The sequence below is a fragment of the Thamnophis sirtalis genome, unplaced genomic scaffold, assembly GCF_051295495.1.
Source record: "Thamnophis sirtalis isolate CommonGarterSnake01/CBP01778 unplaced genomic scaffold, rThaSir2_p1.2 scaffold_7, whole genome shotgun sequence".
NCBI lineage: Eukaryota > Metazoa > Chordata > Lepidosauria > Squamata > Natricidae > Thamnophis > Thamnophis sirtalis.
This window is the reverse complement of record NW_028261387.1, coordinates 3,237,931-3,382,109: the sequence shown is the minus strand read 5'-3', so window position 1 is coordinate 3,382,109 and position 144,179 is coordinate 3,237,931.

Below are 144,179 nucleotides of genomic sequence, written 5' to 3'. Positions count from 1 at the left end.
GTTGAGCACAAGCTTGTTTACCCTCATCCAGTCCATAACGATATGGACTTTTTGCCTTTTGATACGCTCCTTTTTGATGACGCTGTAACTAACTTTTTCTAATAAAAGAGCCCTTCGATGATCATTCAAAGCTTTTGCTCATCCCAAGGAATTTTGTCTGGTGTTTTCCTTTTGATTAGGCAAGGACACATGAGCAGCCCACCAGTGTGGCGACAACGCCGCATTCCTTCTCCCCGGAATCAGGGTAGTTGTTTTCCCAATCAGAGGTGGTATTTCTGCCGGTTCATCCCAGTTCGGGCGAATTGGTAGCGGTGGCAGGAGGCTCAAACCACCCACCCAGATGTCATCATGGACACTCTGCGCATGCGCAGAAGCTCTGCAGGCAATCGAAGCAAGCATGCGCACGCCCACACTCCCAGTCCCGAACTAGGAGTGAAGGTAAGAGAAAGCCATTACTGTCCCCGATGTTAATAAAATCAGGATGGATGCTTCCCAATGCTAATAAAATGTAGATAAAGAACGATCTTCAGCAAGATTGCAAGGGGAGGAAGAAGAGGAGCTTTAATTTCCCCTGCATTAAACAAGGCTGAGTTTTGGGAAAGAATTGAGAGCAGGGATTTCTCGGCGCATTGTCTTTCTGAGCAAAACTGCACTTCAGATGCACAATTGCCAGATGTGCCACTAGAGCATTTTTTTTCCCAGAGCAATAATGTCAATAGCAATACAAAGGCAATGAATTAAAGAGCATTACAACTTCAGCATGGATAGTAGGTGTCAAGGCTGCTTCATTTAATAACCAAGAAAGAAACCACTCAACTCCATTTTGCAGAATTAAGAGTACTTTTGCTGATTATAAGTAAATAGAAGCTAAGCAAAGCTGAACCTGAGCAAAAACGCGCGAAAGCATTTCGATATCAATACATGATTCATTCCCCTCCCCTTGCCAACCCCAGTCCATAGTCCAATCCAATATCTCCACAGCTGTCAGGTGGGAGACATCTTCAAAAATCATCATAAGGTTATTTACCTCTGGGGAAATCCTGCAGGTAATCAAACAACTGAGATTAGGAATAATGTAAACTGCTTAAAGTTTGAGTAATGTCAAGAAGCTGAGTTCAACGTAGAGACTTTACTGACTTTTTTTTCTTTTTTTCTTTTTTTTTAAAATTTCCTTGGTTTTAATATATTTCAGACTGTGTTTGATAAAAAGCCATACCGTGTACGAGCTCTGGGAAGTCGGGAGGGGAAGGGAGGTGGGGTCCTAGGGGGGAGGGGGGAAATATAGTATGTGCTGGATTTTAAAGTGATTAATATGATTGCACTTGTATACTGTTGCGTTTTTAATTCTAGTGTAAAAATAGGAAGCTGAATATATTGATAGATAGTAGAAATACACCGAAGGGAGGAGCAGAAGGAAAGAAGAAAGAGGGGTAGAGAGGGTGGGAGAGAGGATCGGAAGGAGGGTGAGATGGAAGGGAGGGAGTGTATTGGGAGAGAGGCGGGGTAGGGGGGGGAAGTAGGGTAGAGGGGAATGATGGAGGGAAGAGTGAAAGTTGGAGGGGGTGAAAGAAAGGGTGTATGGTGGGTCGAAGTGGTATATTGGGTTTGTATTTTGGGGGGTATTGTTGACAAGGATGGCTGTGTTTATTGCTCAATTTTATATGGCCCCGGTTATGCACAGTATACATGTGACCGTATGAAATGAAAATGAAAAATGAAAATAAACATATTTACAGAAATTAACACCTCTATATTTACATACTGTTTAAATGAAGATAAAATGATATGCCCATATATAATAAAAAAGAAAAAAAAACTTTAAAAAAAATCATCATAAGGTTGGTATGCTGGACAGTTGGCCTTGGCGGGAAACTCCCCTCCTTGCCACATGCGCAGTAGATGGTGAGAACAACTCCCAATTAACAGTCCTCCTATTCAGATTATTTCCCACTCCCAAATATCATGCCCGCCCTCCCTCCCCATTTCAATGGCAGCCGAAAAGCAAGAAGCAAAACAGAGGCTGACAATAGGTCACATATGAAGCCTATGAAGGTGGCTGCAACTTCCCTTAGGAAGCAGCTGAATATAATATGAATTTTAAAAGTTTGCTTTGCCTAGCAGTCCTCAAATTAGAAAGCAGAATTGCACAGCCTTTTTCCTGCATATATCAAACACTAATTTAGCATTCATGGCCATTTATTAAAAATCACTCCTGATAGATAGATATTTAAACAACCCAAAAATAACCCCATATTTTTTTTTTTGCAGTTCACTGGATTTTTTTCCCCCCATTTCAGACAATTATATTGTCCGCAGGGACTTTCCCAAAACACGTCCCTGGATGTCAGTGCTGAACCCGAAGGCATTAAAAAGAGAAGCTTAATTGAGTTTTAGTAAAAAAAAAAATCAGTTTTATATGTATTTCTATTTTAAAGAGTTTAAATTCTGTTAATTTTATTATTATAAATACTGAATTTTTAATAATAATAATACATCTTTGGCACAGAAGATATGGCCTGTGGGATACTATATGCCAGTGTTTCTCAACCTTGGCGACTTTAAGTCCTATGGACTTCAACTCCCAGAATCCCCCAGCCAGCATAGCTGGCTGGGGAATTCTGGGAGTTGAAGTCCACAGGACTTAAAGTCGCCAAGGTTGAGAAACACTGCTATATGCATCACAGTTCCATTAAAAAATAATAATTTGTTAGTGATCCTGAGTAAGATTCTCATTGCCCTGTGTTATATTCCGGGTGAAGAATGAAGGTGAGGCCAGAGTGACTTCTAATACCTCTTTATAGAGCCGAGGTGGCGCAGTGGTTAGAGTGCAGCACTGCAGGCCACTTCAGCTGACTGTTATCTGCAGTTTGGCGGTTCAAATCTCACCGGCTCAAGGTTGACTCAGCCTTCCATCCTTCCGAGGTGGGAGAAATGAGGACCCAGACTGTGGGGGGGCGATATGCTGACTCTGTAAACCGCTTAGAGAGGACTGAAAGCCCTATGAAGCGGTATTTAACACTAACTGCTATTGCTATTGCTATTCAATATTGCCTGCGAGGCAACTGTTGATCCTTGGCTGACACAGCTCCTTTTATAGGGAAGCTGATCAGCCCACAACCAATCAGGAGAGAGTACCCCCCCTCTCCAGCAGAGGACCTGATTGACAACTATATACAATCCATAACACCCTGGCCTTCATAAATAACTGTTTACAAATGAAATCAACTGTTCAAAATCATTCATTCTCCTAGGACCTAGTCTAACATTTTAGCTATTACAATATAATGGGGGGGGTTGTTATAACTTATTAAACACTGTGAATGTTTATAGTAAATATAATAATGATATATTTTAATATACTTGCATATTAGGTTTGTTTAACACTTTTGTCCCTTTCACTATAGTTTTTTTGGTATGTGATTTACAAAATAATATACTACCAGTTTTAAGCAAAACTCCATAATTTTTTCTTTCCAGCATCAGATCTTGGAGAAAATGTTCAATATTAAAAAAAAAAAACCCACTACAATAATTTTCATCTTAGCTTAGATTTGAGCATTCATCCAGAGAATGCATTTTCTGAATTTTTTAAAAAACCAACTCCAATAAACTAAATTAAAATTCTGCAGTTCAAAATAACAGACATTGTGACAGATCATGTAACTTTTTTTCCATCTTATTCCCCTATATACCTCAATATTTAAAAGCCCCAATTTTTAAAAAAATGTCATTTAGATATAAGTACAACGTTAAGCTACTAATTTAATTAATGCAAGCCCAATATATCAATGATTTCATTTATGATTAATAAAGTCCATCCAAGAAAGTAGAACTTTCTTTATAATATCACCATATAATCAAACACAGTGATGTGTAAGGTGGGGAATCAGTAACTACTGGAGCTGTCAGCCCTACCGAAAAACATTTGGACGAAACACCAATATTTACCTATTTTTACCTGGAGTCCTTTAGTAGACTGACAAGAAGTAATACCAATACCTGTCTAAAAGCAGAGCCTTTTGTTGAAATAGTGGCAGGCACATTTCCCAAATAATTTTAAATAGCCAGGTGAGCTATACACCCATGATACAAGCCCCACCTATTTTGCACCTATGCACCAGAAGTGGTATTCAACAGATTCTGACCAGTTCTAGAGAACCGGTAGTGGAAATTTTGAGTAGTTCAGAGAACAGTAAATGCCACCTCTGACTGGCCCTTCCCCCATCTATTCTCTGCCTCCTGAGTCCCAGCTGATTGGGAGGAAATGGGGATTTTGCAGTATCCTTCCCCTGCCACGCCCACCAAGCCACACCCACCAAGCCATGCCACGCTCACCAAGCCATGCCACGCCCACCAAGCCATGCCCACCAAGCCATGCCACATCCACCAAGCCATGCCCACCAAGCCATGCTATGCCCACCGAGCCATGCCCACCAAGCCATGCCCACCAAGCCATGCCACATCCACCAAGACATGCCACACCCACCAAGACATGCCCACCAAGACTAGCCCACCAAGCCATCCATGCCCACCAAGCCATGCCCACCAAGACATGCCACACACACCAAGCCATGCCCACCAAGACATGCCATTCCCACCAAGCCATGCCACACCCACCAAGCCATGCCCACCAAGCCATGCCCACCAAGCCATGGCCACAAAACTGGTAGTAAAAAAAAATTAAAGCCCACCACTGCTATGCACAATGTTGCATGTATGGATATAAGGATTAGAGCTTGCATTACAGAAAGATAGTGCAAGTTTCACCATTTTGACAGAAACTATGGAGATTTAAAGGCATGAGTGCCGCCCTCAATGGTTCAACTTTAAAGTAAGCCTGACTAACTGAAGTAGCAATTTTTCAGGAAAAAAATGTCTTAATTTATAATCTTCCAGAAATCCCTGTAGTTCTTTTGATCTCTCCAGATTAGAATTGCAACACCAAAGAGCAGAGGAATCTCAGCTCAAACCAGGTAAACCAAGTTTCTTTTTGTTATAGAGGAAACCAGAGCAAGTTTTGGGTCAGGTCTGGCAACCCTGAATTGAGTCTGCTTGAATTGTCTTTTCAGCTCTTCTTTCAGATAAGACTTCACCTCCAACCACAAAAAATGAACCTGTGTATTATTTGTATAACAAAAGCAAGTCAGGCGGATGTTTTGCAAACCCTTGGCCTTTACACAAAGAAAGCTTTGAACCATCCAACGTGAAGCATTGCTGGCTGTCATGTCATTCTACTGTTAATAAGCCTTGGGTTATAAATATTAATTCACGTGGCTCGTGAGAAAAAAAATAAGAGATAAAGAATGAATTTTGCCTGATGGGACAGGAGGTTTCCGATCTTTTGTGGTGCTTCATCAGGAAAACAATATGACAGCCATAGATGCATATCTCATAACAAAAATCTTGTGGGGCAGATTTTATAAGACAATATACTATGATGAGGGGAGGAACACCAGTGCACATTTATATGGTAACCATTTGAATATAATTAAGATGACAGCAAAGTCATCTCTCTCTCTCTCTCTCTCTCTCTCTCTCTCTCTCTCTCTCTCTCTCTCTCCCTCCCTCCCTCCCTCCCTCCCCCCTCTCTCCCTCTCCCTCTTTCTCTATCTATCATCTATCCATCCATCCATCCACCCATCTATCTACATGCACAAATACACACACACACACATCAGTGGTGAGATTCAAATAATCTACCAACCAGTTCTCTGCCCTAATGACCAGCTGGGTAGGCGGGGCTCGGTGTTCATGTGATCATGTGGGCGTGGCCAAGTCAATGTCACTCAGGTCAATGGGCACTTCACCTTAGTTGTTACAATGGTAATAAGGGTTAACTGGAGAGGCAGTTTCTGTAAGCAGGGCAATAAAGATTAGGCTAGAAACAACACCAGAATGTTTCCTTCCTGCCTTCCTTACAGGATTAGCCCTGGAAAGTGGGAAAAAACAAAAGATTTCTTCCAACAATCGGTTCTCTGAACTGCTTAGAACGTTACCAACCGGTTTTCCCGAATAGGTGCGAACTGGCTGAATCCCACCCCTGACACACACAGACATTAGTAAAATCTAAACCACATTTTTAAAGAAATGAAAGCAACATTCAAAAAAATTGATGAAAATAAAACACCACTGCTGTCTGCTTTATACATGACATAGAATGGATTGCAAAGAACTAAGTGTTTCCACTGTATGTGTAAAAATCAAAGACAGATATAACCTTCTTTTTGAATCATTCTTGGTTAAATGCAGCACTGCAGGCTACTTGAGCTGACTGCAGTTCTGCAGTTCGGCTGTTCAAATCTCACCGGCTCAGGGTTGACTCAGCATTCCATCCTTCCGAGGTGGGTAAAATGAGGATTATTGTTGGGGGCAATATGCTGACTCTGTAAACCGCTTAGAGAGGGCTGAAAGCCCCATGAAGCGGTATATAAGTCTTACTGCTATTGCTATTTAAAGTATTATACGGGGGGGGGGGGAGGAAGAGAAGAAAATAAATTTAAGACAGAAGAACTAACATCTTAACTGAGGATTTACTCTGTTAAGGGTTCCATGTTGACCCAGCATTTTTCAGACTTTTAATCAGATGATAGAACCCAACAATATAAGACAGGCCTCGGATGCCAAAGTGAATTTATTCTACCTAATTTTTTTGAGACGGAATGTCATATGCTGAAATTTGACTTTGCTTCTTGAAAAGGGTGCACAACAGTTTTAGACAGTCGTGTGGATAAGAAAAGTAGAAAATCAGATGGTGAGGCGTTTGTGGCAGTGATGATCAACAGAACATTTATAGGCAACGCAATTCAGTTGATCCTTGCATAGCAAATCAGAGTGGATAGTTTGTAATTCCTGGGAATTTTTTTTTTTTTAAGTCTTCCACAATATGGGGATGTGGCAAAAAGTATAGGGGAAAACCAGAGATGTCTTGAAATGATGATGCCTGGGTAGAGAAATTAACTGAGCAATAAAAGAACTAAAAAAAGAACTTTAAAAAAAATAGATTAAATGTCTTGCTGGCATTTTGCATGTAATAGAGGTATGGCTCTAAAGTGGTATTTGTTCTTACAATTTCACCATCTGACTGTGGATGTTGAGATTTCTGGCAGGGCTTCACATTCAATTTAAAACAGAGTAATGCTAAATGTGCTTAATAATATTTTATGAATAGATTAGACTAGACTAGACTAGACTAGACTAGAATGGGATAGAATGGGATAGAATGGGATGCAGTGGTGGGATTCAAATAATTTAACAACCGGTTCTCTGCCTTAATGACCATCTGGGTAGGTGGGGCTCGGTGGTCATGTGATCATGTGGGCGTGGCCAAGTCAATGTCACTCAGGTCGATGGGTGCTTCGCCTTAGTTGTTACAGTGGTAATAAGGGTTAACTGGAGAGGCAGTTTCTGTAAGCAGGTCAATAAAGATTAGGCTAGAAACAACACCAGAATGTTTCCTTCCTGCCCTCCTTACAGGATTAGCCCTGTAAAGTGGGGAAAAAACAAAAGGAGATTTCTTCCAACAATTGGATGAGCCAAGGTGGCGCAGTGGTTAGAGTGCAGTACTGCAGGCCACTTCAGCTGACTGTTATCTGTGTGTAATTTTAACAATTGTATTTTTACCTTTAAATTTTTAAATGCTTTTTATCTTGTCTGTAAGCCACCCAGAGTCCCTAGGGAGTGGGCGACATACAAATTTTATTAAATTGAAATTGGGGTCTATGTATCTATCAATTGATCCCATGTTACTTTTTAATTTTCTTGTCTAGTGTAAAGAGCTCTTCTCTTTTTTGCATTTGCACTTTTTATGAACTTCTTCCCCTGTTTTTACCTATTTTATAATCTGCCTTGAATGTTCAGTGGCAGCAAAAATGGAATCTAAAATTAAGTAATAAATAATAAATCAGGCTACTTTGAATGTGACGTACGTAGCATGGAAAGTCATTCTCTCACACGGTATGTCTGCTCTCCTTCCAGACAACGTGCCCTAAATGTTGACCTAAGTTTCAACAATGATTTAAGAACTTTTTTTTTTTTTTACAAAGTTAAATGAATTGGATGACAAGCCTATATGTGTCACAAATTTTCAATTTGTAGATAAGAACAACCTGGAAAGAGAAAAAAGCTCCTGGGTGCTATTGAATGAAGAGATAATTATAAGGTAGTTAAAATGTAAAGTTAAATGCAGCAACTGAAATGTACATAATGAACAACTATTATTGTTTTTATGCTTCATCTCCTTACAAAATGATCATGCAAGACAGCTGCATGAAGGTGATAGTTATATCATCCAGACTCATCCCTGCGCCAAAGTGGCCCCAATAGAATCCTAGCATTGTGCTGTCAGTTGTTAGATTGCACCTTGAAAGACAGTTTTTGTGTCGTATAATGCATTATGAAACCTCAAGAATAGTAAGAATAGAAAAACATTGAGCAGAATAAGCAGATATGTCTTAGTAAGGGTGGGAAATATGATAGAGATTAAGGACCCAGACCGGCATCAGAACCTTTATAAAACCTTATTTAGTTCTTTTTTAAAAAAAAATATTTTAAACACATAAAGACATCAACAAAAACAAACACATGACTTAAAACAACGTAGGAACAAGAAGTTCCATCGTATATCATACAGCAGATCCATATCGGTTTCTTTGCAGTTAGTGTTTTCCCTTCTATACATTTCAATCTTGCATTCATGGTCCCCTTATGCGTTATCCATTTTTATGTACAATTCTATCTTTATTTACACTTAGCTATTTATAACCAAATATTGTTTACCTATATTGTGCTTTATATTCTTGCTATCATTTATTCTCTTACAGACAATTATAGGCAACACAAACTGTACATGATAACCTTTGAAATGGAATAACAAAAATATAAGAATGGCAAAGAAAAAGAATAACTATGTATTTAGTTCTTGTATTATTTCACAACTGCTGAATAAGAACCTACATGCCATATTCTGCAAAAGATCCAGAAAAAAAAACTTCGGAGTAGTTCCTTCCCCCATAGAAAATTGGAATGAAAGATTCATGCATCCGTGCTAGAAATAATAGCCTACAATAAAACCATAATGTAAATTATTACTTGGGTTCAGTTATTATAGGATATTGTTGTTTCGTAGTCAAGGTTTTTATTTATGATCAACAATCACCATTTCTTTTTTTGTAAAAAAAAGCTCATACACATCAATAAAATAGCACTTAAATGTGGTTTTCATAATCTAATACTTCATTTTCACCAGCTAGCATCAGTGTGTAGACAATAGATTTTTTTTGTACCAGAAAGAAGAAACTTAACTTACATCCATTCTGCTTGAAAACTGATATATTGGGGCAAAAGATAACTTTTACAAAGATTCTTATAAAAGTTTTAATAACATCGTTGTGTTGGTTCATATGGGTAAGCGAACTCCACTAGTGGCATTTCTACTTGTAGTAGTATATTATAGAAAAGAATATATTGTGCCGTACCCTGAAAGATTATTTTCTTAATTAAGAAAAGGTGAATGCATAGTGCATAGAAAGTGCATGTTTTTTGTATTATTATTATTTTTTAGGTAAGCCTTACAATCCCTGTTTTCCTACTCAGGGTTTCAGTTGATATTCATTTAGATATTCCAAATTTAGTTTTGGGATTAACCTGTTCCTATTCAATGGAAATAAGGAATTCTATTAAAAGCCTTATATGGCATTAGTTTTCATTCAGTTTGTGTTTCTTAGAGCAATGATAATGAAGCTTTGCAGGAAATGCCTAATTTAACACTGCTTGTGTGTCACGCAACAGGGAGAGAGAGAGAGAGAGACAGACAGACAGACAGACAAAAAAGAAGCAATTCTCTATATATTCATATATTTTTAGAAATTCAGACAAATTAAGGCAGCTCCAGATTGCACGATGCTTTTGTTCTTGAAGGCATTTCAGAAAACACCTTTCTGCAGTCTCCGAAAACTGTACAAAAACACATCCCATTCTTGTACTGCCTCTGCAGCTTCTAGAAATCACATGAGAATAGGGCATGCTTTTGAAAATAGTTGTTAGTTGTTGGTGAATCATTGGCATGTCACTAAAATATTATGGCTTGTTACCTTCGATCAGTGGTGGGTTTCAAATTTTTTTAGAACCTCTTCTGTAGGTTTGGCCTGTTTTGTGGGAGTGGCTTGCCAGCCATGTGACTGAGTGGGAGTAGCTTGGCAGTCATGTGACTGGGTGGGCATAGCCAACTTGTAAAATGTGGTGAAACTCTCTTAACAACGCTCTTGCTTAGCAACCAAAATGTTGGCTCGGAAACTCTGGCATTTCAAGCACGGAAGTCTTAAAGCTGTCAAGTTACGAGACCCTTGCACCCCTAACCCTTTAGAAAAAAAAACCAGGGGTGTTCAAACTTGACAGCTTTAAAACTTGTGGACTTCAACTCCCAGAATTCCTCCTCCAGTCATGTTGGCTCAGGAACTCTGGCATTGAAGTATGCAAGTCTTAAAGCTTTCAAGTTACAAGACCCTTGCACCCCTAACCCTTTAGAAAAAAAACTCCCAGGAATGTTCAGATTTGACATCTTTAAGACTTTAAGGTTTAGATGGGACTCTTAGAGGTGGGCAGGGGGATCGGTGAGCCAGCCAATCAGTGTGCGGCGGGCGGTGGGGGGGAGGGAGCTGCAACCAGTTCTAAATGGCACAGTAGATTTGTGGATTTGTGAAACCTCTTCTATAGAAGAGGCTAGAACTGGCAGGCACCCACCCCAGCCTTTGATGCATGTGTCATGGGTTCACCATCATTGGCTTAGGGCAATAAACCTGTGGAGAAGAATTTACTATTCAGCCAGTTCTTGATAATGTGCTTCTAAGCCACGGGTATCAAACTTGCCGTGTCATGTTGCTGTCACATAACTCAATTTGATGGGTTTTTTTTTTCCTTTCACGGAGTTGGGGTAAGCGTGTCCAGTGCATGATGAATCCTGCGCGAGGGCTGCCAATTTGTCTAAGCTATCACTTAAATATCATGCATTCCATTTTACAGGGACACATTGGATGCACGTCTATGGACAGCAAGAAAAGTCATCATGGATTTTCTTCATACTGTTCCTGTTGTGATTTTTCCAAAAGAGCCAAGGTGGCGCAGTGGTTAAATGCAGCACTGCAGGCTACTGCTAGATCAGCAGTTCAGCGATTCAAATCTCACCGGCTCAGGGTTGACTCAGCCTTCCATCCTTCCGAGGTGGGTAAAATGAGGACCCAGATTGTATGGGGGCAATATGCTGACTCTCTGTAAACCGCTTAGAGAGGGCTGAAAGCCCTATGAAGCGGTATATAAGTCTACTGCTATTTTTCTATGACTTGGGCGTCGCAGAAAATTTGGACCAAGGGTTCATCCCAGAGGTGGGTTCCTGCCAGTTCGCACCTATTCGGTAGAACCGGTTCATCAAATCTACTGAACCGGTTAGAAGAGGTTCCACCAGTGGACCCAGAAAGCAGGCCACACCTACAGAAGAGGTTCCAAAATTTTTTGAAACCCACCACTAGTCCTTGGATATGATTATTCTACACTATCATGCTCCTATTTATAAAACTCAGTGCCTCTGTGGAAGGTAAGGATGACTACTGTGTTTTTGGTGCAATCAGAACATTGCGTGCGTTGAAGTTGTTTTAACGCAAACCAAAGATGCCTTTTAAAAAACAAGTTTGCATCCTATTCTTATGCATGCCAGTGCTGTGTGTGAGGTAATTTAAGGTGGTTCTGACAAGTGTCATCGGCATCTTCATATCCGGTCACATGGGCGGCAAGCCACTCCCATCCGGTCACATGGGCGGCAAGCCACTCCCACAAAGGAGGCCACACCCACAGAGAAGGTTCAAACAATTTTTGAAACCCACCACTGGTTCATCCTCAAAAGTTTTAATGCACTTCTCTGCCCTTAATGAAGAATGTCTTGAGAATACTCGAGGATATCATTGCCAGCTGAGTTATATATTCATGGTATTATTTTCAAATTCCCATAAAATGGAATAGCAGTCCCAGGTTTTTAAAAGCATTATCTGTTCAATTCCATTGCATCCTTGCTTCCCCCCCCCCTCCCCGCAAATAACTTTTTAAAAACAGTAGAAATTGATAAATATTTTGCTTTGGGTTTTCAGTGGGCATTGTAACTGTGATTGGTCACTCAACAAAAATTACCCGCATTGTTATTTTTGGCTGTTCTTTCCATCAGTTGCCCAAGGCCTCACTCTCCTCACAGGTAAGCTGTACATCATGCTGCACATCTAGTATATATTTGAATGCTTACCCCAGCATGTCAGTTGTAAATACAATACCTGCCCTTAAGGTAAAAATAATTTCCCTTTCTATGACTCCCCGTGAGAAAGGAATTTAGCAATAGTTCTCCATGATGTATACTTCAGAATTCCATTTCTGTAAAGGATCTTTTTAAAAAAAAAACAAAATCAACCTGGAGTGCAATTATAGGTTAGCCTTGCCAGTGTGGCAAATGCTGTACCTAAAAAAAAAAAGTGTTTTTTTTTAAACCTCACATTTGTTAACCAATGCTATTCACATCCTTCCTATAATAGGATCTAAATCTAGCTACTAGAAAGGCAATCGTGCCCACAGAGTTGAAGGACTGTCAGGGCTCCGACTGTACTTTCTACAATCTATAAACCCACAATAAAAAAATGTACTCGAAACTCCAAATTCACAAACACATTTCAAATAAATACACTCCCCGCCCTCTGCTTTTAACATTTTAAAATACTGTGGCTTATCCGATCCCTCTATGTTTCCATGATGCTTTTTGCAAAATTTGTTGAGGGCAAGAAAAAAAGGAAACATTTCCCAGAAATCCAGTCCATCAAAAATATGTTCACAATAATGTCTAATTGAAAACAGTAGAAAGGAATTTCCTAAACATTCAATTCAATCCAGTAGTTTGATTCCATAATAACAAACTTAAGAGTCGAGATGGTGTAGTGGTTAGGGTGCAGTACTACAGGCCACTTCAGCCGACTGTTATCTGCAGTTCAGCGGTTCTAATCTCACCGGCTCAAGGTTGACTCAGCCTTCCATCCTTCCGAGGTGGGTGAAATGAGGACCCAGACTGTGGGGGCAATATATGCTGACTCTGTAAACCGCTTAGAGAGGGCTGAAAGCCCTATGAAGCGGTATATAAGTCTAACTGCTGATACTGCTAAACTTTAGTATTTCTTCTGGCTGTGAAAAGCTAACATTAGGAGAATAATGGAGCAGGGTTTTTTTTAAAACCCAACTGCCTTTTCTTAACCGGGGCAGTTTATGTTTCTCTCTTTCTCCCATTTTCTTTCCGAATGTCATCTATCTGTTAAAACCTTTGAGAATCTATTTCATCAGCCAGTTCAAGGCTGAATAGACTCAATCCTGAAATCATATGGGAGAACGAAGTCTTTGGATCCAAGATGAATACCGGGAATTTTTGAAAATTGTATTGAATATCTGTGCTTCAATTGTCCCTTTCCTCTGTTTAAATTACTGGCACTTCCACATCACAACAGACATTAGAGGGAGTAGAATTATGCTATAACACGCAAAAAATTGCAAACACATTGATTTCAATTGGATTAAGATGAGCCGAGGTGGCGCAGTGGTTAGGGTGCAGTACTGCAGGCCACTTCAGCGGACTGTTATCTGCAGTTCAGCGGTTCTAATCTCACCGGCTCAAGGTTGACTCAGCCTTCCATCCTTCCGAGGTGGGTGAAATGAGGACCCAGACTGTGGGGGCAATATGCTGACTCTGTAAACCGCTTAGAGAGGGCTGAAAGCCCTATGTAGCGGTATATAAGTCTAACTGCTATTGCTAATTAGCTGCTGGTTTGTTATGCCCAAATTGCATTTTCCATAGGAAAAAAAAATATAGTTTATAGGATATTAAGTTATTACTGGAGTCCTTTCAAAGGAAGATAAAAAAAAATAGCCCACTCTTTTCATTAAAATATGCTTACTGTACATTTCCCCCTTTACATCTTTATAATAGCAAAGAAAAATGTTTTACTTACTGTCAGAGATATTTGTATATCAGCCATCAAAGAACTATTGATTTTATCTAGAAAACAGGTTATTGCCTCTGTCCAATAGCTAACTTTTCATTAAAAAAAATGTATGACTCCTCTAGAAGCTGCAGTGCTAAAAACACATTGCTAAGGTCCAGTTTTGTGTCATAAACTATCTCCTTCCCCCTAAAGCATTTACTTAAGGCGGTTCTGACAAGTGTCGTCGGCATCTTCATATCCGGTCACATGAGCGGCAAGCCACTCCCACAAAGGAGACACACCCACAGAGTAGGTTCGAACAATTTTTGAAGCCCACCACTGCCCCTGATCTAGGGAATAGAAAAAAGACAATGTTGTCATGTGCTTGCTTATGAATTTTATACTCCATGTTTCATTCAGGAGCTCTCGGCAGCAGACATATTTTTTCCCACGACAATCACCCCTGTAAGGTAGATCAAGCTGAGAGAGAAAGAGTAAGTTTTTTAGTTAACAACAGAGAACAAACTGGGTGTCACTGTTCCTACTTTCCCGTAAGATTAGCCAAATATTTGGAAAATAAGGCTGCAGATCTAGACATGGGTTTCTGAGTGCATATTCACATGAAGCTCAGTGGGCATTCATTCCTGATTGGAAAGATAAAAGATTTATCTGCAAAGAAATATGACTCGTGGTCCAGAATGCTTAAATATTAGGTTTTTGTGAATTAAAAAATTAACTGGAAACTTCATATCCATGCATTTTCCAACTGCAAAATCTTCATAGGGTACCCACCTGTCCATCAACACCTGGAAAGGATAATCTTTGGAATACAGTCTTGCAAGAATGGGGAAATCTACAAAAGGACAGCCACTACCATTTTTCATCTAATGCTTTTCAAACGTTTGAAAAGCCCCAGCTAATTTGTAACACGGATGGCTCACTGCAGGTGCCACTGCCCCCAATCTAAAGTTTCCAGCCTTCAATAATATCTTTCTCAGTGGTTTGCTGAGCATGAGACAACTGTGGAATGGAAAAAAGGATCACTGTTTTCCTGGTGTTTTTCCACAGTCCGTACCACAATTGTGGGGAAGGGGAGCTCTTGAAGGTTCCCACTGTAAACACTTTAATCAATAAGGCTCCATGAGAACAGTGGACCGAAGAGGCTAACATCTAATGAAACATTTCAGGGGGGGAAAAATAAACTTATAATGCAATGATTTAGATTACAGCTCAAAACAACTATTTGATTCCAGCAGTCGGCACAGTAAATTCTGCAGACACTAATAAACTCATTGCTGAATAAATGTTCACAGCTATGCATGTAAATTCACATTTATGGATTAGACCAAAAACAGAGAGATGGATCAAATGTGACATAGATCTATCAGATAATTAAAGAGAAACTTTAAGTGAAATGAAAGAACTTTATCAATGTGACAAGCAGATGCCCATAACTTGCCATGCCTCCCAAGGAACCCTGAATCCTCATAAATGCGAGAAAAAAATCAACAAGAACTTAGTCAATAGAGGTAATTTATATCTGATAATTTGAAGTAAACGATCAGTATTCAAATAATACTGAACTGACCTTTTTAGTAACAATTCATTAGAAGCAAGAGGCCATCCACAGACTCTACCCTTGAGGTTCCCAAATATGCAAACCAGAGGTGGGTTCCTACCAGTTCGCACCAGTTCGGTAGAACCTGTTTGTCAAATCTACCGAACCAGTTAGAAGGCGTTCCACCAGAAAGCAGGCCACACCTACAGAAGGGGTTCCAAAAAATTTTGAAACCCACCACTGACACACATGCACGCACACACACAGAGAGAGAGACTCACACAGAGAGAGAAAGAGAAAGGAAGAATGAAAGAAAGAAATAAAAAAAGAAAAAAAGAAAGAAAAAGTGAGAGAGAGATGAAAGAAAAAAAGGAAAATGGGACAGAGAGACAAAAGGAAGGAGAGGGAGAGAGAGAGAGAGAGAGAGAGACAGAGAGAGAGAGAGAGAGAGAGAGAGAGAGAGAGAGAACACATGGCCAGCAAGCCACTCCCACCAGGTCACATGGCTGGCAAACCACTCCCACAAAGGAGGCCACACCCACAGAGTAGGTTCAAAAATTTTTTGAAACCCACCACTGATGCAAACATATAAAAAGTTACAAAGTTTCATGAACCCAAGCTATTTGAGAGATTCAAACTGAGGATTCGTTAATTTTGGAGATGGTGTATTATGGACTGCTTTAAGGTCCTCTGGGTAATTCGAGTTGCAGATTTGTAAAATAAAATGAGCATTGAATAACATCATTAAATTTAATTTTGTTGTACTTACATACAGAATATGCAATCACAAGTATCCTTGGACTATCGTAGCACTTATCCTTTTGTGCATTATTTTAAATGTCATATAAAAACATGATTGTAATTCAGGTTAGCCATTGTCCATTATGACTTACTTCAGACTTAAATATTTGCTGTTCATAAATAGTTAAGTGTTGCAGAAATAAAGGGAGTCATGTTTAGCAAGGGAAAAAAAAAACATATCTCCCCTCTTATGCTGGCTTGAACCGCTCAAGCATACATGATGTTTGCGGCTGACAGTATTATTCCTAAGAGATTAGACGAAAGTGTATTGCTTGTTATCACCTCTTCAAGAATTCTTCTGCGTATCTTATTTTCTGGATTGGTTCCAAGAGCAGCCTTATAGACGATATAATTGTATCTGGAAATCTTCTACACTTTCTTGAACATTTTAAAGTTTTCCCCGAGTTGGTAATGATCACTCCAAATTTATTAGCCTTACTTCGACAAATCCCCATCAAATTAATGCGCCAATGTGTAATGTTTTCCGAACTAGTGATGATACAGTAATCCTCTTGAGGATATCCATCGGACTCAAGAGAGCTTAGGACAGTTTTGCACATCACTGTGCAAAGAGAACCAGCTGGAAGTCAACTACACTAAAACTAACACCATGGCACTTGCAAAAGGACTCCTGCTCTATTAACAACCATGCCATTCAACAAATGCATTGTTATATATGCCTGGGGTAATCCTCCAGGCTAAAGGAAATAAAAAGGGCCCATGTTAATGACATTTCATAAAATGCACACAGGAATACAGCAGTTATTTCAAGATTTCATCATTCCAGAGAATGTCAACATATACTTGTAGCCCAGTGGGGGGTTTCAAAAATTTTTGGAACCTACTCTGTGGGGGTGGCCCCCTTTGTGGGAGTGGCTTGCCGGCCATGTGACCTGGTGGGAGTGGCTTGCCAGCCATGTGTTTTCTTTCTCTCTCTCTCTCTCTCTCTCTCTCTCTCTCTCTCTCTCTCTTTCCTTCCTTTTGTCTCTTTGTTCCTTTTTTCTTTCATCTCTCACTCTTTTTCTTTCTTTTTTCTTTCTTTCTTTCTTTCTTTCTTTCTTCCTTTCTCTTTCTCTCTCTCTCTGTGTCAGTCTGTCTGTCTGTCTGTCTCTGTATGTGGGGGGGCAGTGTTGGGTTTCAAAATTTTTTGGAACCTCTTCTGTAGGTGTGGCCTGCTTTCCGGGTCCACTGGTGGAACCTCTTCTAACCGGTTCCGTAGATTTGACGAACCGGTTCCACCGAATAGGTGCGAACTGGTAGGAACCCACCTCTGTTGTAGCCACTAAGCCCTGTGTCCCCTGGTCTTCACTGCACATGGAGGCTGGAATAGTGAGAAAGGAGACTAGAATATGTTACAGGACTGGCTGAAGCCGGGGTGGGTTCCTGCCAGTTCTAACCTCTTCTATAGAAGAAGTTCCACAAATCTACAGTGCCATTTCGAACCGGTTCCAGCTCCCTCCCTCCCTCCATCCGCACATCATCAAGATGAAGAGCGAGAGGAGGAATTCTGGGAGTTGAAGTCCACAAGTCTTAAAGCTGTCAAGTTTGAACACCCCTGGGTTTTTTTTTCTAAAGGGTTAGGGTGTGAGGGTCTTGTAACCTGACAGCTTTAAGACTTGCACACTTCAATGCCAGAGTTTCTGAGCCGACATTTTGGTTGCTAAGCAAGAGCGTTGTTAAGTGAGTTTCACCACATTTTGCATGTTGGCCACACCCACCCCGTCACATGATTGCCAAGCCACTCCCACCCAGTCACATGGCTGGCAAGCCACTCCCACCCAGTCACATGGCAGAAGAGGTTCTAAAAATTTTTGAAACCCACCACTGGACTGAAGCCAGCGCATTTCCCTATAGGCTTAGTTCCACAGACATTAGGAGACAGATTTTAAGTGCGTGGAAACAACCAGTTTACAACAAGCTCTCTCTCCCAGAAGTTTTCCCTACTTCCTTACTGTCTGCAAGCAGGGACAACATCCAAACCACATTTATTTGACATAGATTGTCAAACGGATACTGGTAATACTACGCAGCTCCCCATGGCAGATAGCTTGAAATACAATCCAACACCAGCCATGTATTACCACACAGCTTAACATTTTAAACCAGACCCTTCACCTTAGTCCAACGAAATGATGTTCCTTTATCACATTCGATTGGATGATACAAAAGGATACCTTACCCATTACAAATATATCCCTGTGATTCAGGACAAGTCTAAACTATAGAACGTGTCCTTATGTAATGCCAGTTTTATTTAGAATATTCTAAATATGCTATTCCAGACCAGCAAATCAGAATTTACCAATCAGTGGTAAAAGCAATTTCTACTTTCCACGATCAACCCTGATTTAAGAAATAACATACAATGTAGCTAGATTTGGTATGGTGGCATGCAAAACCAGGCAAAGAATAAATAAGAACATTTGTACCAGTGGTGGGATTCAAATAATTTACCAACCAGTTCTCTGCCCTAATAACCAGCTGGGTAGGCAGGGCTCGGTGGTCATGTGATCATGTGGGCGTGGCCAAGTCAATGTCACTCAGGTCGATGGGCGCTTCGCCTTAGTTGTTACAATGGTAATAAGGGTTAAGTGGAGAACAGTTTCTGTGTGCAGGGCAATAAAAATTAGGCTAGAAACAACCCCAGAATGTTTCCTTCCTGCCTTCCTTACAGGATTAGCCCTGGAAAGTGGGAAAAAACAAAATATTTATTCCAATAACTGGTTCTCCGAACTGCTTAGAAAGTTACCAACCGGTTCTCCAGAATAGGTGTGAACTGGCTGAATCCCACCACTGATTTGAATCTGCCTCAGTTTTACTAGCCAGGAATGATTCTTCAGGCTTAACATTAACCATGAGTAACTTTTTTAATTTTTGAATGTGTTTATGTTTTGGTATATACTTGCCATGTCAGCTGTTGTAATATATTCTTTTTTGGTTTGAAAGAATAAGAGATGTTTATAACTCCCAAATCCCATATGGATAATTTTATTGCTTTATATATCTTTTTGGGGGGGGTCTTTTATGTTATAATTTTAAATTTTAATCTTGTTTCTCTTTTCTCTTTCTTTCAGAAACAGCTTTTACAGTGTGATAGTTGCTAAAAGAAATAACCTCATTTATGTGGTATCAAAATATATTATTTATGCAAATTAATTTTTCTCCCTTGGTTTCTGTTGAAAATAGTTCAACAGGAGATGAGGAAAGAATAGTCCAAACTAATCTGAAATTCAAGATTGTATCACAAAAAGAGTTATTATATCATCTCTCCACACAAATTTTATTATCTTTCATGTCCTTATTCTTGTATTTAAGATCCATCCAAAATCTAACATGCAAAAATCCTCATTTTTTAAAAAAAAAACCTCATGCTAATTGTGATTATTAAATAACATTAAGTTTTATAGTTACTTATTATGAGTTGCCTACAGTTTCTATTATTTGGCAATCTGAACATTGGAACAAGTAGCTCAGATGGCTCAGCAAAATAACGGGGAATTATTTGCTGTTTTCACCTTACATAAATAAATATACTTCCACCTCTCCTGTTCTGAACACCTATAGTTTGTAGGAAAATAGAAGAGTTGGGGCTAAGTCAATCAAACTCCGAAACACATTGAATAATTAAATAGGTCTCTTTCGTTTCCTCAATTATCACATTGATGACAAAGAATATTGTTATCAAAAGATTTTACTGCACTCTTAGAGAGAAGCATCAAAGAATGGATTATTTCTCTCCCTTTGGAGAATGAGAGATCTATTAAATTCTATTTAAACTTCCCAAAGGAAACAATATTGTCCCCTAAGCCTCATTAATTATTATTTCCATTTTTGGAAAAGGCATTATATCATATATCGTATTGAAATTGACAGGAGTATTCAGAGATAACTATATCTTGGAAGTCAGCCATTTATTGTATTATGTAAAGCTTAAAGTGTTAAATAATTAAATCATGTAATATGTGTTGTACAATCTGCCTAGGGTAAGCTTTTTAATAAATATAGTTACACATATCTATTTTTTTTTTACCACATGAAGCCCAAGAGATTTTGTCGTCAAGTCAAATGTTATTTTTAAACGTTCTTTTTGTTGTTGTTTTTTCAGACTGAGGTTGATATTTCATCTAAGATTTCTATTACAAATAAAATTATTTTTCTTCTGAAGTACTGAATATTTTTCTTATGCACATAAATGCAATTAATTGACTTAGTTTATGCAAATAGTTACATAAATGAATGAAGTTACATAAATGCTTGGTTAAACATGCGTGAGAAACAGTTTGATGTAGTCTTTAAGATGCTGGCCTAGAAACCAGGAGACTGTAAGTTTTTGGTCTCCCTCTCTCAGCCTAACCCACACCAGTAGGTTGTTGTTGTGGGGAAAATAGGCAAGTGCATTGGACATGTTCACCTCCTTACCAAATATTTTTTTAAAAGGTGGGATTAAATATAATAACAATAACAACAACAACAACAATAATAATGATGATGCAATGATCCCACTATCAGTAATCTTTAAAAAAAATGAAATTAGGCTACCAAACAGCCAAAGAAGCTGAAAAAATTTCGTATTTACTATATATGGATGATTTGAAACTCTATGGAAAGTCAGAAATAGAAATCCAATCATTGACAAACACAGTCCGAGTATTCAGCACCGATATTTCAATGCAGTTTGGCATGGAAAAATGTGCCACTGTATCCATAAAAAGGGGCACAATCACTGCATGTGAGGGAATTGAAATGCCCAATGGCCAACTAATTAAATGCAACAAAAATGAAGCCTACAAATACTTAGGCATTCTGCAGTTGGATAACATCAAGCATGGAGAAGTAAAAACTATTGTCAGGCGAGAGTACACCACCAGAGTTAGGAAAATTTTGAAATCTAAATTGAATGGTGGAAATACAATCAAGGCCATAAATACCTGGGCAATACCAGTTATAAGATACACAGCTGGTATAGTTAACTGGACACAAGCTGATTTGGACCTTTTGGACCGAAAAACCAGGAAACTAATGACAATGCACTACAGTTTACATCCACGTGGTGATACTGATAGACTATACCTGACCCGAAAATCAGGTGGCAGAGCATTATTACAAGTGAAGCAAATAGTTGAAGAAGAAAAACATGCACTGGATGATTATTTAAAAGAAAGTCAAGAACATCTATTAATCAAAGTAAAGAACAAAAATCTATTGAAGGTCCAACAGATGAAACAAGAATACAGAAAACGTGATAATGGAGAGTTGGCAGAACAAAGCATTGCATGGCCAATTCCTGGAAAAAATAAAAGATAAAGTGGACAGTGAAAAAACTTGGTTATGGTTAACAATAGGTACATTAAAGAAAGAAACAGAGTCACTAATCCTGGCTGCGCAAGAACAAGCTATCCACACAAATGCCATTAAGGCCAAAATCGAAAAATCCTCTGATGATGCCAAATGCAGACTTTGCAAAGAAGCTGTTGAAACTGTTGATCACATACTCACTGCTGTAAAAAAAATTGCGCAGACTGATTATAAATTGCGGCACAATTCAGTAGCACAAATGATCCATTGGAATTTGTTTAAAAACTATAATATTAAAACAGCAACAAACTGGTGGGAACATAAGCCTGAAAAAGTCACCGAAAATCAGATGGTCAAGATCTTATGGGATTTTCGTATACAAACGGACAAAATACTGGTGCATAATACACCAGACATCACACTGGTTGAGAAAAATAAGGTTACAATCATAGACATCGCAATACCAGTTGATAGCAGGGTCGACGAGAAGGAACAAGAAAATGTGTGAAATACCAGGACTTAAAAATCAAAATTCAACGATTATGGCACAAACCAGCAGTGGTAATTCCAGTGGTAATTGGCACACTGGGTGCTATTCCAAAAGCACTGGAATTACATTTAAAACAGTTAAAAATTGACAAAATCACCATCAGTCAAATGCAAAAAACGGCACTGCTTGGATCTGTATGCATATTACGAAAATACATTATGACGTCCTAGGCCCCTGGGTGGGGCCCGACTAGTAATCAATGCCAAATCCGGCGAAACAACTGGCCACTGTGATACAATTGTGATAATAATAATATAAAGAATTGGAGAAGGTAACAAAAAGAAAGACCTGCAAATAGAAACACAACAACTGTGGCAAAAGAAAGTAAATGTTATAAATTACAAAATATTAATAGGTGCTTTGAGTGCAATCCCAAAACAACTGAAGCATCCCTTGAATACTTTCGGCATTGACAAATTCAGTATCCGCCATGTGCAAAAGGCACCTTTACAAAAGCAGAACAGCTTACGTCCTGCAACAATAATTCTAACACCATCAAACATCCACATCTGCCTATCTTAGCACTGTTGGAAAGACTCAATAGGTGGATAAAACACAAGCATTTTTGGGTTCAGCAAATATCCTTCTTACCAGAACTCATAAAAAGGCATCAATCGACATAAGATTACTGCATGCACATGCATTGAACTTAATTTTCTCCTAACCTGGAGGGATAGAATACAAGAATCCTTAAAAGTGAACCTGGAGCTCTTCAGCTGGAAATTCACACATTTGACACTTCACTTCTCTCCAGTAACGCATGCCCTTGTGTGCTCCTGGCAATGTTCCAGCCCTCCACCTCCCACACAGCCTTCCTACACTTTACTGATTTCAAAAATTTGCAGGAAAAGATGAGGCTCTGGGAAAAATACGGCTACTTTTCATGAATGGTTTCCACACCACCACCTTTAACTAACCCAGGATGCTTTTAATGCAATTCTGTCCCTTCAGTACCATTTTCACAACTTACTCATGTAGCAAGCCAAGGGGTGGGAGGTGGAGGAAACCTGTTAACAATTATATCTCTTTCCAACAATGATACAGTTGCTGCCAGAATTATCAACAAGGGAGCACATAAATTCGGCTGGATGGGGCGCCTTATTGACCAGGATAGAACACACACAAACAAAATGTCAACTCTGAAAAACCCATTCACAGGCCCAGATGTAATCTTTAAATACTGCATGCTGATGTTGAACTAACGGCCTCTTTCTGCTATACCTCCCTCGGTTCTCTATCAAGAACTACCTCTTGAGAGAGATCTAGGATATTCAGCCTACCCTATCTCCCTCACCCTACCTATGTTATTCCACAAACAATAATTTAAAATGAAACCATTAAAAATATTCCATGCACAATAAATTACAATAAAACGATTCTTAAAAAATTCTCTACGCAATGCATTTTAAAGTATTGAGTATAGAATTTTTAAAAAATGGTTTATTTTAATTTATTTTGGATAGAATCTTTTTTTAAAAAAAATAGTCTAAGACAATTTAAAAAAAGAACCCACAAACAATAAATTAAAGTAAACCATTTTAAAATATTCTATAGTCAATACTTTTAAGTAAAATGATTTTAAATATTCTATGCACAATAAATAAAATATTCTTTTTAAAAAAGATTTAAAAAATAAAAGAAAAAAAAAACGGGTCTCTTACCAGCAGGCAGAATCAGCAGCTCTCTGATGTGATTGGATGCAACAGGGAGCAGGCAGGCAATGAGCCGAGGTGGCGCAGTGGCTAAATGCAGCACTGCAGGCTACTTCAGCTGACTGCAGTTCTGCAGTTCGGCTGTTCAAATCTCACCGGCTCAGGGTTGACTCAGCCTTACATCCTTCCGAGGTGGGTAAAATGAGGACCCAGACTGTGGGGGCGATATGCTGACTCTGTAAACCGCTTAGAGAGGGCTGAAAGCCCTATGAAGCGGTATATAAGTCTAATTGCTATTGCTATTAATGAGGCAGCAGGACAGGTAAACTTATCAGACTGGAGGGGCAAGGGTTGTTTGTTAGCTAAGCAGGTGAGGCTGGAGAGGGGGGACAGGGGGCTTTCAGCCACGTGGCGTACGCCCGCTCGCAGCTTTCATGAGGGAAGGCCTGAAAGCCTTCCCTCGTGAAAGCTAGGCTGCTGCCGCTGCCCACCCAATTTCGGCCGCGTTGCATACGCCAGCTCGCAGCTTTTGCGAAAGCTATGAAAGCTAGCCTGCTGCTGCCGCCCACCCACTCTCAGCCATGTGGCGTACGCCAACTCGCGGCTTTTGCTAGGGAAGGCCTGAAGGCCACCACAGCCCCCGCCGCAGCCCAGGCGCTTTCAGCCACGTGGCATAATCCAGCTCGTGGCTTTCGCGAGCTGGTGTAAGCTAGCCTCCTGTTGACCCTGCCGCTGATTGGCCACTGATTCCCGCCCCCCCTGCTGATTGACTGGACTCCAGCCGATCAGTGAGTGGCGGGCTGGGCTAGTTTAGTGTGGATGGTGGGGGGACAAGCGAGCAGTGATGGGACGGCAAGGGCAAGCAAGTGACAGGGCCAGGGCAGGTGTTCCAAAAGTTACTTCCAAGTCCACCGGTTGAACCTCCTCTCACTGGATCAGGTTTTCCCAAGCCGGTGCGAACTGGCAGAAACCCACCACGGGTGTTTGCCCATTATTTCTCACCTATAAATTGCCGAAAGTCCTAAAAATGTTTTTGGGCACAACCTGCATTTGTTTCTATTCCAATTTTTTTTAATATGGCACACCTAACCTAATGATTCAATATAATGAAACCCACATTAACCTTGACTTCCTAATGGATGGATGGATGGATGGATCAATTTATATAAAGAGAAAATATTTTGTTGGACATTATGTTTACAATACCTATGTATATAAAAACCAACAGCAACCAAATCTTCTTTTTCAAAATGTTTATTGAAGAATTTTTAACAAGATGAAAATGTGAATTCTAGAAAAGAAATGAATAAAGATCTTCTTGATCTGAAGATGAATACATAGTTAATGCCCTAAACAATGAGACTGAAAGCATATCCATTCCAGCATACAATTTACTATGATTGATAATGCCAGTTGAGGAAATATTACTTGTCAAATATTAAAGGCGACAGCACATATTAAAGGCTGTCTTGGCATGACTTTAATCTTCTGGTAAAGGACATAGCAAATGTGAATACAATGAAGAGGTTCTGACAAACTGCCATTTAGATATTAAACCATAATCAGACTTTTAAAAAAAAATACAAAAAAAAGAAGAAAAAATACATAAGTACACTTGTTCAGTTTTGGAAGAATCTGAACAAGAATCAAACCTAAAATGTTGAGGGAGGTTCTTTATCATACAAAAACATTCTCCTTCAGAGTTCTTCTTTAGATAATATAGTATGTCTCATTATTAAAATAAATAACCTGCAATAAAATGTAATAAAATAAAATAAAATGAGTGGTGGCTCAGTGGCTAAGATACTGAGCTTGTTGATCAGAAAGGTCAGCAGTTCAGCAGTTTGAATCCCTAGCGCCGTGTAACGGAGTGAGCTCCCATTACTTGTCCCAGCTTCTTCCAACCTAGCAGTTCGAAAGCATGTAAAAACGCAAGTAGGAAAATAGGAACCACCTTTGGTGGGAAGGTAACAGCATTCCGTGTGCCTTCGGCATTTAGTCATGCCAGCCACATGACCACGGAGACATCTTCAGACAGCACTTTGGCTTTGAAATGGAGATAAGTACCGCCCCGTAGAGTCAGGAACGAGTAGACATGTGTGCGAGGGGAAAGGACTAAGCAGTACAAAGGGTTTGCCACATTTCTTATATAACATAGCTGTTGTGGCCCAGCAGGAGCCGTTGGAGCTGCCACCAGACTCTGACAGCGAGGGGCCCTATGAGTTGGCTCTGGAGGATGTGGAGGACCCTGGACAGGGTTCCAACTCCGAGCAGGGTGCAGAGAGGCTGGTTGGCCCCCAGGAGGTGCCTGAGCCTTGGACCAGTGGGGAGGAGACAAGGGAGAGTGAGCCGGACGCCAGTAGTGAGTTGTTCCTGGATGCCCGGCATCGAAGAGCTAATAGACATCAGGAACAATTACACAATTACAGGAGGTAATTGCACTCAGCTGGTAGTCATTAGGCTCCTCTCCAGACTATAAAAAGACTGCTTGTACACATGCCCCTCTTGCAGAAGTCAACGCAGGAATTAATGTCGGAGAACATTGTTATGAGCTTGGCAGGCTGGATTGCTGCCAAGGACCTGTCTGTCTGTTAATTAAATGCTGTAATTTATCTCTGGCTCGGAGTGTGCTTTGGTGTGGGACAAGGGGGGTCAGAACAGATAGCTATGGTAGGGAAGACACATGTTTGCGATGAATCCCCAGTGCTGCTACACAGAATCTGGCCACTTGTGTTGTAGTTATGGACTTTCCATCCTTAAGCAGCCACTTCTAAGTGGGAGGCAATTGTCTTTACCACTGGGTTACCATGGCACTCCTACTTCCTTATAAGGAAGATGTGGCGCAGTGGTGGGTTTCAAAAATTGTTCGAACCTACTCTGTGGGTGTGGCCTCCTTTGTGGGAGTGGCTTTCCGCCCATGTGACCGGATGGGAATGGCTTGCCGCCCATGTCACCGAATATGAAGATGCCGACGACACTTGTCAGAACCACCTTAAATTACCTCCCACACAGCACTGGCATGCATAAGAATAGGATGTGAACTTGTTTTTTAAAAGGCATCTTTGGTTTGCGTTAAAACAACTTCAACACACGCAATGTTCTGATTGCACCACAAACGCAGTAGTCAGGCACTGAGTTTTATAAATATGAGCATGATAGTGTAGAATAGTCATATCTAAGGACCAGTGGTGGGTTTCAAAAAATTTTGGAACCTCTCCTGTAGGTGTGGCCTGCTTTCTGGGTCCACTGGTGGAACCTCTTCTAACCGGTTCGGTAGATTTGACGAACCGGTTCTACCGAATAGGTGCGAACTGGTAGGAACCCACCTCTGATGGGGCAGAAATCCAAATTGGGGACAGATGTACGAGGAGAGGTAGAAGAGGGAGTTGGTAGTCAGACATAGTATCAAGAAAGCAAAAGGAGGCAATCCGTATAAACAGTTTTCCTTTAAAGAACAAAACAGACTAGGCACACTGATGGCCCTTTAACAATTATCTGAGTAATGAGCCACAATATATAATCCTGGCCCCCCAACCAAAAATACTCCATTACAGGAAATGAGCTGTGGGAGAGGAGACAAAAACTCTCCAGTTTCCAATCTGAAGTGGTAGCAGTGAAATCTATATTTATGTATGCCCCCAAAATAAATTACGGCACTTCTGACTAAACAAATTGCTTTTGCTACATTTCCCATTAACATTCAGAAGCACATTTTATACAACAATGGGCTCCAAGTTAGTCGGAGAAGAAGGGCATTTAACAGAAGATAAATTCTCCTACTTCTCTCAAAATAATTATGGAAGTGGCCAAGAATATGAAATAATCACGAAAACAGGTTTTCACCGAGTACCATGCAGGAGCAAAACTCTTGAGGCAAACGTATCATTTTTTTTAAAATATGTTCCATGGACCTGCAATCAGGACAACGAAAGATCTTAAGTTTTCCCAGATTGTGAGATAAATCTACCTTGAGGAGATGCAGATAAGAGTGCAGGAGAGGTGTAAAATACCTTTTAATTGCATTGTTGCAATGAATCCACCTTTCTCAAAGTTTTGTTGTATGTATTGTTTTCATTGCCCAGGTTGGTATCTGGACTTTTAAGGGAAATGTATATAGCAACAGCAATAGCAATAGCAGTTAGACTTATATACCGCTTCATAGGGCTTTCAGCCCTCTCTAAGCGGTTTACAGAGTCAGCATATTGCCCCCACAGTCTGGGTCCTCATTTCACCCACCTCGGAAGGATGGAAGGCTGAGTCAACCCTGAGCCGGTGAGATTAGAACCGCTGAACTGCAGAACTGCAGTCAGCTGAAGTGGCCTGCAGTACTGCACCCTAACCACTGCGCCACCTTGGCTCATCCAAAGACATCTCCTTTTGTTTTTTCCCACTTTACAGGGCTAATCCTGTAAGGAAGGCAGGAAGGAAACATTCTGGTGTTGTTTCTAGCCTAATCTTTATTGACCTGCTTACAGAAACTGCTTTAGGGTATTGCTTTGTGGAGTAGAGAACTGGGCCTGGCTGAAAGTCTGCAAGCATGTACAATATATAATTTAGGGGTGGACAAGTTTTTTGGTGACTAAAATCTACATTGAATGACTGGGAGGAGCCCAAAGCTCCTCGCGAGCAGGCTGAGGATGCAAATAAGTGGAACCAGGATGTTTATTTCTTTGTTTGCAGGAGAACTTTTAAATAAATATTTCATTAATGAGGTGATTTTAGTCTTAAGTGTCTCAAAGCAGCAGAAAGCAGATTGCCGGGGTTGAATTTGATTTTCAAAAGGTTCTTTGGAGCACAAGGGGACATGAATGCAACACCCTTTTTTTTTCAGATAGCACAATTGCAGACTCTTGCACACACTAATGTGAATTTTGGAGATGTGTTCTGCCCCCCCCCCCCGCCTTCTCCGCTCGTTAATAGACGACAGGCAGACAAACTTAAAAGGAAAGAACTTTATCAGTCCTCGGCTCAGACTGGCTGCGAGCCCAAAAATAAACATAAATAAAGTCTCTGACCAGAAGACAGAATGCAAAACAAAAATCTCTTACGGCAAAACCAGGTGTCCAAAAAGAAAGCAAATCACTTCTCCAAGTGTCTCTTTGAATCAGGGTTACAGAAAGCAAATCACTTCTCCAAGTGTCTCTCACAAACAAACCACGACTGATGAACAATGAATGATGAACGTTGACTCCTGCAACCAGGGTGTGGCACCATCACTAATGAGCCCCAGCTGCATTATTAATCTTGCATCCGACTCAACTCACAGCAAACTTCTGCTGAGTCACAACAGAGATATATCCGAAAGGCTGCACAGTCTTAGTTCAAACCACATCACAAAGGTCAATTCGTTATGGACAGAGGAGGCTTTAAAGATTAAGGAAAAGGGCCTTGGAGACCATATGTAACTCATGCCCACAGGTTACCTCCCTCCAGTTCGAGGTCAAACTTGATCCAGCGTCAGCTTCTTATGGCATAAACCAGAGGTGTCAAACTCATGGCCTATGGGCTGAATGCATCATGTGCTGGCCACGCCCATTCCTGGTTTAACGAAGAGGGAGGAAATCGTGTTATGTCAAACATTGACGACTTGTTGACATGGGTTTGACATCTCTGGCATAAAACCCTTCAAGGGCTTCTCTGTGCATAACATGTGAAATGGTTTGCTGGCTTCTTTTTTAATATTCTTAAAATTATTCCTATTTGCATAAGATAATTAGCCCAGTCTGACATGAGCACGCAGGACTTTTCTCCGTCATTCCTATACAATTTGTGCAGGAGTAGTGTATTATGATATTTAAGTATTCTATCAAGTGCAACTTAACAGGCCCCGCCTGCCTGCTAAAATGTTTATAGATTACCGCTGAGTAGATAAACTGAAAATATATTGCATCTCTAAAGGACTGTTCTCGTAAACATCCTTTACTGTGAGACTTCAATGCAGCCATTGCATTCATAATCACTGCATCGTCACACGGATAAGTGTAACGTTATGAAATATATGGGCAAGTATCCTATCCTGTCTATGATTACATTGTTTTGAAAGAAGCTGGGTTTTCTTTCACCTTGCTTCAATCAATTTTGGTAATTTCAAAATATAAATGATTTTAAAACATTGGCAAGATAGGAATTAATACTGGGTTTATCAATGGCTGTGGACCTCGTTCTTATATGGAGCACAGTTCTTGTGATCTCCTGTCATGATGGCCAATAACACAATTCACACAATTCCCAGCTATGATGCTCATGACACAATTGTTACAATCTCTGGCTATGGTAGTCAGTGACAGTAACTTTGGGCATCAAAAAAAGAAACTACTATTCTATTGTGTTAAGGCAGGGGTGTCAAACTCATATCAACATGGTGGTGTAATATGATGTATCGCAAGTTTTCCCCCTTCTTTAAACTGAGCGATAATGGGGGTACCTAGATACACCCATGTTACACCTATCCTCCGTGAGCTGCACTGCCCCTCCCCCCATTGGTCTCCGGATGCGCTTCAAGGTGCTAGTCGTTACTTTTAAAGCCCTACATGGTATAGGACCTGGCTACCTGAGAGACCGCCTCCTGCCATTCACCTCCCAACGACCAATAAGATCGCACAGGTTGGGTCTCTTTCAGGTGCCGTCAACCGGACAATGCCGGCTGGCGGGCCCCCGAGGGAGGGCCTTCTCTGTAGCTGCACCAGGCCTGTGGTACAATCTACCCGTAGAGATCCGGACTCTTACTACTCTCCCGGCCTTCCGTAAAACGACCAAGACCTGGCTGTTCCGGCAGGCCTGGGGCTGTTGATTATGTCCAGCCCCACTTAGACGGAATGGATGGTGTATTATTTTAATAATTGTATCTTTTCTTAAATTTTTTTAAATGCTTTCATCTTGCTTGTGAGCCGCCCAGAGTCCCAATGGGAGTGGGCTGCATACAAATTTTATTAAACTGAAACTGAAACTGTGCTTGGCCAGTGCGCGACGCATCCAGCCCACAGCCCGCGGGTTGGACAGTTAAGGAATCCCTCTGATGCATAAGTTCACCATAAGACCTGTACAAGTGGACTCTTTCCTATAAAAAATGAAAATGTCATAATAATAGCATGATTTCTCTAAAAATACATAAGAACGTCAACCTGTTGAAGACTTAACAGGTCTACTATGATCTAGGCAGTTTCCTTCGCTCTGCCTCTGGATTTTGAAATCTATCCTTTTGCTGGATAGAAAATAAGCAAATTAGTTGGATTTCAACTCCCTTTATCATTACCGATGTTTCTTCAATTATAAAATGGCTTTTATAAGTAAAGTTTAACTAGAAGATAAAGTTAATTAACATCAGCACTTGATTGCCATGCCAAGTTAAGGCATTTGGGGCTCCTTGACACAGATTCTTATCCTAATGGTCCTCTTTGAATCAGTGAAACTTTGAGTTAGAATGCCAGATGATTTGTGGCAAATGATAACTTCATTGCAATCTGGGACTGTCAGATGAAAAAAATAAAAGAACCAGTAAAAATGGGGGAAGAGTCCATGGGAAAAAAAATACTTATTATGCTAATTAAGCAGCCAGCCATAGCAATCTGTTGTACTTTGTGTGACTCCTGTAAACTAGCCTGCTTCCTTTCCCCTCATGGGGAATCCAAAATTTTAGCAGCTGAAGACTAGCTAATTATGATGTTATGTGCTTGATGGGATTTACTGCGTCTAGCTTCTTTCTTTCAAATAACAGCTATGGAAAAGAATCAGAAATACACACGGTGGAAATTAGAACAAGAAGGAGATTTGTTTATTTATATTTCATATTTTGTTACCATCCAACTCCCTCAGAAATGACAAGGCTAATGTATCCAGTATATTAATTGTAAATGTGTGTGTGTGTGTGTGTGTGTGTGTGTGTGTGTGTGTGTGTGTGTGTGTGTGTGTTGTGGCCCAGCAGGAGCCGTTGGAGCTGCCACCAGACTCCGACAGCGAGACGCCCTATGAGTCGGCTTTGGAGGATGTGGAGGACCCTGGACAGGGTTCCGACTCTGAGCAGGGCGCAGAGAGGCTGCTGGCCACCAGGAGGTGCCTGAACCTTGGACCAGTGGGGAGGAGACAAGGGAATTGTTCCAAGATGCCCGGCACCGAAGAGCTAATAGGCGTAAGGAACAATTACGCAGTTACAGGAGGTAATTGCACTCAGCTGGTGGTCATTAGGCTCCTCTCCAGACTATAAAAAGACTGCTTGTGCACACGCCCCTTTTGCAGAAGTCAATGCAGGAACGAATGTCGGAGAACATTATTGTGAGCTTGGCAGGCTGGATTGCTGCCATGGCATATCTGTGCTGGATTGCTGCCAAGGACCTGTCTGTCTATTAATAAATTCCATAAAGTATCTTTGGCTTGAAGTACTTTAGTGTGGAACGAGGGGGGGTCAGAGATGTATGTATGTATGTATGTATGTATGTATGTATGTATGTATGTATGTATGCGTGCGTGCGTGCGTGCATGCATGCATGCACACATGCATGTATATGTATAATGGGAGTTTTAATATTTGAACTATGATCTACATTCCAAATTGGTATGACAACAGCAAACAGCAATGATGACACATCCAATGATATCAACATGAATGTATGTGTGTCCTGAAGTCTGAACTCAAGTATGTAGGTTATGGAATTAATGTGATAGCCTCATCACACACATATTTTAATTTTCCTTGTCTCTGACTGCAGACATGCCTAACTTTAGATGAACAATATGGTTATTCCCATCCTAAGCATCAGGTCCCAAATTAGGACTTCATTTTCAACTTTTTTTTTTGTTGAAAAAATTCTTCTCCTTTGAGTTCTATTTTCTTATAAAGAATGGTGGCTGGTGGGGGGTGGGGCGGGAAACTCTCTAGATTAAACAATTAGGGATCTTCCCAAATTATTCAGTGAAGGAAATGAAATCCACCTGTTTGGTTTTAGTGAGAGTTTAGGTCAGCACTAGACATGCAAACAACAGCTAACGAGGAGCTCCAGAGCTGATCCAAATAGAGGCCATTATAATGCTAGCGCAATTATGGCCGCAGCAGTGGTGGGTTTCAATTTTTTTTAGAACCTCTTCTGTAGGTGTGGCCTGTTTTGTGGGAGTGGCTTGCCGGCCATGTGACCAGATGGGAGTGTGACTGGGTGGGCGTGGCCAACTTGTAAAATGTGGTGAAACTCACTTAACAACGCTCTTGCTTAGCAACCAAAATGTTGGCATTTGAAGCGGGCAAGTCTTAAAGCTGTCAAGTTACAAGATCCTTACACCCCTAACCCTTTAGAAAAAAAATATCCCAGGGGTGTTCAAACTTGACAGCTTTAAGACTTGTGGACTTCAACTCCCAGAATTCCTCCTCCAGTCATGTTGGCTCAGGAACTCTGGCATTGAAGTGTTCAAGTCTTAAAGCTGTCAAGTTACAAGACCCTTGCACCCCTAACCCTTTAGAAAAAAACTCCAGGGGTTGTTCAAACTTCAAAGCTTTAAGACTTGTGGACTTCAACCCCCAGAATTCCTCTTCTCACTCTTCATCTTGATGATGTGCGGACGGGCGGGGGGAGGGAGCTGGAACCGGTTCTAAACGGCACTGTAGATTTGTGGAACCTCTTCTATAGAAGAGGTTAGAACTGGCAGGAACCCATCCCTGGGCCGCAGTATTCCTTTCCTGCCTCCACTGCTATCCTCCATCCTCCAAATAAGGACAGAAAATCCATATTTCTGCTAATCAGCTTGTGGCAGCCATCTCATCAGATGATGATGCTCTAGCAATTTTTGTACCACCTTTGTCTGAAATTCTAAGCATATGTATAAAGAAATCAGCCCTGTGCAATCTGGCTGGCACATTATTCCTTCTGTACCCGAATAGCTTCATTTCCATTTGTATCCTCTCTATTATTTATCTATTGCTTTAATATATGCATGTAGGTAGTCCCCGACTTACAACAATTTATTTAGTGACCGTTTGAAGTTACAATGGCACTGAAAAAAGTAACTTATGACCGTTGCAGCATCTCCATCGTAAGTGATCAAAATTGGGATGCTTGGCAACTGGTTCATATTTATAATAGTTCAGTGTTCCCCAGGTTGTATGATCCCCATTTGCAACCTTCTGACAAGCAACGTCAAATAATTCACTTAACAACTATATTGCTACTTTAACAACTGCAGAGCTTAATTTAACTACTGTGGCAAGAACGGTGGTAAGATGGGGACAAAAACTCATTTAACCAACATCACACTTTGCAACAGAAATTTGGGCTCAATTGTGATTGTAACTCAAGGACTATCTGTATATATTATATACATTTCCTGCCAAAGAGAGAGTACAGGATACTCTAACTCATTCCCATGTTATACTCATAATAATCCTGTAGGATGAGTAAAGTTGAGATACTGTGGTTGGCCCCATCAGCTACCTGGATGAATGTGGATTTTACCCTATGCCTTGCTATTTCTAGTAACTCATCCTGGATCATATTATGAGGAAAGCAAAACAACACTTTCTTTAAAATACATTTAAGATTACTGGTAGAGTTTTCAGAGGGCAGTTTGATACACCCACTATATGTTAACATAAAGAAGGACATTGTGGAATGTTGATGTAAGCTAAAGAAAAACATTCAGCTAAAAATAAGGAGGGTATGAATCTTAAACATTTCAAGTTTCTACAGTTATTTTTAAGTCCATTAAGACTTAAAATGAAAAATTGAACATGTAAGTTATAAATTCATTAAACTGAGCAGGAATGGACTGAAAAACTCTGAAACAAGAATGTACATGGTGTTCTGTTATTATGGATCTCTTCACAGCAGCAATGGTCTTGAAAGTCAAACTTTTTTTCTAGAAAAATATCAGTACTATTCACTATAGAAAGATTACTAGTCACAGTACACACACCCAAATGCACATATGCACACATGCATAAGAACAAACACACACACACAAATGCAGGTTTGTTGCTTTGCCAAGCCTTTATCTGATGAGACAGATGCATTGTGGAATAGAACAAATAAAATATAGATTCCGCAACATCTGTCTAGCTTTCATTTAACTGCACATTTGAATATGCTCTTTAGAGAACGGCTGAAAAAAATCTCCTTTCATTGATTTTTTTTTTTAAATAGACACCAAGAGCCATGTGGAAACAAAACTATTTGATGGAAAGGCAAGCATGGTATTTTCACATTTTTATGATTTTCTGCACACAAATGCCTACAGTCAAAACTCCAGGAAATCAATAGTCCTTAACAAATGTAATTGTGTCGTGTTTGTTTCCTTGCAAACAACATTCTAATGCCAACATTTTTTCAACCTACAATATCTTCACAATATTCTGGTAATGTAGAATATTCCAGTTTTTATTTTTATTAATTAGTTTAAAGGAAGAATAAAAAAGCAAAAAAACAAAAGGAATCCACATACATACACTATAGAACATAAATGTTACACTAGGTTGGGAGTAAAAATATATAACATAATTAATAATTGGTTCAGATGGTATGATGATTATTATTTAAATGAAAATATGAACTACTGGGGAAGGCATAGAGAGCCAAGGAGAGCAGAGGATATGACAGCAGCAAAGAATGAAGAACTAATGAGTAAACTGGTTCTTCAGAAACTCTCTAGACAAGTATAAGATGGGAAATAATTCCTATGTACTGTGGGCTGATTCTTATGACGAAATTGCAGGACAGCAATCTCCCATGGGTCTAAGAACTAGAAGATAAAGGAATTGTAATTACAGTTGAACTGTTTAAGGACACTCGGTTTTCTAACCTCACTTCCTAATCACTTTCACAAATTGCTCATTTAACCATCTAAAAAACTTTTAAAGATCTTCAGAATTCCAAATTAGAAAAAAAAAACATCTGATGAGTCTGAAACTTCATTTCAGAAGAAAAGCAACATTAATTTTAAATTTAAGAACTTAAAAAAATTGAAATAAATGATAAAAAACCTAAAGGTTTTGAACTAGGAATGAATTAAGGGTGCAGAGATTAGAGACTAGAGATATGGTTTAAATTGGGCAGTAAATGAGATAAGGTAAAAAGAAAAAAAGTATAAACCTGCTTTTGGTTTTGATCTGTATTGAGATTTACAAAATGCTATAATATGCTGAAGGAGATCTTTGACAAATGGGGCCATAAATTAGTAGCCACAATATCAACAATAATTAGTAACATTATCAACGTTTGCTTCTAGAAATAGTCTATGTTTAAAAGATGGTAGTGAAGAAATGACAGATGTAAAACATATCTTGCTGGATGCAAAAAAGAGAATCAGAAATGTTGGATTTAAAAATGTGTGAATTTCAACAAAACGTAGGAAATTAAAGTGGAAATATGCGGCAGCCCAAGAGCAGGCCTTTTTACAGACATAAAAATAAACTGGCTGAAGTTTTAAAAATTAAAGGGAAAATGCAAATGATAAATCAAGAGAATGACCTGGATAATGTATTTTATTGGATTTACAAAAGAGGCTTGCTAAGCCTCAAAAAGACTTTGTGATAGAACAATGAAGAATTGAAGAGAAATAAAATCCCGTAACAATATTTGGATGAATTAAAAGCTAAGACTATTAGAAGTAAAAGGAAGGAATATAAAGTTGGTGTATTTGATCAAGGTTAAAATAAAACATTTATTTGCAAAGTTCTGGCAACTGTGTATGTATGTATGTATGTATGTATGTATGTATGTATGTATGTATGTATGTATGTATGCATATATATATATATTTTCGGGTTTTCTCCCCCATAGAATTGGAGATGTCTTGGCGACGTTTCGATGAAGTCTCATTCATCATCTTCAGGCTATTTCAGGCTTGGTGTTTCCAGGAAAACACCTGGAAACACCAACACCTGGAAACACCAAGCCTGAAGTAGCCTGAAGATGATGAATGAGACTTCATCGAAACGTCGCCAAGACATCTCCAATTCTACGCGGGAGAAAACCCGAATAACTAGAGACCTACATACTAACACCCGCAAAAACCTCAGAAAACACACACACACACACACACACATATGTAGTCCTCAATGGAACTGCATCTACATGGAGGTAAGTATGCAGTGGAGTATCCCAAGGCTCTGTTTTAGGCCCAGTACTCTTCAACATCTTCATCAATGATTTGGAGAGGGGATAAATGGGGAACTCATCAAATCTGTAGATGACACCAAGATGGCAGGAATAGCCAACACTCCAAAAGATCTTGAAAAACTCGAACATTGTATACTATCAAAATGAAATGGTGAAAAAAGTAAGCTTTACATTTAGGCAAAAAAAACAAAATGCACAGGTACAGTATATGTGGTACCTTGCTCAATAGTAGTAACTACGAGAAGGATCTTGGAATCCTAGTGGACAACCATTTAAATATAGGCCAACAGTGTGCAGCAGCTGCCAAAAATGCCAACACAATTCTAGGCTACATAAACAGAGGGATAGAATCAAGATCACATGAGGTTTTAATACCACTTTATAATGCCTTGGTGAGGCCACACTTGGAATACTGCATTCAGTTCTGGTCCCCACGATGTAGAAAAGATGTGGAGACTCTGGAAAGAGTGCAGAGAAGAGCATCAAAGATTTATTAGGGGTCTGGAGTTTAATGGAAAGAAGGACCAGGGGAGACATGATAGAAGTTTCCCAGTATCTCAGCGGCTGCCACAAAGAAGAGGGAGTCAAACTATTCTCCAAGGCACCTGAGGGTAGAACAAGAAGAATGGGTGGAAACTAATCAAGGAGAGAAGCAACTTAGAACTGAGGAGACATTTCCTGACAGAACAATTAATCAGTGGAACAACTTGCCTCCAGAATTTGTGAATGCTCCAACACCAGAAGTTTTTAAGAAGAGATTGGATAACCATTTGTCTGAAATGGTATAGGGTTTCCTGTCTAGGCAGGGGGTTGGAATAAAAGACCTCCAAGGTCCCTTCCAACTCTGTTATTCTATTCTAAATATGATTATTTTTTTAAAAAAAAGGCAAAATAAACAAAAAAATATATAGGAAAGAGCATTTTTGTACCTCCTCTTTTCCACCTAACTTCTAATTGCTACTTAAATGTTTTTATACTATGTCTTGGAAGTGTATGATTATTGTTGATTTCAATTTGGAAGGTTTTAATTGTTTTTAACAGTTTCTCCTTTTTATTCAAACACCATATTAAAAGTGTGTTAGCATGCCTTGCTGTATTGTTATATAAGGGAATAATGGTATATAAGGGAATAATTCTTGCTTAGACTTCTGCTGTGAATATTATATTGTTGATTTTTTTTTTACACTGCTGTGTGTTTTTAACTTTAGTCCCCCAGTTGCCAAGGTTCCTCTTTTCCACTGTTGTACCACATTCATTCTTACCACTGTCAACTTATATCTTAATAAATTGTGATGCTTCCCAGAAAACTTTATGACTAAGCAGGAGTTTGAAAATGGATGTCTCCTGTTAAAAGGTCAATACTCTAAGCATTAAATTGCTAAATAAAATAAAATAATAGCTTGCGTAAAAGGCCATTCAGTTAATTTTGCCAGTTCTTTTAGTATCATCATCAATTTAATAATTATAATAATACATCTTTCCTTACACACCTTACAAAAGAGTCAAGATCAACGATAAAAAAATTAAAAGCATACTTTAATAAAAATATAAAAGGACCACTTTGATTTTCCCCATAAGGCAGTTGATAGAGTTATCAGGAGGAAGGGAAATCCCTGGGTGATCTAACTCTAATTTATTTTTCCTATATTTTTAGTTAATTGGAAATTGGATTGTTATAAACTTTAGGAATGTTTGTATATAGCTACAGAGAAAAGAAAAGCACAGAAGGTCCATTTCAGTTTTGCCAGTAAATTCTGCTGGAAGTGAAATATCGTTGTAAAATGTGATAGCTTCTGTATAGGCAAAGAGATGAGGACTTGTAAGAAATAAAAAAACAGAAGAAATAAACTAATGCTAGTGACATTTCTCAAGGAAAGGAGACATGATACAATACATCATTGTACCTGGCTTATAGATAAAACATTAGCATGAATTGTTGGTCACATGTGTTGATGTCCGCTGTCTCATACTTTTGAACATAGAGTTGACAAATAAATTCTCCACATAAAAGCCGAAAGTTTGGATTTAGAGCTATTGTTCCCTTTTTTGTGAATTTAAACGATCCTCCTTGGGAGTCACCCTGATAGATTGAAGTGACTTTTAGTGTAGGGCATTTTACTTGAGAAAGAAAAAGAACAATTTGAGCTTCTTGTTCTAAGGAAGAGAATTTTTTTTTCAAAACAATCCAGCCTCATCTGGCCCTTAAGATGAAAAGGAGATTAATTTCTGAAAAACAATAACAACATTACAAAGTACCAAAACGCCTTGGAAATCAGGTAGGCCGAGGTGGCGCAGTGGTTAGGGTGCAGTACTGCAGGCCACTTCAGCTGACTGTTATCTGCAGTTCTAATCTCACCGGCTCAAGGTTGACTCAGCCTTCCATCCTTCCGAGGTGGGTGAAATGAGGACCCAGACTGTGGGGGCGATATGCTGACTCTGTAAACCGCTTAGAGAGGGCTGAAAGCCCTACGAAGCGGTATATAAGTCTAACTGCTATTGCTATTACTATAGGCATGCATACAAGCATACAAGCATACATGCCAGTGGTGGGTTATGGCCAGTATGCCCTGGTACAGGCATACCGGTGCATGCTGGGAGCACCAGTTACCGTTCTGGTATGGTGCTCTGGAGGGCCCACCCGCCCGCCCACTCTATTCACCTGTATTTGACCCAACTGGGCCATTTGCACATGTGCATGGAGAATACAGTGCCTGTGCGACACTCCGCCGAGCAGCTGAGCATCGCAGGCAGTGGGTATGCATGCATGCACAGCGCATGTGCACATAGTGGACGCCCGCCTCACCGCAGTGTACCAGTTGTGACGAGATCCAGAATCCACCACTGATACATGCCCAACGTATTATTCCCTTTTGGGGTAACCTAAAAAAGGGGGGAAAATAGCAAGCAAAGGAATTCAAGGCATGAAGTAAGAGAAAAAAAGGAAAGAAAATGTAGCTAATTATAGTTTATTCCAGCATTATCTGACATATATCTCTGGACATTTCTATCTTTGCAAGCCAAATATTGTACAATATTTTGGAGCTTTTAAGTATCTTGCCTCTTTCTTTTTCAGAATTACAACCACAACTTTACTTATGCATCCTGTTCTTATTTATCTATTCACCTTTCCTTCATATATTTGTTTTGTGATTCAAACTTAAATTTTATTCACTCTACAGTATGTGACTAAATTGCCACAGTAAATTTTTTGCATTCTGTTACTCGCCTTTTTTTTTTATTAATCCACATTTTGTACAGCTCCTATTCGTATCTTTTCTCTTCTTGTATTATCCCAGCACTTCTTCAGTAACCCATCCAATTTCTCACATTAGTAAACATTCTACAAAGGTACACACATTCATTTATTTGCTCTAATTTCCTCATAAATATATTCTCTGTTACAAATAAAAATGTTTAGACTGCACTATTCATAAAATAGTGATAGAATGATAGAATATGATATAATGGCTCCAAAATCTTTTGAGTACTTGAGTACTTGAAAAAAAAATTCTACCATAAAATCCCTGATTTGGATTATCCAAGATCATTGCTGATATCTGTTTATCATTTTAATATAGAAAGAAAGGAAGTAGGATTAGATATGATGAATGCTTTGATTCAATAGTAACCAAGAAATAAGAAGATTGTATAATAGATTTAGAAATCAGGAGGAGGCAGTGGTAAATCAGTTCTTTACTCTTCCCTAAAATACTGTATGATCATATCAACAAAGTCCTCATGAATTGTGTTAGACTCAAAAAATACCATGAGAAAATTATTGTGACTGGGATGACCTCGACATAGTGAATCTGAAGGAAATGAAAATAGTCAAGAAATCAGAGAAAAACGGATAAAGTATGGAAGATACTTTGAAGAGAACTAATGTGAGTTTACACTCGGGCTGTATAATGTCAGTAATCCAGCCCAAGTCTATGTTTTTATTACTGAAGCCTTTGGAATCAATGGTGAGAATTGGATTTGGAACAACTAAGGAATGAGGTAATCATTTGCAGAGATGCTTTCAACCTTTTCACTACTCATAATGCCTAGTCACTCATCCTAATGCCAGTCATCACTATGGCCATTTCTGGCTCTATTTTCTCCTCTTCTCTTTCCTGTCTCACAACCACCATCTCCTTACATTTCACTCACCTTCTCTGCCATTTCACTGCCATCATTCTGCCACAACCTACCCGTATCACTTTTCCTTCTCCTGTGTGTGGGTCTGTGTGTGTTTTCTCTTACACATCACTTTTACTCCCACCATCAGTGCACATTCTCCTCTCCTTTTCTACTTCAACAAGGAAAATACAGCATCCGTCAAGCATAGAACATATACACACCAGTTTTAAAATTATTTTGGGCAGCATTAGCAGCAAGCTCCTGATTGGTTCAGATCAGTGTTAACATAGCAAAATAAGTGCCTTTTTGTAATAACGTGCATGGGATTACTGCTTCAGGCTGACGAGGACAATCATGGTATGAGATTCATTAGGGCCACCATGAACCTTGATGTATGCCAAACTTTTGTTCTGCGTTTGAGTTTTCTTCTTTAACTATATTCATTTACTTCAATCAACGAGTGAGGTTCTCATGATCAAAGTGTCCTTGAAATCTGCAAGGGTGCTATTTTCTTTCCCTTTCTATTTCAGTGTACGGTCAACTGTGTCCAAGGGAAGACATCAAGACGTCATGAGGACACTTGAAAGTCTATTTGATACCAAGGATTACAGATGGTCAAGTTGGATGCAGAGAATGTAACCATCAAAGCAAAGATTCAAGTTTCAAGTTTATTAGAATTTGTATGCCGCCCACTCCCATAGGGACTCTGGGCGGCTCACAACAGACAAGAAACGTTTAAAATTTAAAAAATAGAAATAAAAAAATACAGTATTAAAATTCACACCCCCCATTCCATCTAAGCGGGACTGGATATCAATCAACAGCCCCAGAAGATGTTTTGCAACAGTAAAGTTCAATAATGGGATAATAAAAAAGTGGGATCATTCATTCACACATGCAAGTCCCATACACTCACCATCCCAATTAAAAATTGTGCAGTGTGCGAAGGTCGTACAAGAAAACCCAGCCACAATCCACAGATGGTATACAGAGGGGGAGGATAACGTTTCCCCCCCTCTAGTAAAGCTGAAAAAAGTCCCAAATGTCTAAGAAAGTAATGTGAAACCGGGAGTCCTCCTACGCCCAGATGTTTAGAGGCCCCGCTGGAAAAGGGCCAAGTGGCCGACGGGGGAGATAAACTGAGGCTCCCCACTGTCAATAACAGGCAGTAGAAAAAACTCTTCAAGTCCACCAAGGGAAAAATCCACCCAAACAGGGTTCTGAAGAAGATGATGATAAAGTTAATACAAGGGCTGAGTTGCAGAGGGAGGAGGAGGGAGGGGGGAGGGCGTCTGGAAGGGCTATGGGGGCACCTGAGTTCAGGATGAAAAAGTCTAACAGCCATCTTAGTCTCGCAGATGAGCATTAAGTTTAAGCCTTCCAACTCTGACTTAAGTGATGTTAAAGTGCTTAATGCTTAGTAAATGATGGTAAAGTTCAAAACTGTACCCAAGAACTAAAAGATCTCCTAAAGTTCCTCTAAAACATGATAGAAAAAAGAAAGTTTAGGGAAGTTATGATGTTGCAAAGACTGACACCCTTGGCTTTAGCGTGAAAATTCAACGTACTGCTTCCAGAATGTCCAATTCTTGACTTGACACATAAAAAAAGATTTCCCTCATTTTATGAGCATCAGATCAAGTTGAAATGTTTCAGTCCCTTCTTTGGCCTGCTTTCCTAGTATTCCTTTGCTATGCGTTCAAAAACGGTAGCTCCTCCCCAATCTCAGTGTGAGGACTGTCTTCTGTATTACTTCCATTTGTCATCACTTTCTCAAGCTGCATGGCTACATGGACCCCCTTCATTTTACATCACGTTAGCAAACAGAGAGCAAAAAAATTCTGCTACTGGGCAGCATGCAAACTTCCAGTATACTTAAATCATTATTTTTTCCCAATTCTGAAGACCCTACAATTTACTTTACTGGAATAATTAGTTGTGTTTTGTTTTTAAATTATGTGTACATCCAAGAGAACATGTGTGGCATTTGTTAGCAAGGTGTTTGTTTATGTTAAAATCATAATCCCACTCCTGGAAAGCAGACATATGCATAAAATCTAGTTAGTAGCTATTCACAGTAAAAGAGCTCACAGCTCCCTTAGCAACTGCACAGGCCTCCTCGGGGTTGCTGGCTAGCAAATTTCCATCTCTAACCTCCACTTGTTCTTTTATTGAAAAGTGCCAAGTGTTAATGTGGGATTGGAGAAGTGAAATAACAATAAGGAAACTAAGTAGAAATGGTTAAAAGAGCAGATTTCCTGTTGTCTGTCCATATGTATGTTTAGATCTATCCATCTGTTGGCAATGTGCAAATTTTTAAACATGTTTCCTTCAGATGATTTACACAGTCTCTTAAACTGCCTTTTTTCTCTCACCAGTTAAAGAACAATTTGGTTGAGATTTGGTTTAAGAATATATATTTTTTGCAAAACTAGACTCCCTTGAAATGAATGAATAAATGGTATGTGGAGGGTTTTTGTGTGTGAGCACGTGTGTGTCATATTTCTGTATGTATAGACATATTCATTTTTTGTCCTGGTTTTCTAATTGTAATAAATATTTATTGTATGGTCTGATAGGAGTAAGGTTTTATGAGGAAGGAAGGAAGGAAGGAAGGAAGGAAGGAAGGAAGGAAGGAAGGAAGGAAGGGGTTTGTCAGCGTTCCAAATATCATGCAGAATTAAATCAGAGTCAAAGGCAAAACTATCCTTAAAGTTCCAATTTAATAAGACAGACATGATGGCATCGTGCTATGGAATCCCAATTCTGGAAGTTACATCAGGATCCCACCCAGTTAAAAGTTCATGATCTTGTCCCCACACCCAGAATCTATCACATGGTCCAATCTTCTTCTTCCACGCTAGCAGGTGGGTTTTAAAAAATTTTGGAACCTACTCTGTGGATGTGGCCTCCTTTGTGGGAGTGGCTTGCCGGCCATGTGACCTGGTGGGAGTGGCTCGCCGGCCATGTGTTCTCTCTCTCTCTCTCTCTTCCTTCCTTTTGTCTCTCTGACCCTTTTTTCTTTTTTTCATCTCTCTCTCACTCTTTTTCTTTCTTTTTCTTTTTTTTAAATTTATTTATTTCTTCCTCTCTCTCTCTCTCTCTCTCTCTCTCTCTCTCTCTCTCTCTGTCTTCCTTCCTTTTGTCTCTCTGTCCCTTTTTTCTTTTTTTTATCTCTCTCTCTCTTTTTCTTTCTTTTTCTTTTTTTAAATTTATTTATTTCTTCCTCTCTCTCTCTCTCTCTCTCTCTCTCTCTCTCTCTCTCTCTCTCTCTCTCTCTCTCTCTCTGTGTGTGTGTGTGTGTGTGTGTGTGTGTGTGTGTGTAGCAGTGGTGGGTTTCAAAATTTTTTGGAACCTCTTCTGTAGGTGTGGCCTGCTTTCTGGGTCCACTGGTGGAACCTCTTCTAACCGGTTTGGTAGATTTTGACGAACCGGTTCTACCGAATAGGTGAGAACTGGTAGGAACCCACCTCTGACTTACGCCCAACTGCTTCCGATCAGGTGCAAAGGTTTGGGAGACAAAAGATGGCCTTGAGCTTCTAAGAAAGGAAGTTTTTTTATTTTGAAAACAACACATTCTACCCCTTGCTAATCCCCCCCACCCTCTTAATGAGAGTGTGGCAGGCCAAAGATTCTTAAAGGAACCGTTGCAGGCCTGACAGGGTTAACTTAAAGTTCCCACAGGGAAGAAAGCAATTCTTATTTGTTTTGAGTAAAAGATTAAAGGTAAAGTAAATTTAGAGGGTTGTCACAGTGATCAAAGAAGCATCAAAGAGGAAAAGGACAGTTAAGAATGAAAGTGGGGGAAAAAGGCCTTTGGGGCTAAGGTATATGACTACTGAATTACAGAGTGGCTGGGAGATGGCCTGCCAGAAAAGTGGAACAAAATTGCATTGGCAGTGCTGGTTGTCTGAGGAAAAAGTACAAGACCATTAGTATTGTTACACTGCATGCGGGGAGGTCCTCTCAGAGTCAGATTTTACTGAGGCAACAGGTATTGATTTTGGTATGCCATAAACAAGAGGATGGAGAGCGACTGTCATATCCATATTTAGAGGGCACAAAACACTGAAATTAATTAAATACTGCTTTTCCCCGTTTTTTTCTTTTGGATTTAAAAAAAAAGAGAGAGAGAGAAAAGGGAGAGCCACAAAACACATTTTGCAATGTCACATCTGACCTTCAGTTTGTCTTCGTTTTACTGATTCTCCGTCTCTATTGGATTGCTCTTTGCTGTCCATATTTTAAAATTCCAGACATAATGGACTAAAACATGATAAATCTGTTTTCCCTCAGATTATTCAAGGAGGCTGTTTGAGGGGAAGATATAAAAACTTCCAGTTTTATTGCAGGTTTTTTTTATTTCGCCGCATAGAAACAGGCAGCTGCTAGTGAAAAGGCACAGAGTGAAGGATTGGGGGATGCAATTACCTCCACCAGACCGATTAGATCCCACAGATTAGGCCTCCTCCGAATTCCATCCGCCGGCCAGTGTCGACTGGAGACTACCCGGAGGAGAGCCTTCTCTGTGGCTGCTCCGACCCTCTGGAACGAATTCCCCGTGGAGATTCGCACCCTCACCACCCTCCAGGCCTTCCGCAAAGCCCTTAAAACCTGGCTGTTCCGACAGGCCTGGGGCTAAACAACCGTTGCCCCTATCTCGAATGGTATGATTGTTGCGCTTTTAAATTATGTATTGTTTTGTGTTGGTGTCAAACTGTCTGTATCCCCTTTCCCTTGCTCAACTTGTGAGCCGCCCTGAGTCCCCCTCGGGGAAAAGGGCGGCATACAAATGAAATAAATGAAATAAATGAAATAAATGAAATAAATGAAATAAATGAAATAAATGAAATAAATGAAATAAATGAAATAAATGAAATGCATTAGTATCCCATCAAGCATGCCTGGGTGTGTGCGCACCCCCATGGAATGAAAATAGGTGCCATCCACATGTCTGGGGAAATAATATTTCCAAATATAGCAATCAACACTCCACAGACCTTGCAATGTGTCAACATAGCTGGCGACTCATCAAGCGCAGATTTCCAAAAGGAATTTTTGAAAAAGAATAATAAAAACTGTAAAAGTAAGATTCTGGGCATACTAATAGTAAGCCAGTTAAGGTGGAGCTTGGCTGAAATGTTGTCCCAGTCACAGTGAGATAGGTGGCACATAGATTTAATAAATAAATAAATGAAATTTTAGTTTTTCATGCCGTCCATCTTTAGGCTGGTGTTCTGACCCCCGTCGTTGCACACCAAAGCACGCCGAGACAAAGATACTTCAAGGAATTTATTAACAGACAGACAGGTCCTTGGCAGCAATCCAGCACAGATAAGCCTTGGCAGCAATTCAGCCTGCCAAGCTAGCCACAAAAGTTCTCCAACTTTAGTGAATGCATTGACTCCTGCAAAAGGGACGTGTGCACAAGCATTCCTTTTATAGTCTTGAAAGGAGCCTAATTACCACCAGCTGAGTGCAATTATCTCCTGTAACTTCATAACTGAAGCCTAGTTAGCCTATAGGAAAATCCGGCCCTGGCTACAGGTAATCTAATCTAATTCCCACGGAACTCTTTAACCTTACATCTATTTTAATGAAGCCCTGTTATGTTTGCTACTACAAACACAGGAATTCTCAGGCTCAAGGAAACAACAATGCCACAAAAGTCTTAATTCAGAGTAGTCGTTAATTCAAAGTAGTTTCTACAGAGAGAAATCTTGCTAGGCTAAACCACTTTACCTGCACACCTATTGGATATACCTGTAAACTGCTTACTTACTTAAGATTCCAAGCTATGTTGTCTCTTTCGTCCCTGGGGGTGGGGGTGGGGAAACCTCCTCCCTCCTGTGACTCTGGATTACATCCTACCAGACTAATGTGAATTGGGACTGAAGTCACTCCTCCAATTAAGAAATGTGAAGTGGAAACTGAGACTAGAAAGTAATTGCAAGTTGCTAGAAGATACCTGAGTGCCACATGATCTGACATGTGTTTCTTCAGATGCATTCAGGTGTGGTGGAAGGACTATCTTCATTACCGAGGAAAGATTCAGCTACCAGAGCTGTCAGCTTTTGGGACAGCAGTTCCATTCCATTTCATTCTTTATCACAAAATAGAAACCTCTCTCGGCCCAATGAAGATTGTATTGTGGGACATAAAACTTTACTACTTAACTCTCAGGTATAACTCGAGTGCCATCTTCTTGCTTAATCTCAGAAGAATATTTTTTTTTCTTAATGTTCTCTGTGTCATTGTTCAATAATGGTGATTCACCAAGATGGAAGAGACATTGTGCTGTAAACCCCCAAATGGTCTCTGGTCAGGGTATCTGAAGAACGATCTTCTACAAGCAAATTATACACAACTCAGTCTTCCGATGCTGATAAGGAGAATGTAGGAATAAAACTGATACGAGAGAGAGAGAGAGAGAGAGAGAGAGAGAGAGAGAGAGAGAGGGAGGGAGGGAGGGAGGGAGGGAGAGAGGGAGGGAGAGGGGGGACGGAGAGGGAGGGAGGGAGAGAGAGGGGAGGGAGGGATGGAGAGAGAGAGAGGAAGGGAGAGAGAGAGAGAGAGAGAGAGAGAGAGAGATCCATTACTTCTCTGGGTTTTTACATAACAACATTTTAATATCAAGAGACAATTACATCATTTTATCAGAATCTTACCAGACTAAAATCAAATTCCAGTTGTTTTCATGCATGTTTCATTGTATATGTGATTTGTTGTTTTTAAAAACTGTTAACTTGACTTAGATTTTATAGCATGAAGCACTTAGGGCAGATACATCGGGAAATGGAACATTTTATTTAATTCAATATGATTTTGATTGATAATCGGTTTAATGAATAATAAAATATTAAACAAATTAGGAGAAAAGGTTTCGGTTGAAAGTGAGTATCTGGTATTTATGATTCTACAGACCAATTTTACAATAGAAAATACAATTGTGTCAATGACTCTTGGGGGTATTTCACACAAATGTATAGGAAGCTGGCAATCTGGCTCATAGGCCTTTTTTTTTTTTTTTTAAACACCTTCTGGCAAATGATCAGAAGTGAACAATTCGAACTTCTGGCCAAGTGAGGAGGTTACAGCAGCCCAAAACCAATAAAATTGGTGATGGAGACAGGGAGGAAGCGAGATGCCCTTGAAAACATCTTAGAAATTCAATTGGTCTATAATTTGATTCAGGGCAAACTGTATGGAACACATTAAACGATTATTGAACATGTTCTAGTAGTTATCACACAGTTTCTGGGCTTTATTGATTGGGCTGGTATTAACCTTTAAAACCATATAGCAGCCTTTCTCCAGCTGGCATCCATAATTATTATTGTATTCATATTGTGCATTGCTTTGGGGGGGGGGGGTCTAGTTAAAAAGCCAACTCTAAATAAACAAGTGGTGCTTATTCATGCTTTCCATCAATATCTCAGCTGCATTATGGAGAAGAAGGAATCTGGGATGCTGCTTTATATCAAGTCAAATCATTAGTCCCCTCCCCTCTACTTCAATATTATTTGTTTCCCCTGAATGGCAAATGCTCTGTGGGCTTTTAGATTGCTCGATCAGGAGAATTGAGGACTGAACTGAACAAAGTTTATGTTCTTTCAATTAACAACTCATTCCTGAAGCTGTCAGGATCTGGATGGGGATGAACAAATTGGTACTCAATCCCAACGAGACCGAGTGGCTTTGGATGTTGCCCCCGAGGGACAGTTCAGACAGTCCGTCCTTGAGCCTGGGGGGTGAAAATTTACACCCCTCAGAGAGGGCTCGCAATTTGGGGGTCCTCCTGGATTCGCAGCTGACACTTGAACACCATCTGTCGGCTGTGACCAGGGGGTCCTTTGCCCAGGTTTGCCTGGTACACCAATTGCGGCCCTACTTGGACAGGGGGGCACTTCATATGGTCACTCAGGCCCTTGTCACCTCAAGTCTCAATTATTGCAATGCGCTCTACATGGGGCTATCCTTGAAAAGTGTTCGGAGACTGCAACTAGTCCAGAATGCAGCCGCACGAGCGATATTGGGTGTACCGAGATACACCCATATTACACCTATCCTCCGCAAGCTGCACTGGCTGCCAATTGGTCTCCGGATGCAATTCAAGGTGTTGGTTATTACCTTTGAAGCCCTACATGGCTTAGGGCCAGCATACCTGCGAGACCGTCTACTGCGACACACCTCCCAGCGGCCAGTAAGATCCCACAGGGTGGGCCTCCTTCAGATGCCGTCAACCAGACAATGTCGGCTGGCGGCTCCTCGGAGGAGAGCCTTGTCTGTTGCTGCTCTGACCCTTTGGAATGAGCTACCCCCGGAGATCCGGACCATACCCACTCTCATGGCCTTCAGGAAAGCTGTTAAAACCTGGCTATTCCGGCAGGTCTGGGGCTGTTAACCTTATTGTTAAGGTCCAGCCCCGATTAGAAATTTATGCGTGTTGGGAATTTTTAAATTATTCTTTTATTTTGCTTTTCTTTTTTCTTTCTTCATTGAAATCTCACAACATTTTGGCCATTCTTATGCAAGTATTCATGATATTTCAGTGTTTCTGTATGAGATCTAAATTTTTATGTGATTTTTAGTGGTGGAAGTTGGGAGCAGAATAGATTATTGATCTGCAGATAGGGGATTGACCCAATAGTATGCAAATTTTCCATAGCGAAAGTTACATGAAAAGTCACCTGCCTATTGTCATGACCATTGTGTCATAAGCCAAAGATATGGTGGTTATAATGGTGGTTTACAAGATATTGTCTATTTACTTTTGCAATGCAGCATTTGAATGTTCTTTGCCAAGTTATGCTTCAGAATCATGAATAAGAATTTCCCAAAATTTTATCAGCATATTTTTGAGGAGGGTGGAGGAGATGGAAGCCATAGCTCCTTTTTCTAACGATAACTTCCTTAAGAAGGTCAGAGGAGAAAAAGTGTGCTCTTTTACATCCTAAATCCTAAATCAAATCTAATTGAAGAAACTCTTTCTTTGAACCTGAATAATAAAAAGGACTTACGTGTGTTAGGAAATATCTTGGGAAAAGAGGCAGATACTCAATTATTAAAATATCAGTCAACATAGTAAAAGCGGTAGACCACAGGAGAGAGAACTACTTTAATATTCTTCTTTCAGCAGCAAATACACAAAGAAATATTAACAATTCTAGTATGATGGGATATATTGCAGAACAGCTGAAATAAATCTCAGCAAAAAAAATGTTGCTAGCTGTTAATGTTCTGTTTTTATGCATACTTATTTGAAAATTAGTTCCTTCTGAATTTAGTAAGGTGCATCCATGATTTTGGTGTGTGTGTGTGTGTCTGTGTGTGTCTGATATTAGATCTAGATAGATCTAGATATATAGATATTGATAGAAATATTTCTCACAATATGAGGTTACCATCAGAGATGGGTGAAATACTCTATATAGAAGAAACATTTGCTCTCAGTGTCTCAGAAATTGTTTTCTTTAGTGAGTGAAATACCATGCAAATACTACTGTAAGTCCAATTTACATATTTTGAGTAGGCAAGATTCATAACAGAGAGAAGAATGGATTGGATATACATAGGATGGCTTGTCCCTATAAGTTCACCCAAAATTCAATTCCATTCTTTCCATCCCTGATTGAAAATGCATTCAGAAGTAAGAAAGATCAAGTAAATAGTGGGGAATAACAATAAGACTTAGATTTATATACCACCCCATAGAACTTTGCATCACTCTCTGGGCAGTTCACAATATCAGCATATTTCTCCCAACAATCTGGGTCCTCATTTTACCAATCTCAGAAGTATGGAAGGCTGATTCAACCTTGAGCTTCATCAGGATCAAACTTCAGGCTGTGGAAGAGGTGGGTTCCTACCAGTTCGCACCTATTCAGTAGAACTGGTTTGTCAAATCTACCAAACCGGTTAGAATAGGTTCTACCAGTGGACCTGGAAAGCAGGCCACACCTACAGAAGAGGTTCCAAAAAATTTTGAAACCCACCACTGACACACAGACACAGACAGACAGACAGACAGACTCACACAGACAGACAGACAGACTCACACAGAGAGAGAAAGAGAAAGAAAGGAAGTAAGAAATAAAGAAAAAAAGAAAGAAAAAGTGAGAGAGACATGAAAGAAAAAAAGGAAAAAGGGACAGAGAGACAAAAGGAAGGAAAGAGAGAGAGAGAATGAAAGAAAACACATGGCCGGCAAGCCACTCCCACCAGTTCACATGGCCGGCAAGCCACTCCCACAAAGGAGGCCACACCCACAGAGTAGGTTCGAATTTTTTTTGAAACCCACCACTGGGCTGTGGGCAGAGTTTGCTTGTGATATTACCTTCTAACCGCTGCGCCACCAGAATAGGGATAAGACTGTAGCAGCATTGGGCAAAAAAGAGAGATGTGGGAATTAGGAGTTGTTACAAGGGAAGGGAAACTGGAAACTTGACACTGGATTTAGCGACTCTGTGAACAATGCTAGTCTGTATGCATTGAACAACATATTTTGGAAATTGGTTGACACTGTTCTTTCATTTTAGCTTGATTTTGAACTTCCGTGTGATTGCAACATCTGGCCATGTTTTACTTTTATAATTGAAGTCTTCTACCTTCTGGAACTACCACAACAACATAGTTTAATTTGACTTGTGAGTGCCCCATTAGATAATGGCTATTTATATAGGCATTATTTTGGGGTTTTGAAGAATTAAGAAATCATTAGAGTGGCAGAAACGGATCAAGTGTTCTGCTTCATTTCTGTTTCCTAGGCCTCACAGCCCAAGTATGTTGTCTTCCTTACTCTTTTTGACTTCATTTTTGCCGTCTCAAACTCAGCACATGAAACTGAGACAGAGCTTCATCGTAAAACTTGTCAATCTCCTTGTCTTCTGCCTCAAAAGTTGGAGCATAAACTTAAATAAGTGTCATATTAAAGGGTTATCCGTAAAGTCTAACTTATATTATTTGATTTTTGAATATATTGTACCCAAATACATTCAACAATGTTGCTTCCTGGATTTTCATGTCCTGGTTAATAATCAGCTTGACTTTCTGATTCTGTAGCTGATTCGTTTCATCTTTCCCAATGGGGACATCTTCCATTATCATGTTTTTATGTTCCATATTTCCAACGTGGTTATCTTTGCAGCTTCAGATTTTCTTTTCCTGCATGGCAACATCAGGAACTAGACATCCCAAAGGCCCTAATCTGTCTGCATCATAAACACCATTAATACTCTGAAATTCTTCCCCAACAGGATGTTGAGTGCAGGGTGAAGATCCTAAGGCACTATAACATCAACCACTGTAACCTCCACATGTGGGTTGTGAGTGTTTTATTTGGTTTTTGTCTTACTTTGCTAAAATACAGGTGTAGTTTATAAGGCCATTTTACATACAGCATGAAATTATGCCTTTGCTGTTTTTATTAAACTAATAATCCATTCCCAGTATTTTCCCGTATCACTCTCCAATATAGATCTCTGGGCAGCTGTGATGACCTTCACTCCATGGATGATCCTTGATTATACTCTTGGCATTTGTCATATATCCCTCCCAGAAATACCTTTCTGCCATAAGGTGGAAGCATAGGATTTGAGGAGGGATTTCTCAATTACTTGATGGAAAGTATGAACAAGTATGTTGTACTTGTTTACAGAACCCTATTGATTTAACCACAATATTAATAGCCACAGGAATATTATCACGGTACAAATAACAAGTCTTTTGGAGTGGATGGTCATCATAAATTTAACAACAATAACAACCCTGTTCTGGTTTTGAAAGACCTCTTAGATTCAGGGTTAGTTTTTTTTATTCTTTTTTCTTTTGCTTCTAATTTAATCTTGTCATTAAAAGATCTTAGTTATCTCTAGTGAAGGCCTCTGATGATAGTCAAACATAAAACATTACAACCAATCGTAAATCAAATAAGCATGAAACTGAATCTCAAGTCTGTACCACTCACTTTTCATTGAAAGAAGAAATCAATGTTCATCATAATATGGCATTCTTATTTCGGAGTGTGGATTGGGAAATAAAAAACAATGAATTTTTCATGAAATGTTAACACCAGGTTCCAGATACAAATGTTTTTGATTGGTATGAAAAAAGAATCTTTATATTTCTACCAGGCTGCACTTTATTTTCCATAGTGACCTTAGAAAGTGATTGGTTAATAAAATGATTTTTGTGTAGTTTTCCCTTTACAACCCATGACTGACATAACCCAGCCTATGGGAAACCATAGCCGGTCACAAGCCCGGATAAATGGGGAGTGTTGGTTCCCGTGGCGACGGAACCGTGAAACAAGCTGAGAATCCAATGGCAGGACAACACACGGATAAACAACTCTGTAATCCGTGACGTTCTGCCTTTGGCCTTCACAATGCAATGGTCACTGCCTTGTGGACGTTGACATTTACGAAGATTAAGTCCAAGTAAGTCCATGACTGACATCTTCTCTTGTCTTAGCATTGGGGCTGTTGCCTTAAGCCTATTTGGCCAGTTACTTTGATTTATATAGAAGCATTATTCAGCATTATCCCATGATAAAGAAGCAGAATTTGGTTGCTGGGATTAAGACTAGTTTAGTTTAGTTTATTATTAGTTTTGTATGCCGCCCACTCCCGAAGGACTCCGGGCGGCTTACAATAAAAAGAGAAAGGGGATAAGTAAGACAATACAACAGTTTAAAATACAACAACATTCATAGTTAAAGTGAGGCTGGATACTTCAACAGTCCCAGGCCTGCCGGAACAGCCAGGATTTAGTAGCTTTACGGAAGGCAGGGAGGGCAGTAAGGGTCCGGATCTCCACGGGGAAGTCGTTCCAGAGGGCTGGAGCTGCAACAGAGAAGGCTCTCCCCTTGGAGGTTGCCAGCCGACATTGGCTGGCAGATGGAATCCGGAGAAGGCCTAATCTGTGCGATCGAATCGGTCTTTGGGAAGTAATTGGCAGGAGGCGGTCTCTCAGGTCCGATGTCATGCAGGGCTTTATAAGTAACAACTAGCACCTTGAAGCGCGTCCGGAGACCAATAGGCAGCCAGTGCAGCTCGCGGAGGATGGGTGTAACGTGGGCGTACCTAGGTGCACCCACAATCGCTCGCGCGGCTGTGTTCTGGACTAGCTGAAGTCTTCGAACACTCTTCAAGGGCAGCCCCATGTAGAGCGCAAGTTACCTTAGTGAAATCTTACATAGGAATCTGCAGGACAGGGGTGGGTTGCTGATGGCATTACTGCCAGTTCAGTGCGCGCATGCACATTTGACCATAACTGAAATAAAAATTGTTCTGCGCATGTGCAGAAGCAAAAAAAAAAAAACATGTTGGCGCCATCTATGGAAGTAAGTAAAATCTTTATTACGGTCAAAGACCAGCAATACACATTAGTTTTTACACTATATCAAAAAATACTAACATTAAAATATAATTAAAAAGTATTGACATTAAAAGTGGATAATAACATAATGGTCCAAAGATTTTTAGAGATATGTCCAGATAATTGGTACAAGATGGTGCTATACTTCTGTAGCCAATTTTTTTCTTATGGACATTGCAGCCGCGCAGAACTTTGCCACTGCATACGTGGTAACCGGGTTAGTGTCCTGGAGGAGGAAGCCTAGATAAAAATGGTCTGCCCTCCCTGGCAATCTCTCTAACAAGGGGAGAATATGTGCAGACCTACAAGCTCTGTGTAGCTCGCAGTGTAACAGAACATGTGAATTATCTTCCACTTCTCCTTTACCACATATACAAACGCGTTCTGCTATAGGTGTTCTCTTATACCTCCCTGGAGGAGTGAGGAAGGAAGAATGTTAAATCTGGCTCTGAAGAAAGCTATTCTTTGTTTTGGGAAGGTCATTTAGAGATCTTGCCGATTCCCACACACCCTGTTTGATTCTGTCCCTACTGTGGAGAGGCAACCTATTTAGTTCTTCTTGGAACTCCATGTCCCTCATTGCGCCATCTATGGCACTGCCTATGATGCCGCCAGGAGACCCGGTTTGGGGGCATGGCAGACCTGGGTTGCTGCCTGTTCCAGCAATCCAGACTGCCAAACCTCTACCGGTTTGCCCAAACCAGTCCGAACCAGTAGGAACCCACCACTGGAGAGAGAGAAAGAGAGAGAGAACAGAGGAATGTTTGGCAGATGTTGGAAAGACCCTATTGCTTAAATACTATCAGTATTGCGATACTATGTGGTCCTATATAAGCAGTAGTCCCTTTCTACCATCTTCATGAAGCATGGACAAACCTAAAGAATAGCTGAAGTAGCCTAATGCAGGAGTTCCTGTCACTTTCATCCGTTCCCAGTCATGACACGAAATCACAGATCACAGAATTGGAAGAGGGCGTTTTAGCCACTGAGTCCAGTCCCCTCCCTAGAATGGGGATTCTGAGGAAAGGCTTCCAAATAGACATCTGTCTGTCTTCTGCTTGAACACAACCAGTGAAGCAGATTCCACTCTGTCTCTAAGTAATATGTTCCACTGTCGAATCATTCTTAAACCTAGGAAGGGTTTCAGTGGTGGGATTCAAATAATTTAACAACCGGTTCTCTGTCCTAATGACCAGGTGGGTAGGTGGGGCTTAGTGGCCATGTGACTATGTGGACGTGGCCAACTCAACATTACTCACATCAATGGGAGCTTCACCTTAGCTGTTACAATGTCATAAGGGTTAACCAGAGAGGCAGTTTCTGTAAGCAGGGCAATAAAGATTAAGCTAGAAACAACACCAGAATGTTTCCTTCCTGCCTTCCTTACAGGATTAGCCCTGTAAAGTGGGAAAAAACCAAAATGAGATTTCTTCCAACAACCAGTTCTCTGAACCTCTTAGAAAGTTAAGAACCGGTTCTCCCGAATAGGTGCGAACTGGCTGAATCCCACTATTGAAGGGTTCTCCCCCCACCAATAACTTACAATAAGAACCTGTATTCCTGCAATTTAAATCCTGTGTTCTGGAATAATACAGAAAATATCTTGACATTCTGGGTGATAACCTTCCAGCTGTTTGAAGAGTGCCATCATATCCCCCATCCCCTCGGGCTTCTTTTTCTCAAGGCTAACCATTCCCATTTCCTTCTATTTCTTTTTCATATGACTTTCTACTTTCTCGTCTCTTGATCATCCCAGCTGCTCTCTTCTGAATCTGTCCTAGTTTGAATCCTTCAAGTAATATTGAGGACAAAACACAGTTTTCAAAGTTGGATCTGACCAAATCAGAATAAAGAACTATTCTCATCAGTTGGGTATTACATTTCTGTTAGATACAGGTAAAAATGAATTTTATCTATTGCAACCACATTATACTGTTGATTCATATTCAGCTTGTTATCAACCACTATTCTGATTGGCAGGACTTCCAAACACTCTTACTAAACCATGTTTTTTACCCCTACCTATACATGCATTTGATTTTTTCCACCCTAAATGAGCAGCTCTGCATTTTTTTCTGTTAGAAATTCATTCTGTTGCATTCAGAACCTTTTCTGACTGTAAAGATCATTTTAAATATTATTTCATGCATTTAACAGATTAACAGATTAAGAGAGTTGGAAAGGACCTTATAGGCCATCTAGTCCACCCCCCACCCACTCAAGCAAGAGATGCTACTCCATTTCTGACAGATGGCAGTCCAATCTCTTCTTGAAAGTCTCAAGTGATGAAGTCCCTCAACTTCCGAAGACAAGCTCTTCCATTGGCTGTTTGTTCTCACTGTCAGAAAGTTCCTCCTTATTTCTAGGTTGAATCTCTATTTGGTCAGTTTCCATCCATTATTCCTTGTCTTAAGGCTGTCAAGTTTGAACACCCCTGGAGGTTTTTTCTAAAGGGTTAGGGGTGCAAGGGTCTGATAACTTGACAGCTTTAAGACTTTCACACTTCAATGCCAGAGTTCCTGAGCCAATGTGCTCTACATGGGGCAGCCCTTGAAGAGCATTCGGAGACTTCAGCTTGTCCAGAATGCAGCCGCACGAGCGATCGTGGGTGCACCTCGGTTCACCCACGTAACACCTATCCTCCGCGAGCTGCACTGGCTGCCTATTGGTCTTCGGATACGCTTCAAGGCGCTAGTCGTCACTTATAAAGCCCTTCATGGTATTGGACCTGGGTACTTCAGAGACCGCCTGCTGCCAATTACCTCCAATAGACCAATTAGATCCCACAGATTAGGCCTCCTCCGAATTCCATCCGCCGGCCAATGCCGACTGGTGACTACCCGGAGGAGAGCCTTCTCTGTGGCTGCTCCGACCCTCTGGAATGAGCTCCCTGTGGAGATTCATACCCTCACCACCCTCCAGGCCTTCCGCAAAGCCCTTAAAACCTGGCTGTTCTGATAGGCCTGGGGCTAAAGAGCTGTTGCCCCCCGCCTCGAATGGTATGACTGTTGTGTGTTTTTAAATTATGTATTGTTATGTTTCATCTTTTTATTTCCTGTCTGTACCCCCCTTCCCTGATTTGAATTGTGAGCCGCCCTGAGTCCCCTTTGGGGAAAAGGGCGGCATATAAATGTAATCAAATCAAATCAAATCAATGTGACTGGAGGAGGAATTCTGGGAGTTGAAGTCCACGAGTCTTAAAGCTGTCAAGTTTGAACACCCTTGGGTTTTTTTTTTTCTAAAGGGTTAGGGATGCAAGGGTCTTGTAACTTGACAACTTTAAGACTTGCATGCTTCAAATGCCAGAGTTTCTGAGCTAACATTTTGGTTGCTAAGCAAGAGCATTGTTAAATGAGTTTTACCACATTTTACAAGTTGGCCACACCCACCCAGTCACAAGACTGCCAAGCCACTCCCATCTGGTCACATGGCCAGCAAGCCACACCCACAAAGCAGGCCACACCTACAGAAGAGGTTCTAAAAAATTTAAAAACCCACCACTGACATACACCCACCCCAGATCCTCGGGAAGGATTTGATAGAGGGATAAAATAGCAACACAGTCTAAATATCTGGCTGACTGTGCAAGCAATCATACTTCATTAAACACGTATGCCATCTGACTGTCAGTGACTTTCGGTGGCTTACAACAATCAAAGAAATTATAATAAAATCCATAAAGCATAAAAGATAAAGTTAAAAGGGTGGCAAACAGAATGAAGAGAGGGATCTCATTCTCTACCATCAAAGGCCTAGTGGAAGAGCCAGGACTTCACTGCTCGCCTCAACATCAGCAGAGCATGGGACATCCAGATTTCAAGAGGAATCAAGTTCCAGAAGACAGGCACTGCTACCGAGAAGGTGTGCTTCGGAGATCCCCAATCAACGGTGTCAAACTGGCAGCCCAACCCAGCTCCATGGAGGGAAAAAACATTATGAAGTGTCACATGATGGCAACATGACACCGCAGGTTTGACACCTGTGCACATAGATTATATTCTTTAATTGAAGGAAACCAGACTGGCAACCCTGCAGGACCAGATAAGGCAGGCAATGTTATGGGAGATAGGGAATCCCTTGAGTAATCAAAGCCTATGGCATGTAGGATTTTATAGGTAAGGCTTTGCTACGCTTGGATCTTTAAAGCTTTGTTTGTTAGTTGCTTGTACCACCAAGGAGATCGCTCCCTGCTATTTATTCATGTATAGCATAGCCTTACCTTCCTAGGCTAATTTTAATTACCTTTGTGGTGTGATTCAGATTGTGGGTACATATCAGAGGTGGGTTCCTACCGGTTCGCACCAGTTCGGTAGAACTGGTTCGTCAAATCTACCGAACCGGTTAGAAGAGATTGGGATTTGAGATTTGTTTTATTTATAGGCCGCCCTATTCCCGGCGGGACTCAGGGAGGCGAACAACTCAAAGGGGGAAAGGGAACACAAAAGTACAAGACAAGCATTTTAAAAAGCCAACAGCCACACAAGTCAAGAGGGGAAGGGAGCTCATCAACCCCAGGCCTGTCGACATAGCCAGGTTTTAACGGCTTTTCGGAAGGCCTGGAGAGAGGTGAGGGTCCGAATCTCTGCGGGGAGTTCATTCCAAAGGGCCGGAGCTGCCACAGAGAAGGCCCTCCCCCGGGTCGTAGCCAGATGGCATTGGCTGGTAGACAGAACCCGGAGGAAGCCAACCCTGTGTGATCTAAGAGGTTCCACCAGTGGACCCGGAAAGCAGGCCACACCTACAGAAGAGGTTCCAAATTTTTTTGAAACCCACCACTGGTACATATGTAGCAGGGTCCTCATTATATTTGTTACCTTACGGCTTCATCAGCTCTGGTTCACACTTGAAGCCATTTGAAGGTCCTCCAAGGCCTTCCCTATTAGATTCTATTAAATCAAATAAAATGATGTTACGCTGGCGGAAAATACCATCTTTAAGTGAGGACAAGTCAGCTGCGTCTTCATTACATAAAAGCGGAACTTGGCGGGGGAGATTGCTCCCGTTTAATGTAGGCTAGTCATTTAAAATTAAAATTTGGGAAACTTAAGGGAAACCTTAAATGTTCTGGACAGCATTTTAACAGGTTTGCTTAAATGGAGCATGAATGCTTTTTGAAGTGTTCAAATTAGATGACTGGATATTCACACTTTAGCTTATTAATAGAGCCATTTCTCAAGGGAGGCTGGGCTAATGAACACAATCATGCAACCAAACAGTGCAGAACATTCACTCTTTACATGTTTAAGTGTTTACTGAAGTATGACGGGACCCTAAGAATCACTGGAGGCATAAGTGAAAACAAATGTATGAATAGGAATGCAATGAATTGGAGATATACAGTATAAAGAGTAGAAGAGTATGGGCTTTGTTAGGATTATAATCTAACGGTTGGGTTGGCAATATATAAATCATGTAACAATGCTGTACCTGTTTCCTTAAATCATGCTGTAAATGTGATTGGTTGCTGTTTCCTCAATCGCCCAAAAGATGGAGCCAGAAACACTGTTAGATGCTGATCTGATCTGAGTGTTTGGAAGCTAGCTGTTAGAGGTGCCATAAAGTGATCAGCGTGAGCTATTGTAAGTTTTGCAACTGCTAGCAAACTTTGTGTACCGGACTGTTTGTATGATTATGGACTATGTTATTTGGATTGTCCCTTAACTGAAAGATGTTGATGACTGACTGTCTTAACCGTGTATGACTTGGACTGTTTGATGGACCCTGATACCTCTATTTCCATGAAAGTAAAAGCCTATTGAAACTGCAGTGTCTCTGTATGCTGGTTTGTGTGTTCTCCAATACAACTCTCACAATGCTTCTCTGAACACACTCGCTTTCCCAACATCAGATACTTATTTCCTTTTCCAAAGCTTCCCAGAAGATCTTGTAAAATGGCCATACAATTATTTCAGGAACCACCAAAAGGGGAAGTGCATTTTCTTGTAAACATTTTGGACTTTTCTTTAAAAACAAAAATGGATGAGCTCTTAGTCTTCAAATATCAAATTCTTTTCAATCATCACTTGCTTTTGCAGTCTTTTTTCTACAAGTTTTTTTTTTTTAAAAAAAGTCAGGAATATGTGGGTGAATGAACCAGACTTTTCAGGATCCATACAATCATACCAGGGTGTGAATTAGTATTTGGTTTTCTGAATTAAATACATTTACTTGAATTTATTATTCTTGATGTTTGCCTCATCGTACTTGCTTCCTCAACGCAATTTGAGGCTTTTCAGCTTTAACCACAAACCTTCCCTGCTTTCCAAATTCAAATGATTTCTACCCGCTATTAACCCTGATTGAATTTTGTCAAAACCACTCACAGCAAATTCCTAATATGTGATTTTTTTCATTTCATCTGTCATGTTAGGGATAGGGCATGAAATAAATGATCAAAGAAAACTCATGAACTGTAAATTGAACAAGGAAGATAAAGGACCAGCTCTAAGTGTCTTGCAGTTCTGGAGCATTATCAGATCAATTATATAAATACAAAATATGGTCTGACAGGGCCCTTGTTATATTCCAGGAAAAAAAAGATAATCTATGTTTTCTCTCCCTATTAAGACTGGACATTTGCAAGCCTAGTTTTCCACCCAGTTAACACCAAATGCAACTATTTTTGTGAGTATGCAAAGCTAGTTTTTTCTTTCTTTGTCCCTATTAACACCATCAAGTAAGCATCCTGTCACAATATACAACAGAACCAAATGCATTGTATTTTTAGGTACACAGAAATTGTGGTGCCCCTTGAACATGATATTATATATTCCTCAATAGGAATACAAGTAAGATTGTTGCTAAAGAAGTTTTCGCAGTTTACTAATATTCTACTCTAATGTACAAGTAACTATCACATCCGCAGGTCGCAACTACTGGTTCACCCGAACCAGTCCGAACTGGCAGCAGCCCACCACTGCTTCTATCCTCTGATATAAAATATCATCAAGGGTTATGTTGGGAAGACTGTTGGTGGCACAATACTAGAAGAAGGAAGACTTGCCTACAACTCAAGAATGGACATTGAAAGTTATAAACTTAGCCGAGATGGCTAAAATATCGGCATATCTTAAAGATCACTCAAATGAGAGATATAAACAAGACTGGAAAAAATGGATTGATTATATACAAAACAAATACGGGACTAAGAAATTCCAGATAGTCTACACTTAAGATTAGGAATGAGTTAAACTGTTCAAAGTTAGTGTAACAGGAAGAAGCTAAGATCAATGTAGAGATGTTATTAACCTCTTTTTTATTTTTTTTGTCTCAATATATTTTAGACTGTGTTTGTTAAAAATCTATACCATGTACGGGCTCTGGGAAGTCGGGAGGGGAGGGAGGTGGGGTGTTAGGAGGGAGGGTAGGGTAGGGGGGATATATACTATGTGTTGGATATCAATGTAATGCGATTTCACATGTATACTGTTTCTCTTTAATTCCTCTGTAAAAATAGGACAAGCTGAATACATTGACATATAGTAGAAATACACCAAGGGGAGGAGGAGTGGGATAGAAGGAAGAGGGCTAGAGAGGGCGGGAGAGAGGATAGGAGGGAGGGTGAGAAGGAAGGGAGGGAGTGGACTGGGAGAGAGGAGTGGTAGAGGGGGGGAAGTAGGGTAGAGGGGAATGATGGAGGGAAGATAGTAAGTTGGAGGGGGGCAGAAGAAAGAGGTGTATGGAGAGTGGAAGAGGTATATTGGGTTTCTATTTGAGTTTGAGTTTCATTTTATTTATATCTCTGGGGGTATTGTTGACAAGAGGAATTGCTGTGATTATTGTTTAATGTTGTATGGCCCCAGTTATGCACAGTATATATGTGACTGTACGAAAATGGAAAATAAAAACATTTTAACATGAAAGGGTTATGTTGGGGATCAAGAGGTGCAAGCTGGGTACGAGCTGAGTATCAACGTAGTTGTCAGAGACGGGGAGTTCTTAAAATTCAGAAAAAGGGACCTTCTTCTTGTGATTTGGGATTGTAACTGGTGGGATTATCCAAACAGTGAAGATACACTCAAAGTTGATCAAAAAGAAAATGCTGATCAACATTATTTCCCTAAACTAGCAGATGACAGAAAAGGCAAAGTGCTTAACCTTATCATAGATTTTGCATGAGAACGAGCCTCTTTTCTAGACTGAGAAAAATGTAGACTTTTTCTTTCTCTACCCGAAAGGGATGAGCAAATGTCTGGTGTGGCAGTAAATATCAACAAAGTTGAGAACCATTGGCCTTGGCAATTATTAGGCAGATACCCACATGCTGCAGGAGGAGGAGGAGGAGGAGGAGGAGGAGGAGGAGGAGGAGGAGGAGGTGGTGGTGGTGGTGGTGGTGGTGGTATTTAGCAGATGAATTAATGATAGATGATTTGGACCATTAATCATAATTTTAAAGATCTAAGGAAGGTCATATATTAATGGTCTGGGGGGTATGCACACAGAAACAAACACACAGACAAAAAGACAAAATTCTCCACAATTTCCCATCTTCTGCCTGTCTTATAAACTGATCTCGTTCTAAAATCTTCTTCCAGGTGATTGAGACTTAAGCCAATTATCTCGACAGCAGTCACATGATGGGTGGAGCTGCATGGGGTTTAAATGGACTGGAAGTGCTCAGAGGTGAGGTTTATGAGCCAAGGTGGCGCAGTGGTTAGGGTGCAGTACTGCAGGCCACTTCAGCTGACTGCTATCTGCAGTTCAGCAGTTCAAATCTCACTGGCTCAAAGGTTGACTCAGCCTTCCATCCTTCCAAGGTGGGTGAAATGAGGACCCAGACTGTGGGGGCGATATGCTGACTCTGTAAACCGCTTAGAGAGGGCTGAAAGCCCTATGAAGCGGTATATAAATCTAACTGCTATTGCTATTGCTAGAGGTGATCTCTCCACATCATAATTAAGTTTTCAAACTAGCTGTTTGGCAAGGCAGAATATTTATGTTATTTATTAATTTCTCTGATTTTACATACTAATTATACATCATTTTATAAAATTTCTCTTTAGGATCAAAATATAATGTACATTTCAATCCCTTTGACCACATATTTTCCCAATGACTCATGTGTGTGTTATAATTACTTAGCCAACTTTATCATGCATTCCTCAACCTATTCTTCCATTTAAACTGATTTTAAATTTCAACAAAACTTTACACATTTTAGCAATTAAATGTTCATCGCTGGTACAATTGCATTTCAATCTTTGACATTCTTTGAATGACATCATAAGTCTTTTAAAACATTTTTATCATTCTGATAACTGTAAATGGGAAAAGCATTGATAACTTTATTCTACTGCCATTAGTTGCTCTCTTAATTCAATTTTATACTCCCCTTGCTGATTTTCCAATAATTCCTGGCACATTAACTATTTGTTTTCTCCTGTTATTCTCTTCTGAAAAATGCCTTGTGCTGAGATTCATAGTTGTGTTTATAAGTAAAGCTTGGGTTTATATCAATTCATTTTTTTTAATATGGCCCATCTAATAATATGAGTTTTAAAATCCGCATTAGCTTTATTATACCCTACCGTAAATATTCATGCCATCCAAACTTCAGGTCACGATCTTCTAAATCTAAAAATCTTTTGTGTCTCTTTTTTTTTTCATCCAAGCCAAACAAGCTACAAAATACAATGTCAAATTCAATAAGCACAATCTTCCTTTTTTCTTTGCATCTTGTAGTATTTTATATTTAACCTGTGTCACAGAAATTTAGAATATATTTGCCGCTGCTTGAATGGTACATCAGTTGTCAAAACAACAATTGTCAGAAACAAAACTAGGCAAAACATTAATTTTTATCATAGAAATTCTCCCCCAACAGTGGCAGTTTTAATTTCTACCATCTAAACATGTCCTTAATTTCATTCCAAGTCATAACATAATTATTTTGAAATAACATACAATTAATATTTTATAATGATACCAAAGTATTTTACTTTTTTTCTCTGTCTAAAAACTAGTTTTCTCTATCAGTTCTATTTGATCTTATACGTTTCCTTTTTAGTTTTGACTCCCTCGATTCTCTCATCTTGCTTTATGTCTCTATTCAGTACCACAAGAACTAAAATGAACAAGTCTGGAGACAGTAGGAACTTTTGAGCCGAGGTGGCGCAGTGGTTAGGGGTGCAGTACTGCAGGCCACTTCAGCTGACTGCTATCTGCAGTTCGGTGGTTCAAATCTCACCGGCTCAAGGTTGACTCAGCCTTCCATCCTTCCGAGGTGGGTGAAATGAGGACCCGGATTGTTGTTGGGGGTGGCAGTGGGTCGAGTTAGCCTGTAATACTGCATTCTAATCACTGTGCCATCATGTCTCTTAAATGCATGCATAAGAATTGTTTGTTTAAAATATTTTCTCTTACTCAATGATATTTCGTTGAGATTTATTTCCGATTGACATGTTTGGGATTCTGTTGGCATTTTTAGTCTTCTGTTTTTATTGTTAATCATCTGTGTTGTGTAGCTATTAGCTAACATTGAGGTTTAATATTTATAGCAATAGCAATAGCAGTAGACTTATATACCGCTTCATAGGCCTTTCAGGCCTCTCTAAGCGGTTTACAGAGAGTCAGCATATTGCCCCCAACAATCTGGGTCCTCATTTTACCCACCTCGGAAGGATGGAAGGCTGAGTCAACCCTGAGCCGGTGAGATTTGAACCGCTGAACTGCTGATCTAGCAGTAGCCTGCAGTGCTGCATTTAACCACTGCGCCACCTTGGCTCTTTTACTACTCTTTTAAACGATATGTACTGTGAATACACTTAATATTCAGTTACAGTATATTAGCCATGATACAGCACATTAATGCAGACTCATACTTTAAATTATAATGTTCATAGTCAAGGATTCCTAAATAAGTAGGAACAAGTAGTGTATAATTTGATATATGCAGCATTTATTAATATGTGTAATTAAAGTGCATGATCTTTGCTGTCATGGGCACACTGAAAACTCTGCTTGTCACATCCTTTTGCTTAATTATAAGGACTCTGTGATTTCAGGCTATGCTGATTAAAGCAATTAATGAAGCATTAAACACAAGTACTTTACAAAACATATGTATAGTTCCGCAAAGCTATGAAAACCAGGAACTTGTTAGTGCTCTTTCAATCATTTTTTTACATAGGAAAATTTGGCTAGAATTTTGACCAGTTACTACATAATGAAGTAATAAAATATTTTCAAACATGATCTCCAACTTTGACAACTTTAAGACTTGTGGGTTTCAACTCCCAGAATTCCTCAGCCAGCAAAACCCCTGATCAGGTGTGGGACTCAGCCAGTTCAGACCGGTTCGGGTGAATTGGTAGTTCTGACAATCAGCTGGGTGCAAACTGGTTCGCTCTGATGATCGGGGGGGGGGGGTGTCCGCCTGCCCCCCTGTGCACTTTACTTACCTATATCCTCTCAGCTGATTTGCACGGCAGAGCAGATTGCCATGCCTCAGCTGTGTTACTCCCCAGAAGCAACGTCTTAAAACTGAGCATGCACGTGAAGCTTATGTGCGGGCCCAGCATTAAGTATGCTTGTGCAAATCCTTTGGAAGAGGTCTTTTGGAATATGTAGGAGTTACACAAAGCATATCGCTCTGAATTGTTGTAGTGTGGATTATGTGGATTACTGCAACCATACCTCTCCTTTTCATCTTCCGATACTAAAGAAGCATTGGAACTCTTAAACAATTTGGAACGAGATTTATCTGAAGGATGCTTGGGTTCACATAACTGATTCTTGCTCTAATCTAATAAGGCAAGAAGATTGCATGCCAGGTACACAAGCCGTTTTTATGAAGATCAGAATATCCTCTCCAGATAAGTGTGTAAAGCTACAACTTAGTCAGAATTGAGGAGAACTGCAAATATGTATTTATTGCCATTCATCTATTGTTATTTTACGCATATATTTCATTTTGATTTGATTTTAAACAGCAGCAGCAAAATACATGGAGGAGATTATAAACTTTAAAACACAGCAGTAGAATTAAGTTTATTCATAGTTATTTTTACCGTTTTCTGTTTTAATAGCAAAAAGATTGGATTTGAGGAAGGTAGATGAACGAGCAAGATTGCTGCTTTTGAACTTGGATATTGGACAGCACTTCTGAGATAGCCAAGAAAACAAAGGAATGGAATATTTCAATCTAGAGCACTTCCTCAAGTTGCAAATGACTACACTTAAATTATTCTATTTTGTGCACATTATGTAAAGGGTCTCCCGATCCCCATGTGCTAAGATCTCACAGACTAGGCCTCCTCCGGATTCCATCTGCTGGTCAATGTTGGCTGGCGACTCCCCGGGGGAGAGCCTTCTCTGTAGCTGCTCCAGCCCTTTGGAACGAGCTCCCAGTGGAGATCCGGACCCTTACTACCCTTCCGGCCTTCCGCTAAGCGACCAAGACCTGGCTGTTCCGGCAGGCCTGGGGCTGTTGATTTATCCAGCCCCATCCTAAGTTATGAATGTTGTGGTATTTTAATGTTGTCTTTAATCTTTGTATCCCCCTTCCCTTTTTATCTGTAAGCCGCCCTGAGTCTCTTGAGAGTGGGCGGCATACAAACCTAATAAATGATGATGATGAATGATGATGTGCAGTCACTTTTAATGGTCCATCTGATCACTTAAGGCGCGCAATAGGGAGACCTGGGATTGTTGTCATTGAGTTTATAATGAAAATTCCAGACCCAGATATGGTCGTACATCAAGGATCATCTGTATATATTGATTATATTTATTAATTAGACTTCTATACCGCTTAATAGGGCTTTCAGCCCTCTCTAATTATATGCCATCAAATCAGTATCTTAGCAAACATATATAGATTTTCGACAGGATGATCTGATCCCAACTTGCCCTTCATGCATCTATTGCCACTATAATTGAGTCAATCCACCTTGAAGTGTTTATTTTTTTCCCTCTTTTGTTCTACCTTTCCCAGAATTACTGATTTCTGATATCCAAGTGTAGTGGGGCAGGGAGAAGGCCCATGTACTTGCAATCCTACCCAGGCAAGGCCTCCTGATCTAGGTGCACTATTGTGGCCCAGCAGGAGCCGTTGGAGCTGCCACCAGACTCTGACAGCGAGGGGCCCTATGAGTCGGCTCTGGAGGATGTGGAGAACCCTGGACAGGGTTCCAACTCTGAGCAGGGCGCAGAGAGGCTGGTTGGCCACTAGGAGGCGCCTGAGCCTTGGACCAGTGGGGAGGAGCCAAGAGAGTGTGATCCTGAAGTCCTGCATTGGAGCAGTGGGGAGGAGCCAAGGGAGTTGTTCCTGGATGCCCGGCAATGCTGGGCAGATCGACGTAGAGAGCAGCTACGCAGTTACCAAAGATAATTGGACCCAGGTGATTGTAATTAGGCTCCCCTCAAGATAGTATTTGAAGAGAGACTGGGAGGAGCCTGGTTTTGCAGGATTCAACGTCATTCCTAATGCTGGAGAAGCTGTTATATGTCAAAGTCTGAGTTGCTGCCAAGGTTCTTATCTGTTTGTTATGCTTGGCTTTCAGCCACCGAGGTTTTGGTTTCTTGCTAATAAAGTGCTGTGAAATTCCAGTTAAATTTGTCTCGACATTCATTACTGGATGGACGAGGGCGTCAGAACAGTGCACCTAGCCTTGTTTTAGCCTTGTTTTTGATGCCACATGCTGTTCTGACCTAGGCTTCCTGAGAAAGCATAAATCACAATCTTAGTCCCCAAACCCCTCTTTTATTTATATGGCTGTGAATTATGGTCATTCACAGCCTGCAAGGCTTCACAAACAGTCTATGAAGGTTCCAACAGATGTCTGCTTGAGTTGCCACAGTCTTTCAGGGGAATGCTGATAAACACCCACCTTATCTCCTCTGGAATGCAGCCAAAGAGCAGAGCAAGGCCAACTTTAGCACAGAATCAAACAGAACTTTTCAAAGCTTGAACCGACCCGATGAATTAATTGCTTCCTGCAAAAGCTCACATCCCGTTCATTCCCCTTTTATGTCTTATGGGAGGGGCCAATCATCTCCAAGCCTTACTCCCAAGTTGACTCTGTTTTCTTAATTGTTCTTGCCTTCTGACAGCTCTGTGCATGCACACACTGGGAACAGGCTCCTGCTGCTCTTCTGCCTCGATGATGTCAGACTCTGGAGGCTCTGGAGACAGCAAATAACTACCAGATGGCCTCCAATGCAGAGCCCTTGTCCCAGCCTTCCCCAGCCTCCAGGACTGGCCCATGTTCCTCCCCAACCTCCTCAATGTCTGACTCTGCTGCAAGCTCCACAGGCCAGCGGCAGACCGCCACACACACATGCAAGCGAGGTGCACATGTGAGCGAAGCACAGGCAGAGAAGGCTGGGTGCATGAGAGGATGGTGCGCATGCAAATTTTCGGTGCTGGGTGAACCGGTTGTTAATTCATGTGTCGCCCTCTGAACAGAAGTCTACTTAGCCTATTAACCAAAGGTCAAAATCCAAAAAATAGACAAAACTTTTTTTTTTTAAAGAAATGACAAGACCTCCACATGGCCATAAAAATATTGTATGATCCAGGAGTAGATATGGATAGTAGCTAGATAGCCCCTTGTGGTAACTTGATTGAGCATTGTTTGTGAAGTCCCTGAACCGGGAGGCTCTCACAACAGTCACTCGCACCCTCGTGACCTCTAGGCTGGAGTACTGTAACGTGCTCTACATGGGGCTGCCCTTGAAGAGCATCCGGCGGCTTCAGCTAGTCCAGAATGCGGCCGCGCGAGTGATTGTGGGTGCACCTCGGTTCGCCCACATAACACCTATCCTCCGCGAGCTGCGCTGGCTACCTGTTGATCTCCATGTGCGCTTCAAGGTGCTTCTTACCATCCACAAAGCCCTTCATGGTAGTGGATCTGGGTACTTGAGAGACCGCCTCCTGCCAATTACCTCCTCGAGACCCATTAGATCTCATAGATTAGGCCTCCTCCGAGTACCATCTGCCAGCCAGTGCCGGCTGGCCACTACGCGGAGGAGAGCCTTTTCAGTAGCAGCTCCGACCCTTTGGAACGATCTCCCCGTGGAGATTCGTACCCTCACCACCCTTCAGACCTTCCACGCAGCCCTCAAGAGCTGGCTATCCCGTCAGGCCTGGGGGTAAAGATTATAATTTGCCCCCACACGAATGCTGAATGAATGTTGTTTATTCTTTTAATTACATGTTATATTATATGTCATTGTATGTATCCCCTCCCATATAAGTTGTTAGCCGCCCTGAGTCCCCTCAGGGAAAAGGGCGGCCTATAAATAAACTTATTCTATTCTATTCTATTCTTAAGAGCGTATGCTGATCCAGGTTGAACACGGTTGGGGAAAAAAACATACGGGACATCAAAGCTGAGAGTGACTTTCATGTGGGTGCAGGTATATACCGTCATTTGCCAGGCTTTTGAGAATGCTGATCACATCTGTGCCTTTACATTTCAAAGACCTGCTGCCTCTGTTGCTCTGGGTCTCGCTCACAAAAAGTCTGCTTTCTCATCCTGTACATTATTAATAATTGCATGCTGTCTTCAGCAAAAAAAATGCTACATGGAGGTCCTTTCCACCTTCCTCTGGTGGCTGTTCGTGTGGAAGTAAAGATCCCATCGCATTTTTTTTTCCTGAAAGAGCGGGGCTTAACCTTAACGTGAATCCTGACCTTAATTTCAAGAAAAACATGTAATCTCCAAGGCTGTGTGTCAGTTATTTCTGAGAGCTGGATTGCTGAGCTGCCAGACTGGATAGCAAACCATCGCATCTCTAATATTGGATTTAGTATTGAAATTCTTAAACTGATGACAACAGCCGCCATCCAAGCGTATTTTAATATTTGATTTGGGGTCAAACTAGACTAGACAATCATTACATAGATCTTTGGTGGTTTGGATTTCTTTTTTTCACCCAAAAGCAAACTAGGAAAGTGGGGAAAAAAACCAAGAAAAAGAAAAATGTCTACTAGTGCCACCTAAAATCAAATCCAAATTGAAATATTTTATTGGTATAAATTAATCTTACTATTACTTGATCAACAATGACAATTCTGCCCTAGATTGCCACTGGTTGACCTGTTGTGGTCCAGCAGGAGCCATTGGAGCTGCCACCAGACTCCGACAGCGAAGGGCCCTATGAGTCGGCTCTGAAGGATGTGGAGGACCCTAGACAGGGTTCCGACTCCGAGCAGGGCGCAGAGAGGCTGGTTGGCCACCAGGTGGTGCCTGAGCCTTGGACCAGTGGGGAGGAGACAAGGGAGTGTGATCCAGACTTCAGCACTGGGGAGGAGACAAGGGAGTTGTTCCAAGATGCCCGGCACCAGAGAGCTAATAGGCATAAGGAACAATTATGCAATTACAGGAGGTAATTGCACTCAGCTGCTGGTCATTAGGCTCCTCTCCAGACTATAAAAGGAATGCTTGTGCACACACCCTTTTGCAGAAGTCAACGCATTAACTAATGTTGGAGAACATTATTGTGAGCTTGGTAGGCTGGATTGCTGCCATGGCTTATCTGTGCCGGTTTGCTGCCAAGGACCTCTCTGTCTGCTAATAAATGCCGTAAAGTATCTTTGGCTTGGAGTGCTTTGGTGTGGAACGAGGGGGGTCAGAACATTGACCATTCTTACTCATTTTCCCAGGGGTGAAATCTACTTACCTTCGCTACCAGTTTGCAAATGTGACCGGGCACATGCATGCTGTGCTCGCATGTGACACTGCCACACATGTATAGGATCTTCTGTGTGTGCGCAGAGCATCAAAAATGGGTGTGGTGATGTCTGGGTGGGTGGGTGGAGTGGAGCCTTCTACCGAGCACATTTGCAAAAGTAAGTAGAATAGCGACGAGAGGGAATCCACTGTGCCACGCCATTTAGATTAGCTAGAAAGCAGGGAATCCTGCTTTCTAATTAATATAAATCATGCATCACAGCTGATCTTTGGAAATACCAGTTTGCCTGAACCAGTAGTATTTTTTTTTACTACGGTTTCAGGGGAACCAATTGCCAATAAGATCCCACAGATTGGGCCTCCTTCGGATGCCATCAGCTGGACAGTTTCGGATGGCGGGCTCCCGGAGGAGAGCCTTCTCTGTGGCTGCTCCAACCCTGTGGAATCAGCTACCCCCAGAGGTCCGGACCTTACCCAAAGCTGTTAAAACCTGGCAGTTCCGGCAGGCCTGGGGCTGTTGACCTCATTGTTGAGGTCCAGCCCTAATTAGAACGAATGCGTGTTGTGAATTTTAAACTATCCTTTTCTTATTTTCTTTTCTTTTTTCTTTCCTTCTTTGTAAGCTGCCCGGAGTCCTTCGGGATTGGGCGGCCTATAAATTCAATAAATAAATAAATAAATAAATAAATAAATAAATAAATAAATAAATAAATAAATAAAATTTACTACCGTTTCAGGTGAACTGGTTCAAACCGGTAGCATTCACCCCCCCTGTATTTTCCCCCTCTTTGTGGTGTTCTCTTCAAAATCCCCTTTGAAGAATAATTCTGCATTTAAAATTTAAAAACCAAAAAATGCCATTTCTGTGCATGTTAAATAACAGAATCATTTAGCAAAATTCATTCTTTCTCTTATATGGGTAGAAAGTAGAAAGTAGGACCACAAGAGAAATATGCAAGAACAATTATGTAGGCAAAGGGGGATGAAATATTATTAAGCCCAGGGAAACAAGAAAATGTTCCAAGCAGCTCAGAGAGTTCCCTGATTCACAGCAGAGAAGGGGCTGGGTAGCATTACAGCACACTCTGACTTGCAATATTATGTTATTATAATCAGTTCCGATAAAGGTAGCTCTAGTCTTGCTGTGGAGTTGATTTCCTGGTCTGCTCTATTTCGTGAGTCTGACAATGTTCTTCCCACATATAAAGTTATTTAAAAAGGACTAAAAACCTAAATTAAAACTACGATTTAACACTTATTTTCCAGTCACACTCTGGTTATTAGCAATTTCATCCTATTAAAAAAAATGTTCGTGTAGTCCTTGACTTACAACAGTCAGTTTAATGACCATGTTACAATGGCGCTGACAAAAGTGACTCATGGGCATTTTTCACACTCAAGACTGCTGCAGCATTCCCATGATCATGTGATCAAAATTCAGACACTTGTCTCATATTTGTGATGGGTGCAGCGTTATTATTATTTTTTTCACCATAGAAAGTTTTTTATTTTCCATTTTCATAGCGTATAATCACATGTATACTATTACATAGTCAATATCATGTTGTATTAAGTACTTACATCAATTCATCTTACCATCAACTACCAAAGAAAAGAAAGAAAAACCCAGTTATTGGCTCTTCTGCTCTCCATACACCCTATTTATACCTTATCTGACACTTTCTTCCCCTTCTCTCCTCCCCCTTCTACATCCTGTCTTCCCTCCATCATTTTCTACTCTACTTCCGCTTCCTTTCTCCTTCTCCTCTCTCCCCTTACCACTCCTCCTTGTACACCTCATCTTCCCCTTTCACCCTCTCTCCTGTCCCTCTCTTCCTATCTTTCTTCTCTCCTCTGCTTCCCACTCTTCTACATCCTGTCTTCCCTCCATCATTTTCTACTCTACTTCCCCTTCCTTTCTCTTTCTATTCTCTCCCCTTACCACTCCTCCTTATACACCTCATCTTCCCCCTTCCCCCTCTCTCCTATCCCTCTCTTCCTATCTTTCTTCTCTCCTCTACTTCCCACTCTTCTACATCCTGTCTTCCCTCCATCATTTTCTACTCTATTTCCCCTTCCTTTCTCCTTCTCCTCTCTCCCCTTACCACTCCTCCTTGTACACCTCATCTTCCCCCCTCCCCCTCTCTCCTATCCCTCTCTTCCTATCTTTCTTCTCTCCTCTGCTTCCCACTCTTCCTCTAATTCACTTCGTGTATTTCAGCTTCTGAACAAACTCCCTTTTGTGTTGATGGTATTTATAATTCCATTTCAATATACATAAAAAAGAAAAAAATAGCAGTATACATGTACAATCAACCAACATCCCTCCTCCAACTTAGTAAACTCCACTCCCTCCCCCCCTCCCCCCCAACCCCCCCCAACCTTCCCCCCAGATGGGTGCAGCATTATTGTGTCATCTGTGATTTACCTTCTGCAACCTTCTGACAAGCAAAGAAACGGACAAATCAAATTCACTTAACAATTGCAGTGATTCACTTAACTGTGGCAAGAAAGGTTGTAAAAAAGGGGCAAAATTCAATTAACAAATGTCTTAACATTTTAACAACAGAAATTTTGGGTTTGGTTGTGGTCGTAAGTCAATCTGCATTATGAAATCAGTAATCATTGTTTTAAAAAATGATCAATGTTAAATGAAGTTATTGTTTTTCCAAGTTATTGTTTTTCCAAGTCTACAACCTGTTTTTGACTTCAGAATAAACATAAAAATCATAAGAACATCAATGCTGCAACATGCTCTACATGGGGCAGCCCTTGAAGAGCATTCAGAGACTTCAGCTTGTCCAGAATGCAGCCGCGCGAGTGATTGTGGGTGTGCCTCGATTCACCCACGTTACACCTATCCTCCGCGAGCTGCACTGGCTGCCTATTGGTCTCCGGATACGCTTCAAGGCGCTAGTCGTCACTTATAAAGCCCTTCATGGTATTGGACCTGGGTACTTGAGAGACCGCCTGCTGCCAATTACCTCCACTAGACCGATTAGATCCCACAGATTAGGCCTCCTCCGAATTCCATCCGCCGGCCAGTGTCGACTGGCGACTACCCGGAGGAGAGCCTTCTCTGTGGCTGCTCCGACCCTCTGGAACGAGCTCCCTGTGGAGATTCGAACCCTCACCACCCTCCAGGCCTTCCACAAAGCCCTCAAAACCTGGCTATTCCGGCAGGCCTGGGGGCTAAAGAGCTTCTGCCCCCCCCCTTCTCGAATGGTATGGTTGTTGTGTGCTTTTAAATTGTGTATTGTTTGTTTGTCTTTTATCCCCTGTTTGTACCTCCTTTCCCTTGACTGAGTTGTGAGCCGCCCTGAGTCCCCTTCGGGGAAAAAGGCGGCATATAAATGAAATAAACATAAACATAACAACACACACACAATGCACGGTACACTAAGATTTTTTTTTGGGAGGGGAATTCATCTGTTTCATACACACACACAGGATCACAAGTTGGTTATTGTTTCCCAAAAACATATCTAAAGATACATAGACAACATTGTTCTTCCTGCAGCCCTTGTAACCAACAATACAAAAAATACCACTATTGTTATATTTTAACATCTCTTTTAGTCTTATCCTATAATACTTTTGATTTTGGGAAGGGGGGGGTTGTTTGTTTCTTTGAAAGTTTTGTGGAATGCATAATATGATAAAATAAGGAACAGAAATCATCCCATGTGGATATGCCTGAGACAGAATTCAATATTTTAAACTCTCTTTAAAAGACCCAGAATTGAATCTAGTGGCAAAAGGTTCAGCTATTAAGCTGTGTTGAAGTCGAGAAAGAATTTAATCAGTAGAAGAACCATTATGTAAAGAAGGAAACAAGAGAAATACCAATTAAAAAGAGATGCAAAGGAAGGGAAGAAAGGGGAGGGGGGATTACACTGACTCCTGAAGATGAGAATTAAGTTAAAAGGAAATTGAGACAGGCTTATAAAAGCCTAGATTTTAGCCTGAAGTGAAGCAATAAGATTTCAGCATCTATGAGAAATATTAAGCCAGTTCAAGATACATAAAATTGAGAAATCTGTAAAAATTCCCTTTTGAAATGGGAGTTTGATCTGAGTTGATGGTGACAAGTTAGCCAATTTTAGCTACTTTAGGTTGGTTTGAAGCTATTGAATTGACCATGGATTTTGATGTTATGCTGTACTGTTAGCTGTGCAGAGTTGACTGATGAGGGCAATATAAACCTTGTTTATACTATCTAAACAACATGGAGTCACATTTTTATATACTGAAAACATGAAGGTAATTCATGAGTGACACTTTCTTAATCTAATCTACATTAAGATAATTTTAGGAGGATAACAACAGAGAGGACAATAAATAACATCTAAAACCTGGGTACTTGAGAGACCGCCTGCTGCCAATTACCTCCAATAGACCTATTAGATCCCACAGATTAGGCCTCCTCTGAATTCCATCTACCGGCAAATGCTGTTTGGCTACTACCTGGAGGAGGACCTTCTCTGTGGCTGCTCCGGCCCTCTGGAACGAGCTCCCCGTGGAGATTCGGACTCTTCACCACCCTTCAGGCTTTCCGCAAAGCCCTTAAAACCTGGCTGTTCCGACAGGCCTGGGGCTGATGAGTTCCCCGCCCCCGCTCGAATTGTGTGGTTGTTGACTGTTTTTAAATTGTTGCAGTTGTTTGTCCGTTGTCTTTCCTCCTGTTTGTATTCCCCCCCCTTACTTTGGTTTGTGAGCCGCCCTGAGTCCCTCTGGGAATAGGGCGGCATAGAAATGCAATAAATCAAATCAATCAAATCAAAAGTCTTTGCTTTAAACACAATCACATTAAAGTAGCAAGCCCACATTTACTTATCTGAAATATATTGAAGGAAAATATGACCAGAGCTCATGATTATCCATGGGTTCATTTATTCTAGGAATGATGAACCCTGAAACAGCAGAGAGGTCCCAATCATTTTTACGGAGTTTCTAATCATACATATTATCCTGTAGGTAGGCTAAATGAATAGGGTTTAAGATTTATTCTGTAGGATAAATGGGAGAAGATAGCTTTCTTATTAAAAACTGTTTAGTGGATGGATGGATAGATAGATAGATAGATAGATAGATAGATAGATAGATAGATAGATAGATAGACAGACAGACAGACAGACAGACAGAGATAGATAGATAGATAGATAGATAGATAGATAGATAGATAGATAGATAGATATAGATGATAGATAGATAGATAGATAGATAGATAGATAGATAGATAGATAGATAGATAGACAGACAAAGATAGATAGATAGATAGATAGATAGATAGATAGATAGATAGATAGATAGATAGATAGATAGATAGATAGATAGATGATAGATAGATGATAGATAGATAGATAGATGATAGATAGATAGATAGATAGATGATAGATAGATAGATAGATAGATAGATAGATAGATAGATAGATAGATAGATAGATAGATAGATGATAGATAGATAGATAGATAGATAGATAGATAGATAGATAGATAGATAGATAGATAGATAGATAGATAGATAGATATTACTGTCCTTTCACCAATTCTGATTCATTTCTATTCAAACCTGTTTAGTTGGTACTTTGGGTGCTGGTGACTTTAATTAAAGCATTGTACAACCTGAAGCATTTGATGCTATGAACATTTTCAAGCCTATCATGCAACAATGGAATCCCAGCCCTGTAATATATCAAAGCATACAAACCCAGCCCCTTGAGCCAGATGCTCAAAAGATACCGAGGTATGATTTCGCTGTTGGAGAGGAGACAGTTTTTGGCTCATTAGGCTTCATCACAGAAGCATTTTTTACTTTCCACTTTCCCTTTCCTGGCTGCCACACTTCCTCCCACAGAGATGAACAAAGATTATATGGCCAAACTTTACTGCATTCTCTCTCTGTCAGTTATTCATATTATTATGGCTTGTGAGCTCCAGGGCTCTTCAAGAAACCCTTGATTTCCAGGACTTATTCAAGCAGCATTAACGGCGTTACTGTGAATACCAGTGTACCAGAAACTTTGGAAGGAGGGAACTTTACACAATATAAACAAATAGTTGAAAAGGAAAGAGGAACAAAGCCATTCATAGCAGTTTATTATACTATTTGACCTAAAAATGATGGTTACACCCTTAATCGGGGCGTATAAAGAGGGTATATCCAAAGAATCCTTGAGTACCAAGCACAAAGCAGCTTGTTGTGAATGGAAGCACTCAAAAAACTATGGGTTTTTTTTTTCAGTACAAAGGGAGGAAGGGAAAGTTTTTGAGTTAAGGCTTGTTAGATTTTTAAAAAATCACAATGTTTATGGCAATCAAATAATGAGTGCATAAAACTCGAAAAAGAAGTATAGGCTTGGAAGAAATCTGCAACTTTTTGAAAATAGGTTCAAAATGTTAGGCTTAACCATAAGCATACACACAGACACACACAGAGACACACAGAGACACAGACACACACAGACACACACACACACACACACACACACCAATATGATATGGTAGTCAAAGTTTTGGACTACATCTGCAATGACCTGTAAATTTAGAGAGTAACTAACATTGGGCCAGCTTCTCTCTCCGCCCAACTGAATTCCTGGGATTGTTTTGCAGTTAGGACACTGATGTGATACATGAGTAAGAATCACAACAAAGGAGACAACCCAGTTCCATCAGCCCAAAGGCAGAGGAAGGCTAATAACCTGTCATCTCAGGAGGAGATTACGGTTACTGAAGCACCACAAGAGCAAAAATACTCTAGGCGTGAATCAGCGAAGATTGACGAAACGGTCTTGTGGCTTTTCCTGAGCTATTTCCAGTTGTCCTAACCTGAGCATGCAGACATGAAAACAAGAGGAAAATAAGAGACAATCATAACGGTTTTCTTTTGACAGGACACCTGTCTCTCTGCTTAGGCCATCAAGAAAGCAGTGGGCTTAACTGTGAAGGTCCTGGGGCTATTTGCATTGGAACTGAGCCGTGCATGAAAAGGACAGGTATATTGTAACCTAGAATAGCGACCTATATTGACATATGTGATTAGTGTGCATACTAGAGCTGAGGTGGTGCAATGGTTAGGGTGCAGTACTGCAGGCCACTTCAGCTGACTGTTATCTGCAGTTCAGCGGTTCTAATCTCACCGGCTCAAGGTTGACTCAGCCTTCCATCCTTCCGAGGTGGGTGAAATGAGGACCCGGATTGTTGTTGGGGGCGATATGCTGACTCTGTAAACCGCTTAGAGAGGGCTGAAAGCCCTATGAAGCGGTATAGAAGTCTAACTGCTATTGCTATAGAGCTGAGGTGGCGCAGTGGTTAAATGCAGCACTGCAGGCTACTTCAGCTGACTGCAGTTCTGCTGTTCAAATCTCACTGGCTCAGGGTTGACTCAGCCTTCCATCCTTCCGAGGTGGATGAAATGAGGACCCGGATTGTTGTTGGGGGCGATATGCTGACTCTGTAAACCGCTTAGAGAGGGCTGAAAGCCCTATGAAGCGGTATAGAAGTCTAACTGCTATTGCTATAGAGCTGAGGTGGCGCAGTGGTTAAATGCAGCACTGCAGGCTACTTCAGCTGATTGCAGTTCTGCTGTTCAAATCCCACCAGGCTCAAGGTTGACTCAGCCTTCCATCCTTCCGAGGTGGATGAAATGAGGACCCGGATTGTTGTTGGGGGCGATATGCTGACTCTGTAAACCGCTTAGAGAGGGCTGAAAGCCCTATGAAGTGGTATATAAGTCTAACTGCTATTGCTATTGCTATTGCTATACTACAAACACAATTCAAAATAGAGTGAAAGTGCAACAGGCACTTTCAATGAAATACAAATAGATTCTAGTTTTTGATCAGTGTTTTTGCACATGCTCAAAATTTTAGGACAGTTTTCAGTTTTAAAATGCACCTGAATCGGTACATACAATATACGCCTTGTTTTAAAAAAAGACACCCTATAAAATTTCACTTTTTAAGATATCATACAAACATCGAAACACACACATAAATCATGTGACTTGTGAAAATGATATTGCTTGGAAATAGGACAGATCTGAACTGATATACAAGTGAAACTCGAAAAATTAGAATATCGTGCAAAAGTTCATTTATTCCAGTAATGCAACTTAAACAAAAATCACGGCTTGAACTATCTTGCTTTGCATGTAATGAGTCTATCTCATATATTAGTTTCACCTTTTAAGTTGCATTACTGAAATGAATGAACTTTTGCACCTGTAGAGTAGTACAGTGATATAGTATTGGGCTTTGTTGGAAGCCTGAGTAAAATCATTCTACAAGTACAAATTAAAATCCAAGGTGAGAAAAAATGTAAGGATGCTAAGGTTTATCTTATATCGAATCATAATTATTATGTAATACAGGGAGGTAAAGATAAATGAAAATCCAATACGTTTCACTGTCTTATTTGTATCTTTACTTTGATTATATGGCATCAAGTCAGTGTCAGTTGTAAGCAACTACATAGATCCAAAAAGACAGAAGCTACTCATCACTTTAGTATTTTCACTGTTAGTTGTATATACAGTTGCTGTACCTGTGGTCTTTAATTTTATATATCCATATCCATCTCCATCTCCATCTATCCATCTATCCATCTATCCATCTATCCATCTATCCATCTATCCATCTATCCATCTATCCATCTATCCATCTATCCATCTATCCATCTATCCATCTATCCATCTATCCATCTATCCATCTATCCATCTATCCATCTATCCATCTATCCATCTATCCATCTATCCATCTATCCATCTATCCATCTATCCATCTATCCATCTATCCATCTATCCATCTATCCATCTATCCATCTATCCATCTATCCATCTATCCATCTATCTATCTATCTATCTATCTATCTATCTATCTATCTATCTATCTATCTATCTATCTATCCACCTACCTAACTGCCTATGATATCTATCTATCTATCTATCTATCTATCTATCTATCTATCTATCTATCTCTATCTATCTATCTATCTATCTATCTATCTATCTATCTATCTATCTATCTATCTTTCTATCTATCTATCTATCTTTAACCATTATCTCTTTTTTTCCACTGTGTTCCTAGATTTTCATTGCTAGAGTTTAAAGATGATTTACATTTTCAGCTGTTGGTTTTCTATCATCAGCCCAGGGTAGATTATTGATGTTTTTTTCCCCCATCTGGTTTTAAAACCATGATCATCATTTCCAATCCAGCCTCACTCAAGATATATTTAGCATCCACGCTAAATGAATGGGAAGAGAGCATACAGCCATGCCTTGCTCCTTTGCGAGCCTGGAAACCAGTGGTGGGTTTCAAATTTTTTTGGAACCTCTTCTGTAGGTGTGGCCTGCTTTCCGGGTCCACTGGTGGAACCTCTTCTAACTGGTTCGGTAGATTTGATGAACCGGTTCTACCAAATAGGTGTGAACTGGTAGGAATCCACGTTTCCTGGAAATAAATGGTTTCATCTTATATGTTATGGGGTTTTGCATGGAAACAATGAGATCTAAACACGTTCCACACCCTTATATAATGGTTAATATAATCAATATCCTTCTTTATGGTCAATGCAGCCACACATTGACTTCTTTTTGGCATTCTTTGTATTCCTCAATTTTCCAGCAGGCCTCAGCAATGAGGTCCTTGGCTTTTTCTAAAATCAGCTTTAACATCTGGCACATCATTGACAGCTTCAAGACACAATTACAACAAGCCAGAAGACATAACAAGTCTGACGACTACCATCAAAATCGTATCTCTAAGACACTAACCGCTTAACCTACAGCTTACAGGTAAAGATACACCTGAACCTCATTACATGCAGGTTGCCTCCACCGATACAGTATCAAGTGATGCCTTTTCCATTGTCACCACAAAGTGACAATGTGCATTTTCTTTTAAAGATGGTGCAGCATCTTTTAATATTGCTACTTCCCAATTTAGGTCCATGTATTCTCTACCTGGGGATGACTTTTACATCTCGAGTAACTCTGCATTCATTACTCTTTACTCCCAGTAACAAGACCCCTGCCACAATGAGGAAGCTAATAGGACTTGGAGGGGGGGCATATTAAGGGAGGGAGGGAAGGCGGAAGGAAGGAATCATTAGAAGTAATAGTATATACAATCTATGGCAAAATTCCTTTGCAGGGGGAGGGGGAGGGAGGAAGGAAGGAATAAGGAAGGAAGGAAGGAAGGAAGGAAGGAAGGAAGGAAGGAAGGAAGGAAGGAAGGAAGGAAGGAAGGTTGAGTTTGAGCTTGAGTTTAAGTTTAAGTTTGAGTTTGAATTTATTGGTCTTGTATGCCACCCACTCCCGAAGGACTCCGGGTGGCTTACAATAAACAAGAGAAGGGGATAAATACACAAAACAACACTTTAAAATACACAACAGTCACAGTTTCTGAGGGGCTGGATATTTCGAGAGCCCCCCGGCCTGCTGGAGCAGCCAGGACTTGAAGGAAGGAAGGAAGGAAGGAAGGAAGGAAGGAAGGAAGGAAGGAAGGAAGGAAGGAAGGAAGGAAGGAAGGTTGAGTTTGAGTTTGAGTTTGAGTTTGAGTTTGAGTTTGAGTTTGAATTTATTGGTCTTGTATGCCACCCACTCCCGAAGGACTCCGGGTGGCTTACAATAAACAAGAGAAGGGGATAAATACACAAAACAACACTTTAAAATACACAACAGTCACAGTTTCTGAGAGGCTGGATATTTCGAGAGCCCCCCGGCCTGCTGGAGCAGCCAGGACTTAAGGAAGGAAGGAAGGAAGGAAGGAAGGAAGGAAGGAAGGAAGGAAGGAAGGAAGGAAGGAAGGAAGGAAGGAAGGAAGGAAGGAAATTTTATTATTCAGCTTTGGGAAGGTGGGTACTTAATGTTGAAAATAAATGGAGGGAAGGTGTTTAGGCTTTGCTGTGGCCTCATACTTTTTTTAAAAATGAGTTTCTAAGAACTCAAGGTCTGCTATGAAAGTCGCCTGGTACATTTTCAGATTTTTTTCTAAGACAAACACACTCTGATATTTTTTTTTTCCTACTAGTCATCATTAGCATTAATAGTAAGTACAATCTACGGCAAAATTCCTTTGCAACTCTACTTTTGAAGGTTCACATTCAAAGCTAAAATTATGCCATTATGTATTATTGTAAGAATTAAGTATTATTTCTAATAATCCAATGATAATGTCAAAAAATAATAAGGATGCATCATATACTGTGTTCCACTTAGAGAAATTACCAACTTCTGTGTTCTTTCCACGTGTAAAATAAGTGACAGTTAAGTAATTACATAACCGCATATGAAATAACAACATGATTTCAAAATCCAGAGATTACTGGTGTTTTCTTTTTTACGTGTGTTTCTCTGCCGTTTATTGCAAACCTCATTCGTGTTGTAAGAGACCTCTTAATCTAATTAGGGAAGAGAAGTGTCTTATGTAGGTGCCAACAGCCAACCAAATATCAGACACTAAACAGTCACAACAAACTGTTTGCAATCAAAGCACACCATTAAAAAAAAAAACCACGGTGGATTAAATTTGAATAATGAGCTCAAAGGAAGAAATTGCAATCTGCTCGCTGTTGTTGCACAAGTACACAAGCAGAAAGAGCCTTGATTCCTTCAGTAAATTATGCACTGCAAATTAGTCATTCATCAGCTCTAATTAAAACATTGGAAATTGTAAGCTCAAAGACTTTGGGTGCTCCAACACATGCCTATTTTAGAACAGTTTTAATACATCTCTGTTTTACATAAAGGGTTCGACTAAGGCACAATGGATGCAGCTTTGGCCAATGATTTAGCATGCACCAATGCAGACAGACTTGGGTGAGTGCAGAGGTGGGTTCCTACCAGTTCGCACCTATTCGGTAGAACCAGTTCCTCAAATCTACCGAACCGGTTAGAAGAGGTTCCACCAGTGGACCCGGAAAGCAGGCCACACCTACAGAAGAGGTTCCAAATTTTTTTGAAACCCAGCACTGGTCCTTGGATATGATTATTCTACACTATCATGCTCATATTTATAAAACTCAGAGCCTCTGGGAAAGATAAGGATGACTACTGCGTTTGTGGTGCAATCAGAACATTGCGTGTGTTGAAGTTGTTTTAACGCAAACCAAAGATGCCTTTTAAAAAACAAGTTTACATCCTATTCTCATGCATGCCAGTGCTGTGTGTGAGGTAATTTAAGGTGGTTCTGACAAGTGTTGTCGGCATCTTCATATTCGGTCACATGGGTGGCAAGCCACTCCCATTCAGTCACATGGGGTGGCAAGCCACTCCCACAAAGGAGGCCACACCCACAGAGTAGGTTCGAACAATTTTTGAAACCCACCACTGATGTATTATACAATTTGTGCACTCAGACCAATCAGCCAGCAACAGGCACATAGAGATAAACAACCTCTACATACTATTTTTAAAAAAGACAAAAAAAATGGTTCTTCTAACCGGTTTGGTAGATTTGACAAACCGGTTCTACCGAATAGGTGCGAACTGGTAGGAACCCACCTCTGCAATACATGTACCATCTTAACCATAGTTTCAGCTGGAAAATTGAGTATCCTGAATCAAGCTAAATCCCCCAAAAGTTACAGAGTTCTTTGAGACTTAACACTCTTTTGGTTACGTAGCCCTTAAATTTAATTGGAAGGACTGAGGAAAAATTTACCCGTGTTCCCATTTCTACACATTCCTGCATAAGACCTCAGAGTCTTCAGAGATTCTTTTGAGGCTTCTTCTGGCTATGTAATTTATCTCTGCATGGAACTCAAGGAAATGATAGTTGTTGATGAATTTGGACTCTCTGGGAAGCTCCTCTATCACATGCTGCGAACAGGCCCTTGGAAGACAATAGCCATCCTAGAACATCATCTGTGGTCTGCCCAGAGCCACATCAGTTTCTCTTACAAGGGTCTCATCCACCAGCACGAAATGCCTCTTATTTCTCGGTGTGGCTCTTCTTTAACTCACAGGGGGTGGAATTGCTTTAACTCACAGGGGGGTACAAATGTTTTCTAACATCTGTCTCATGGTTTGTTCGGATGATTTTAAAGGGAAGGGACTCTGACTGGTTGATTCTTTGAATCACATTCCTCCATGGGTTTGTCTCTGCCCCAGATTTATTTTCTCCTGTTTGATGTCTTCTTCACTTCTGAGTGCCTCCTGGAATGCTTCAGCTACCCTTTTCACGAACCTTTCATCTCTGCTGATGTATTTCAATATAGCAACTCTTCCCTCAAGTCTCTCCACTTGGTCCTGCAATAAGAAAATAAGCTTGACTTTTCAGCAAGTACCACAAGGGTTCTTCTCAGGCGAAAAGATTGTAATTATATATATATATATATATATATATATATATATATATATATATATATATATATATATATATATATATATATATATATATATATATATATATATATATATATATATATATATATATATATAACAAAGGCAACAGTAAAAATATTGGGTTTCTGTCTGGATGGACTCTTGTGACGAGCCTAATGACAGAGAGTGGAAGTGTGACCTTCCTCCCACACTTGGGCATACCAGGGGTTGTGACTTTAAAGTATATACCTCCCACCCTGGCTGGCTGATAAAAGGAGTCGTTCTCTGTAGCTCAAATGGTTAACTCCCTGCCTGGGAGGCAATAGAGCACAGGTTCGAATCCCAGTAAGGATATGGCTAGCTGATGAGAGCTAAATAGCTTGAAATAGATCTATACTAGTCTTCCTTTATTTATCAGCACAAATAAAAACATATATATATATATATATATATATATATATATATATATATATATATATATATATATATATATATATATATATATATATATATATATATATATATATATATATATATATATATATAATATAATATAATATAAACATTATATATATAATGTTTTTTATTTGTGCTGATAAATAAATAAAGGGAGACTAGTATAGATCTATTTCAAGCTATTTCAAGCTATTTAGCTCTCATCAGCTAGCCATACCCTTACTGGGATTCGAACCTGTGCTGTATTGCATTTTAGGCAAACGTCTTAGCCATTAAGCCATATAATATATATTCATATAAAAATATGAATCATAAAGGAAGCATCACTGTGACCCTATATATATAGGACCTTCTTGGCCTATTTCTTGAGTTTCCACATACATCTGCTTTGCCTTTCTAGACAGGATGGGACAGGATAAAGGAAGGAAAGAAAGAAAGAAAGAAAGAAGGAAGGAAGGAAGGAAGGAAGGAAGGAAGGAAGGAAGGAAGGATCTCTTCTTTGATTTCCCATGCTAAATTCCTCTTTGTATTTCCTGTTTGATTCCTTAAACTTCTTGAGCTAAATCAGCAAGAGCAATTCTCCAATCAGGCATAATCAGAACATGATTTCCCATCCATAGACAGCGTCTATGGAGATTCTCAGCCATCCATGTCATAGTTGTTCCAAAGGCGCTTTTTCAAGAGGCAACCGGATTTTCTGGTTTTTCTTTGAAGACATTTTGCTTCTCATCCAAGAAGCTTCTTCTTTAGAGCTGAAGAAGCTTCTTGGATGAGAAGCAAAATGTCTTTAAAGAAAAACCAGAAAATCTGGTTGTTTCTTGAAAAAGTGCCTTTGGGACATCCGTCCACAGCACTCACTAAACTATCAGCAATGACTGGTACCCCATTCAATCAGCAGTAGCAATAGCAGTCAGCAATATCTTCCTGCCCTTGAACTCTTCTCTCTTATTCCTCTCCTAACTCTGTTGCCAAACTCCCATTTATCCAGCACTGTTTGTGGATTTCGGTTTGTCTTCTGAGCCGAGGTGGCGCAGTGATTAGAGTGCAGTACTGCAGGCTACTTCAGCTGACTGTTATCTGCAGTTCAGCGGTTCTAATCTCACCGGCTCAAGGTTGACTCAGCCTTCCATCCTTCTGAGGTGGGTGAAATGAGGACCCAGACTGTGGGGGTGTTATGCTGACTCTGTAAACCGCTTAGAGAGGGCTGAAAGCCCTATGAAGCGGTATATAAGTCTAACTGCTATTGTTATTGCTATGAAAAATGGCAGAAACTAACTACACTGAATTACTACTAACCAATAAATATAGATGCTGATTTGTCTTTGTATTGAGATTGGTATAATGGTATAATGAAAAGCTTTGCAACTTTTGTTAACACTTTGTGTGCACATACCACAACACTCTCCAGTAATTAATAGATGATCCTACTACAACAATTAACTTCCACTTGCACATGCCATTTTTCTGGTTAAAAAAAACAAAACAGAAGCCACCATGGAAGGATATTTGATAATAACACTGCATTATAAATGCATGGAATCAAATGCAATTCTTCCATTGCATAACTAACACCAACATAATTCTCTCTCAATGCCCTGGTTTTTCCCCCACTGCTTGCAAATTGTATATACACTGATTAACTTCATCTGAATATGTTGACAATTCTTTTCAATATTTAGAATTTTTTCATTGCAATATTTTCTCTTTCCTCATATCTTTTCTTCCGAAAAAGACAATATTATCTGACCTTGCTAGCACCAAAATCCTGAATTTCTGATTATTATTTTTAATAGGAGAGCAATCAATTCCTATCAGAAATAAGTTTTAAAAGAATTGTATTTTTTTTTCCTGTAAGGTGAGAAACTTCCTTCTCCAGATTGAATATAGCAATTACTTCTATGACTGTATATGTATTAGCTAAAAATACTGAAGAGGGTTTTATTTTAAAATGGGGATAATTGTGATTATATTTTCTTTGTGTCTCACTATCTAGTTCTTTTTTAAAAAAAATTAAAATTCAGTGTCTGAGGATTATGGCTAATCACATCAAGTGATATCTATCACCTCTGATTTTCCATTTTCTTTCTCTATTTCTTGTTAATTTTTGTAACCAATTGTAATAGGGCTGCCTGCTTTCAGATGTGAAATGAATTATGTGTAACGGGGTCTTATAAAATAGATAACTGCTATACAGTTATGTAAGTGCAATTATTTTGTGATTCTATGACTCTGCAAACTGGTTCATTCTTGTCTTGGTCTGTACCAAAGTGCCAGAAGTGTAATTGCTAGTAATTCTACAATAATGCAGAAAAACAGATTACCTGTGCTTTTATAACCTGAGCTTGCAACATGGTGCAGTTTCAGTTCCCAAATATTCTGAAAAACTAAAGAGAAGTTCTGCTTTTTTTTTGAGAAATCATCTAGTGCTCATAGAGCTGTATTGCAATACCCTTTGGAGGATTTATTAATTTAAAAAACCTATTTGAACATGGAGTATAAATTAATTGAAACATTGATTAGATTACTCATCTGGAGCATTGTATATTGCCCTAATACTCAAAAACATCCTTACCAACCATAACAGGATAATTTCATGCATCTACTAGTATTATTTGGCACTGCTTCTGAATGCTGATGTTAAAATTGCTTCCAAGATCTTATTACTTTCTCTCACCCTTCTAGAAGTCTAGTATGACATTTAAGAAATGAAAATCAAACTCAAAAGGAAGCTTTGGTTCCTTCCATTAAAAAAAAAATGATTACAGAAAAATGCATACATATAAAAAGTTCTCTTACAGAACAAGCTTCCTGTTGCTGTTAAGATTTGTTTGGGAGTATATCTAAACAAAATTAATGAAAGCAAGATGCTTGTTTTGAAACCAATGTTTAAATAAGGTATTAAAATGCTAGTAATCTACCTAAACTCTTCAGGTGTTTTATTTCTTCTTACAGAGAGATATGAAACTGGTTGACATTAAAAGAAATGAAAAGAAAGTCAACTTAATCCCCTGGAACGGGGAGAATTTCTACTAAGGTAAATAAATACAGTGCAAAACGAATAATGTGCAAAATATATTAAAACTAGAGATGGGGGCGGGATTGTTTCAATTTGCCATTTCGCAAAGACTAAAATTCACTCATATATCATTCTTTGAGCTAACAATCTGTTTTGGGTGCCATACTGAGAAATTGGGTTCCTTTAAATCTGCATTTCTTTGCACAAGTAAATTTGTTCATACCACCAACATAGGAACCACAAAGTCTATTTTTCGATCAATGTGCAATTAAAAATCTAGATTATTGCAATCCTTTGGAGAACAGACTAATTACATTCCCTTATTATTTTCCATGGCTAAGATCTGTCATACCAATCATACGACAGATATTATAATTTGTAAAAAAGTATAGCAGGAGGCTCATGAACTTTTAAGATCAAGTATACTTGAAACTCTAGAGAAAAATGTAGTCTTGTTTATTTGTTTGTCTGTCTGCCATCCATCTCACTATTCAAAGTGGCATCCTACTTATTCTGAAATAAAAAGAAAAAACAAACACTGAATATTTGTTCCGGCCTCATATTCCTGGCTGATTTCAGGAACGATAACCATTCAGGAACTCATATACTTACTGTGAAATTCCCATAAATGTGATCAGTAAGGTCAGAAATCAAACTGTCTTATGACAATAAATAAAGTCAAATTCTAATTCATTATGGCTTGTGAAACTCACAGTACACCTTCTCAGGAGTCTTCTATGAATGTGTGAAATGACTACAAGAACACAGAGGTCCAAAATTGTGTTATGTTTTAGCAGCACTCCTGGATTTTCAGTTTGAGTTTGAATCAAACTGTTTTAAGTTTTATAAGGTAGATGGCAAAGGAGTTCCTTTCATACTCATCAACTTCTTGTAGGACCAGAACCATTGACCTCAAGACTGGACTACTGCAACGTGCTCTACATGGGGCAGCCCTTGAAGAGCATTCGGAGACTTCAGCTTGTCCAGAATGCAGCCGCGCGAGCGATCGTGGGTGCACCTCGGTACACCCACGTTACACCTGTCCTCCACGAGCTGCACTGCCTGCCTATTGGTTTCGGATATACTTCAAGGTGCTAGTCGTCACTTACAAAGCCCTTCATGGTATTGGACCTGGGTACTTGAGAGACCGCCTGCTGCCAATTACCTCCAACACACCGATTAGATCCCACAGATTAGGCCTCCTCCGAATTCCATCCACTAGCCAATGCCGATTGGCTACCACCCGGAGGAGGGCCTTCTCTGTGGCTGCTCCGGCCCTCTGGAACGAGCTCCCCATGGAGATTCGGACCCTCACCACCCTCCAGGCTTTCCGCAAAGCCTTAAAAACCTGGCTGTTCCGACAGGCCTGGGGCTGATGAGTTCCTGTCCCCGCTCGAATGGTGTGGCTGTTGATTGTTTTTAAAATTGTGGTGTTGTGTTGTCCGTTGTCTTTCTCTGTTCCCACCGCCCTGACTTGGTTTGTGAGCCGCCCTGAGTCCCTCTGGGGAATAGGGCGGCATAGAAATACAATAAAATCGAAATCGAAATCGAAAATTGAGAATACATGAAAAGGTCGCTCTGCTGGTCGCTTTGCGTGCATGCACAGTTGACTATAAATTGTTCTGCGGATGCACAGAACATGAAAAAAATTATTTAAAAACATGCCAGCAACAGCAATGGCAAGCTGGGAACCAGTTTGAGGGTGTGGCCAACCTGAGTCACTGCCGATTCTGCAACCAAGGCCAAAATACCCCAATTGCCTGAACCGGTGCAAACCAATAGCAACCCACCTCTGGAAAGGGTAGGGTTTTCTCATAAATGAACATTTAAAAAGGGCTAATTGCTTAATATGGAATTTAATCAATCAATGTATTTATTGTTTACGTGCCATCAAGTTAGTCTCAATCTTTTTTTTTAATTTATATTTATTGTGGATTTTACATAAAATAAAAGACAAATCTAAAGAAAAAGATTTAAAAGAAATAAGGGCAAACCCAAAAAAAATTAGGAGTGAAAAATGCTGAAGTTATGGATTTATGATGACGTTCAACCTTCTGTTCAATGGATGTTATAAACTTATTATTTCCCCTCCCTCTTAACTCTTCCAGAAATCTCTTCAACTCCTTATATTTAATTCACATTTGCTTTAATCATTAAATCCATAAGCCATCATTTCAGTTCTTTTTAGGAAAAGTTCGTAAAAGGTTCAGGTTGGTCTCAACCAGTGGTGGGATTCAGCCAGTTCGCACCTATTCGGGAGAACCGGTTGGTAACTTTCTAAGCAGTTCAGAGAACCGATTGTTGGAAGAAATCTCCTTTTGGTTTTTCCAATTTACAGGGCTAATCCTGTAAGTAAGTAAGTAAGTAAGTAAGTAAGTAAGGAAGGAAGGAAGGAAGGAAGGAAGGAAGGAAGGAAGGAAGGAAGGAAGGAAGGAAGGAAGGAAGGAAACATTATGGTGTTGTTTCTAGCCTAATCTTTATTGCCCTGCTTACAGAAACTGCCTCTCCGGTTAACCCTTATTACATTGTCACAGCTAAGGCGAAGCGCCCATCAGCCTGAGTGACCTTGAGTTGGCCATGCCCACCCAGTCACATGACCACCAAGCCCCACCTACCCAGATGGTCATTAGGGCAGAGAACCAGTTGTTAAATTATTTGAATCCCACCACTGGTCTCAACCCACTGATTTGTTATCCACATGACACTTCAGCCCTTCCAATAGTATATGTGTCACTGCTATCATCCGATTCATCCACTTCTAACTTGCATATATCTCTCTATAAGCTTTCTTTTCACAAACTGCCAACTAATATATGCCGCCCTTTTCCCCCGAAGGGGACTCAGGGCGGCTCACAACTCAAAACCAGGGAAGGGGGGATACAGACAAAATTAAAAACGACACAAAACAATACATGGTTTAAAACACACAGCAGTCATACCATTCGAGATGGGGGCAACGGTTCTTTAGCCCCAGGCCTGTCGGAACAGCCAGATTTTAAGGGCTTTGCGGAAGGCCTGGAGGGTGGTGAGGGTTCGAATCTCCACGGGGAGTTCGTTCCAGAGGGTCGGAGCAGCCACAGAGAAGGCTCTCCTCCGGGTAGTCGCCAGTTGACACTGGCCGGCGGATGGAATTCGGAGGAGGCCTAATCTGTGGGCTCTAATCGGTCTAGTGGAGGTAATTGGCAGCAGGCGGTCTCTCAAGTACAAAAACTAAGCATAACAACAGCATATCATGTCACTGACTGGATGTTATCATCAGAAATGTAAAGTGGAGCTGCCAGGAAATGTTGTGTTTGGCCTAACTTATTTCAGTGATATATTTGCTTTTTAAAGATGAGATGTAAAAAAAAAATGGCGCGGGGGGGGGGAGATATAAATGCGGAACATAATTTCTAAAATGTTAATAAACATTAAGTTGCTTTAATTATACAGCAAAAATTGTGGATAACATTAATTGTGAAATCAATTTAATTGTATCTTATAAAAAAGATTCCCATTTTAGTTTACAGTATTTTTATGAAGTAAAAAAGTGGGATTTGAACTTCTCCGAGAACGATGTAAATAGCAAAAAAAAAAAGATGATTAGAATACTGAAAAGCTATATAGAAAACGGTAAATCTTATCGTAGTAGCAAGAGTGAACAGTAAATAGGAAAAAAAAATATTACCATTAGAGAAACAGAAGAAAAAGCCTCATCCTCAATTCTTCCCACACAGTAAACTATTCATCCAGTAAAAATTGAGTTTTAATATAGTGGAATGTACCTGCATGCATTCAGTTAAACAAGCAACGGCCTCTCGCTTTCCCAACAGGTTCAATGTGGGCAGGTCATTAGTAGCCATTAGTAGCCACAATCACAAATTGACCGTGTGACAGGACTGTCATTTCCTTAACATGTGAAATGTCCCCATCTTCTACTCTCTGGAAAGTCATTTTCGATGCCCTAAATAATACTAAGCAAATGATTGCTTTCAGGATCCCGCTGTGCAGTAACCTTTTGCTTAATTTTTTTGCCTCTGATTTCCTAGTTTGTATTTAGTGCATGTGTGGTCAAAGATATTACTCTATAAAAGTTAGAATGTAGCCGCTGCTACAACAATAGCATACAAATCAAAACATACTATGTTCTAAAATAACAAACAAAAGGGCAGGGGATTTCTCAACTCAGATTTACTTGCTGTTTTTCAACAATGCTGTTAATTTAAGTTCTCATTTCTGGTTCACGTTTCCACAAATAACTTGTTTATTTAGCTTGCGCTATTTCCTTGTAAATTGACCAGACATTTGTTATAATTATCATCACTGCCACTGTCGTTATAATCTGATCAAATACTACCAGTAATTATCTAAGAATTCTGTTGTGGCTCGGCTGGATCCTTTGGAGCTGCCACCGGACTCCGAAAGCGAGGGGTCTTATGAGTCGGCTCTGGAGCATGAGGAGGACCCTGGACAGGGTTCGGACTCTGAGCAGGGTGCAGGGAGAATAGTTGGTCACCAGGTGACACTTGAGCCGTGGATCAGCGGGGAGGAGACAAGAGAGAATGACACAGAATCCACCTGTGAGTTGTTCCGGGATGCATGCAGGCGAAGGGCTACTCTGTGTAAAGAACAACTGAGTAATTACAGGAGGTGATTACGAGCAGCTGTGGCTCATTAAGATCTCCTCCTGATTATAAAAGAGACCGCTTGTGCCACGCCCTTCTTGCAGAAGTCAACGTTCACGAATTGAGAGAAACCAACTTGGAGAAGTGGTTTGCTGTGAGAAGCCTCTTTGCAGTTCTGCGTCGGTGTGTAGGACTTTTTGCCAGAGTGATTATCTCTTTGTTTATTTTGGGCTTGCAGCCAACAAGAGTCTGGACTGATTAAAACATTCTTTCGTACGTTCTGTTTTGGCTTTCGTTCCTGACGGAGAAGGGGGGGTCAGAACAGAATTCTATAGATGAAAAGAAAAAAGAAAAAGAAAGAAAGAGGCAAAACAGAATTTCCCTTCATACGGACAGTATTCTGGAAGTTCTGTTTCTTTTACAAAAAAAGTTTCTCCTGACAAACACTGAAAATCCAAAATGGCCAGAGAGTCTTTTAATGGAGTTCAAGCTAGGCACAAAATTCCACTCAGGGCTCACACCCTATTTATATTTTATAAATATTCATCCTTTCTGAGTAGACTCATTTCTTTTTAGGTGCGAGTGGTGGAAGAAAATACTATTCTATTCTCAGATCTTCCTGCAAAGAATAATTTGTATCGCCCTCTCCCAATCTCTCTTTTAAAGTCTCTAAATCCTATGGATACAATCCTATCCATTTCAGTACTGGTTAAGAAAACTGATCATTATATTGTGGCTTGCTCTGTGTTTAAAACAGAATATTCCCATTGCAATTTTGTGCTGTACCTCTCCTGTTTATTTAACGGCGGGACTTCAAACTCACATAATAAAAATAGAGACTCTTGATTTGCTTGTTTGTTTTAACACTGCAGAGATTCTAAGAGCAAAGTAGGCAGCTTTTTATGCAATTGTTTATGGGGAAAATACAAATATGAGCCAAAAAAAAAATTAACATGAGCTTCATGGACAAATTGCAGGCTCATTGTTAACTTGGTTCTGCTGTTCCTGACCTTGAAAAGCTTTCATATTAATTGTTGAAGATGGAATTCAAATGTCAGTGCTTTGCTACTTTAAGTTCCGTTCGCTAGTAATTATCTTTCATCCCTGCCTACAGACAGAAATGCATTCTGGAATCAGCCTGGAAGACAAAGTTGAATTCAGACTTTAGTATTGGCAATTATTAAATCATGGATGGTTCTTCAGCTTTTTCTTCAAACTTAACTTATTGGTCAGTGAAATAACAGGTTTATTTCTTTTTTTCCCTTTTATTTCCACCTGCATTTGTAATGGTTGAGGCTTGCAAAAGAGAGACTTCCCAGGCCCCCAGAGACCATTGCATCACCATTGATCAGATGCTTCTCCAGGCCTCCAACAGCCAAGTATCTATTTACTCAGAGGAAAAAACCTTGGAACTGAAACCTTGGAATACAAAACTTATATAAAGACTCTGATTTTTAAACACCACAGTGTCCAAATCTGAATATACAGTATATAGCTGCATTCTTGCCTGTTCTAGGTGAACTTTTCACTGAATAAACCAATTCCTGAATAAGTGGAGGACTGAGATTTCCAACCAAGCTTTGACACCATCGTTCTTTTGCTGTTGATAATCCTCAAATCCCTATGTGAACATTTTGATCCAACCTTTATTAATATCCGTTTTTCTCTGTCCTGAATTCTTTGCTCCCTCTGGTTATTTCACCATTCCTCCCTTTTAACCATTATACTCTGAGCTGAACATCACCTTCCTGCTTCTCTTCCGTAACTCATCTCCCAGGTTACCTAGCATTACTGGGTATAAATTGTATAAATCTCCTCCTGAGCCACTTCTGCTGAACTTCACAATCTGACCAATTTGTATATAATGGCACATTGCAGTATTAGTGCAGTTATTCTTTTGGTTCTGCATACAAGAGAAAGAATTCATGTCAATCAGATTTTCCACGTTTCAGATTAGCTTGGCAAAAGCACCCAAGATCTTTCCTGGTTTATCTTTGTGTGTTTAGGACAGTGTTTCTCAACCTTGGTGACTTTTAAGTCCTGTGGACTTCAACTCCCAGAATTCCCCAGCCAGCTGTGCTGGCTGGGGGATTCTGGGAGTTAAAGTCCACAGGACTTAAAAGACACCAAGGTTGAGAAACACTGATTTAGGACATCAGAAATAAGTTTAAGAGAATGCTATCAATGATGAGAATAATAAATTACGAAGGGATCCCTACACATAATTTCCCTTCTCTTCAGAAAATATTTCTTCCCTCATATTTCCTCACACTTTTTTTTTCTTTCCTTGGCAGAATTTCCCAAATTTCTCTCAGATTTTCTTTAGAGTGAACACAACTTTCAGCCTAACCTGTCTTCTATTGCCTGAACACTGGTTCTATTTGGACCTGTTTCATTACAATTCTTGTAGCAATCCCTGATAAAAATGTAAAAAAAAAAAAAAGTAATCAGATCCCCCCCCCCTTTTTTTTTTCTTTCCTAGAAAGTGGTTCTCCCAATCGTGGCCAATTGTTGAGGGGGAGAAACATTTCTGAATGACTTTCTATTGAGTTCCCAAACTGAACTAAAAGATTTCAGTCAGCTTGTAGCTGCATCAGAGGTGGGTTCCTACCAGTTCGCACCTGTTCAGTAGAACCAGATCGTCAAATCTACCGAACCAGTTAGAAGAGGTTCCACCAGTGGACCCGGAAAGCAGGCCACACCTACAGAAGGGGTCCAAAAAAATTTTGAAACCACCACTGGTGGGTGTGTAATATCCCGCAGTTATCTACGCATTAATAATGATCTAGTAATATTTCCTTATACATTTTAGGGACCTTTCCTTACATAATTGGTGTTTCTTTTCATACTTTTGGATTTCTAATTTCTGTTTCCGTTAGTTGGCAATTGCTAAAACCAATCCCACGTAAAAAAGTATTCAAAGCCTTCTTGATTTTAATTGTCAATTTATTTATTCCTGCACATTGTAATATTTATTCATTTACATATCTCTGTTTTTCCACTGTTGTGCAAACACAATTCCAGCAGCTGCTAACATGTGTAAAATTAAACATATATTATAATCCCTTTCAAATAGCCAACAAAATATTTCTGGTTTTAATTCCATATCTTGCTTTACGATTGCTTCTAACCACTAACTTCTGAATAGCTACTTGGACCGACCTAAGTACTAATTCATAATTTCATATCCGGTCACATGGGTGGCAAGCCACTCCCATCCGGTCACATGGGCAGCAAGCCACTCCCATATGGTCACATGGGCAGCAAGCCACTCCCACAAAGGAGGACACACCCACAGAGTAGGTTCCAACAATTTTTGAAACCCACCACTGAGCTGCATGTAAGCAGTAGAAATGCGGGTGTATGGAAGCACTTCACACAGCTCTTCATTAAGAGGTTTCCTTTTTCTTGCCATCTTCTTGTTGCCTAGTTGTTAATCTCCTCTTTTACTCAAAGATGTTTCTCTCTCTTCGTCTATTGATTCCTTTAGTTTTTATGTACAGCACAAGCAGGTATGATTAATCCATAGGACCAGAGGGGTCCAGTTGCCTTCAAAAACAAGAGTTGTTTTTTCCTCAGCAGAAGATTGTGATGCCTGATAATAGCAACATCAATAACATTCAAACTTAGATACTGCTTCAGAGTTCTTTACAGCCCTCTCTGAGCAATTTATGGAGTCATCATATTGCCCCCAACAATCCGGGTCCTCATTTTACTGAAGGATAGAAGGCAGTCAGCTGGCAGCAGTGGTGGGTTTCAAAAATTGTTCGAACCCACTCTGTGGGTGTGACCTCCTTTGTGGGAGTGGCTTGCCACCCATGTGACCAAATGGGAGTGGCTTGCCACCCATGTGACCGGATATGAAGATGCCGACGACACTTGTCAGAACCACCTTAAATTACCTCACACGCAGCACTGGCATGCATAAGAATATGATGTGAACTTGTTTTTTAAAAGGCATCTTTGGTTTGCGTTAAAACAACTTCAACACACGCAATGTTCTGATTGCACCACAAACGCAGTAGTCATCCTTACCTTTCACAGAGGCACTGAGTTTTATAAATATGAGCAGGATAGTGCAGAATAATCATATCCAAGGACCAGTGGTGGGTTTCAAAAATTTTTGGAACCTCTTCTGTAGGTGTGGCCTGCTTTCCGGGTCCACTGGTGGAACCTCTTCTAACCGGTTCGGTAGATTTGATGAACCGGTTCTACCGAATAGGTGCGAACTGGTAGGAACCCACCTCTGGCTGGCAGTCAGCAGCCGTCTGCAGCATTGCATTCTAACCACATGTGCCACCAAGGCTCTTAATCTTTGTCAGTTTAAAACTTTGTACTACGCAGGGATATAAATGGCAGAGCTGCTTGGGTCCCAGATCAGAACAACCCCTGATTAATCATCAATTAAAGAGCTGATGACCATTGTGAGGGAGCAGTCATGATACCTAGGGTTTTTCAAAAGCCCGTCTTGGGGAGAAACAGCAACAATGGGGGTCAAAGTACTCTTAGGGGTCCTTAGTGCTCCCTCAGCTTGTTTGTTTCATAGCAGATGTTTCATTACCCAAACACGATAAAGTATTAGTGTTCGTACTCAGTTGGCAAATTGCATTTGAGTTATATCCAAATGATCACTAGATGGCAGTAGTGTGTTTTCCCCTGAATCTGCTACCATCTAGTGGTAGTCATGACAATGAGCACTAAAACTGGCTGCTGGGGTCACCCACAGAGATTCTGCCTGCTACTTTGTCCCCAGTCAATACCTAGCTTTCTTTTTAGGAGCCTAATGGCTCTAGTTAGGTTTCTTTTGAGATTAAGGGCCTAGCAAGAGCATCCTGCACGTTCGAACCTGCAATGCAACCCACCATCACTGCCTGGACTGTGACTTATCTTCAGGCTGTGGATGCTGTCTTTAGCTATGTGGCCAAAATGAAATTAAAGCGACATTTCCACAGGGCTGCTTGTAACAGTTCAAAAAGGTAAACGTGGAGACTCTGAGCAAAGTAGCAAACTGCAAGATGCTTGGGATTTTAATTCCCTTCTGCACATGGGTGGGTTCTTCCAGTTCTAAGCTCTTCTGTAGAAGAGGTTCCACAAATCTACAGTGAGGTTTAGAACCGGTTCCAGCTCCCTCCCCCCCCCCCGCCTGTCCTCACATCATCAAGATGAAGAGTGAGAGGAGGAATTCTGGGAGTTGAAGTCCACAAGTCTTAAAGCTGTCAAGTTTGAACACCCCTGGAGTTTTTTTCTAAAGGGTTAGGGGTGCGAGGGTCTTGTAACTTGACAGCTTTAAGACTTGCGCACTTCAATGCCAGGGTTCCCGAGCCAACATGACTGGAGGAGGAATTCTGGGAGTTGAAGTCCACAAGTCTTAAAGCTGTCAAGTTTGAACACCCCTGGGGATTTTTTTCTAAAGGTTTAGGGGTGCGAGGGTCTGGTAACTTGACAGCTTTAAGACTTGCGTGCTTCAAATGCCAGAGTTCCTGAGCCAACATTTTGGTTGCTAAGCAAGAGTGTTGTTAAGTGGCTTTCACCACATTTTACAAGTTGGCCGCGCCCACCCAGTCACATGGCTGGCAAGCCACACCCACACGGTCACATGGCTGGCAAGCCATTCCTGCCCAATCACATGGCCAGTAAGCCACTCCCACAAAGCAGGACACACCTACAGAAGAGGTTCTAAAAAAGTTTGAAACCCACCACTGCTTCTGCAGTTAAACAAATTGAGGTTACAAATGGAATTATGTAACAAAGCTGAGGCCACCAGCCTCCTTTCTGTCTCTCCCAAATGTTTGGGTGCCCTACATGCAAAGTTCAGGAAGCGGTTACTCCAGACGTATTCACCAAACCAGCATCTGTAGGTAAATATGATCATTGGGCTGACAGTAATGTTAAAAATATTATCATTTTTATTTGGGCAAGATTGATTAATTCCTGGCGTGTCCTTCTGCTTCTTTTTTCTTTTCACGGGCACTGACAGGCATCAAGCTCACAGAAACATCACTCCCTCTCCCCCCCCCCCCCCGCTCTGTTCCCATGTGAGAGGCCTGTTTTTACAGTATGATTTGACATGCTTCACTCAGGAGATGATAGCTGGCCTTCTAAAATAGAAGCCAGAATCACTGAAAAGGCAGAGATAGTCGCGAGTTACAATACATGGAGCACTCTAGAGTCTAGACATTTCTGCTGTTCCCTTGCTCTGCCTGCTTTAATCTGCAAAGAGATTTTCCGTTATCCCTTTTCACAGGAGATTAGTTCTGCTGTGGCCTGACAACAGGGCCTAGTGAGGGAGCATAGTTGTTTATTAATGTATGGGATTTATATTTTGCACTTCCGCCAGTGTGTGATGATATTCAAGGCAGCTAACAAAGGAAAACAAAACATAAATAGAATCAGTCTTTTTAATTAAAGACATTAAACTCCCTTTTTATGAGCCTGTAATCCTTTAATTCAGGGTAGAGTTTGGGGGTGACTGGATGGAGCTGAGTATTTACTGGCTGGAAGCCGTTCCTGACACCATGTAGAGTTCACAGCAGATTTTCTTTTAGCCCAAAGATACCTGTGCCATATGTGTTCTGACCCCCTCGCCCCACACCAAAGCATGCCGAGCCAAAGATACTTTACGGAATTTTTTAACAGACAGACAGGTCCTTGGCAGCAATCCAGCCTGCCAAGCTAACATTACAGTTCTCCAACATTAGTTAATGTGTTGATTTCTGCAAAAGGGGCGTGTGCACAAGCATTCCTTTTATAGTCTGGAGAGGAACCTAATGACCACCAGCTGAGTGCAATTACCTCCTGTAAGTGCATAACAGTTTATGCCTATTAGCTCTCCGGTGCCAGGCATCTAGGAACAACTCCCTTGGCTCCTCACCACTGCTGATGTCCGGATCACACTCCCTTGTCTCCTCCCCACTGGTCCAAGGCTCAGGTGCCTCCTGGTGGCCAACCAGCCTCTCTGTGCCCTGCTTGGAGTCGGAACCCTGTCCATGGTCCTCCACATCCTCCAGAGCCGACTCATAGGGCCCCTCTCTGTCGGAGTCTGGTGGCAGCTCCAACGGCTCCTGCTGGGCCACAACACCTATGTATTTGCTGATACCAAAGATTAACTCTCAACCTTCCAAATAGGACGGGAATGTCTTCAACACTAAGCCACCACACCACTCCTTTTAACCAAAGACACTATATGTATGGAGGAGGTCTGCAGTGAACAGGATTACATAGATATGATTTTTTTTCTTATGTCCTATACAGTACAGCATCTTACTTAGTTGTATCAAGCTTCTATTGTTGTCTACTGATTGAAAGTCAAGTCAAATTAAAGTCAAACTTCTGGATGAGATATTTAAACCTTTTCCTACCACGGTGGCATCCCAGTGGAGTACCAGGAATTGTACAATCTGCCTTCTTCTGGATTCATGATTTTGCCACCATCATCCTAAAGACACAAGCTCTTCAGCGATCGGTTTCCACATGCATTTGGATGAATCCAATGATTCGATTGATGGTGATAACCTGTGCTTTAGTATAGCAGATATTTGAAGGAAACAACACACAACACACAAATTACCTCCCAGAGACCTACAGATCGCACAGGCTGGGCCTCCTCCAGATTCCATCTGCCGGTCAATGTCGGCTGGCGACTCCCCGTGGGAGGGCCTTCTCTGTAGCTGCTCCGGCCCTATGGAACGATCTCCCCGTTGAGATCCGGACCCTTACTACCCTTCCGGCCTTCCGCAAAGCGACCAAGACCTGGCTGTTCCGGCAGGCCTGGGGCTGTTGATGTTTCCAGCCCCATCCTAAGTTATATGAATGTTGTTGAATTTTTAATGTTGTTTTTTATTTTTTTTGTATGTCCCCCCCTCCCTCTTTTACCTGTAAGCCGTCCTGAGTCTCTCTGAGAGTGGGCGGCATACAAAATAAATAAATAAATAAATAAATAAATAAATAAATAAATAAATAAATAAATAAATAAATAAATAAATAAAATAAACCACCCTTGCAGTTTCTTCTGATGTCTTTAAAACTGCCAGGACACTCCTATCCTTCATATCAAAGTAGTAGCTGCCTCTTGTGCTGCTTGTAGATTAGGAGCATGGATGTCAAATTCACTGCATCACATTGCCGTCATGTGGTGTAAGGTGACATTTTTTTCCTTTTGTGGAGCTGTGGTGATGCATCCAGCCCACAGGCTTCCAGTTTAACACCCCTGAGGGACAAACTCAGGAAAGCCAGACTATGAAAATCACTACCATTTGTCGTTAAACAAAGGGCAGCTAGTTTCCAGGATCCCCCAGATCAGTGGTGGATTTCAAAAATTGCTCGAACCTACTCTGTGGGGGTGGCCTCCTTTGTGGGAGTGGCTTGCCACCCATGTGACCACATGGGAGTGGCTTGCCACCCATGTGACCGGATATGAAGATGCCGACGACACTTGTCAGAACCACCTTAAATTACCTCACACACAGCACTGGCATGCATAAGAATATGATGTATACTTGTTTTTGAAAAGGCATCTTTGGTTTGCGTTAAAACAACTTCAACACACGCAATGTTCTGATTGCACCACAAACACAGTCGTCACCCTTACCTTTCACAGAGGCACTGAGTTTTATAAATAGGAGCATGATAGGGTAGAATAATCATATCCAAGGACCAGTGGTGGGTTTCAAAAAAGTTTGGAGCTTCTTCTGTAGGTGTGGCCTGCTTTCCGGGTCCACTGGTGGAACCTCTTCTAACCGGTTCGGTAGATTTGACAAACCGGTTCTACCGAATAGGTGCAAACTGGTAGGAATCCACCTCTGCCCCAGATGCTACAAAAGTGTGAATTTGTGAACCCAGGTTGCTCAAATAGACTGAGACAAAAATAAAAATGTAAGACATCATTGCTTGATTTTTCTTTTCTGGCTTTAATTTCTTCCCTACTTGTCCTTTATCTCTACTATCCCTCTATCATTTTCTTTCTCTCTCTCTCCCTGTCTGCTTCTTCTATGTTTTGCTTTTATTCCCTTCTTTATTTTTCCTCCTTTATTGCATTAGCTTGCAACAGATGCTGTATTATTTCTCCATTTATTTTGACAATCCTTGTAATGCTGTAATTACAGTTCACATACTGATATTCTCTTTTGATACCATAAGCCTTACTTTAAGAATATATCTCAATGCACATGGAATGTTTCCTTTCTAGAAAACAGCTTCTAGATGAAAGAGCTGAAAAGAAATACCACTAGAGATGGATTAATCTGTTCTACTTTCTATTGTACTTTTAATTAAACTTACATGTCGCTTTTCTAGTAAAAATAGTGCTCAAGTGGCTCCCAATAAATAGATAAAATAACGTAAGAATTAATTAAAATATTAAAGCTTGTCCCAATAAAATTTCATCAAATAAAAACAATCCAATAAGAAACAAATAACAGTGCCCAGGAGATTATCTCGCACTTCAGCAATAAGTCATCCTAAATGCCAAAAGTCTTTCTGAATAAAAACACCTTTAAGAGCAGAGGGAAAAACATAACATTTGCATTTTTAAGCACAAGCCTGTCATTGCAACTATAATAGTGAAGGCCCCTTCAGGTCCTTCCCTTCTCAAATCATCCCCCATATGGAGATGTGTTGGGAGTATACTCCTAGTGTTGGGTAGATGTTGTGGCCCGGCAGGAGCCGTTGGAGCTGCCACCAGACTCCGACAGCAAGGGGCCCTATGAGTCGGTTCTAGAGGATGTGGAGACCCCTGGACCGGGTTCCGACTCCGAGCAGGGCGCAGAGAGACTGGTTGGCCACCAAGTGGTGCCTGAGCCTTGGATCAGTGGGGAGGAGACAAGAGAGAGTGATCCAGAAAGCAACAGTGAGTTGTTCCGGGATGCACGCCGTCAAAGGGCTACTCGGCGTCAAGAACAACTACGTAATTATAGGAGGTAATTATACTCAGCTGATGGTCATTAAGCTCCTCTCCAGACTATAAATGAGACTGCTTGTGCCACACCCTCCTTGCAGAAGTCAATGCTTGGACTAAAGAGAAACGAACTTGGCAGGCTGGATTGCTGCCAGAGTTTGTTTGCATTGCTGCCAAGGTTTTTTGGACTGGCTGCCAAGGTCCTTATCTGTTTGTTTATTTGGCTTTCAGCCACCGAGAGTCTGGTCTTGTTATGAAAGGACATTCCATTTTACGCTTGTCTCAGCTTTCGTTACTGGACGGAGGAGGGGGTCAGAACAGGTAGGCAATATATATCTGTATACAACAAAAAATGGCCGTTGTTGCTTTAAATGAGTGGATGTACTTATCAGGTGTAATTAACTTTACTATAAGAAGGAGCCAAGAGCGAGCAGGGGGTTGGGTGGGCAGGCTGGCAGAGGCAGCATTCCGGTAAGTGGCAACTACAAGAAGGGCTACAGGAAGGTACGCGAAATTTCACCAACTGGTTCACCCATACCGGTACAAACCAGCTGAAACCCACCCCTGCTGCAAAGGTAAGTAGAACAGTGAAGGGGGGGGGGGTGAACAGCTATGCCATGTGATTTAGATGAGCTAGGAAGCAGGATTTTCTGCTTTCTAGCAAATTTCAATTGTGTGCCAGAGCTGATTGTCACACAGCTGATCGTTGGAATGTAAAAAAAAACCAGTTTGGGCGAACCAGTAGTTCCAGCTATTGGCTGTGCAACAATCAGCTGTGATGTATGATTTCTAATCGTGCGGCACAGCTGATTGTCAGAGCTACCAGTTCAGCAAACCAGTAGTTCCGACGATCAGCTGCGAGGCAATCAGCTGGGCTGAACAATTTCTAATTGCATGGCGCAGCTGATTGTCACACAGCTGATCATCAGAATATTAAAAAAAATGCTACCAATTCAGGTGAACCACAGTAGCATTTCACCCCTGGTTGTTTATCTGGGTGCTTCTGAGTCATGGTATGATTTCGGCTTGTTTGATAGTTTCAGTGGCTGGCTCTTATAACTAAGATGTAGTATGATTTCTTGTGAGTCAATGGGTTATAGTTTCGTTGCTGCGTAGTGAGTTGCCTGTTAGATAGTTTTAAATGCTACCTTCAGGATGCAGTTCTTTCATTCTCAGCAATTGGTAGACTGGGTATGTCTGTTTATTGATGGAAAACCAGGGTTCAAGCAATTATCTTTTTCTCCTTGATTTCACCTGGGTTATGACTGTGGTCCTGGTTAGATCAAATTTGTGACCTTGTGAATCTTCATGGACTGACATGAGGAATAGCCAGGAAGTGGTCATGCAGTCTGGTTGATAGCTTCCTTCCTGTTTATCCAACATTGGTCAACTAAGTTTTTTGAGTTCTTGTCCTAATATGCATATAAAATGCATACAATTAAACATTTCACTCATGCCATTTTCACTGGCATTTTGGACATTATTTGATGTCACGCAGGCCTTTAATATATACTTTTTATTATGATTGGAGGTCATCATCACAAACTTCAAAGAAGAATGAAAACTGAAGTGTAATGATTTTCCAATTTATTATCTTGATCTAGAAAACTGGTTCAGTTCTTGAATTAAATACCGGCCCTTTTCTACCCGTCCATTAGACAAAGAGTTTCAGAAATAGTGTTTCTGTCCAATCTTGTCTCTAATGAGCTTTCTCTTTTAGATGTTGGTCCCCATAGGGTTTACTGTATGCTTAATGAAGTTTGTTCAACCTTTTCCACAGTGTTATTTCCTTAAAAACATTTTGTGCGGATAATATTTGTTTAGTAAAGCTTATGGAGAGAAGATTAAAAATGCACCATTATATTTAGAAACAACCTAACCTTTATGATGGTAGCAAATGCCTGTAGCTCGGGTGTAGGATGGGGGTGGAAGTTCGTTCTCTGAGCTTGTTGGTTGGTTACCAAACGCTTCGTTACCAGGTTAGGTAAAATCTTCAGCAGTTTAGGGGATGTTCGTATTTTTCTGCTTATAAACATTTTGTGTGAGCTGTAGATCTTGTAATGGGTCAGGTGTGGGTGTCAGGTGCGACTTCATTTAATAATCAGGAAAGAAACCACTCAACTCCATTTGTTTGAAATTAAGTGTACTTTTACTAATTACAAACGAATAATAGCGAAGCTAAGATGAATCTGGTTAATTAGGCGCGAAAGCAAAGAATATCATGTATAGTTTAATCCCCTCCCCTTGGCACCCCAGTCCATAGTCCAATTATAATTCACCCAACTGTCAGGTGGGAGATATCTTCAAAAAACATCACCAGGATGGAATGCCGGACAGTTAACCTTGGCGGGAAACTCCCTTCCTCCACATGCGCAATGAGATGGTCAGGTGAGCGTCTAGAATCTTCCTCCAGCACATAACGATTCCCCTCCCAAATACCATGCCCCCTCCCTCCCCGTTTCAATGGCAGCCGAAGCAGAGGCTGACATTGGGTGTGTCAAGTGAGGGTCTTGTGATGGATCTTGTGATGGGGAGTCACATCAGCTGAGGGTCTCTGGGAAGTGATGTGCTGGTTGTGGGGGGTTGGTTGGTTAGAGTCGGTGCTTTCGCTGGTTGGCTGTGTGGTTGATTTGAATTCTGAAGGGTTCATAGGGTTTTGAGTTTGAGTTTTATTGACATTTATATGGCGCCCACTCCCTTGGGACTCTGGGCGGCTCACAGACAAGACAAAAGAAACATATATAAAGAATTAAAATAAGGATTTTATATATATATATATATATATATATATATATATATATATATATATATATATATATATATATATATATATATATATATATATATATATATATATATATATATATATATATATATATATATATATATATTTGTGTTTTTATTTGTGCTGATAAATAAATAAAGGAAGACTAGTATAGATCTATTTCAAGCTATTTAGCTCTCATCAGCTAGCCATATCCTTAATCCTTACTGGGATTCGAACCTGTGCTCTATTGCCTCCCAGGCAGGGAGTTAACCATTTGAGCTACAGAGAACGACTCCTTTTATCAGCCAGCCAGGGTGGGAGGTATATACTTAAAGTCACAACCCCTGGTATGCCCAAGTGTGGGAGGAAGGTCACACTTTGCATATATATATATGCATTTCCCAGTAAACCTATGTTCCAGTAAAAATAAAACACTATTAGAATATCTGAAAAAAAATACCTCACTCCAAAGCTCATTAAACTGTATTTACTTTATAGAAACAGAGAAAACTTAGTCTCTTTAAAACATTCTTTAAACACTCTTTAAATCATGACATTCTTCCCCATGTTGTACTTTTTTTTTTCATTTATACCTCTTTAAAAATAAAATTACTCTAGCTATACAAACAGTGGACTCAAGGGGAAAAATATTACGAAAGGGAATACGTTGCACATAGCATTGTACAAAATGAGGTACCCATTATTAATATTGTGCCTCTTGCACTCAAGATGCTTGACACAGATTGACACAGTAATAATCATGTAATATACCCATCATCTAAGGAGTTGAAGACAGTGACAATAAATTAGGGCCAAAGGCCAAACTCAAGGGCAGCTACTGGAAAAGAGAAATGGCATAATCTCACTCTTACACACATATATATCATTTACAAACAGAGGGTACAATTTAAGGGCTGCACTTATAAAATCAGACATTTTGATCCTCGGTGGGAGTTTTGTGTGTTTTAATTTCTGACCTTGACTGTGATTCTATGAAAGAGAAATATCAAGAACATCAGAGCAATTTTTTGGGGGGGAGGGGGATGACTATCAAGTTGACCTGGAGAAATTGCAACATCTGGTTTAATTTCTCAGCTGCAGAATCAAATTACAACATATAGTCTTTGACCAACCTTTTCTCCATTTGGCCACTCAGAAATGGATTGTATGAGCTGAGACCAGTGGTGGGTTTCAAATTTTTTTCAAACCTACTCTGTGGGTGTGGCCTCCGTTGTGGGAGTGGCTTGCTGGCCATGTGACCTGGTGGGAGTGGCTTGCCGGCCATGTGTTTTCTTTCTTTCTTTCTTTCTTTCTTTCTTTCTTTCTTTCTTTCTTTCTTTCTTTCTTTCTTTCTTTCTTTCTTTCTCTCTCTCTCTCTCTCTCTCTCTCTCTCTCTCTCTCTCTCTCTCTCCTTCCTTTTGTCTCTCTGTCCTTTTTTCCTTTTTTTCTTTCATCTCTCTCACTTTTTCTTTCTTTCAGAGCCTCACCACCGTAATCATGAAAAGGAAAAAAAATGGAAAAGGAAAAAAGCAAGAGCTGAGGTCAGGCTGAGCTAGTTGCTGCCAGAGTCACCATGGATGATTCTGCTTAACTGTTTAAAAAAGCCTCTTAAAAAGCGCCCTCTACAGGAGGAGGCAGGAGAACGACTGGCCTCACTTATGTCAGGAATTTTTAGGCTTTTAACCCTTGCTTAACTCTGCTCGAATGATCATAAAACGCCTAAAGTCAGACTAGAGAACGTCATTCTCCTGCCTCCTCCTGTAGAGGGCGCTTTTTTAAGAGGCTTTTTTAAACAGTCATCCACGGTGACTCTGGCAGCAACTAGCTCAGCCTGACTTCAGCTCTTGCCTTTTTCCTTTTACATTTTCTTTTCTTTTCATGATGACGGTGGTGTGGCTCTGCCTCTCCTGCCTCCCGTGACTCCATGTCCCTGCATTATTCTAATGAATGGCAGCCTACCGATGCATCATTTTCGATTGCTGTTTCAGGGCAAGTCCAGATGGCTGGCATTTCACTAATTTCAGTCTGATTAATGATATCATGAGCGACTGTTCCCACTGCAAAAAACGGCCCACAATTGATATATGGGTACTTGAGAGACCGCCTGCTGCCAATTACCTCCCAAAGACCCGTTAGATCGCACAGGGTCGGCCTCCTCCGGGTTCCGTCCACCAGCCAATTCCACCTGGCTACTACCCGGGGGAGGGCCTTCTCTGGAACGAACTCCCTGCCGAGACTCGGACCCTCACCTCTCTCCAGGCCTTCCGGAAAGCCGTCAAAACCTGGCTGTGCCGGCAGGCCTGGGAGTGATGAGTTCCCCTCTCCTCTTGACTTGTATGCCTGTGTGATTTTGGTGTATTTTAATTACGTGTATTGTGTTTATGTCCCCTTTTTCCCCCTTTGAGTTGTTCGCCGCCCTGAGTCCCTCCCGGAGAAGGGCAGCATACAAATAAACTAATCTGAATATGAATCTGAATCTATAAGCTGCAGCTGGGCAAAAAGGATCTCTTACCATTGCTTCTATCTATTGTTCTCAGTAGAGCCACAATTCCAGGAGTATCCCATATTTCTGGCTAAGCCAGGATTTGAATCTTAGAAGCACAGTTACTAGGTCAAATGATTTCATACAAGATGAGGTCATTCAGTGCCTTGAAAGATGTGTCTGCAAAGTATCTACATGGACCCACTTGCATTTGTTCACGCTACCTGTATCGTGGTGACTAATGCCAAGAAAAGCTGCTGTACTTTACAGCTAACTTCCTCTTACATTTTGCCATCCAGAAACTTAAACAGCAATTTGCTGCTGTGACTTCTGAGTAAAAAGGACAGAAAATCATTAAAGTCAAAACAAATCTAGCAAAGGTAACTTTAACAGAAAATTACATCAATCACCTTGAAAGTTTTTTTTTAAAAAAAAAAAAATTTCAATTGATGTCATTTGTTCCTGGCTTAATAATAACAGCTGTATTTCTTTTAAAGTTAGATTGGTTCTGAAGAAAAGGAATCATTAAATATTAAACCTACCTTCAACAGAGATTTGGCTCCCCTGTGAACAGAGAAAATATGATCAACTATTTCTCTTCTGACAGTCAAAGGTCACCAGGGTTACAAGAATGGACAATTTGTGATGGAGGAGAAGAAATATTTTCTCTGAAGTTCCAGCACCTAGTGGAACAAACTAATTCTTAGTAAGAGGATTCAAATTATTCAAAATGAGTGCATTTTTAAAGCATTCATATCATTCCATAGGGGTTTTTTTCTCCTGGAAAAAAAATCCATACTTTCTTTCTTTCCATAAGCAACTTTCTTCCTGCTTTCCTTGCGGTACGCGTGGAATTTCTTTTCCCAAACACTCACATTTTTAAATGCAATTTTTGAGTAAAAAATATTTCAACACCTACAGTGACGAACTGCCTGTATATTCTTGTTCCTGTCATGATAAGTTCTATTTTTAACAGAGCATGTACATTTTCTGGAAAAGAAATGCATAATGGATTTCTCTGACACCTGCACATCTCCAAGCCTTGTTTCCCACTAATTGGTCCATACTGATTAAGCCATAAATGGCAAAAAAAAAATGTCCTTCATTTTATTCCTTTCATGCTTTCTTGACTTCTTCAAGCTTACAGTTTCTTCCTTCCCATTTTCAGTTCTGTGTAGTAGAGATAATGCTCAAATTTAGACTTCTGTTAATTTCCTGAATACCATTCAGCTGCCAACTCAAAACAAATAAATGGGACTCATGAACAGAACTCATTTTTGTAACCTTTTCTATTTCAGCCAAGGCTAAAGTGTTTTTCCCCCCCTAAATAACTAGCTTTTTTGGGGGGGGGGGTCTAACTTTCAGTTATGGTACTTCTATTTACCATTTTAATAATTATTATTCTTCCAATAATTTTTTTCTTAGCTTCTACATTTTCAAATCCCTTGGGTGGGCTTTGTGGGTGGGTATATATATTTGTGGGTGTGTAGAGACATACACATGGACACACTCCTATATATACCACTATATTTAATGCCAGTATCATTAATGCTCAACAAGATCTTGAGAGTGTTGCAGCCTCGTAAGTCCTCAGACTTACGAAGAGCCAAGGTGGCGCAGTGGTTAAACGCAGCACTGCAGGCTACTGCTAGATCAGCAGGTCAGCGGTTCAAATCTCACCGGCTCAGGGTTGACTCAGCCTTCCATCCTTCCGAGGTGGATAAAATGAGGACCCAGATTGTTGGGGGCAATATGCTGACTCTCTGTAAACCGCTTAGAGAGACCTGAAAGGCCTATGAAGCGGTATATAAGTCTACTGCTATTGCTATTGCTAAGAATGACAGCTCAGCAGCAGCCAGGCGCGTCTTAGCCAATCAGACGCGCCTGCCGGTTGCCGGACTGTCATAGGCGAGGCGATTGGTTAAACCGTTTGACAGCCGGGTATAAAAGGCTGTCAAATGATGGAGACTTGCCGGTCTACTTACTGTTGATGTTCTAACACGTTCTTGCTTGAATAAAAGGTTACGGTTACCTCAGACGCCTCCGTGAGTTACTGCCGCCGATCTAATAGAGAGGTAATTAGGAACATGTTTTTCAAAACAACCAGCTGTAACAAAGAGTCTGTAAATCAAACTCATGGCGCGCGGGCCAGATACGTCACATGGTGGCCACGTCCATGCCCAGTTTAGCAAAGGGGGGGAGTTCTGATACATCATGTGATGCTACTGTGATGACATCCCTGCTGTAAATCAAGATGTAGCTAACCTAGGATCCAGTTATGAACAGCAGCCAACCAATTGGGAGAACAGTCAGCTTCTCTTGTTATCCCCAACTCCAGAAATTCAGAAATGCATTCTCTTTTAGCAGAAGTGATCCATCTAACTATAGGTCTCCTTGCTATTCTTTTAAAATGGTGGGTATAGGATTTTTTGAAGCAAGTACCACATCGAGTGGTACTTTGAGTGGAATATTGGATACTGTGGTCCAAAAATATTAGATTGGGGCAGACGAGAAAAAGCGATGGATCTGCAGCCAGAACAAATATTACAGCTTAGCAGTTGTTGCAGTTTTCCACCACCACCCCAAAAAAAACCCTTGGGAGGACTACACCTTAACATTAAAATTAAAACAATGAAATAAATCATATGAAACCATATCAGCAATAAAGAAACAATTTGAAACCAAACCTCTTCTAAGATCGACACAATAGAAACCCGTTCTGACTGCCTCCTCCGTCCAGTAATGAATGCCGAGACAAGCTTAACTGGAATGTACTTTAATAGCAAGAATCCAAAACCTCGGTGGCTGAAAGCCAAGCAGAACAAACAGATAAGGACCTTGGCAGCAACTCAGACAAACCTTGACAGCAATCCAGCCTGCCAAGCTAGTTACAAAAGTTCTCCAACTTTTAATCAATGTGTTGACTTCTGCAAAGAGGGGCGTGTGCACAAGCAGTCTTTTTATAGTCTGGAGAGAGCCTAATGACCACCAGCTGAGTGCAATCACCTCCTGTACTTGCGCAACTGTTCCTGACGCCTATTAGCTCTTCGGTGCTGTGCATCCAGGAACAACTCACTACTGGCGTCTGGATCACTCTCCCTTGTCTCCTCCCAACTGGTCCAAGGTTCAGGTGCCTCCTGGTGGCCAACCAGCCTTTCTGCGCCCTGCTCGGAGTCGGAACCCTGTCCAGGGTCCTCAACATCCTCCAGAGCCGACTCATGGGTCCCCTCGCTGTCGGAGTCTGGTGGCAGCTCCAATGGCTCCTGCTGGGCCACAACAGAAACCAATCCTTTTCTAAGATCAACAGCAATAAAATGTACCCAGGGTTAATATCTGGTGAAATAAATCAGCTCCAATAGAACAGAATATGTGTAGCTCACTGTGGAACTGAGGGCTTCTTGACATTCATTGGGGTTGGTCAATTGCTTGCAGATGTTACCTAGTTGAGTAATGAAATGTCTGCAAACAAACAAGCTTAGAGAGCACCAAGATCTCCAGAAATAAATCTGTCTTTAAAGATCTTATACAAAGCCCAAGAGTGTTGGAGGGGAAGGGAGTTTTATAGGCTTTTAGGGGTGAGGAATTCCAAAATGTCGGGTTCTATCACACACTGCTGTTTTGTCGATGCTTCCACCTCGGAGTGGGAAGACTTAACAGATTTTCCCAAGATGTTCTTTCCAGATGGGCAAATTGAATTCTTTTAATTTCAGTCCACATCAGCTTAAAAGTTTAACTAAAGGTAAATTAAATTCAACATAATTAATATGATTACACCTCACATTTATAACGATTTTGCTTTCTGTCACATTCAAAATTAAATTAAGAGAAATCTTAAGGAAGAGGCTAACGCACCTCTTTAAACAAGAAAAAAAAGATTGAAAAGATACCGCTAATCCCATATCTCCAGGCAACATATTTAAAAAGGTTAATGTGTTTTGTATCTCTGATGGATGCCCCTTATTAACCAAAACTATGTGAAGAATAGTTTTGGTTAATAACTATTAAGAAGGGACGTGGTGGCACAGTGGCTAAGATGCTGAGCTTGTCAATCAGAAAGATCGGCAGTTTGGCAGTTCGAATCCGTAGTGCCGTGTAACACCGTGAGCTCAAGTTACTTGTCCCAGCTTCTGCCAACCTAGCAGTTTGAAAGCAAGTAGAAAAATAGGGAGCAACTTTGGTGGGAAGCAGTGGTGGGATTCAAATAATTTAACAACCGGTTCTCTGCCTTAATGACCATCTGGGTAGGTGGGGCTTGGTGGTCATATGACGGGATGGAAGTGGCCAACTCAAGGTCACTCAGGTCGATGGACGCTTCGCCTTAGCTGTTACAATGTAATAAGGGTTAACTGGAGAGGCAGTTTCTGTAAGCAGGTCAATAAAGATGAGGCTAGAAACAATACTAGAATGTTTCCTTCCTGCCTTCCTTACAGGATAGCAATAGCAGTTAGACTTATATACTGCTGTTGTTCGCGCATTTGTGGTGGAACCTACGAAACAGTATATGAATACCAGTGGTGGGATTCAAATATTTTAACAACCGGTTCTCTGCCCTAATGACCAGCTGTGTAGGTGGGGCTCGGTGGTCATGTGACTGGGTGGGTGTGGCCAACTCAACGTCACTCACACCGATGGGCGCTGCTTTGCCTTAGCTGTTACAATGTAATAAGGGTTAATGGAGAGGCAGTTTCTGTAAGTAGGTCAATAAAGATGAGGCTAGAAACAATACTAGAATGTTTCCTTCCTGCCTTCCTTACAGGATAGCAATAGCAGTTAGACTTATATACCGCTTCAAAGGGCTTTCAGCCCTCTCTAATCGGTTTACAGAGTCAGCATATTGCCCCCAACAACAATCCGGGTCCTCATTTTACCCACCTCGGAAGGATGGAAGGCTGAGTTGACCTTGAGCCGGTGAGATTTGAACAGCCGAACTGCAGAACTGCAGTCAGCTGAAGTAGCCTGCAGTGCTGCGTTTAACCACTGCACCACCTCGGCTTTACAAGGATTAGCCTTGTAAAGTGGAAAAAAACAAAAGGAGATTTCTTCCAACCATCGGTTCTCTGAACTACTTAGAAAGTTACCAACCGGTTCTCCCGAATAGGTGCGAACTGGCTGAATCCCACCACTGGTGGGAAGGTAACAGCATTCAGTGCAACTTCGGTGTTTAGTCATGCCAGCCATATGACCACAAGGACATCTTTGGACAATGCTGGCTCTTCGGTTTTGAAATGAAGATGAGCACCGCCTTCTAGAGTTGGGAACGACTAGCACATATGTGTGAGGGGAACCTTTACCTTTATCTATGTGAAGAATAAGTAAGTATATATGCCTTGTCGAGTGGGACATTTTTCCTTGTTTAGGACAGTGGATGCACAAATCCTTTCCAGTTCACGTGTAGCCAGAAAACAAAAGACAGCAAAAAAATAGTTTCTCATAATGCCGAAGATAGAACAGGTCTTATAGGAACTCTGCTTATGCCTCTCATTGCTTAGGTAGCTTATCATTTAACTGCCATGTTGCTTGTTAGATTCCATGGATGTCAAAAAAAAAAAATAACAATGGGATGTCTTTTCTTGTATATTTATTTCTTATTTATTTATTTTATACGTGGCCCATATCGTTATCCTAAGCAGCTATTTTATTACATAAAAATTATACAATTGTTATTTTTTTTTAAATTAAGAAGTTAAAAGCAATAAAAATAGGAAAGAAATAAGATGATCCTTGAATTATGAGCCCCAAATTAAGCCCACAATGTCTATTGCTAAGCAAGAAAATCATTAAGTGAATTTCCCCCCATTTTATGACCTGTCTTGCCACAGTTGTTAAGTGAAACACTCTGGTTCTTAAATTAGTAACATGGTTGTTAGGTGAATGCAGCTTCCCCATTGGCTTTGCTGGTCAGAAGGTCACATCAAAGATGACCGCTTGACCCCGGGAACACTGCAACCGTCATAAATATAAACCAATTGCCAAACATTTGAATTTTGATCATGTGACCATGGTGAAAACCGCAATGGTCATGTGTGGAAAATGGTCATTAGGCACTAAAGAAATAGTTGTATGTCTAGGACTATCTTTAAAGAAAAGAAAGAAAAACATGAATAGACAAAGAGAAGATGGGGAAAATTAAGAAAATAGCAAAGAAAGGGAAAGAAAAAAAGCTATGAAGAAGAAGCTCCAGATTTTCTTAGCAGTGGATATAAATGCGTTTGTATTTTACCCTCTCTCTAAGATTGCGTATACTGTGTCTGTCTGTCTGTCTGTCTGTCTGTCTGTCTGTCTGTCTATCTATCTATCATATATATATATGGAATGGAATGGAAGCAGTGTACTTCCTCCCATATTTGGGCATACCAGGGGTTGTGACTTTAAATATATACCTTTCTCCCTGGCTCAGCTGATAAGGAGAAGAACCTTGTGGCTTAATGGTTAACACATCTGCCTAAGATGCAATGCAGCACAGGTTCGAATCCCAGTAAGGGTATGGCTAGCTGATGAGAGCTAAATAGCTTGAAATAGATCTATACTAGTCTCCCTTTATTTATTTATCAGCACAAATACAACACAAATGTAACAAAGGCAACAGTAAAAATATTGGGTTTCTGTCTGGATGGTCTCTTGTGACGAGCCGATGGACAGAGAATGGAAACAGTAGGCTTCCTCCCATATTTGGGCATACCAGGGGTTGTGACTTTATATACATACTGGTTGCAACGAGATCCGGAGCCCATCACTGATGTATATATACACGCTTACCATATTTCCCCGAAGCACTTGGCCTTATTTTGGGGGAGATCTTATTATTTTTGAGGTGCAGAAGGCAATGAGTATATGTTACCTCATGACTGCTGCTGTATTGCAATATTTTCGGGGAAGGCTAATTTTCGGGGGAGTGAGATTTCTGTCATAAAGGATTGGGGTCTTTTCAGTGACTCAAATATATCCTGTACAGTCAGTTTGTGAGCCGAACCCAGCACTGTCAGGCGGCTCTAGAATGCGAATGCTGCCTTCTTACATTTTTATGAGTAATGGATTACAATAGATTCAGAGATAATTAGCCCTAAATACTCTGTGTGCTTCAGAGAAATGTAAGAGATTTGGTCCAGCTGATAGGATTTCTTAAAGCTCCTGCCAATTCTTTCATCACAGAAAGGATTTTCCATTAACTCTGTGTAACTTGTGCTTATTAAAAGAGAGACTGGGGTGTTCTGTCAATGACATCTTTACAGTGTCCTATTTATAATTTTTATCTCCGTTCCTCTTTATACTAGAGCAGTTCACATAATTTAATGAGACGCCGAAACAAAAAATGAATTGTACACGTTTTCCACCTTCGCAAGAGTAGCACATTTGGATTGTCTTTAAAATAACACATTGGATATATTATGATGAATATTACATTTATAAAGAAAGATAAGTATTGTTTCCTATAAAAAGCCAAATGCAATACTTTTCTTTTTTCCTTTTTTTTAAAAAAAGGAAAGTTATTAAAATACGCTCTGCCTATATGGCAGGGCCTAGCCATCTTTCATGGATCTCAAAAAGTTAAATAGAGACATGTCTTGTGGGAGACACAGAAAACGCCAGGATTGTAAACTAAAGAGCCATGATTGTGCAGTGGTTAGAATGCAGTATTGCGGGCTAATTCTGCTCATTGCCAGCAGTTCGATCCTGACCTGATCTGATTTGTATCAGATCAGTAAAATGAGGACCCAGATTGTTGGGGGCGAATATGCTGACTCTGTAAACCACTCAGAGAGGGCTGTAAAGCACAGTGAAGCAATATATTGAATCGAGGTGGCACAGTGGTTAGAGTGCAGTAGTGCAGGCCACTTCAGCTGACTGTTATCTGCAGTTCAGCAGTTCAAATCTCACCGGCTCAAGGTTGACTCAGCTTTCCATCCTTCCAAGGTGGATGAAATGAGGACCTGGATTGTTGGGTGCAATATGCTGACTCTGTAAACCGCTTAGAGAGGGCTGAAAGCCCTATGAAGCAGTATATAAGTCTAACTGCTATTGCTATATAAGTCTAACTGCTATTGCTATTGCTAAACTAGGGAAATTAGAAAAAAAAAACCAGATTTTCTCTAAAGCTGCCAAGGAAACTCGATGGAAAAGTCTAGATATTCACCAGAAGTCAACTTCAGTTGAGGTAGGCTTGACCTCTGTTCAATGAACCAAGACAAAATAATGTGTACTTTTGTGAACAGAACAGATGTCATTATACATTAAGTCATCTCTATCACTCTGGAGTTGCTCAACAACTCCACTCTAGAGAAATAGGGATCTGGAAAGTGCAGAGAGAGATACAGGCGAGAGGAAATTCCTACTATCTGAACTGGGTCCCATTTTATGGTGGTAGAAAAGGGTAGAATGCAAACTTATTTAAAATGAAATAAAGTGGAGAAATTGCGTGGATGCATTGAGTGCAGCCAGAATGCATTTTGCAGCATAGCAGTACAATCTTTAAGAGATTGTAAAAACAAATCTCAGCTTAAAACAATAATCATGGAATCAGGTTTGAAATATCACTGCAGCGTTTGAAAAGAAAATGCCATCTTTTCTCATAGCCATCAAAGTGTGAAGAGCAAAACCCCTGCCTCTTTGACTTCCTGTCCATCCTGTCTACGAACAAGAGCTACGGGTCAAAATGTTGCTGGCCTTAGTGACCAGCTCTTTATGTGGTAGATGAAAAGAAAATGATGGGACATCAGATTTCCCTATAGGCCACAGTGTCCTCAAACTCTACAGTAAAAGGAACAATTTTGACTAGAAAAATTCATAGGACTAGATTATGGCCCCAAAATGAAAAGGAGGGACACACGTTTCCATTCACACGTGTGCATTTAATCGGCTTGACTACATTATTTTTAAAAGTAGTTTGAACAGACAAACTCTCCTGATAAAACTTTCTACCAGGAATTGAACTCATAGACCTTTGCACTTTCAGATGACTGGATACAGGATGCAGCCTGTGTGGCTCTTGTGAGTGTGGGCCTGGTGTCATTCCTCATGTTAGGGACTCGTTTATCAATCGTGGCACGACAAAACCGTGCTCGTCAAAATAGCAGTGATAAAATTGCGTCGCTAAAGCTGCGACGTCATCACCACGCGTCATCACCGCCGCGACAACAGCGTGGTGACAGAAGGGCGCTTTAAAACAGCGCGGCGGCAGAAAGCGGATTTAAATTAAGGTAAGGGTTAGGATTAGGTTTAGGGGTTTGTTTTAGGGTTAGGGTTAGGTTAGGGTTAGGGTTAGGGTTAGGGTTAGGGTTAGGGTTAGGGTTAGGTTAGGGTTAGGGTTAGGGTTAGGGTTAGGGTTAGGGTTAGGGTTAGGGTTAGTTTTAGGGTTAGGGTTAGGTTTAGGGTTAGGTTTAGGATGCTGAGTGCTTGGGAATGCGCAGATTTGCCCTCCACGATTATGTCATCGTGGTAGGGTTGCGTTTTTCCTTAGCGCTTCGAACGGTGCGAATTAATCTTCACGCTTATGTCTCCGCGGATAAGGGCTTCGCGGATTTGTGGTGGAACCCTATCAATAAGGTTGGGCTTCCAAATGGCTGGCAGGCGGGAGGTATCGTCCCGCCTGTTCATGCTGTGTGGGCTTTTTTTCTATCTCGATGGCTTTTCTGATTATTCTGTTGTTAAAATGTTCAGCCTTGGCAATAGTTCTGGTCTTTTTAAAGTCAATTTTATGTCCTGTGGCTTTAAGGTGTTGGATCAGGGAAGAAGTTGGTTCCTCTTTTCTGATTGCGCTTTTGTGTTCTTCAATGCGTGCACTTATTCTTCTGTTGGTTTGTCCGATGTATGTGGTGGGGCAGGTGGTGCATGGGATTTCATATGCTCCTTGATTTTCTAACTCAATTTTGTCTTTGGGGTTTCTTAGGATGGTGGATATTTTTCGGTTTGTGCAGAATGCTGTCTTGATGTTGTGTTTGTGGAGGATTTTGCTGATTCTGTCTGTGGTGCCTTTTATGTATGAGAGGAGGGATTTTCCGTTTTCTTGTTCTCTGTCCTGGATTTCAGCGGGGGTTTCTTTTTGGATTAGGTTGGTGATCTTATTTCTTTGGAATCCATTGGATGTCAGTACGTTAGTGAGAGTGTGAAGTTCGGTTTTTAGGTGTTGTTCATCAGCTAAGCGTTTTGTTCTGGAGATGAGTGTCTTGGCTACGGAGTTGATCTGGGCTGGGTCTCAGAAAACATATATATAGGGTTAGGTTAGGGTTACGTTTAGGGTTACCTTTAGGGTTAGGTTTAGAGCGCGCTTCTGTCGGCACGCTGTTGTCGGCACGCTTCTGTGCTCATTCGTCAGCGCAATTTCAAACTCGCGCTTTTCTACCCGTGGTTTTGTTGGCGCGCTTTTGTCGAGCGCGCATTTGTCGGTGAACCCGCCGCCACTACTACTGGTTCGACTGATCTGGGCCAAACCAGGAGCAACCCACCTCTGTCCTCCACCCTCTAAAAAAGAAAGAAGTCAGTGAAAAAGTTTGTTCCAATAGCTGTTAGCGAAATTAAATCCTCTATCACTACTGTGTTATATATGGTTTAAGATTTGCAGTTTACTTTAGGAAACTTCCCCTCCATCCTATGTCAAGCAGGCAATGTTAGATACAGTACCAACAATAATATTGCTTTTATTTATATCTCATATTATTATGACCTCCGCAATGCCACCTCCTCCATTCAGTCTTGTTTCTGAGCAGCTATGGATATTTTTAACATACAAGCTCTCATTCTGCTCCTTCTGAATAAATTGTATCCTTCAATTGCTATTCCAGTCATGGATGTTATCCTACCAGATCTCCATTATACCTATTAAATCATATTTGTCTTTCTGGATTAAGAGGTCAAGTTCATCTTGTTTATTTCCTGTACTCTAAGCATTTCTGTATAGATAATGAAGGCCATAATTTTTAGGAGTCAGTGTTCTTTCTGATTACGAACAGTTTAATCAGCCTCATTACAACAATAATTCTATTTTTTTTTATAGTGCACAGGCCTTTACCGGAGAGCTTTATTTGAACTTATTTTTACTCCAACCTTTATTAGATCAAATTTAAAGACCTCCTGATCAAGCTGACCATGTTTCAGCCAGATGCATTTTTTGCTTGTTTTTATAGCAATAGAAGTTAGCAATAGCAGTAGCAGTTAGACTTATATACCGCTTCATAGGGCTTTCAGCCCTCTCTAAGCGGTTTACAGAGTCAGCATATCGCCCCCACAGTCTGGGTCCTCATTTCACCCACCTCGGAAGGATGGAAGGCTGAGTCAACCTTGAGCCGGTGAGATTAGAACTGCTGAACTGCAGATCACACTCAGCTGAAGTGGCCTGCAGTACTGCACCCTAACCACTGCGCCACCTCGGCTCTTATGAGATATAAACAATCTTATGCTAGCAAGTCATTCAAATAATTCAGACCATGGTCCCCGAAATCAATTCTCTCTAATTTATACCATTTAAATAGCTATTCAGTTTCTGTATTCTTTGCATGCCTTGCTTCTGGCTATCATTTCCCTCTTGAGCCTTCATTAGCATTTTATCAGCTGCAATGTGGCCCTTCAGTGCTGCAGTCCTTTGCCTTTTTCTTCAAGGGTGCAGTTTCTGCAAATATACAGTATACCAACTTCCTTTCAACATAAACATACCAAAACAAAGCAAATCACAATTGTTTCCTAAAGGCACCGTCAGTAAAAGTTTGAATTTCTTGTTCTCTTTAGTGATGCTAAAAGAGCCAATTTGGTGTGGTGGTTAAGGCATGAGGCTGGAAACCAGGAGACTGTGGATTCTAGTTCCCACCCTAGGCGCAAAGCCAATTGGGTGATCTTGGGCCAGTCACTCCTTCTCAGCCCTGGAAAGGAGGCAATAGCTAATCAGTTCTGAAAAAGCTTGCTTGGAAAATTGCAGGAACAAATCTAGGTAGTCCCTAGGAGTCGAAAACTGTCTCAAAATGACAATTTTTTAAAAAGAAAAATGTCAAGCTATAATGTTAGCTTAAAAGGAAGAGATTGTTAGGGCATAAACAATATCAAGGATATGCAATATTTTCAAACAATTTGTAACACTCAGCATTTGAGTCAGTGGTGGGTTTCAAAAATTGTTTGAGCCTACTCTGTGGGTGTGGCCTCCTTTGTGGGAGTGGCTTGCCGCACATGTGACTGGATGGGAGTGGCTTGCCACCCATGTGACTGGATGGGAGTGGCTTGCTGCCCATGTGACTGGATGGGAGTGGCTTGCTGCCCATGTGACCGGATGGGAGTGGCTTGCCGCCCATATGACCGGATATGAAGATGCCGACGACACTTGTCAGAACCACCTTAAATTACCTCTCACACAGCACTGGCACGCATAAGAATAGGATGTCAACTTGTTTTTTAAAAGGCATCTTTGGTTTGCGTTAAAACAACTTCAACACACGGAATGTTCTGATTGCACCATAAACGCAGTAGTCATCCTTACCTTTCACAGAGGCACTGAGTTTTATAAATATGAGCATGATAGTGTAGAATAATCATATCCAAGGACCAGTGGTGGGTTTCAAAAAAGTTTGGAACCTCTTCTGTAGGTGTGGCCTGCTTTCCGGGTCCACTGGTGGAACCTCTTCTAACCGGTGGGGTAGATTTGACGAACCGGTTCTACTGAATAGATGCGAACTCACCCACCTCTGATTTGAGTGATTGGCAGAATGATATATTTCCAAAACTGGGTAGATCCAGTGTGCACAGGGAAGCACAGAAAACTAGAAGAGCAGCTCCCCAGCGCGCACATGTGGGAGCACCAAATCCAGAAGAGCATGCCAGGAAGCTGAGCTTCCAGTATCCACATGTGCACATGTGCGCCGGTCACCTAGTCTTCTGGTTTCTGGTGTGCATGCATGCATGCATGAAGACCAGCTGAACCAGCCCTGGAACTGGGAAGAACAACGGGCAACGGCTGGCATGTTCAGCAAGGTGGCTTTGCATGCCATTTCCGGAATGCGTGCCATAGGTACGCCATCAGGGGAATAGATTGTGAGAAGACAAAAGACACTACACATTTGTCCATTGATAATTTGTTAATGCAAAGTTTTGGTAAGGGGAAAAAAAGGCACTACTTTCCATTAAACAACAAAAATATAAATGTTATATCTTAAATATTAGTAATGTTTGCATCATCATTGACCAGAGGTGGGTTCCTACCAGTTCGCACCTATTCGGTAGAACCGGTTCGTCAAATCTACCGAACCGGTTAGAAGAGGTTCCACCAGTGTACCCGGAAAGCAGGCCACACCTACAGAAGAGGTTCCAAAAATTTTTGAAACCCACCACTGGTCCTTGGATATGATTATTCTACACTATCATGCTCCTATTTATAAAACTCAGGGCCTCTGTGAAAGGTAAGGATGGCTACTGCGTTTGTGGTGCAACCAGAACATTGCGTGTGTTGAAGTTGTTTTAACGCAAACCAAAGATGCCTTTAAAAAAACAAGTTTTCATCCTATTCTTATGCATGCCAGTGCTGTGTGTGAGGTAATTTAAGGTGGTTCAGACAAGTGTCGTCAGCATCTTCATATCCAGTCACATGGATGGCAAGCCCCTCCCACAAAGGAGGGTACACCCACAGAGTAGGTTCGAACAATTTTTGAAACCAACCACTGTCGTTGACCTCCCAATTTTATTGTTAATTTTTATAGCCTTATTACTTTCATTTACAACAAATGACAAATGCTCCACAATAGTTTTTCTCGCCTTTTGGTGTTTGGTAAACTTCACTTCTGGGAAACTTTTATATTTGGTAATATTTTTCCACTTCTTTCTCTTCCGTTCTTTGGTCTCCAGGTACTGCTGAAAACATCCTTATCCATACTCTCTTGTCTTTCTTATCATGTGTGTGTTTTGTGGCAAATGCTTGTAAGTTTCAATTCTAAACTCCCAGAGCACTTGAGCCTCTTCATTTTCTATTACTTTTCTCTCCTTTGTGGTCCCACCGGTTCTTACTTGCAGACAAATGCTATTTTCCTGCAGATATTCATTTCTCCTTTAATCATGCTGTTTGCTGTTTGTATTCAGTCTGTGCAATCTTCTCAGCAGCTAACTCTGTGGTCCACTGTTTCTTCAGATTCTTTGCTGTCCGTTGTGGTCTTTTCAATTCTAGCTTTATATAAATGTATTCCTAAGGCTTGGTCTTGTGCCACCAGAATTAGCCTCTTTGTCTCTTTCTTCAACTTTCCTGCTCTTAGCCATGGCGAAGTTTTGTTGTTGTCTGCTTTGCTGCTAGTATTTTTGTGCACTGGTACGTGTTGTGGACCAGCAGGAGCCGTTGGAGCTGCCACCAGACTCCGACAGCGAGGCGCCCTATGAGTCGGCTTTGGAGGATGTGGAGGACCCTGGACAGGGTTCTGACTCCGAGCAGGGCACAGAGAGGCTGGTTGGCCACCAGGAAGCGCCTGAGCCTTGGACCAGTGGGGAGGAGACAAGGGAGAGTGAGCCTGAGTCCAGCAGTGAGTTGTTCCTGGATGCCCGGCATCAAAGATCTAATAGGCATAAGGAACAGTTACAGGAGGTAATTGCACTCAGCTGGTGGTCATTAGGCTCCTCTCCAGACTATAAAAAGACTGTTTGTGCACACGCCCCTCTTTGCAGAAGTCAACGCATTGACTAAAAGTTGGAGAACTTTTGTAACTAGCTTGGCACGCTGGATTGCTGCCAAGGTTTGTCTGAGTTGCTGCCAAGGTCCTTATCTTTTTGTTATGCTTGGCTTTCAGCCACCGAGGTTTCGGTTTCTTGCTAATAAAGTACATTCCAGTTAAGCTTGTCTCAGCATTTGTTACTGGATGGAGGAGAGGGTCAGAACAGGATACGTAATATTTTTTCTTGCCATGCCTCTTCTTTATTCCTCATTTAGTTTTTCATGTAGGCCACCTTGGCCTCTCTAATATTTAATAAGCGTTCATGGTGTATTAGCTTTGATGCACTTTCTTCACTGTCCTTCAGATATTTTCCCAATGCCCTTTTTTCTTCTTCAACGGTCTGGTGAACTCGAAACATTTTTTATTTTTAACATTGTGTTTTACTTGATTCTTCTTCTTATATGAGTTTTATTGTCTTTACTATCACTCTAAGCTGCCCTGATATATCAGTTAATTCCTCATCTTCCAATTCCATCCCTATGATCACCTTAGTCCTGTTTTAACAACTTAGTTTATATCTACTTCCATGAATTATTGTAATCCACTCCTCTAGCCCAGTTCTGGTGTGCATTCACAAACTGCACTCTGAACTTTCCTATTTTAGGTGATATTTCAGAAAGGAAATATGCTCTGTATCTCCTAGCTTGTAGACTTGTGGTGTGTGTGTGTGTGTGTGTGTGTCTGTGTGTGTTTAACTTAAGGTCATACAACCTCCTGGGCTTCACCACGAAGAAAAAGAAGTGCTAAATTATTATGATATATAGAGACCTTCCCTATGGCTTCCTTCTGAAAAGAAAGGAGTCCATGAATCAGAAGCAGTGGATATGTTTTACAAAGGGTCACCAGCACACTGTAATTCTGTGTCTATTATTATTTGGTTCTGAAGCTGGATCATTTTAACTTGGAGTGGTAATAGCAGGTTTGGGTAAGAAGCAATGGCCAAAGAATTAACTGAGGTTTCTTCCCCTTTCAGTTGAATTGTTTGAGGAAGAGAGGGAGACAGGAGAATGCAAAAACATTCATTCATACCCATTTCCTCGTCATTATTTCTATTTGTTATACTAGTTATTGATTAGAGTTTTCCATTCTCTGGATAAATGAGGTGCATTTCCTAGATGTTAATATACCTTAATGTTCTCTCTGCACCTACTGTTTAGGTTCTATCTCCTTCCAATTGCTTGTAGTCTGCCAGGTTGAAAATGAATTATTGAAATAAGAAAAACATCTACGGCTTTTTTGGAGGGAGTGATAGTGCTTCAGTGAAAGGCTGGCCTGAATAATTTTGAATTGTTTTTTTTTTACATCAAGATTGACAATTTTAGGAGAGGATCCCTCTCCCCCAAATAGGCATAGCAATAGCAGTTAGACTTATATACCGCTTCATAGGGCTTTCAGCCCTCTCTAAGCGGTTTACAGAGTCAGCATATCGCCCCCAACAATCTGGGTCCTCATTTCACCCACCTCGGAAGGATGGAAGGCTGAGTCAACCTTGAGCCGGTGAGAGTTGAACCACCGAACTGTAGCTAACAGTCAGCTGAAGTGGCTGCAGTACTGCACTCTAACCACTGCACCACCTCGGCTCATGTTATTCATGCGTAGCAAATCTTTCTGGAAGAGTCTTACCTTTTTTAAATCACATTTTTATTTCTTCCCGCTGCTGAATTAATATATGAGAAGATGATACTTGATAGCTAATGAAGACCAAATCAGTGGGGATATCTGGATCAATTTATTTGATTCCATGTCACTTTTGCATACGGTAACTCACAAGTCTGCTTCACCCAGTTTCCAAATAAATACGCCAAATTCAATTACCGCATCAAAAGTGTGTTTATGTGCTTCAGCTTATTTTATCTCAAAATATGTATTGTATTGTATTGTATTGTATTTGGTTTATTTGTATGCCGCCCTTCTCCAGGAGGGACTCAGGGCGGCGAACAACTCAGGGGGGAAAGGGAACATAAACACAATACACATAATTAAAATACACGAAAATCACACAGCCATACAAGTCGAGAGGGGAGGGGAACTCATCAACCCCAGGCCTGCCGGCACAGCCAGGTTTTGACGGCTTTCCGGAAGGCCTGGAGAGAGGTGAGGGTCCGAGTCTCCGCGGGGAGTTCGTTCCAAAGGGCCGGAGCTGCTACAGAGAAGACCCTCCCCTGGGTAGTAGCCAGATGGCATTGGCTGGTGGACGGAACCCGGAGGAGGCCGACCCTGTGCGATCTGATGGGTCTTTGGGAGGTAATTGGCAGCAGGCGGTCTCTCAAGTACCCAGGTCCAATACCATGAAGGCCTCTCTTAATGTTCTTAAAATTATTGAAACGGATACTTTCTTCTCTAAATGACGAATTGCCATTCCATGGGTCACAATGCTTTAATTTCCCAGCAGAAAGAAGGAAAGAAGAAGGAAATTCTATCCTAAGCTTTGGAAATCAAGAACTTTCTTAGTTTTCTCATTCAAAAGTACTGCAGGCTTTAAAAGCCTTCTGATGTTGCTATCTATGCCTAGTCAATTTCCCACCTCAACAAATGTTCTTACATGTTTATGGAATGAAGAAATGAGTGCTCTGTATAAACCTTGGTACCTTTGTTACATAAAGATCCTTTATAATCATGCTGACATTAGTCTGTCTAATATATTGCTCCTATGCAGGGGTGGGTTTCTCGCCCCGTTCCAACCGGTTCAGTTGGAACGGGGCCGGCGGCGTCCTCGTGCATGCGCGTGACGCACGGGTGCGTACTAGCGTCTGTGCGATGCTCCAGCTGCTCCTGGAGGATCGCGCAGGTGCTGTATGCGTCCTGCGCATGTGTGGAAGTGCAGAACTCGTCAAAACCGGGTAAGGAGCACGGGCGAGTGGGCCCTTCGCCGTTCCTGGAAGTTACTTACTTCCGGGTTCGCCGACCAACCGGTTCGCAGGGACCGCCGCAAACTGGTTGAAACCCACCCCTGCTCCTATGACTGAGTTGCAAGTATACCAGATGTTCAGTATTAGGATCCATCAGGCTCAGCGCTGGCATCTAGTTATCTTGGTTTGGTGCTTATCTTTGCGGATTTGCTGACTGGAAATGATAAGCCGCCATTCTATAGGCATCATAAAGACCTGGTGCATTGCTATATTAGGTTATTGTGTGCAACTGTGATGGTGGGGAACTGTAAAGATAATTATGCTGCTGGAAGAAGCCAACAACAAGAGAGAAGGCCAACTCCACTGGTATGGACATGTTCAGAGAGCAGCACTTCGGTCTCCAGATACACTTCAAAGTGCTAGTCGTAACTTATAAAGCCCTTCATGGTATTGGACCTGGGTACTTGAGAGACCGCCTGCTGCCAATTACCTCCCAAAGACCCGTTAGATCGCACAGGATCGGCCTTCCGTCTACCAGTCAATGCCATCTGGCTACTACCCGGGGGAGGGCCTTCTCTGTAGCAGCTCCGGCCCTTTGGAATGAACTCCCCGTGGAGATTTGGACCCTCACCTCTCTCCAGGCCTTCTGGAAAGCCGTCAAAACCTGGCTGTGCCGGCAGGCCTGGGGTTGATGAGTTCCCCTCCCCTCTCGACTTGTATGGCTGTATGACTCTTGTGTATTTTAATTACGTGTATTGTGTTTGTGTCCCCTTTTCCCCTTCTGAGTTGTTCGCCGCCCTGAGTCCCTCCCGGAGAAGGGCGGCATACAAATAAACTAAATCTAAATCTAAATCACTTTCCACCATGGCCAAGACTACCTACTAACTAGAAGTCAATGGCCGACAACCTAGCGAGTGTCCAAAACAGAGATGACAAGGCACCATCAACAAAGATATGTAAGCCACAGACCTGCACCCTGGAGATGGAACTGACCATGGAAAGGGGCGTTCAATGATCCAAAAAGTGGACCCTGCACCTACGGGAACATGCTATAAGGAGGAGGGAGGAGGGGGAGGTAGCCAACAACGAAAAACATTTTACTTCATTGTTCTGACCCCCCTCATCCCACACCAACACACTCCGAGTCAAAGATACGTTATGGCATTTAATTAACAGACATACAGGTCCTTCGCAGCAAACCGGCACAGACAAGTCTGGACAGCAATCCAGCACAAATAAGCCGTGGCAGCAATCCAGCCTGCCAGGCTCACAGTACTGTTCTCCAACATTCGTTAATGCATTGACTTCTGCAAAGGGGGCTTGTCCACAAGCATTCCTTTTATAGTCTGGAGAGGAGCCTAATGACCACCAGCTGAGTGCAATTACCTCCTGTAACTGCGTAATTGTTCCTTACGCCTATTAGCTCTCCGGTGCCGGGCATCCAGGAACAACTCACTGCTGACGTCAGGATCACACTCCCTTGTCTCCTCCCTACTGGTCCAAGGCTCAGGTGCCTCCTGGTCGCCAACCAGCCTCTCTGCACCCTGCTCGGAGTCGGAACTCTGTCCAAGGTCCCTCCACGTCCTCCAGGTCCGACTCATAGGGTCCCTCACTGTCGGAGTCTGGTGGCAGCTCCAACGGCTCCTGCTGGGCCACAACACTTCATCATACCTGGAACATGACCTGGCTTAACCATAATTAAATGGCAGAATTATGTTTTACATAAGTTATAAATAAATTGAAATGTTCAATTTAATTCTTCTTTCACAAGAAAAGTAAGCTTGATGGCTGCTGTGTTCACTTCTAGTCCAAGATACGGCTGTTGCTGTAGCAAACCAGTCTGCTTTTTATAGCATGACCATTAAAACTGATTTTAGAATAGGGTTTTTGCACTTATTGCTCCAACTTGTGTAGCCTCTTTACAGGGTTTATAAATTACAGTTGTGAAATTTCTTGGGATAGACACTTCAAATAACAAAGTTTTCTAAAAAAAAAAAAAAAAAGAGCAAACTGCACAGATGCACCAGCAAGAAGCTGTCTGGATAATTTATGGTTGTAAGTACAATTTTTTAAAGAGGCATTATTTTTTCTAAACACATTGTAGACCTTTGATTAGTAAGCATTTTCAAAGTTTAAAATGTTTCCCAAATAATATCAATAATTGTGTTACGGATGTCATGTTATAAATCTAGCCAAAAGGAAATACCATTGAGGTGAAGAAAGGGCAAAATAATAAACTCCAATTCTATTTGGGGATGGAGGCTGCGACCACATCAATTTTGACTTCTGGTGACTACCTGGACTACAGAGGTGGGTTCCTACCAGTTCGCACCTATTCGGTAGAACCGGTTCATCAAATCTACCGAGCCGGTTAGAAGAGGTTCCACCAGTGGACCCGGAAAGCAGGCCACACCTACAGAAGAGGTTCCAAAAATTTTTGAAACCCACCACTGCTGGACTAGTTCCTTCAGGTTTCTTGTCATGAGTGGTTTCTTCTTCCTAATGCCGAGAGCGACCAACGCAAGATCACGCAGCCCGCTTTGTGCCTAAAGTGGGACTAGAACTCACAACTTCCCAGATTCTAACTTAGTGCCTTAACTACTACACCAAACTGGCTTGCTAAGAGAAGGTTTAGGTTCTGTATATGCCGCCACCTTTGGGCCACCCGGCATACGCCAGTTCGTGGCTTTCGCGAGGGAAGGCCTGAAGGCCTGAACCAGGAGTTCGATCCTGACTGGCTCAAGGTTGACTCAGCCTTCTATCCTTCCAAGATCAGTAAAATGAGGATTCAGATTGTTGTGGGCAATATTCTAACTGTGTAAACCACTTAGAGAGGTCTGGAAAGCACTGTGAAGCAGCATATAAGTCTAGGTCACATATTGCTATATGTGTCTAAGTTTCTTCTACTGCTTTCTTTCTCTTCCATATGATAATTGCTGCACATTCTTCGATTTGTCTTTTCTGATCCATTCTTAACAAAAATGTCCTGACCCACATACAGAATATCTCATAACTCTTGTGCCCTTTATTAATTCTTCTATCACAGCTGCCCGGAGTCCTCCAGGATTGGGCGGCCTATAAATCGTACAAATAAATAAATAAATCGTATAAATCATACAAATAAATGACCACAGTTATCATAATTGTAAATATATGTGCATTTCTTTGCAATCCATACATGTGAACAAACATATTTAAGCTACCTAATTGAAACAGACTTTTTCTAGATGAATACTGTAGTGATATGTGGGAAGGTTTTTTAAGGCTGGACCTAACACTGGACTGTCTTGGCAAATGTCAGATAAGAGACAACAGGTGGGTTTTTTGGGGGGGGGATGGGGGGTGAGAGTCCCCGCCTTAATTTCTTGGGCTTTAAAAGAGATATAGGAGGAATTATGCTTTCACACTTACTATTAATGTGGCCTACAATAAAGTAGAATTAACTCACCTGGTTGTGTTTCCTGCCTGAGCCACCTGGTAAAATATTATGCAAACTTAATTCTCCCCCTATCTCCTTTACGCATTGAAGAATTGGGAAAGGTCTCTTTTGAGCCTCTTGTCTCTTCCATTATCCAGATACAGACTATGTTGTCTTTCATCTGACTATCCCTAGGCCATGTTCCTAAGGCCATCCCCACATACCACTTTAGGAACTCATAAAACAAACAACCTTCTCATATATTCTCTGGTCCCTGATAAGTTTCATTGTATTGTCACACACATCATTTCATGTTATCTAACCAGATTTCTGTTTGAGAGGGCTTGCTTTAAGACATAGAAAGGAATGTTTGCAAGACTCTTTAATTTGAACTCTTACACACCTTGAAATGGACAATTAAAATGTGCAATCTACATATTCATCCAGGAGCGAACATTATTGGAAACAAAGGGATAGACAGCCATATACGTAATCGTGAACAGGGCAATTTTCTAAGCCAAACGGTCATACTTTCTTTTTTCTTTCTTTTCTTTTTCTTTTTGGTCCAGTCCTGACCAATAAATTACAAATCATATCAATCAAGGTTAAGATATCCTTGACTTACACATAAAGGTTAATATAAAACTGCTTGAGTTATTCACTGTCAAATCACATTTGTTTAATGGCTTTTAGATTACAGGACAAGCTGATGAAATCACTACATTCCCCCTCCCCTCTCTCTCTCTGAAAAAAAGAGATATAAAAGAATATCAAACTGCAATCCAGCTACACATTTATTTGGAACAAAGGGGCTATCAATTCAGACTTAATTTGTATAATAAGCATGTTTATATTAGTACATACAGTATATTCCTTAGGTGAAATTCACAAATTATATGCCCAATCAAAATGGGCAGAAAAAAATCCACCACCATAATATTAATTTATTTGAATTAATGGAATTCAAATAAAATAGCAGTAAAAGAACAGAATCCATGCATTTTTAATGGATGACACTATAAGGGGTCTATTTCCTCGTTGATCAGATTAAAAACAATGAAAGGAAGTTACTCAGATTTTTTTTTCCAGTTCAAAAATTAACAATTAATGACTCCATTGCTGGAAAAGATCACAAAGTACACTTAAAGATGTACATTTTGTAATCCCAGATCTTCATTCAACATAACATTGGGAAAATAATAATTACCCAATTGAGTAATCTATGAATTTAAGGCTGAGAATCAAGAGTACAAACTAGGAAAAGATCAAAAATGTTTTAATGCATATTTTTTTTAATTTTAAAAAATCAACCAGCAAGGCTGCATACAATAAATTCTAGTAAATTCTTTCCTGAAAAATTATAATCACAATTGAGACTTGAGAATCCAAAAGTGTTGTTCATGGAAATCAAAGATATAACTTCAGTTAAAAAAGAAAGAGTAACCATCAAATAGAAATAAGGAAATCCATTCCATCAATTCCGTCTAAGTCTTTAGTAGAGAATCAAACATTGGTTTGTAAGTTGAAACCTTTTGAATTCATACAACTGGAATTTATAATTATTAGATAAGTACTTGCTCTTCTTTATTTCCTCATTAACCCTGATCCCATTTAGTTTTATTCATTTTTATTGGATATACAATTGTCTCCACTCACATTCTTTTTCTTATACTTCAGCTCAAAGTTTCATTGTATCCTGGTATCACCCTACAATCTTTTGCTATTTTGATTGAACAAGATCACTATTGCAGAATTTGTGAAATTGGAAGTCCCCATATTGTTGAAGTTGGGGGAAACCCCTGAAATGAACATGCAGTTCCATGGTCTTGTTTTATTTCAAGACATGCCTTATCATATTTGTTAAATATGCTTAGGGAATGAAGCAGTGGTGGGATTCAAATAATTTAACAACCGGTTCTCTGCCCTAATGACCAGCAGGGTAGGTGGGGCTTGGTGGTCATGTGACTGGGTGGGCATGGCCAACTCAACATCACTCATGTTGATGGGCGCTTCACCTTAACTGTTGCAATATAATAAGGGTTAACCAGAGAGGCAGTTTCTGTAAGCAGGGCAATAAAGATTAGGCTAGAAACAACACCAGAATGTTTCCTTCCTGCCTTCCTTACAGGATTAGCACTGTAAAGTGGGGGAAAAAATAAGATTTCTTCCAACAACCGGTTCTCCGAACTGCTTAGAAAGTTACCAACCGGTTCTCCCGAATAGGTGCGAACTGGCTGAATCCCACCACTGGAGTGGGATGAAGGCGTGGAAAATTCGACCCCAACTTAACAATATTTATCTGGAACTGGGAAGAAAAGCAAAATCAGAAAGGCTTGTAGAAATTGGGCTCTCTAAACCCAAGAACAATAACAGTGTTATTACACTAATGATAGTGTTATTGTTATGAAACTCAAAGCTGCAACATTATTGAATGATTGGGCTAGAAACTTATTTAGTATTTCATTTTAAAACAATAATTAAATCTAGTCATTTCTTCTTCTGGAACATTTCATTTTTACTTAGTCCTTCTAGTAATGCGCGATACCAATTAAAAGTAAGAACAGCTGGCTAAAACCCAGGATTAAGCCAAATAACTGCCTTTATTGCTTGAATTAAATACTTCGTTAAGTCCCCGAAAGCAATATCTTGTTTTGCACAGAATATGATGCTGGCTTTAATGGTTTCCAGCATGTTTCCAGTATGGTTGGAACAAAGTTGACTTGTACTGTGTTTCCCCGAAAATATGACATGTCCTGATAATAAGGCCATGCCACATTTTTCTGGTGGGTAAAAATATAAGCCCTCCCCCACAAATAAACACCCTGGACAACTCTCCACCTCCGGCCAGGCAGACCGCCGCTCCCCAACCTAGCGGTGTCCCGAAGGTGCCAAGCCGTGGGAACTGGGGGGGAGGCAAAAATTATTGCATTGTTTAGTGCCTTCGGGGTACCGCTAGGTTAGTGAGCAGCGCTGTATCCAGCTGAAGAGGGGGGTTGCCAGGCGGCTGCTCTCTTGCGAGCAGACTCCCAAAGAGCCGGGCACAGCCTCATGGCTGAATGGCTGTGTTGCGCTGTCGCAGCAGTGCAACACAACAGCCGTGAAGTGACCGTGCTCATGAGCAGCCACCTGGCAATCCCACTTTCCAGCTGGGCACAGCAACATTCACTGACCTAGAGGTATTGCCAAGCCGTGTGAGCGCCTGTTCAACGCCATCCGGCTCCCGCGGCTTGGCGCCTTTGAAATGCCAGTGAATGGCACTCTGCACAGCTGGAGGGGGGGGTGCGTGAGTGGCTATTCCGCTCCCAGCTCACGCACCTCCCAGCCTCACAATGCCCTGGCCCAGCTCTCCCTGCTGGTTTTGTTTCCCTGAATCAAATTGAATGTTTGTCCACTGCATTACCAGATGTTCAAATCAACTGTGATGCCACAACGGTTTGTTTGTTTTTCATGTTTCTATCCTACTGCAATCAAAAGATGTTCAGGGACTTACATAAAAATAGAACACTGATACAACATCCATATACAACATTCCATGAAAAACACTCAAAACAAACAAATATATAAGTTAAAGAGGTCATGATACAAATCAGGCAAAGGCTTGTCAAAGAACCTCCTCCATCTTCTGATATATCAACCAGGAGGATTGGATTTGAGGGCTGATTTAAATTCAAGCAAGATCCAAATAGCTACCAAGATGACAACTAATGCTCGGAACAACTGTCAGGCTTCCTCTGCTGGATTGGCCATGCCAGTTTCTACCAGGTTTCATGCTGGTTGTTTTGGCATGTTTTGACATGTGTTGTTTCTTAGATGTTGGGGCCAAGTAATTATATGTTTATAAGCATTCATTTTATTAATTTTCAAAAATAGATGATTTGCTTCAATAAATCAATTGTCATTTCTTTAGGGGTGAAGCCCAAGCTCCATTTTATGTCTGTATCTGTGATGATATAAGAAAACAGCTTTTATGTTTGTTCTTGGGAATCAGAAACACCGAAGCAATTGTAGTGCAAGGGGTAATAAGAATGTATTAAAGACGAAATGCTGGTTGTGTGCTCTACAACTACAGCAGTGCGCAAAACTGTTTTAGGTAAAGGGGTTGTTAAATCACTACGTCTGGAATGCAAATTCCTTACCTTAGTCTTCTTTAACCTGGAGCCCTTCAAACGTGTTCAGCTTGAGTTCCCCAAATCCCACACCAGCATTTAGACAAAACCGGGCTGGAGAAAGTTGACTTACATCAATGGGAATCAGTGAAACTTTCATGTAGCTCCTACTTAGCATCCAATTTAGAAGCAGCAGACCTAAACATTCTGATCAAAACTGTTGTTATTTTTTTCAGTGCTGTTCTTGCTGCTGATTAAGGAACATGCCTTGTCGCAGCTGATTATGTACCATGACACAGTACATGGCACTTAATTAGAACAAACCATTCTAATAATTTATTGGTATATCTCTCGGGAAAGCTATTTAGCTTAATGACAGTGTGTACCAATTCCCTGTTCCTTATTTGAAAGAGCAGTGGCATAAAATGCGCCTAATAGAAACGGCTTTGAAATGATAAAGCGATGCTTATTCACATGTGCATTGGGGAAGGAGGGGAGGGGAATTGAACTGCTGGGTAATTTTGCAGTTCAGGAGTGAATGCACAAAAAGGCAGCCAGTGGAGTCGGAGCCTGCAGAGTAACAGATGCTGAATGCAGAAGTGTCAAAAAAAACAAAACACCCTCCAAATGCTGAATTGCATCTGTTACTTTTCAGAGATTCTGTCTTACGGCCCCTGGAATTGGAGGCTTGAAGGAATTTCTGCATCAGTACTAATTAAGCATTAGATAATTCTTAGATAAACAAGAGATCAAGATTCAGCTGACCCCTTCTGACTATGCGGGTCTATCAGGAATTACTGGGTGTAGGATCTATCATGAATTACACGCTGTAGGGAGGGGGGGGATCTATCAGGAATTACTACTTACTGCTAAAAATATTCTATTTCAGATTGTCAGTAAAGAAGAAAAAAACGTAATCTGCTCTTCTATTTCATTATTTATTCTCTCTGTTTACTTGTGGGCATTACAAAAAAATGAAGACAATACTATGAAAGTATATTTCTTGGAGCTGCCAAGTAAGTATATCCCCAGTTCATTGATAAGAGCTAGCTTTCCAGTTTGTGGGGGGGGGGGTGTTGATTTTCCTCCCACAGATTAATTCCTACATCAACTCTCTTCTCAGCAAAAACATCTTGGAAAATGTGCATCTCCACTGTTCAAAAGGATTATGAGAGACTGTTTCAGTAAGAAGTAAGGAGGTAGTTAAGTGTTCTTTCTAGAATGGTAGAACATACATTGAAATACTACTAATATTAATATTAATATTAGTACTAGTACTAGTACTAGTACTAGTACTAGTACTAGTACTAGTACTAGTACTAGTACTAGTACTAGTACTAGTACTAGTACTAGTACTAGTACTAGTACTAGTACTAGTACTAGTATTAGTATTAGTATTAATTAATATTAATACTAATATTAATTAATATTAATACTAATACTGATACTAATATGCCTGAAAAAGTCACCGAAAATCAGATGGTCAAAATCTTATGGGATTTTCGTATACAAACGGACAAAATACTGGTGCATAACACACCAGACATCACACTAGTTGAGAAAAATAAGGTCACAATCATAGACATTGCAATACCAGGTGATAGCAGGGTCGCCGAGAAGGAACATGAAAAAATCGCAAGATACCAGGACTTAAAAATCGAAATTCAACGACTATGGCACAAACCAGCAGTGGTAATTCCAGTGGTAATCGGCACACTGGGTGCTATTCCAAAAGCACTGGAATTACATTTAAAACAGTTAAAAATTGACAAAATCACCATCAGTCAAATGCAAAAAGCCGCACTGCTTGGATCTGCACGCATATTACGAAAATACGTTACAAGGTCCTAGGCCCCTGGGTGGGGCCCGACTAGTAACCAATGCCAAATCCGGCGAAACAACTGGCCACTGTGATACAATTGTATAATAATAATAAATTGATACAGCTGCCCACTCACCAAAAAGACATGCAGATTAATAATAAATGGTGACCCTTTGACAACTGGCCTCAACACAAAGTGAAGGATCAATGAAGGTCCCTCTTCTTTTCTTTTTTCTCCCAAGTTTCTATCACAACACAAATCCTCGACTAGTATTTATAGTTCTACTGTATTGTCAAAGTTCATAAAAATGAACTTATATAGAAAGTTCATGAAATATTAAAACGGTATTAAAAAATCTAGGATATAGATCAAAACGTTGTCAAGCCAACAACGTATAAATCATCCACTAACAGAATCTACCTTTCAGACACTGATCAGTAATTAGACATACACAAGTCCCGGTATATACACTCAAGTTGTTGCATTTTAGCAGGCTCCTCACCCATTATATACAGTATAAATTCACTTAACCATCTAATCGGCACAGGTAATCCTTGCCCAAATCTAAGCAAAATTAACTTCTAGTTTAGACCAAGGGTGTCAAACTTGATTTCATTGAGGGCTGCATCAGTGTCGTGTTTGACCTTGGGAAGTGGCAGAGCTGGGTTCCTACCAGTTCGCACCTATTTGGTAGAACCGGTTTGTCAAATCTACCGAACCGGTTAGAAGAGGTTCCACCAGTGGACCCGGAAAGCAGGCCACACCTACAGAAGAGGCTCCAAACTTTTTTGAAAGATCTCTGAAAGATGTAGTTCAGTGGTTCTGAGATCTCATCTACAAGTTCCTTCAGAACCCTGGGCTGTAATCCATCCGGTCCTGGTGATTTGAACTCATCTAGGGGAGACAGGTGCTCACTTACCATTTTCTTTCCTGTTTCAATTTGTGTTCCTAATCTGATTTTTGTGGTGCGGTTTTTGGTAGGTTGTACTGTTTTTTTTCCCCTTTGTGTAAAGACAGGTGCAAAACACGAGTTAAATAGTTCTGCTTTCTCCCTGTTGCTTGTCACCTTCTTGCCACTTTCTCCCAGCAATGGACTAATTGTTTCCTTAACCTTTTTCTTCTTTTTAATATGTTGGAAGAAGCTTTTTTTGTTGTTTTTTTACTTTTGTGGCAAGCCTTTCTTCATTGTGAGTCTTAGCTTTCCTCACTTCATCTTTACAGGCTCGGGCTATTTGCTGATATTCTGCCTTAGTTATGTTCCCCTCTTTCCACTTTTTATATTTATTCTTTTTGTCTTTCAATTTATCAGAGAGTTCTTTATGCAACCATGCTGGTTTCTTTTGGGAGCTGTTATTTTTTCTTCTTCATTGGTGTTGTGCTAGGCTGGGCTTTTGTAATCTCATTTTTCAAAATTTCCCAAGCTTCTTGAGTTGTTTTCCCCTTGAGGATTCTCATCCATGGAATTTTTCCCAAGCTCTCTCTAAGTTTATTGAAATTAGCTCTTTTAAAGTCCAAGACTCTAGTTTGACTTTGTTCTACTACTTGTGTTTGCATAATGTTGAATTCCAATATTGCATAGTCACTTGCCGCCAGGGTTCCTGTAGCTTCAACACCTTCTATCATTTCCTCTCTGTTAGTGAGAATTAAGTCCAATATGGGCGATCTCCTTGTTCCCTTCTCTATCTTTTGGGAAACAAAGTTGTCTGCTAGGTTTGTTAGGAACCTGTTGGATCTTCCACTTGGTGCAGAGTTTGTTTCCCAGTTGATGTCAGGGTAGTTAAAATCTCCCATTACTATTGTGGTGTGCTTCCTACATACTGACTAGTAAAAAGTTCATCTACTTCCTCTGCTTGGTTTGGTGGCCTGTAGTATAGACCTATGGCAATGTCATCCCCCCCCCACAACCTTTAATATTGACCCAAATGCATTCAAGATAGCTCTCATCATTGTTGTGCTCTATTTATGTAGAGATGTAGTTCTTTATTATATATAGTGCAACTCTACCTCCTCTTTTATTTGGTCTATTTCTTTTAAATAATTTAAATCCTTCTAGCTGTGTGTTCCATTTGTAGATTTCATCCCACCAAGTTCTGTAATGGCAACAATATCACATCTGCCCTCATTTACTTGAATTTCTAATTCACCCTGTTTATTCCTCATACTCTGTGCATTGGTGTATAGACATTTGAGTCCATTTTGATTGACCCTGTGTTTACTGTCTACATAACCTGTGGAAGGAATCATATTAGATACTGGATCTAATGCCTTTCCACTTTCCATAAACCATGCAAATAAAATGTAAACCAGGAAGATGTTATAATCCAATTTCATTTTAATACATATAAAATCCAAATAAAACATATTCAACTAAAATTATAGTTCATGTAGGTTAGCTGTTTGCCTTTATCAATGGGCAAGCTGAACGAACAGGGAGGTGGGAAAAAAATAGAATATTTCATTGTTACCATCAAAACACATCATGGTAAGAACTTTGCTATTAAATAAAATATTACCTATGACACAAAATTTGTCATTTACATGATGAAGTGTCCTTGTGGTGTAATATATGTTTCTAAGATGCCTACTGAAGGTCAAAGCACTAGGATACAAAATAATACTGACGGAGAAGACAAAAGCTTGCCTGTGGCAAAACATTTCATTGAAAAGAAGATCTCAAGCATCCTCAAAGCAAGATTTATAAGAATTCACAATACCCCCCCCCTGCCCTGTACACATGCGAGCCATACTCATACACAATTATACCACACTACAGAAGGCTCCCTAATGTTATTTCCATGGGTATATGCTCAATGCAATTACAAAGAAGTTGTTTAAATTGATTCTCATAATGTTGGAAATAAAGCTCAAACGAAGGAAGTCTGGAATAGTAATTTCCTCTATTCAGAAACCCTGAACAAATTTGGAACTGAACAAGAGGTGGGTTCCTACCAGTTCGCACCTATTCGGTAGAACCAGTTCGTCAAATCTATCGGACCGGTTAGAAGAGGTTCCACCAGTGGACCTGGAAAGCAGGCCCCACCTACAGAAGAGGTTCCAAAAAATTTTGAAACCCACCACTGGTCCTTGGATATGATTATTCTACACTATCATGCTCATATTTATAAAGCTCAGTGCCTCTGTGAAAGGTAAGGATGACTACTACGTTTGTGGTGCAATCAGAACATTGCGTGTGTTGAAGTTGTTTTAACGCAAACCAAAGATGCCTTTCAAAAAACAAGTCTACATCATATTCTTATGCATGCCAGTGATGTGTGTGAGGTAACTTAAGGTGGTTCTGACAAGTGTCATCGGCATCTTCATATCCGGTCACATGTGTGGCAAGCCACTCCCATCCGGTCACATGGGCGGCAAGCCACTCCCACAAAGGAGGCCACACCCACAGAGTAGGTTCGAACGATTTTTGAAACCCACCACTGAACTGAACTCATCCAGCCATGAGCTGCAACCTGCCAGTTATGACTACAGATGGCAGCCAGATCTCCCTCTTCAACCATCACAGGTCTGTTTCGCTGATCTTCCCATTCTCTGCCCTATCTTATTCCGGAGACTCTGCCCCTCCGTCTCTCTTAATATGCAATAAATACAATGTTAAAATAGACAATGTGAGGTCATTGTTGCATAGGCTTATATTCTCCCTAAAGAAACAAGTAGACAAAATAGAGATTCTCCTGGACTTAGCATGATCTGCGAAAGAGGCAACTCATGGTAGCATGCTCAGTGAATTCGGCCTCCTCCGAATTCCATCCGCCAGCCAGTGTCGACTGGCGACTACCCGGAGGAGAGCCTTCTCTGTGGCTGCTCCGACCCTCTGGAACGAACTCCCCATGGAGATTTGCACCCTCACCACCCTCCAGGCCTTCCGCAAAGCCCTTAAAACCTGGCTGTTCCGACAGGCCTGGGGCTAAAGAACCGTTGCCCCTATCTCGAATGGTATGATTGTTGCGTGTTTTTAAATTATGTATTGTTTTGTGTTGTTGTTAATTTGTCTGTATCCCCTTTCCCTGGTTTGAGTTGTGAGCCACCCTGAGTCCCCCTTCGGGGGAAAAGGGCAGCATACAAATGAAATAAACTATAACTAACTATAACTAGTTCTTGCTATGTCATCCATCCACACCTTGGTTACATCCATAATAGGCAAGTGTAATAAGATTTATCAACTTTTTCGATTAAATAAGGAATAATAACAATGTATTAAATGTATATGCCCCCAGCAATCCTGGGAGGTTTACAAATGGTTCAAAACAATTAAAACAAGAAATCAACACAAACGAAAAAAGGAATAAAAATAAATATCCAGTTCAAACTGTCAAAGGCATTTTCATCATTTTTTTTAAAAAAAATCAATGCTGCTTATTTATCATTACGCTGCTTTAAACATTCTATTATATTAATATATTTTATGTTATCTCTTAGCTGTTATTTTGGTGAAATCCACTTAGACCTTCATGTATAAAGTCCTTTGAAACGGCTTTCATTCTTTCTGTCAAAAATGTTATGATTTTTTTTAAAAAATAGACGTAAACAGTGAGATTGGATGGGAGGTTTTTTTGGTAAAATTGGATTTTGACCGTCTTTATGCATTAGAACAATATTTGCTGCGTTCCCAAGATCTTGGAATGATTCCTTTTTAAAAAAAAAAAAAAAAAAAGCCTATTTCCTGCTTGTAGAGACAGTAGAAATTCATCTTCCAACTATTTGCTATTTGCTATTTCTTCTGTTTCTATTATTGTTATAGGCCAATTCAACATCTGTTCTTCATTGTTCTATTATCTTGGCAGCTTCAACTTTTCCAGATTTTTTTTCTCTTTAAGTTCCTCTACATTATACAATTGTGTGTAATTTTTTTCAAAAATATTTTACAATGATTTCTTCCTGGTGTATTGCAACATCTATTCCTTTATGCAACTTTAGCATCAATTTTTTTTTCCCTTTCCTCAATTTTATGCTAACAATTTCCTACTTTATTTGCTGATTCCTTCATTTTTGTTTCTGCAAAAGTCATTTTCATTTTATTTGTTTAACCACCAGCAAAGAAAATCATTGTTGCAAAAAAATGTATTTCCTTTGAAATATTTTTTTTTTATTTCCTGGAGTTCATTTAAGTTCATTTTCTTTCTTATCTCAACTAAAATATTTTGCCTCTTTTCCTCTCTTTGTTTTTTCATTCTTGTATATCATTTAATAAATTGTGCCTTCATATAGGCTTTAACTGCTTTCCATATTTCCGTTATATAATTGCATTTATTCAAATTGAATTTTTTTTAAAAAAGTATTTGTTCTTTTCAGTATTTTATTATTAATTCATTATATTCATTTTTATCCTTTATGTTTCTTTTTAAAAAATCAATGTCATTGGATTACAATCAGATTTTTTTGGTAATATCTCTACAAAGATATTATATTGTATCAATTTTTAAATAATGCAAAATGTATTATTTATCCCACTTATATTCCAAGTTAAAGTTTTAAGTTCCATGTCTCTATTATGAGTTTTGAAATATTCATGGACATGGCTTCTAATGAGACTTATTTTCTTATTACTGACTCACATTTTTTTTCCTTTCAATTGCCCTTCTCCAAATTCATCTTTGAACTTCTTATAGAATTCTCGCTTTAGTGCAGAATTCAATTTGTATCTTTTTTTGATTGTACATCAAAATAATTCTCTTCATTGTACCCAAACAAAATGGTTGCCATTTTTCTTTTAAGTACACCTGTTACAAAGGGATAAACTTTACTTTTCCATAAGATCCTGACTGGGTTGTCCTCAGCAGAGGAAAATATGTAAATGTAACAAAGGTTAGAGGGGAGGGAAGGAGGATAGTAGGGAAGTCAGGATGGAGAGGAGAAAGGAGAGGAACAGGAAAGGCAGAAGAAGGGGGGAAGGATAAAGAAGAGGAAGAGAAAGAAGAGAAGGGAAAGAAGGAGAGAAGAAAGAGAAGAAACTGGGGGAGGAAGGAGGGAGGGAAGAGGAGAGGATAGTAAAGAGGGAAAGAGGGAGGGAAAGAAAGAGAGAAGGAGAGTTGAAAGGAAGGAAGGAGGGAGGAAAGGAGGGAGATTAAGAGAAAAGGAAGGAGGAGGGAAAGAGGAAGGGAAGGAGGAAAGGTATGTGAGAAGGAGGGGGGGACCGAGGGAGGGAAAGGAGGGGGAAGGAAAGGAGGAAAGGAGAAAAGAAAGGAGGGAAGGCAGGGGAGAAGGAAGTAAGGGGGGAGGGAAGAAAAGGGTATGGAAAAGAAGAAATGAGGGAAGAGAAGAGGGAGGGAAGGAATAAGATACCTAACCTTTGATGTTTATAATGATTTGATAGTATGGGAATATCTCGAAATGTAGCTGTATTGTTTTTTACAAGTTATGGATGTTGTATTTTCTTTTTACCAATAAAATCTTTTTTTTAAATTAAAAAAAAAAGAAAGATCCTGACTGGTATTTCTTTCAACACAATGGCATCTTTACAATCTACCCTGAGCCTATTTTTAAAATGTTCTTGAAGATTTGATCTCTTATCTTCCTCCTTACAAAGCAGGTATATCTCTTGGAACATTATTTTTCTTGGCATATCTGCAGTTGATCCTGTAACCTTGTCGATTTCTTCATCCATTTTTTTTTCTTTTTCCCATACAAGTAGATTTGAAATAAATTCCACAATTTTCTGCCTTAATTTTTTCCCCCCGTTTCTCCTTAAACACTCCTTAGTCTTAACTATTATTCTTTCCCTCTTAATTCCAATAGTATTTTAGCCAAAGTTCTTTCTTTCAATTTCTTCATTGTTTTTTCTCTCTTGTTTTGTAAAATTTCTATATTCTTCTCTTTTTTTTCATTCCCAGTTATTATTATTTTTTCAAAAAGCCCATTATTTCTTTTTTAAACTTATCCAATTATACTTCCACCACTTTAGTTATTTCCAATGGATGAATGCTCATTTTTATTTGAACTATCAGATTCTTCATTTTTTTACTCTTTGAAAAGTTTCATCCTATCATTTTAGTTCATTCTATTTTATGCTTAAACACTTTATATTTTAAAAAGCCTTCAGGAAGCTTTTCTTTGAAAATCAGGAAAAAATAATTAAAGAAATAAAGAAAATAATACTAGCATCTAAAGATCACCAAGGACCAAGAAAACACTGAAGCTGCTGAATCTATTATGCAGTAAATTCCACTTCCATTTTGCAAATGTTCCATGATAATGTTCAAATACTTTTTTTTTTTCAAAAACCATTAATGGATGGGCAGGCGACAACTAATAGAAATTGAATCAGGCTGAAGGAACTTCATGCAACATAATAGATTTAAGATGCATCTGGTGTTTTATTTGAAGAATTATATATTCTAAGTGTGGAAGAAGTAGAAGTACAGAATGAAGTATACAAGAACATATTTTTAATTCTGCGTAAACCTCACTGAAATAAATTAAGTCCCAATTAAGACACGACTCTATAACAGTCTGTAATCTAAAGATTAATATCTGCAGCAAAGCAGAACCATCAAATTTATCATGAAAGAAAGGCAATATAAATAGACCTTTGCATTTTCATATTATGCTTGGTCCCACAGCCAACCGGATGTTAAACTGGAATTGGCATTTTGGTCTACCCATTGAGTCCTTCCATCAAACCTCTATCAGGAATATGTAATAATTGTGTAATAAAATTAAACCTATTGTTGCAGTCATAGGTCGTATCAAAATTTTCAAGTTCTTTTTAATTTGTTTTAATTTTGTTTATACAAACATAACATCTTTGCAATACATTATATTTCTTTTACGTATTCACTGCGTTTCTTTTATCTGTACATGTAAATCTTACAGGTGAAACTCTAAAAATTAGAATATCATGCAAAAGTTCATTTATTTCAGTAATGCAACTTAAAAGGTGAAACTAATATATGAGATAAGCATCAAAAACTAGTTCAATGATCATGGGATTACTGTGCTTGATTGGCCTCTTCATTCTTCCTCCATACTCTGGGTCTTTACAACAATGATGTGCGGTCAGCTTTAGCCCTGGTGAGGCACTTTTTAGACTTGTGGACTTCAACTCTCAGAATTCCACAGCCAGGCATGCTCAGTTCCGATTTAAAGTGACAGCATTTTCCCCCTTGCAAAATAAATTTTCCCATTCTTTTTCTTCTCCCCCTCCTTCCTCCCTCTCTCCTTCCCTCCCCCTCTCTCAAACAGACACACGCACACAGAGAAGTTGGATCCCTCTCTCACTCACTCACTCTCAAACACAAACACAGAAGTTGGATTGGATATATTTTCCAAAGGCTTGAAAGCAGCTCCTCTGCCATACCCCTCCCTTCTCCTGCTGCCTTCCGATCAAACTTTTTGAATTCTTCCCCCCTCCCCACACGGACCTTTTCCAGCTGTTTCAGAGATGATTTCAACTCTGCTTCTCCCTGCCCTGCCCTGCCCTGCCCTCCCCTCTTGAAAAGCCAGAGCTCTGTCAGACTGAGCTAGTTGGTCCCAGAGAACTCTAAAAAGCCTCTAAAAATGTCCTCTACAGGAGGCGAGAGAATATGTGCCTCATTTGCATAAGGAATTCTTTGCTTGTTAACCCTTGCTTAACTCTTAAAAGGCGAAAAATTCCTTATGCAAAAGAGGCCCCTAGTTCTCTGGCCTCCTCCTAGTTAATACTGAGAGCAGATACCAAGCCACTGTGACTTGAAATCTGGTAGCAACTACCCTGGCTTTAATTATTTTAAGAAAATTATTTAAAATCCTTTCCTTTCCCTGAGGAGACTGGTGAGGCCCCGCCTCCCTTGCCTCTAGTGACTGCACGTCCCTGCTTTACAATAGTTTGGTTTGTCTATCCTATCCTGCCCTGCCATGCCATGCCCACCCGCCCGCCCGCCCACCCACCCATCCATCTACATCCATCCATCCATCCAGTGATGGGTTTCAAAAATTGTTCGAACCTACTCTGTGGGTGTGGCCTCCTTTGTGGGAGTGGCTTGCTGCCCATGTGACCATATATGAATATGCCGACGACACTTGTCAGAATCATCTTAAATTACCTCACACACACAGCACTGGCATGCATAAGAATATGATGTAAACTTGTTTTTTAAAAGGCATCTTTGGTTTGCGTTAAAACAACTTCAACACACACAATGTTCTGATTGCACCACAAACGCAGTCGTCATCCTTACCTTTCACAGAGGCACTGAGTTTTATAAATATGAGCATGATAGTGTAGAATAATCATATCCAAGGACCAGTGGTGGGTTTCAAAAATTTTTGGAACCTCTTCTGTAGGTGTGGCCTGCTTTCCGGGTCCATTGGTGGAACCTCTTCTAACCGGTTCGGTAGATTTGACGAACCGGTTCTACCGAATAGTAAAGCTAAATAAAGCCCTGAACACATTTTGAGTCCCAGGCCCCAGTACAAAACCAAGTTATTAAAACCTTGTGAAAATCCAACAGGGTTGGGCCCAATTTCTGAGGTGAGAATATGCCACAAGGCAGGGGCTACGGAAAGGCATCAGACAACATCTTGAGTCTTCCCTCTGCATTTTTTATGCCTTTCCTGAAAAGAGAAATTCTATTATTTATTCTTGGTGTTTTGTACATTATTTATAAAGTGTTACAAATTCCTGTTTAGGTTTTGTAAAAGGTAAGATAAAAAAAAGGTTAAGATGAAAAAAAAATAGATTCTACTTAATATAGCCAAGGAATCTGT